The following is a 122,396-nucleotide window of genomic DNA, read 5'->3' as shown; positions in this document are numbered from 1 at the left end:
CAGCGGTAAAGAACCCGCCGGCAATGCAGAAGCCAGCAGGGTGGGGAAGATCTCCTGGACGAGGGTGTGGCAACCCACTCCAGTATTCTTTACTAGAGAATCCCGTGGACAGAGGAGCCTGGCGGGCTACAGTTCATAGGGTCGGAAAGAGTCGGACACGACTGAAGCGACTGAGCCTGCACGTACCAGTTTTGCTAAACTAATCTTGTGTTAGTCGCTCAGTCAGCCATGGCGGACTCTTGCGATCCCATGGCTCCTCTGTCCATGGAATTCTCTAGGCAAGAATACTGGAGTGAGTTGCCATTCCCTTCTCCAGATCTTCCCCACCCAGGGATCAAACCCAGGTCTCCTGCATTGCAGGTGGACTCTTTGCCGTCTGAACCACCAAGGTCCTTGAAGCTTCTTAATGTCTTAAATGTACAGATCGTTTTCTTACATGGCTTATACAGGATACGTGGTTCTGCTGCATACTCTGACTTCACAAAGGCAGTATTTAATTCTTTGCTATTTGGGATATTGCTGGACTATCACTTAACTGTAGTTTTTGCATCCTCAATTCTATGGTCTAGGGATGGTCATTCTGTTCTACAGGAAGTCTATACACCATGATTATGCGCTGCATTTTACATCTCTCATGGAGGTTGTAATCACATTTCCTCAAGTGGGACTCATTCCTATAAATCCAATTCCCAAACTCTCCCCACTACACGGAAGCTCACTTTTTAAAAGATGAACCACATTGATACCCGTTTACAAGTTAATCCCACAGGCCAAGAGCCATGCTATTTGTGTTCTTTCTTCAACAGAAAAGGGACAAGAACCCCCTCACTTAATTTTCACTTTGAACACAGCTCCATGTAACATCAACCAGATTTGGATCCTGATAGTATCCAACATTCTAGCAGTCTTCCATTTCTTCTAGTCCTGGCCCACCTCCACTCCTCCACTCAGAGTAAACACCACCCCAACTCCACAAGCTGGGATCAAGATTGCCGGGAGAAATATCAATCACCTCAGATATGCAGGTGACACCCCCCTTATGGCAGAAAGTGAAGAGGAACTAAAGAGCCTCTTGATGAGAGAGAAGAGTGAAAAAGTTGGCTTAAAGCTCAACATTCAGAAAACGAAGATCATGGCATCTGGTCCCATCACTTCATGGCAAATAGATGGGGAAATGGTGGAAACAGTGTCAGACTTTATTTTGAGGGGCTCCAAAATCCCTGCAGATGGTGATTGCAGCCATGAAATTAAAAGATGCTTACTCCCTGGAAGGAAAGTTATGACTAACCTAGATAGCATATTCAAAAGCAGAGACATTACTTTGCCATCAAAGGTCCGTCTAGTCAAGGCTATGGTTTTTCCAGTGGTCACGTATGGATATGAGAGTTGGAGTATGAAGAAAGCTGAGTGCCAAAGAATTGATGCTTTTGAACTGTGGTGTTGGAGAAGACTCTTGAGAGTCCCTTGGACTGCAAGGAGGTCCAACCAGTCCATCCTAAAGATCAGTCCTGGGTGTTCTTTGGAAGGAATGATGCTAAAGCTGAAACTCCAGTACTTTGGCCACCTCATGTGAAGAGTTGACTCATTGGAAAAGACTCTGATGCTGGGAGGGATTGGGGGCAGGAGGAGAAGGGGACAACAGAGGATGAGATGGCTGGATGGCATCACTGACTCTATGGACTTGAGTCTGAGTGAACTCCAGGGGTTGGTGATGGACAGGGAGGCCTGGCGTGCTGCAAATCATGGGGTCGCAGAGTCGGACATGACTGAGCAACTGAACTGAACTGACCCCAACTTCTAACTGTAAAAATCTGTCTTGCTTCCTTTTGAACTGAATAATGGATTCACACAGTGTACTGGCATCTTGTCAGGCTTCTTTCACTCAACCTGTTTGTGCAATGCATCTGTCATCGTGTAGGCTGTAGGTTGTTCCCTCATTGCTCTTTGACATTTCATTGTGTGACATATTCTAGTATACTCAACTATTCTACTGTTGCTCTGCTCTATTTATAGCTCCTGTCTTTATTTTGAATAAACTTCATTACAGCTCATGATACTTCAAATTCACTTAGCCAGTTTTTCCACTAAAAATCCAACAACTGAGTAGTGTTATATTGTCAGATGGACTGACAAATCAGTACTTCTAATCATCTTGTAAGAGGTAAGAAGAAAGAAAAAAAAAACTGCACTAAAAACAATCTGTCATTTAGGAAACCCTTATTTATTTTACATATATGTCTCTAAATAAATTAGGACAACTTTCTGTTTTATAGGGAGCTCCATATTTTAAATGAAAAAAATTACAGGGTCATGAAGATGGTACAATTCTATGTTGGTAAAAATAAACAAATAAACCCCTTACATACATGTACATGTATGAGGAATGCTGCTGCTGCTGCTAAGTCGCTTCGGTTGTGTCCGACTCTGTGCGACCCCAGAGACGGCAGCCCACCAGGATCCCCCGTCCCTGGGATTCTCCAGGCAAGAACACTGGAGTAGGTTGCCATTTCCTTCTCTAACGCATGAAAATGAAAAGTGAAAGTGAAGTTTCTCAGTCATGTCCGACTCTTTGCGACCCCATGGACTGCAGCCCACCTGGCTCCTCTGCCCATGGGATTTTCCAGGCAAGAGTACTGGAGTGGGGTGCCATTGCCTTCTCCATGTATGAGGAATGAGGAAGGATGAAAAGTTTATTACTCTTGTTTACCTCCAGTGGAAAGATGACAGATTTTATACACTGCTGTACCCTACTCAGAATGACAAGCATTTCCTGAGTCTCAGATTGGCATCACCACCTGCAGGTCTGTTGGAAACGCCTCTTCTCAGGCTTCAGCCCAGAACTACAGGATCAGAATGTGCACTGTAATAATACTCCATGGCTTTATGCACACATTCAAGGTTGAGGAAAACCACTTCAGTATTCACCATGCTGTAAGGAATGCGACCACTCAGCTGTTCTTTTTTAATTTACATTTTTTCACTTGTAACCCTCAGCATAGTCACTTTAACACTAGTCATTGCTTATCCACTGTCATCCCTTAATGCCCTTATGAAAACCAAGAGTAACGTTAAGACAAGACAGTTCTGCAGTGAGGCGGCCAAAACCAAAGCAAACCACAGCCATTGTTTCTCCTGAAAACAATCTATTTCATAAAACTCATTACGATTTTCTTCCATCAGAGTGTTACAGCGAGCATCAACCTTGCATGGCTTCCTCATAGGAGCTACTGAGAAAGAACTTAACAGCTTCGGGAGAGGCTTGTAGTGGAGAACTAGCCCACCATGAGCCTCTGAAACTTAGAATTTTACATCTTACATCTCTCAGGGAGGTTTGTAAGAACATTCCCCCACCCGGGGGTCATTCCTATAAATCCAATTCCCAAACCCTTCCCCCTACACCAATGATCCGAGCTCACTTTTAAAAAGATGAAAAAGAATTTAACAGCTTCAGAGAGACTCATAGTGAAGAACTAGTGGCTAACATGGAGAAGGCAATGGCGCCCCACTCCAGCACTCTTGCCTGGAAAATCCTATCGGCAGAGGAGCCTGGTGGGCTGCAGTCCATGGGGTTGCTAAGAGTCAGACACAACTGAGCGACTTCCCTTTCTCTTTTCACCTTCATACACTGGAGGAGGAAATGGCAACCCACTCCAGTGTTCTTGCCTGGAGAATCCCAGGATGGAGGAGCCTAGTGGGCTGCCGTCTATGGGGTTGCACTGAGTCGGACACGGCTGAAGCAGCAGCAGAAGCAGCGGCTAACAGGGAAAAAGTAACATCTCCAAGTAAGGTAGTTTTTTTAAGGGAAAAAGAAACACACATTTAAGTAGGGCAAGGGGTAGACATAGAGGAGAAACAGTGAGAGGCAATGTCAGAGGTAGCTGTCCACCACAGGGATGGGAACACCTGGGCACGGGGTAAAGATGCAATAGGCAGAAGTTAAGGGGCAGATGAGGAGTGCTGTGGGCCGGTTTAAAAACCACGTAAGGACGAGGCAAAACTTGGGGCTGAAGAGCACAGGCACTGGGGGGCAGGGACGCGAACACTGAGGTGAGACAGGAGAGGGAGACGAGTGTGTCCAGAGGCTACACAAGTACTAGAAAAGGAGTCAGCACTGGGAAGACCAGGTGCTCCAGGCACCTGGCACAAGAGCAGCCCCAGAGAGAACCAGTCATAACCCAGATGCTTAACTGGGCACGTACTAACAGCCTGGAGGCACCACCACCTTCCCAGGTGGTGCTGATGGTAAAGAGCCCGCCTGCCAGCGCAGGAGACGTAAGAGAGCTGGGTTCTGTCCTTAGGTCGGGAAGACCCCCTGGAGGAGGAAATGGCAACCCGCTCCAGTGTTCTTGCCTGGAGAATCCCATGGACAGAAGACCCTAGTGGGCCACAGTCCATAGGGTCACAAAGAGTCAGACACGACTGAAGCGACTTAGCACATAGGGACTTGGTCACTCACTCTTGATTTTTAGACACAGACGTCCCCTGGTACCACTGGAGGACTGGTTCCAGGAGCTGTGATGGATACCAAGCTCTAAGGATGCTCAAGTGGCACAGTCGACCATTCCTGTCCACGTTTCCACATGCATGGACTCAGCCAACCATGGACAGTAAGTGGACAATGGTTCACTCACATGGAGATTTACTGAAAAAAGTCCACACGTAAGTGGATCTGTGCAATTCAAACCCATGTTGTTCAACGGTCAACTGTATTTGGGATTTATCACTAAGCTCTATTCAGTGAGTTTTCTCCTTTACATGTATATTTTGATAACGCTACAAAAGAAATTTGTCAATAAAAACTTATACTTTGTGCTTGGAGTATGTTGTTACCCTCAGAAGTGTACAGGTCTTACATATATTCCCTTACCTCAGGTATTTCTACACAGTTGTTTGGTTTCCAGAATAGCTCCAGCAAATCTGCTGAGCAAAGGGGCTGGTAATGGTTCCTAGACCAACTTTGCTTTGCAGTTGGACCAACGAACCAGCAGAGATTCCTCAGAAAACAGGTATGTGATCAAAAACAGTAATTATCAGTTTTGAGGCTCCAGCTCTCTTAATGCAATGATACTCTTTTCCCTTTTAATAAAAGGTTCAAATACGTTTACACTTTTTTATTTTAAAAATAAAATTGATTCATAAAGTGCAAGGAGAAATTATTTCTGTCCAGTTCTCCATATCCACCTTCAATGAGCTGTTGGAAACATAAAAGAAAAAGAAAAATTAGAAATACGTAATGGATAACTTCAAATTATTTTTACTGTTTAGTTAAACCATGACCAACAAGACCTGGTGTTACAGATAATAAAACTGAGACCCTGGAAGTCTGCAGAGCTCTAATGAAAAAGCCAAGACTAGATTCACAGCTCCTGACTCACAAGCCACTGTTCTTTCCACTTTCCCAGCCTGCCAAAAAGCTAAGAATTTAGACTGCAGATGACAAAGCATGAATGCAAAGATGTACTATGGTGCTATCAAAGATATTTTAAAATATAAACTGATCAGGGAGAGAAGAGTGGTAGGAACACCTCCACGGTCCGTCTTTTTTCTATTCTTTCGAGTGTTTTCCATTTAGAAGCTTAATGTTGTCAAGGTGCAATGACTTTGCACGTGGTGAAGGCAGTCCCATTAAACACGCGCAGAGAACTGATCTATGGCACCAAAGTGTGCGTTACCACGGAAAACAGAACTTTCTCTTCTTTCTGGGGCCCTTGAAACCCCCTTGCCGCAAGCTATTGGTCTATCCCCAAAATCCCCCCTTAAAGCGCTGCTATAAATACTGCTCACCAACTCCAAGACAAGCCTGGCACTGCGCGCGGAGGGCGTGAGACGGGCCTAGCTATGGCCGAGGCCCCGCACGGGACAGGCTAGATGCCCTCGAGGTGGTCGCGCGGGAGTCGGCGGGGACCAACAGGGCGGGGGTCTCAGGCCAGATCCAGCTTCTTCTGCGTCGCCGCTAGCTTGTCTTGCAGCCTCTTCTTCCTCCAGTCCAGGTAGCGCCGCCGCAGCCGGTTTGCCTGCCAGCCCACGAGCACTCCGGAGGCGAAAGCCACCAGTACAGACAACTGCAGCGTCCTCTCGGACACGTCCGCCATTGCGAACCCGGGGCGTGAAGCGCGGCTACGGCGGGGCGGCGGGGTCAAAAGACCCAGCGCGTTCCGGGCGGGGCACATCCTGCGGCGCAGCTCTTGAATCTCGTGGGTGTGTGGAGAATACGCCTGTAATGCAAGAGACCGGAGTTCGATCCCGAGGTCGGCAAGATCCCGTGGAGAAGGAAATGGCAACCCACTCCAGTATTCTTGTCTGGGAAATCCCATGGACAGAGTCGCAAGAGTCAGACAGAGAAGAGCGACTAAACCACCACCGCCTGTTGAAGACTTGCTCGGCTCTCCTACATCCCATCTTTCCCTCCTCAGAGCACTTACTGCACATGTTGTTTGGCGTTCATCAGATATTTCCTTGCATTATTACCTAACTTCAGTGGTGCCTCTTTCTAACCCCATGGGCAGTTCAACCCCTTTATATTTTCTCGAAGCAGTAGAATGTGAACCAAGGATGTGACTTTAAATTTTCTGGAAAAAAAAAATTTTTTTTCTGGTAACATCAAAAATGCAAACAGATGAAATTGTTGTTTATAATGCATTTTACTTAGTTTACATAGAAGAAGTTATTATGAGGTTTTTTAATTCTTTTTTTAAATTGAAAGTCTATGAAATCTGGTGTAGATGTTATAATTAACCACACATCTCAATTTGAACAGTAAATTTTTAGTGCAGATATATGATCATTTTCTAGAATTTGTAAAAGTTAGTTGAAAAGTTAGATTCATATACACACATCGTTCCAAAAACGTGTAAAAATTTCTCCGATGACTGAGTTGAATATTGGTTTTTATATTTAAATTCATTAAATTGTTTTTATAGATTTATTTTATTTGGTTGCAGCAGGTCTTGGTTGCAGCACACAAGATCTTTTCAGGTGTGGCATGGTAGCTTTTGGCCTTTCCTGGTAGCTTAGCTGGTAAAGAATCTGCCTGCAATGCAGGAGACCCTGCTGGAGAAGGAATAGGCTACTACCCACTCCAGTACTCTGGCCTGGAGAATTACATGGACCGTATAGTCCATGGGGTTGCAAAGAGTCAGACACAACTGAGTGACTTTCACTTTCACTTGTGAGCTTTTAGGTGTGGCATTTGAGCTCTTAATTGCAGCGTGTGGGGTCTAGTTCCCTGACCCAGTATCAAACTTGGGTTCCCTGCCCTGGGAGTTTGGAATCTTAGCCACTGGACCACCAGGGAAGTCCCTAAACTGTTTTTAAAATTCAAACATTGGTTCTTCGGTCACGCTAATCACATAGGCGGCTTTGTTGTTCAGTCGCTGGTTGTGTCTGACTCCCCGGGGCCCCGTGGGCTGCAGCACACCTGTATCCACTGTTTCCCAGAGTTTGCTCAAACTCATGTCCAGTGATGTTATCTAGCCATCTCGTCTTCTGCCGTCCCCTTCTCCTCCTGCCCTCAGTCTTTCCCAGCATCAGGGTCTTTTCCAATCAGTCAGCTCTTCGCATCAGATGGCCAAAGTATTGGAACTACAGCTCCAGCATCAGTCCTTCCAATGAATACTCAGGGTTGATTTCCTTTCTGAGTGACTGCTTTGACTTCCTTGCAGTGCAAGGGTCTGAGAAAACCATAATTCAAACAGACATATGCTCATTGTTTATTGCGCTCACTAGGCAGGGTGCTACCTGAGAACGTTTCCAGGTGCAGTCTTCCTGCTTGGTATACCTTCCCCCTAGATACCTTCAGGACTAACTCCTTCACCTCCTTCAGGTTTTTGTCAACTGTCACTTTCTCAATGGGACCTATTTAAAAGTCACAAGCCCAACAAATCCCCGCTCTCTGCTACTTCTGCTGTTCTCCTGCTTTGTCCTCCTACGCCATCCTTACCGCCCTCCACATGCTGTAGAATTTACTGGGTTGGCAAAAAAATTCATTCAGGGTTTCCATACTACTTTACCAAAAATCCAAACATTTTGGCCAACCCAATACTTACCTAATACAAAAACTGTTTATCTCCAGCTCCCCTGCTACTACGTAAGCTACTCGAGGGTGGGTTTTTTGGTCTCAGTTTGTGTACTGATGAGTCCCAAGTGCCTACAGTGATGGCTGGCACATGGTGCTACTTGCTCAGTCATGTCTGACTCTGTGTGAGCCGTGGACTGCAGCCCGCCAGGCTCCTCCATCCATGGGATTCTCCGGGCTAGTATTCTGGAGTGCGTAGTCATTCTCTTCTCCAGGAGATCTGCCTGACCCAGGGATCAAAACTGGGTCTCCGTCATTGCCAGCGGATTTTTTAGCGTCTGAGGTTTGCATGTAACAGACACTCAGTAAACATTTGCTGTTGAGTGACAGGCGGGGAGTGGTTACAAGAGACTTAATTGTGGGTGACTGAATCCAGTACTTTGGCCACCTCATGCGAAGAGTTGCCTCATTGGAAAAGACCCTGATGCTGGGAGGGATTGGGGGCAGGAGGAGAAGGGGACGACAGAGGATGAGATGGCTGGATGGCATCACCGACTCAATGGACATGAGTCTGAGTGAACTCCGGGAGTTGGTGAAGGACAGGGAGGCCTGGCGTGCTGCGATTCATGGGGTCGCAAAGAGTCAGACACGACTGAGCGACTGAACTGAACTGAACTGAACTAAATCTTAAGTGGGACAGATAAATAGGATAATCCAAATAAAAAACGTAATTTCCCTGAATCTTCATTTTCTCAGTTGTAAAATGAGCAGTTTGGTATGATTCAATAGCTCTGAGGCATGTTTAAAAGCCACTTTTGTCAACCTGACATTGTGTACTTGGGCCACCGCTGATATTGCAATTTGAACTTCATTTGGAATCCATGCCTCATCCCTAAGTGGCCCTTGGGTTAAAAATAAGCCAGATCATGTACATGGGAGCCTTAAATATGGGAGAAGCTTAGACACATAGACCTGGCAGAGACCATAGAAAATTGCCCTTGTTTTATTTTCATAACATTTATTTTTTCATTTGGCTGTTCAGGGTTTTAGTGTGGCATGTGGGATCCTTGATCTTCATTGAGGCATGCAGAATCTTAGTTAGAGCATGTGGGATTTAGTTCCCTGACCAAGGTCCCTGCATTGGGAATGCACAGTCTTAGCCACTGGACCACTAGGGAAGTCCCCAGACCCTCTTGTTTTAGCAGGACGTAACTCGGTCCCGAAGGATGAATAGAGCTGATGGGAAGGAGTTCAGAGGTATAAGATTTAAATCCCTCTTAAAAAGCTAGTGTGCCCCTGACTTGAGATTTTGTATTTTTCTCCCAGGTACATTGTTTCAGTGGGGCATTTTAGTAGACTTGATAATGGTCAACTGGCTTTGAGGTGATGATTACTGGGGATTTACAGGCTGAATAGTCAAGTGTAATGAGTTAAAGGATTACAAGAGTGTATTCTGAATGATACATTAACTACCACTGTTGAGTCTGCATTTTGAAGTGCTTGCCAAGCAAAAGATATTACCATTTACAGTATTAGACTTACATTTGTTGTAAGTTCATTTAATGTATGTATGTAAATAGAATTGGTTTCCTCTACAACTCTTTTTGTTGTTACCTGTGCGTTCTGTATTATACCAAGAAATCATTGCAAGTCCCATGTCATGAAAGTGTTTCCCTATGTTTTCCTCTAAGAATTGTATAGTTTTCAGTTCAATTCAGTTCAGTTCAATTGCTCAGTCGTGTCCGACTCTTTGTGACCCCATGAATGGCAGCACGCCAGGCCTCCCTGTCCATCACCAACTCCCAGAGTTCACTCAAACTCATGTCCATCAAGTCGGTGATGCCATCCTGCCATCTCATCCTGTCATCTCCTTCTCCTCCTGCCTCCAATCCCTCCCAGCATCAGAGTCTTTTCCAATGAGTCAACTCCTCTCATGAGGTAGCCAAAGTACTGGAGTTTCAGCTTTAGCATCAGTCCTTCCAAAGAACACCCAGGACTGATCTCCTTTAGGATGGACTGTTTGGACCTCCTTGCAGTCCAAGGGACTCTCAAGAGTCTTCTCCAACACCACAGTTTAAAAGCATCAGTTCTTCGGTGCTCAGCTTTCTTCACAGTCCGACTCTCACATCCATACGTGACTACTGGAAAAACAATAATCTTGACTAGACGGACCTTGGTTGGCAAAGTAATGTCTCTGCTTTTTAATATGCTATCTAGGTTGGTCATAACTTTCCTTCCAAGGAGTAAGCGTCTTTTAATTTCATGGCTGCAATCACCATCTGCAGTGATTTTGGAGCCCAAAAAAATAAAGTCAGCCACTGTTTCCACTGTTTCCCCATCTATTTGCCATGAAGTGATCGGACCAGATGCCATGATCTTCATTTTCTGAATGTTGAGCTTTAAGCCAACTTTTTCACTCTCTTCTTTCACTTTCATCAAGAGGCTTTTGAGTTCCTCTTCACTTTCTGCCATAAGGGTGGTGTCATCTGCATATCTGAGGTGATTGATATTTCTCCCGGCAATCTTGATTCCAGCTTGTGCTTCTTCCAGCCCAGCATTTCTCATGATATACTCTGCATATAAGTTAAATAAGCAGGGTGACAGTATACAGCCTTGACATACTCCTTTTCCTATTTGGAACCAGTCTGTTGTTCCATGTCCAGTTCTAACTGTTGCTTCCTGACCTGCATACAGGTTTCTCAAGAGGCAGGTCAGGTGGTCTGGTCTGGTATTCCCATCTCTTTCAGAATTTTCCACAGTTTATTGTGATCCACACAGTCAAAGGCTTTGGCATAGTCAATAAAGCAGAAATAGATGTTTTTCTGGAACTCTCTTGCTATTTCCATGATCCAGCAGATGTTGGCAATTTGATCTCTGGTTCCTCTGCCTTTTCTAAAACCAGCTTGAACATCTGGAAGTTCATGGTTCATGTATTGCTGAAGCCTGGCTTGGAGAATTTTGAGTATTACTTTACTAGCGTGTGAGATGAGTGCAATTGTGTGGTAATTTGAGCATTCTTTGGCATTGCCTTTCTTGGGATTGGAATGAAACAACTTTTCCAGTCCTGTGGCCACTGCTGAGTTTTCCAAATTTGCTAGCATATTGAGTGCAGCACTTTCACAGCATCATCTTTTAGGATTTGAAACAGCTCAACTGGAATTCCATCACCTCCACTAGCTTTGTTCGTAGTCCTGATTACTTTTATTTAAATTCTGTGTATATATTTTAATCCCACAAACAGTTCTTATTGTTGTTTTACACAGCCAATATTCATTAAGATTCACCCACATTTTTATTGGGGTGAATAAATTGCTTTTTATTGCTCTTCATACCTCCTTGTGTCTCTGTGCTTCCATGTAGAATTATTTTCCTTCTACCTAAAAACTCCACTTAATATATTCTGTAGCAAATCTGCTGCTAAAGAAATTTCTCAATTGTAATTTGCCGAATTATCCTTGTTTCACTTTTGCTTCGGAAGGATAATTTTCAGGGCATAGAATTCTAGGTTATCGGTTATTTTTCTTTGTTGCTTTGAAGGTATCATTTCCTTTTCCTCGGGCTGAGAAGTTAGTCATAAGGTTTGCTTTTGTGTCTTTCATGGTGGCATGAATTTTCACCTTTCTTCTGGTCAATTTTAGCATTTTCTCCTTTAATTTTTGGTAATTTGATATGCTGTTTTTAAGGGAGTTTTTATTTGTATTGATCCATCTTGTGCTCATCGTTTCTTGGATCTGTGACTTGTTGCTGTCCTTTGTCTTGTTTTGGCAGCACCACAAAGCTTACAGGATCTTAGTTCCCTACTAGGGACTGAACCAGGACTCCTGGCAATGAAAGCACTGAGTCCTAACCACTGGACCACCAGGGAATTCCCTAAAAAAAAAAAAATTCTTGATAATTTGAATCTTTGGACAATATCATAATCCAGAGAGAATTTATCTTGCTTCCAGGGCAGAACTTATTATTCCCTTTTCCATCTTTATTAGTACATTAATTATGCATTCTTTTACTTTTGATCTTTTCCCTAGACATTATGACGTCCTCTTTGACTTACTAGAGACTAACATAAGTGTGTCCCATTAGGGACTGAGTGAGTTAGAAGGTAGGCTTCAGTCCTTGTAAAGGCGGATCTATTTCTACTTCACACTTCGTTACAGACTGCATGCCTTTAGGGTCCATCCTGAAAGCCTGAGGTGTTCTGCGTTTGGCAGGTCCTGAACCCGAGTGTTTGTTGGTGCACGCGTTCTTAGTCACCTCAGTCGTGTCCGACTCTTTGTGACCCCGTGGACTGTCGTCTGCCAGGCCCTTCTGTCCATGGGATTCTGCAGGCAAGAATACTGGAGTGGGTTGCCATGCCCTGCTCTAGGCGATCTTCCCAATCCAGGGATCAAACCCTTGCCTCTTCCATCTCCTGCATTGGCAGGCGGGTTCTTTACCACTAGCGCCACCCGGGAAGCCCCCAAGTGTTTGTTCTGCCAGCTCTGACACATCACCAGCTCTTCCTTCAGCATCTCAGCATCCCATCTGCTGCTCTTGGCTTAGCCTGTCAGTCCCCACTTGCCAACTGGCAAATGCCTTGAAGGGAGAAGTCGAGCCAAGTTCAAGCTCACTTTCTAGGTTCCTTTCTTCCAGGATGCTGGCTCCCTGAGGTTCCCTGTAGCTCCTTGCTGCCTTAGATTAAAAAAAAAAATTTTGTCAGGATTTTCTAGTTATTCTCAGTGGGAAGTCTGCCTGAAACAAGCCATGGCCAGAAGCAAAGTGACATATTAAAATCAAATTACCATACCAATCCCTCTCTCAGAGGGCATTCAAATACTACCATCTATCATCCATTCAAAAGCTATGTGAACAAGCCCTTCAGTAACAGTGTCTTCCCAGATTTTATCTTACTTCAATATGTATTTTTATGCTTATACGTAATTTGTTCCTACGTCCCCCATACACGGGGCTTCCCTGGTGACTGTAGCCCGCCTGCCAATGCAGGAGGCACGTGTTCAATCCCTGGATTGAGAAGATCCCCTGGAGAAGGAAATGGCAACCACTCCAGTATTCTTGCCTGGAGAATCCCATGGACAGAAGAGCCTGGTGGACTCCAGTCTATGGGGTTAAAAAGAGTCAGATACAGCTTAGGGATTGAACAGCAGCAGCAGCTGCTGCTACATGATAGGTGAATACATTTAATTTCCTGTAAGAAATATATTCTAACAAATATCACTTTCAAAAAATTTTCAGTATATTCTAACAAATATGTATTTCCAAATATAATTTCCAAACTCACTTCCAGAATGAGTTATATTTACTCATTCTGTAAATTATATTTGTTAGCATAGAACAAATAATATATATTATATTATATTATAACATATATTATATATTATACTGTATATACAAAATAATATATATATTATTTACATATATATATGGAGTCACCCACCAGACTCCTCTGTCCATGGAATTTTTCAGGCGAGAATACTGGAGTGGGTTGGTATGCTCTTCTCCAGGGGGACTTCCTGACCCAGGGATTGAACTCGCGTCTACTGCATTGGCAGGTGGATTCTTTACCACTGCGCCACCTGGGAAGCCTAGCATACGCCTACTTGCTTGCCATCAGCCTAGATCAGTTTAACGCAATCTCAAACCTCCTGTTACTTTATCCATCAACATTTTGGTATAAGGACTCTGAAAAATAATCTAAACACCATTGTCACATCTAAAAATTGAATAATGCCTTTATATGACTAAATATCTAGTCAGTTCAAATTTCTGTTTCATCGTTTTCTTTTTCAATTTATTTGTGAAAGAAATCAGGTGGTTATTAATAAAATCAGAATTTTATTAGTCACATCCCTTTGGTGTTATTAAACACATTCCTTAGTTCTTTACGCAGGCATAATGTGTTTTATTGTACTTTGCTTTATTTTGCTTTGCAGAAATTGCATTTTTTACAAGTTAAAGGTTTGTGGAAACCCTGCATTGGCAGATGATGGTTGGTATATTTTAAGCGATGTCACAATTTAAAATGAAGGTATGTACATTTTGTAAAGGCATAGTGCTGTTGCACACTTAATAGATTACAGTATCGGCATAACTGAGAAACCAAAAAACTCATGAGACTTGCTTTGTTGCAATATTGACTTTATTGAGGGGTCTGGAACCAAACCTGCCGTATTGAACTATGCCTGTGTTCCTCAAAACTGATAGTCTGATCTAGAGTTTTGATCGTATTAGGTGCTAGTTTGGGGCAAGAGTATGCCATAGGCAGTGGTATGTTCTCCTATAAGGATGCAAAAGACATCGCTTCTCTCTCTCTCTTTACATTAGAAGTCATGGATAATCATTGCCTGAATTCATTGACTCATCATGGATTGCAAATGGTCATATTTTAATTCTGCTCTTCTTCATTATTCAGCTGTAATACTTCAGTAAAGAGAAACTTCCTATCAGCCACTCTTTAAAAAATTTTTTTTATTTATTTTTGGTTGTGCTGGGTCTTTGTTGCCGCATGTGAGCTTTCTCTAGTGGTGGTGCGAGGGCTTCTCATTGTGGTGGCTTCTCTTGTTGTGGAGCAGGGCTTCTAGGCACGCAAACTTCAGTGGTTGTGGCACACAGGCTTAGTTGTTCCACGGCGCGTGGGATCTTCCTGGGCCAGGGATTGAACCTGCATCCCCTGCATCGGCAGGCAGATTCTTAACCGCTGGACCACCAGGGAAGTCCCAGTCATTCACTCTTAATTACTCTGAGTATCATTTGATGGAGAAAGGTGAGACAGGGGCTTGCATCTTCTTCTCTGTTTACCAGTTTTTCAAATAACGATTTAGTTTCCTAGCATTCTGTAGCTATCTTTTAAAAGGATCATTAGAAACGCAGAGATTTTAACACACATAATATGTCTCTATCTATTGCATTGTATTCCTCACTAGTGTTCAGATCATTCCATTGTCAGCCAGAGGGAACTGTTCAGTCATCCGTGCTCATTGCCACGCATCACAGCCAGGAGGCCACCGTCCAGGACTCCACCAGATCAGGTGACTGGAAGCTCTGCGTCGCAGAGCGCTCTGCTCCGTGGACTCTGTCCTATGCACTCTGCCCTTGGCTGGTTTTCATCTGTATCCCTCCTTGTAATAAACCATAGCTATGAGCATAACAGCTTTCAATGAGTTCTGTGAGTCTTTACAGCAAATTACTGGTGGCCTTGGGAATGCCCCAAATTTGTGATTGGTGTCGGAAGTGATGGGGGTCTTCTGGGGACTGCTGCCCAGACTTGGCAATTTGGCTCACTTCTCATACCAAGAAACTAAGGCGAGAACTCCTCTTTTTAATATAAAGAAGTGTTTTTTTTGTTTTTCTTTTTTACAATTTATTTATTTATTGTGGCCATGCGGCATGTGGGATCCTAGTTCCCCGGCCAGAGATTGAACCTGCACCCCACCCGCAGTGGAAGCTCAGAGTCTTAACTGCTGGACCACGAGGGAACCTCTTCAAAAGCAGAGACTTCACAAAAGAAGAAATGACTCCAGCAAAATGGAACCATAAACAGCTTTTATGTGAAATCATCCACAGTGATGCTTCATTTCATCCATTGCTTTAACGACTCGGTTTTGTTTATAAAATGTTCAACTTGGAATAGATCAGCAGTTTAGGCTGAGAACTATTTTTGGACTCTCATGTGGCTTCAAAGGATACCTAGATAGTTCAGATTGGAGTTCTGGCCCTGAGCCTTCAGCCGGGGGCGGGGGGATGGGGAAACAAGCCCTCACCCCCAGTGAGAACACAGGCAAGATGCCAAACGGGGCTGTGGGCTTCCCACGGGGCCCAGGGAGGGGGCAGGGAGCCCTGAGAAAACTGCGTCCTCTGGGAACCGAAAGCACAGAATAACCTCCTACATCCTCTTTTCTGTGGTTAATTGGAAGGTCTTCATGGAAGCCATTCCACACTACTTCCAGAAATTTTCATTCAATACACACTATTGAAAACCTTTTATTTTCCAGATACTGTATCAGATGCTTTGAGAGCTGTCTGTAGACAAGATCAAGATTTCTACCCTTGTGGACATTACATTACAGCATAGCCCCTTCCCTGGTGGCTCAGAAGGTTAAAGCGTCTGCCCGGAATGCGAGAGACCCGGGTTCAATCCCTGGGTCGGGAAGATCCCCTGGAGAAGGAAATGGCAACCCACTCCAGTACTCTTGTCTGGAGAATCCCATGGAGGGAGGAGCCTGGTGGGTTACAGTCCATGGGGTCGCAAAGAGTCGGAAACGACTAAGCGACTTCACTCTCTCTCATAGATAATAAACAATAAACATGAGAGATGAGAAATTGTGTTCTAAGGTTGAAGGTGATAAGGGCAATGCAGGAAAGTGAGAGACGAGGAAGAGGGGTCAGAAGGACAGGAAAGGAGAATTAAGGGGGACAGTCAGGGCCCCTGCGAAGGTGGGGGCTGAGCAAAGAGGGGCAGGGAGCTGGGCAGGTGGGTGTGGGGGAACGAGCCATCTGGGCTGATGGAATGTCTGGAGCAAGGACCCTGAGGAATGTTTGAGCAACAGAATGGAAGCCAGCGAGGCTGGAGCAGAGCACGTGAGGAGGAGGAGATGCATGGAGTCCACGGCAGCAGGGTGGCAGCTGGGCTGTGCTGCCAGAGAAATATGTTTGAGAAGGGTTTTTGTTGTTGTTGCTCTTTTACAATTTATTCACTCACTTTGGCTGCACAGCATGTGGAACATTAGTTCCCAGGACCAGGGATTGAGCACACAGCCGCCGCATTGGAAGTGCAAAGTCTCAGCCACTGGACCAGCAGGGAAGTCCTGTTTGAGGTTTGCCCCTACTGTCCCTAGTGGCTCAGTTAGTAAAGAATCCGCAGGAGACGTGGGTTGGATCCCTGGTCAGGGAGATCCCCTGGAGAAGAAAATGGCAACCCACTCCAGTATTCATGCCTGGAAATCCCATGGACAGAGGAGCCTGGTGGGGCTACAGTCCCTGGGGTCGCAAAGAGTTGAATACGACTTAGCGACTGAACCACCACCACCAGCTTGTCAACCATGACCACCTGTCAACCATGTGTCCTAACTGGCTGCCTTGCAGTGTCCAAAATACTTCTACAAATCCCATGGGATTTTAGGGGCTAATGGGCAGATTCTTTGGTTAGGCAGAATTAGGCAGACTTCTTTGGTAAAATATGAACTTCTTTCATTTTCTCAACTGAAATTCCCCAGGAGCTATTTCTGGACAGAGCAGAGTGAGTGGAGTGGAAATTCCACAATACCAGTAGCTCTGGGTTTGTGATCCTGGTGTTACACTTCCACGCTGTGTGACCTAGGACAGCTTGATTCTCTTCTCTGAGCTTCTTTTTTCTTAATTCTAAAGTGGGGTGCCGGCACGCTTGGTCGCTTGGTTGTGACCAACTCTCTGTGATCCCAGGGACTGCAGCCCACCAGTCTCCTCTCTCCATGGAATTCTCCAGGTAAGAATACAGGAGTGGGTTGGTATTCTCTTCTCCAGGGGGCCTTCCTGACTGAGGGATCGAACTCACGTCTTGTGCATTGGCAGGCGAATTCTTTACCGCTGAGCCACCAGGGAACTGTAACCAATACCTGTATGGGCCTAATTATGTCCCCCGTCACTCCAAATTCATATGCTGAAGAGCTAACCCCCCAGCACCTCCAAAGGTGAAGTTTATTTTTTTGCTGCGTGATCGTTTGCAGCATATGAGCTTCTCTCTAGTTGAGGCTTAGTTGCTCTGCAGCATATGAGATCTTAGTTCTCTAACCTGGGGTGGAACTCACATCTGCTGCATTTGGAGGCAGATTCTTAACCACTAGACCACCAGGGAAGTTCCAGAGTTAGGTTTTGTTTTGTTTTGTTTTGTTTACAAAGGTAATTAAGTTAAAATGAAATTATTTTGGGTGGATATTTGCCAGCTTCTCATACAGTGTCTGAAAAATAAAAGGTCTTCAGTAAGTATTTGTTGAATGGAAATTTCTGGAAGTGGGGTGGGGTGGTTTCCATCAACAGCTTGCAAGTAATCATTGTTCTTATAAGAGAGGGAACTTTGGACAGGGACAGGCAGAGGAGGGACCTATGTCAAGACACAAGGAGGAGAAGACGGCAATTTACAAGCCAAAGGGAGAAGCCTCAGAAGAGACCTACCTGCCAACACTGGGAACTTGAAGTTCTAGCCTCTAGGACAGTGGGAAAACACATTTCTATCATTGAAGTCCCCCACCTCCCCGCCAGAATTGGTAAACCAATTCAGTACTCCAAAAGGCAGAAACAGTGTGCTTTGTTTCATCTGGCCTCTAAAAGCAGTGCTTTCTAAACTGAATTCCTTCTTATCCTGCAAAGGTGTATTTCCCTACTAGCAGAGATGCTGCCAGGAACAGGCATTTTCAGACATACTCATCAGTTTTAATCTTTTCCATTACAGAAAATATTTTTCATTAAACATCCAAAATTGCTACTTAAGTTCCATCCCTCATCCTTGTGAATTTTCTGATGTGCAAACACATGAGAGTAATAGAGTGAAAATGAAACCTTATTGAAAAGTGTAAAATGAGAGGAAATAAGTTCTTCTCACTTCATGTTTCTATTCCCTGTTGTTTCAGTTTTGTGCCCAAAGGCAAACCGATTACAGTTTCCTGATGTATCCTTTCAGGAAAATACTTTATGCATTTATCAGAAAATAGAGGTATATGCATCCTTTTAAAATTGTATACAAAAGAGATCAAACTCCTTGCAGCATACTGCCACCCTTAACTATCTTGCTTTTTTTCCTTTCCCCCTATCAGCCATAGAGGGCTACCACTTTTTGTCTCCTGGGTCCTATGATATAGCTCACATAATTCTCAGGGCCTGGCCTTCCCTGGGGGCCCAGCTGGTAAAGAATCTGCCTGCAGTTCAGGAGAAAGACCCACGTTCGATCTCTGGGTCGGGAAGATCCCCTGGAGAAGGGACTGGCAACCCACTCCAGTATTCTTGCCTGGAGAATTCCATTGACAGAGGAGTCTGGTGGGCTACAGTCCATGGGGTCACAAAGAGTCGGACATGACTGAGCGACTAACACACACACATAATTCTCAGGGCAAAGCTCATGTTAGGGGAGGCACCCTGACGGAAGCCGCCCGCCCTGGCCAGGCACCACAGTAACCATGTGCATGAGTTTTATGACAGGAGGTCCTGGTAAGGAACACAGGACTAATAAGCCACCATCAACCGGAAGAGTTCAGGAAAGTTTAAAAGGAGACACCACATGTCAGACCGCCTCCCAGAATCCTCTCTGGCATCCATCTTGGCTGAACAAGGCGTGCACCACCAGGAGGGACTCTGAGTCAAATGATTGGCTAAAGACAACCGGGAAACTAATCCTATCACCATAAAACCCGAGACTGTGAGCCACGTGGCAGAGCAGTTCTCCTGGGTTCCCTTACCCTACTGCCCTCCACCCTTTCCCAATAAACTCTCTTGCTTTGTCAGCACAGGCGTCTCCTCAGACAATGCATTTCCAAGTGTTAGACAAGAGCCCAGTTTCCGGGGCCCTCCTTCCTGCAACAGTTAGACAGTTGTAAGGAGGGAGGTACCAAAAAGCAATCTCTCGACAAGGTCCTCAGAGACCTGGATGCCTGTATGTATCTCTCTGCTCTACCATCCACAGCATCATCCTTACCCAAGGCTGGCTGGAAGATGGTTGTCAGTGGCCATTAGGAAACTGTGTTTCTTGAGTTTTAAAAATTTACATTTATAGAAAGGGAGGGAAGAGAGAGAAAAAGTCTTTGCTCTCAAGCCAATAGCTTTTTAAAAAAAGTATTTTCAGGCTGTGTGTGGGGTTCTTCATTGCTGAGAGTGGGCTTTCTCTAGGTGTGGCGAGCAGAGGCTTCTCTCCAGCTTTGGCGCTTCTCTTGTGGTGGAGCATGCGATCTCGGGTGGGCAGGCTTCAGAAGCTGTGACTCCTGAGCTCCGGAGCACAGGCTCAGCAGTTGCGGCACACGGGCTTAGCTGCTTGGCAGCATGGGAGATTTTCCCAGACCAGGGATCAAACCAGTGTCCCTTGCATTGCGAGGAGGATTCTTAACTACAGGGAAGCCCAGCCCACGGCTTTTTAAAAATGGGTTGAGCTACCTTAAGAAGTTACATTCTTCCCTTGGTAACTGTTGGCAGGAAACACCTTGTATAGATTAGCCTGTATAGATTCTCCTCTAGTGAGGGTGGAAGCCTGGCCTGATTCTGGGTTCCTGGGTAGGAAGGATGTAGATAGAAGATGAACAGCATCTGCAGGGTAGAATATAATCTCATGTACACAGAACTGCATACATGTATGTTTGTACACACAGGTAGAGACGTGGAGAAGGCTGCTCGCTGAAATGCACTAACCAGGTTATCTTTGATGAGTTGTTTCTACTTTACAATGCACGCATTTATACTGTACTGATGAAAAGCCATTTTAAAAGACCCCACCATAAAACACAGCCATTCCATACGTCATGATTTTGGATAGAAACAGAATCGCTGTCTTTTCTCAAGAGCATGTAGAGAGTTTTAGGGTAATCCACACAATAAACAGTGACAATAACTCATTATTGCGGACACCCTGTAGATAAGAACCACTGGCCACAAGCTGGTATGAATTCCGTTTTTGCATTTCACTTAACTACCACGTGCCTGCTCTGTGCCAGGAACTGGAGATTCAGACCTCATGGTTCCCAGTCCCTCCTCCACCAGGTGCTGGTGGCCCAGTGGTGTGTGACGGCATATACAAATAGAAGAACTGAGGCACCACACGGCTGTTTTCACGAAGAGCATGGGGCCACACAGGGGAAGTGATCCACTGGCTGGGAGAAGTTGAGGAAGGGCCTCCCAGGGGGTGTAAAGCTTCAGTTGAGGGGGAACAACCAGAAGAGGCGGATGGTGTCAAATGCAGTGCCCAGCATGCCTACTAAGGACCTGGGGCCACCTGCCCTTCTCACTGTAGGCCAGCCTCACCGCAAGAACTTGGCTCTGGCATTGAAAAGCAGTCTAGGGTCCTGTATTCATTTTCTCTTGCATGTAACCAAGTTCCACAAACTTAGGGGCTTAAATGAACATCCATTTATTAGCGCGGTCTGTGGTCAGAAGTCCAGGAAGGCATGGCTGGATTCTACTCCCTGAGTCTCAAACCACTGAAAGTTGCTGTGTTCTTTCCTGGAGATTCTGGGGAGAATTCCCATTCAGGCCCATTTAAGCTGATGGCAGATTCGGTTCCTTGTAGCTCCCCTTCATCTTTAAGACAGCAGCATTCCCACCAGGCACACCTTCCAGGACCATCATCTCTCACCTCCCCTTCTGCTTTCCTCATGTGATTGCACTGGGTCACTTTAGATAATCCAGGACAACCTGTATTTTAAGATCAGCTGATCAGTAACAGTACTGTGAAGTCTTTTTAGAGCAGTTGTCCTCAAACTTTTTGGCACCAGGGACCAATTTCATGGAAGACAACTTTACCACAGATGCGGTAGGGGGATGGTTTGGGGATACATCTATTGTGACTGTATTTCTATTATCATTACATCAACTCCATTTCAGATCAAGCATGAGATCTGGAAGGTTGGGGACTCCTGCTTTAGAGGAGTAAAGTCACAGATTCACAGTCCTAGGGATCAGGATCTGGAATCTTGGGGTGGGTGGGTGATAATTCTGCCCACCGCAGTACCACACCTGGACCTTGGCATCCATCAGTACCAAGCACAGAGTAGTCCTGATGAGCCCAGAGGAACACTGTGCCTCTTGCTAGGTGACCAGGGTCAGGCCCTGCCCTGCCAGGCTTCTTCCTCCTTTGAGAGGTGTTAGTGAAATTCATGGGCTTTCCTGGTGGCTCAGTGGTAAAGAATCCACCTGCCAACGCAGGAGACAGGGATTTGATCACTGGTCCGGGAAGAGTCCCCTGGAGGAGGTAATGGCAACCCACTCCAGTATTCTTGCCTGGAGAACCCCATAGACAGAGGAGCTTGGCAGGCTACAGTTTATGGGGTCACAAAGAGTCAGGCAGGACTGAGCAACTAACACTTTCACTTTTCAGTGAAGATCATTGGTGCAGGAGCCCAGCATTGCTGCCCTACAAGAAAAAAAAAATTAAAAACACATGTAAACATTTATTATTATTTTTTAAAATTCATTCCAACATTAAAAATATCAGGAATAGTCTCATGAAAATCTAATCTGCTTTCTTTCCAAATTCAGCGGCTCTGGTAACCCCAAGTTCCTGGCCAGGCTGACACTGGGGTGCACCAGGGAAGGGAGGAGGGTTCGCACACCCCTTCTCAGAGGTATCTGCCGCAAGAGGCCCTTCTCTGGGCCCACACCCAGCTCTCCAGGGGGTTCCACTCGGAAGGAAACATAATTTACCGGGCACCTGCCAATGGCAGCAACTGAATACAGTAAGTCCTTTAATTCTCGCAACAACCCTGGGAGGAAGGTCTTGTTCCTATTTTATCGATACAGAAAGCTAGGCGCAGTCACGCGCCCAGGGCGCACGGCTGGGACCCTTCGCCAGCTTGGCCTCTGGCCCCTCGGATCCGCTCAGCCGCTAGCGTCCCGCCCTCTACCGCCCCCGCCCCCGCCCCGGGCGAGACCGCGTCCCCGCCCCCGGCTCCAGCACCACTCCAGGGCCAGGGCGGGAAGGGGCCAGAGCCGGGGACGCGCCGCGCCCGCCGCCAATCCTCCACCCGCGGGGCCCCGCCGCAGTCACACGAAGGGCCGCGCGGAGCGCGCCAAGCCCGGGCCTCCAGCAGCCGGAGGGCTGAGTCCGCTGCCCGGGGCCCCGGTCTGCCCCATCCCCGCCCCGCGCGTCGCCGCCGCGATGCCCGGGGACAGCCGAGCCGCGGGGACGCATCACTCGCGCCCGTCGTCCTCCGAGGAGCCGCCAGGCCTGGAGGTAACGGCGCCCCGAGGGCTGGTGGCTGCACGCGGACGGCAGCGCCCCCAGCCCCGCGTCCGCAGTCCTCGGGACTCCTGGGTGGAGAGCGACCCCCGAGCCCAGCCAGTGCCAGCCGCCGGGAACGAGGGCCCCGAGGTGGAGATGCGGCTGCAGAGTCCCGCCGCCCCCGGGCTGCTTCGGTCTTCTGGGTGCTCGGGTGCGGGAGGCGCACCGCCGCTGGAGCGCAGAGGCGCCGCGCCCCCGGCCGCAGCCCCGCGCGCTCGGCTCGTTACTGGGGCTGTCAAGGAGGCGGGGGCCAAGCTGGGATCGGCGCCCCGGCTGCGTGTTGGGGGTCCTGTCTCCATGTGGCGCGCCCCCGGGTCTGGGTGGCCCGTGCCCGCCGCACGGCGCTCCATGGCGGAGGGTCCCGCTCAAGGGAAACGCCCGGGAGGCTGGAGGATGTGGGGCGGGGAGCGCTGCTGTCGCCCTGGCTCTTCGGATCCCTGCGGCCGGGCGGACGCGCTGCGCAGTCGCTCAGCTCCGCTTTCACCCAGACCGCCTGAGCTTGGGAAGACTGGGAACTGGAAAGAGTTCTTCTCGGGCTGTTTCCTTTCCCTGGACAAGAACTCAGTGGAGAAGCAGGCAGGGCGCCAATGGAAAGAGCCTCGGCTCTGATTCAGGAAATTTTAGCTGTGAATGACAGGACGCTGGAAGTCTCTGGTTTCCCGCTTTGTAAGGGTGGCGGTGATAAATCACACCCGTCTCCAGAAGACGGTGTCGGTGGGGCCCAGGGCACCTTGCTTGGCACACGGAGGCGTTTCCTTTAGTCCTGCAAGTGTGTGGGAGGTGATAGGTGTTGTAGTCCTTTGTCTCCTTGAGTGTATGGAGAAGTCTTCCCCTTCCTCCCCCCTTCAGCTATGTGGCCCCTGCAACCTGCTCAGGATGGTCCAAGGGGCAGGCTTCTGGGTGGGGTTAAATGCCCTGTTCCCCCAGTACTCTTACTGGGCTCCCGAAGGGGCTTGGCAACTTCCAGCAGGCAGATTCTACCATGGACCCTGTCCCTTAAAGGATTAAGCAGAGAAAAGCAGGTCAAGGAGGAAGAGAAGGAAAAGGATTCTTGGTCCCTGGCTCCAGCCCAACCCAGGTCTTGCTCCCCTCATTCTGCAAACTGATGACGCTGGCGGTGAGCACCAGTCTTCTGCGGCAGGAAAATCTTTTGAGACTGTCAGGTGTCTCACTGTGTGTTTAATGCTTCTTTGTCAAAATTAAAGAATGTAGAAAAGTCACTGCAGGCCTCCAGAAATGCCAGGAGGGCTGAAGACAGCCCAGAGTCCCGGCTGAGTCCTGAGTGAGACATAAGCTTAATGCATACCTGCAGGGGTCAGCTTGGGAGCAGGCGGAGCGGATGAAGAGCCTGGTACCAACAGGTCACTGTCAGCAGAACCCTAGTTTCTGAGATAACAGTATTGACTAAGTCATTGAACTGCAGCTCAGCACTCAGCCACTTGGTACCAATCTGACCTGGTTAACCTTTTTAAAAGTTAGTTTGGGGTCACTTAATAAGAAACTGCCTAGTCACCTGAAATGCATTTCTGCCCTCTCCTTTGAAGCAGTTTTTTAAAACCCTTTTCAACCTGGTGTTGCTTTTGGCTGTAAAGCCAGGCTTCAGCAATATGTGAACTGTGAACTTCCAGATGTTCAAGCTGGTTTTAGAAAAGGCAGAGGAACCAGAGATCAAATTGCCAATATCTGCTGGATCATCGAAAAAGCAAGAGAGTTCCAGAAAAACATCTATTTCTGCTTTATTGACTATGCCATAGCCTTTGACTGTGTGGAACACAATAAACTGTGGAAAATTCTGAAAGAGATGGCAATACCAGACCACCTGACCTGCCTCTTGAGAAACCTATACGCAGGTCAGGAAGCAACAGTTGGAACTGGACATGGAACAGACTGGTTCCAAGTAGGAAAAGGAGTACGTCAAGGCTGTATATTGTCACCCTGCTTATTTAACCTATATGCAGAGTACATCATGAGAAACACTGGGCTGGAAGAAGCAGAAGCTGGAATCAAGATTGCCGGCAGAAATATCAACAACCTCAGATATGCAGATGACACCACCCTTATGGCAGAAAGTGAAGAGGAACTCAAAAGCCTCTTGATGAAAGTGAAAGAGGAGAGTGAAAAAGCTGGCTTAAAGCTCAACATTCAGAAAACGAAGATCATGGCATCCGGTCCCATCACTTCATGGGAAATAGATGGAGAAACAGTGGAAACAGTGTCAGACTTTATTTTTCTGGGCTCCATAATCACTGCAGATGGTGACTGCAGCCGTGAAATTAAAAGACGCTTACTCCTTGGAAGGAAAGTTATGACCAACCAAGATAGCATATTCAAAAGCAGAGATATTACTTTGCCAACAAAGGTCTGTCTTGTCAAGGCTATGGTTTTTCCAGTGGTCATGTATGGATTGATTACTTTACTAGCATGTGAGATGAGTGCAATTGTGTGGTAGTTTGAGCATTCTTTGGCATTGCCTTTCTTTGGAACTGGAATGAAAACTGAACTTTTCCAGTCCTGTGGCCACTGCTGAGTTTTCCAAACTTGCTGGCATATTGAGTGCAGCACTTTCACAGCATCATCTTTCAGGATTTGAAAGAGCTCAACTGGAATTCCATCACCTCCACTAGCTTTGTTCATAGTGATGCTTTCTAAGGCCCACTTGACTTCACATTCCAGGATGTCTGGCTCTAGGTGAGTGATCACACCATTGTGATTATCTGGGTCATGAAGATCTTTTTTGTACAGTTGCTCTGTGTATTCTTGCCACCTCTTCTTAATATCTTCTGCTTCTGTTAGGTCCAGACCATTTCTGTCCTTTATGGAGCCCATCTTTGCATGAAATGTTCCCTTGGTATCTCTAATTTTCTTGAAGAGATCTCTAGTCTTTCCCATTCTGTTGTTTTCCTCTATTTCTTTGCATTGATCGCTGAGAAGGCTTTCTTATCTCTCCTTGCTATTCTTTGGAATTCTGCATTCAGATGCTTATATCTTTCATTTTCTCTTTGCTTTTCGCCTCTCTTCTTTTCACAGCTATTTGTAAGGCCTCTCCAGACAGCCATTTTGCTTTTTTGCATTTCTTTTCCATGGGGATGGTCTTGATCCCTGTCTCCTGCACAATGTCACGAACCTCATTCCATAGTTCATCAGGCACTCTGTCTATCAGATCTAGTCCCTTAAATCTATCTCTCACTTCCACTGTATAATCATAAGGGATTTGATTTAGGTCATACCTGGATGGTCTAGTGGTTTCCCCTACTTTCTTCAATTTAAGTCTGAATTTGGTAATAAGGAGTTCATGATCTGAGCCACAGTCAGCTCCTGGTCTTGTTTTTGTTGACTGTATAGAGCTTTTCCATCTTTGGCTGCAAAGAATATAATCAGTCTGATTTCGGTGTGGACCATCTGGTGATGTCCATGTGTAGAGTCTTCTCTTGTGTTGTTGGAAGAGGGTGTTTGCTGTGACCAGTGCATTGTCTTGGCAAAACTCTATTCACCTTTGTCCTGCTTCATTCTGTTCTCCAAGGCCAAATTTGCCTGTTACCCCAGGTGTTTCTTGACTTCCTTCTTTTGCATTCCAGTCCCCTATAATGAAAAGGACATCTTTTTTGGGTGTTAGTTCTAAAAGGTCTTGTAGGTCTTTATAAAACCGTTCAACTTCAGTTTCTTCAGCATTACTGGTTGGGGCATAGACTTGGATAACTGTGATATTGAATGGTTTGCCTTGGAGACGAACAGAGATCATTCTGTCGTTTTCGAGACTGCATCCAAGTACTGCATTTCGGACTCTTTTGTTGACCACGATGGCTACTCCATTTCTTCCGAAGGATTCCTGCCCGCAGTAGTAGATATTGCACTCATCTCACATGCTAGTAAAGTAATGCTCAAAATTCTCCAAGCCAGGCTTCAGCAATACGTGAACCGTGAACTCCCTGATGTTCAAGCTGGTTTTAGAAAAGGCAGAGAAACCAGAGATCAAATTGACAACATCCGCTGGATCATGGAAAAAGCAAGAGAGTTCCAGAAAAACATCTATTTCTGCTTTATTGACTATGCCAAAGCCTTTGACTGTGTGGATCACAACAAACTGTGGAAAATTCTGAAAGAGACAGGAATACCAGACCACCTAACCTGCCTCTTGAGAAATCTGTATGCAGGTCAGGAAACAACAGTTAGAACTGGACATGGAACAACAGACTGGTTCCAAATAGGAAAAGGAGTACATCAAAGCTGTATATTGTCACCCTGCTTATTTAACTTATATGCAGAGTACATCATGAGAAACGCTGGGCTGGAGGAAGCAGAAGCTGGAATCAAGATTGCCGGGAGAAATATCAATCACCTCAGATATGCAGATGACACCCCCCTTATGGCAGAAAGTGAAGAGGAACTCAAAAGCCTCTTGATGAAAGTGAAAGAGGAGAGTGAAAAAGCTGGCTTAAAGCTCAACATTCAGAAAACGAAGATCATGGCATCTCGTCCCATCACTTCATGGGAAATAGATGGGGAAACAGTGGAAACAGTGGCTGACTTTATTTTTGGGGGCTCCAAAATCACTGCAGATGGCGATTGCAGCCATGAAATTAAAAGACGCTTACTCCTTGGAAGAAAAGTTATGACCAACCTAGACAGCATATTCAAAAGCAGAGACATTGCTTTGCCAACAAAGGTCTGTCTAGTCAAGGCTATGGTTTTCCTGTGGTCGTGTATGGATATGAGAGTTGGACTGTGAAGAAGGCTGAGCACCGAAGAATTGATGCTTTTGAACTGTGGTGTTGGAGAAGACTCTTGAGAGTCCCTTGGACTGCACGGAGGTCCAACCAGTCCATCCTAAATGAGATCAGTCCTGGGTGTTCTTTAGAAGGACTGATGCTGAGGCTGAAACTCCAGTATTTTGGCCACCTCATGTGAAAAGTTGACTCATTGGAAAAGATCCTGATGCTGGGGGGGATTTGGAGCAGGATGAGAAGGAGACGACAGAGGATGAGATGGCTGGATGCATCACCGATGGCACATGAGTTTGAGTGAACTCTGGGAGTTGGTGATGGACAGGGAGGCCTGGCGTGCTGCAATTCATGGGGTTGCAAAGAGTCAGACACGACTGAGCGACTGAACTGAGATGGCAAGCCATTCTGGTGCTTTGACCAATACTTTCAATTTTGAAATAGAAATAATCCGATGCTAGTGATTCTCTGCCTTACTGTTGGGCAGAATTACCCAGGGAGTTTTTAGAAATGTTTCTCGGTTTGGTGGGAGGTGAGAGGGAGGTTCAAGGGGTAGGGGACATACGTATACCTATGCCTGGTTCGTTTGGATAGATGACAGAAACCAGCACAATATTGTAAAGCAATCACCCTCCAATTAAAAATAAATTAATTTAAAAAAGAAATTATCTGGGTTTAGACTCTACCTTGAGATTCTGATTTAATTGACCTGGGTGTGGCCTGGGCAATAGTAATTTTTTTCCCTGATTTTGGCTGCACCTTGCAGAATGCAGGATCTTCCCAATCAGGGATCAAACCCACACCCTGTGTATTGGGAGTGTGGAGTCTTAACCACTGGACCGCCAGAGAAGTCCCAGCAACAGTAATTTTAAAGCTACTAAGTATTGAATGGGGCAGCCAAGGCTGAGAGCCCACGTCCTAGGCTGTTTCCTTGTGACTCTATGTGATTACCTCTTGATACTTCTTTTGTATCAAAAGGTAATCTTGTGCTTCTTTTTTTGTGTTCTTCTTAAACCTGGTCATCCAACTCTTAGATCACCCTGTCTGGGGGCTCTTGGTTCACTGGTGTTCCCCTATAGCAATTTTCAGAGAGGTTCCTTGCAGGAGGAAAGGGCAGTGACCAGGAGGGCTTGGGAAGGTGTTAATTAAATCAGGTAGAGACCAACTCATGCATGTGTCTGCAGTCCTGTCTTGTTCTGCGCGACCCCATGGGCTGCAGCCCGCCAGGCTCCTCTGTCCGTGGGATTCTCCAGGCAAGAACACTGGAGTGGGCTGCCATTTCCTCCTCCAGGGGAGCTTCCCAACCCAAGGACTGAACGTGCGTTTCTTGGGTCCTGAACTGGCAGGCAGATTTTTTATCACTGCGTCACCTGGGAAACCCTAAATCAGGTGTGGTCACAAGCTGAAGTGTCCACAGGGGCCAGGGAGCAACAGAAAAGTAGTGACCTGGATAGGAATAATCCAGCTGGGGAGGGGACTGGGGCTTGTGACCTGGAGGGCACATCCTCCGGACAATGAAGACCACAGCTACCCACCTCCAGTTGGTTGTGCCACGTGGGCTATCAATTGCAAAAATGGCCACACACTCCATCTTGGATCTATTCCCCCTCTGCAAGGGGCCTTTGCAACCCCTTACATCAGGAGGTGGAGTCTATTTCTCCAGCCCTGAGACCACTGGCCGTGAAACTTGCTCTGGCCAGTGGGAGGCTGGCAGATGTGACGCCAGCAGAGGTATGGAAATCACTGGAGCGCTGGTGTGTGTCCTCCAGATGCTTCTGGGGACCCACTGACCACGTAGCAAAGGGCCCTGGCCAGCCTGCTGCGTGCTGCACACAGCCGAGACGTGTGAGCGCAGCTGGTTCCAGACCATCTAGCCCCAGATGACCCTAGAGACCAGCTAAGTTGGCCCTGACTGGAAGGACTGCCTGGCTAACCCATAAAATTGGGGAAAATACTAAGCGTCCCTTCAGGTGACTGAGTACCAGGGCGGGCTGCAAACACTTACTGCAGTGCAACCCAGCATGGCCAGATGTCACGATCTTTTGAAGAGAAACCAGAAGTTCACATTTCTGTGTTGGCTCCAGCTTTGTAAAACGTTTGAGTCAGTAGCCAGCATCCAGAAAGCACTCTCTAGGCCGAACAAAACATATCTTCAGGCTGCCCTTGGCCCTTAGGCTGTTGCTTTCTGCATGGAGGCACACGATTTGTTTATACCCACACCAAGTGGTCACTGATATTCTCGCCCTTCCTGCCCAGGTTAGCCTCTGAAGCCATTTCTTTGTATGGAACACTCGCCACACACTTCGAAAGCATCCCTTGGCTGTCTTCCCACATGGAAATGGAAGTTGCTGGCGTTGGCAGTCCTCAAGGAGAAAGTGAAATTTGAGATGAATCTCTATGGAGGAGGGTGGAAAGGATATTCCTGGCTTTAGGCATGCAAGGGATCAGGCGTGGGCGTGGAGCTGGGCGTGGAGCTGGGCGTGGGACAGTCAGTCCATCAGTTTGGGACAGAGAAGGGGATCCCTGTAGGGAAAGTGGGGGAGCCAAGGCAGGAGGGAGAGGCCCTAAGGGCTAAGCCAGGGGGTTGACGTTTAATTTTGCGGACATGCCAGGCAAAGTGTTGTTGACTGAAGGTTTGAGTGAGGTGCATGGGGAAGCAATGATCTGCTGTATTCTGGACATCAGAGTGCCCTATGGGAGGAGAGAAGGGAGGCAGAGAGAGAGACAGAGAGAGGGGACAGTGTTTCTAATGACATGGGGAAACTGACAAGGAGAAGCATGTTGCTTGAAATTTATGGTAACTTTACCTTAAGTTTTATAAATTTTCTTCTATATCTAAATAAGACATTTTGGCTTTTTTCTCTCTTTGAATTTTTTTTTTTTTTGATGTGGACCATTTTTAAAGTCTTTATTAAACTTGCTGGGGCTTCCCTGGTGGCTCATTGCCATTGCAGGAGACTGGGTTCACTCTGTTGTCAGGAATACCCTCTGGAGAAAGAAATGGCAACCTGCTCCATTATTCTTGCCTAGGAAATCCCATGGACAGAGAAGTCTGGTGGGCTACAGTCCTTGGGGTCACAAAAGAGTCAGACTCCTGACTTAGATTTAGCAACTCAACAACAACATTTAACTTGTTACAGTATTGTTTCTGCTTTTATGTTTTGTTTTCTTTGGCTGTGAGGCATGTGGGATCCTAGCTGCCCAAGAAGGAATCAAACCTGTAACCCCTGCCTTGGAAGGTGAAGTCTTAGCCGCTAGACTGCCAGGGAAATCCCTTGGCATTTTTCAAAGCACCTTTATCAACAGCTTCGGTTTTATCAGGGTTTCTGAACTTAAAGGTATCTGGAGCTTACAGTTGTTCATTCCACCGGAACTTCTGGACTCCATCTCCCCCTCCCTCCTGGACACCCTTCTCCCTCTTGCCCTGAGGGATTTAAATTATTCACCTTCCTCAGAATGAAGGCTTACAAAGTGGGGAGGGTAGGAGGAGAAAATGCAAAACTCTTACATATGTTTTTAAGTCTTGGGGAGTGGAAAGGAAATGTCATGGCTCTGAGAAAAGGGAAGGAAAAAAAATCAGGAGAAGTCAATTATTGTCCAAGTGCCATGAAAATACAAAACCTATGAGAAACAGTAGTAAAACAGCCATATTTAGACCAGTGATGTTTTGATCTTGACTGCACATTGGAATCCCCTGGCAGCTTTAAAAGTTCAGCGCTGGGTCCCACCTCCCAGATAACTTTGTAATTTGTCTGGGCTGCAAGGTCTTTACAAGAAAATGCTCTGAAGGTGATTGTATCGTGCTGGGGAGGTGAGATCTATTGTCCGGGCAGTCAGCAGTGTTTCCCCTAGACTGTGGCTGCTGTTTTGAGATATGAAGCCACTTTTCAGCTATGTCTGGAGGAATGCCTGATATCCAGTCTTCGCCATTTTCACAGTAGACATGGGCGTGCATACGTGCTAAGTTGGCTCAATTGTTTCCAACTCTTTGCAACCCTATAGACTCTAACCCACTAGGGTCTTCTGTCCATGGGATTCTCCAGGCAGGAATACTGAAGTGGGCTGCTGTGCCCTCCTGCAGAAGACCTTCCTGACCCGGGGGTTGAACCCATAGCTCTTATGTCTCCTGCACTGGCGGGCTGGTTCTTTACCATGAATGCCACCGGGTAGTGATTCCCAGGTAAACTTGAAAAGTATGTGCAGTTTTGGAATGGCATGTCTAACATAAGCCACATTCTTGGGTTGGATGAAAAGTCATTCGTTTTACGAGGAGGATACAAATGGGCTTAACACAGGTGAGAAAGCTCCTGTACCATAACTCTGCCTGTTGAGAGTACTTCTTCCCAAGCTCAAATGGGCAGGAGACTTAGAAGTCGTACACACGTGGGATGGAGGGAAGGAAGAAAAGAAAAACCAGAGGACAGAGCAGATGGGATCCTAAGAAGAGATACGACGTGTCAGAAACAGAATAGCCGTTAAGAATGGGAAGGCTTTGAAACATTGATGTAAGTTAGCTGTTATGAAAGTGTAAGCCTATTTAAAAATGACAGGCATGAGTTTGGCTGGCAAGGGGTCATTTGGATGGGGTGCCATGATGCTTACATATTCAATACAGGGAGTCTGGGTGGGGTCTGAGGGAGGTAGCCCCAGGGGCCAATCGCCTGAGAAATTACTTTGGACACCTGATATGAAGAGGCGACTCATTAGAAAAGACCCTGATGTTGGGAAGGGTTGAGGGCAGGAGAAGGGGAGGTCAGAGGACGAGATGGTTGGATGGCATCACCGACTCAATGGACATGAGTTTGCACAAACTCCAGGAGATGGTGAAGGACAGGGAAGCCTGGCAAGCTGCAGTCCATGGGGTTGCAAAGAGTTGGATAGGACTGAACACTGAGTGACTAAACAGTAACAATGTTTGTTTTTTTCCCCATTCTCCACATGGAGGCCGTGTGGATGATTGCCCAAATTCGTAGCTGTCCACCTGTTTATATTTGTGGACAAATGGTTTCCCTGGGACTGGAAAGATTTTCTTGTATGTATGTGTGTGTGTGGCATGTGGGATCTTAGTTCCCTGACCAGTGATCACTAGAGAACTAACCTGAACAGTGAAAGTGTAGAGGCTTAACACTGGGCCACCAGGGAGTTCCCTCATCATTGAATAATAATAATAATAATTAATTTGCAGTGGGTCTGAGTCGTGGCATGCAGAATCTCTAGTTGTGACATGCAAACTCTTGGTTGCTGCATGTAGAATCTAGTTCCCTTACCAGGGGTCAACCCCTGCATTGGGAGCACAGCATCTTAGCCACGGGTCCATTAGGGAAGTCCCTCTTGGAAATAGTAATGCCTAAAGGAGATCCGCCCTGGGTGTTCTTTGGAAGGACTGATGCTAAAGCTGAAACTCCAGTACTTTGGCCACCTCATGTGAAGAGTTGACTCATTGGAAAAGACTCTGATGCTGGGAGGGATTGGGGGCAGGAGGAGAAGGGGACAACAGAGGATGAGATGGCTGGATGGCATCACTGACTCGATGGACGTGAGTCTGAGTGAACTCCGGGAGTTGGTGATGGACAGGGAGGCCTGGCATGCTGCAATTCATGGGGTCGCAATGAGTCGGACATGACTGAGAGACTGAACTGAACTGAACACGTATGGATGTTAGAGTTGTACTGTGAAGAAAGCTGATCACCGAATAATTGATGCTTTTGAACTGTGGTGTTGGAGAAGACTCTTGAGAGTCCCTTGGACTGCAAGGAGGTCCAACCAGTCCATCCTAAAGGAGATCAGTCCTGGGTATTCTTTGGAAGGACTGATGCTGAGGCTGAAAACTAATACTTTGGCCACCTCATGCGAAGAGTTGACTCATTGGAAAAGATCCTGATGCTGGGAGGGATTGGGGGCAGGAGGAGAAGGGGACGACAGAGGATGAGATGGCTGGATGGCATCACGGACTCGATGGACGTGAGTCTGAGTGAACTCCGGGAGTTGGTGATGGACAGGAAGGCCTAGCGTGCTGTGATTCATGGGTTCGCAAAGAGTTGGACACGACTGAGCGACTGAACTAACTAACTAAAGTGAAGTAAAGTGAAGTCGCTCAGTCGTGTCCAACTCTTTGCAACCCCATGGACTGCAGCCTACCAGGCTCCTCCCTCCATGGGATTCTCCAGGCAAGAGTACTGGAGTGGGGTGCCATTGCCTTCTCCAGAATTAACTAACTAACTAATGCCTTAAAGAGGCATTAAATATTTTCTTTAAAAAAACTTCGGTATCAGAATTCTTTGCTGTCCCAGTGTGATCTTTGGGGAGCTTAATGGAATTTTCTTAAATTTAATGGGTTCATTAAAAAAAAATCAACTTTTGTTGATGCCAGCTATTTTATAACTAAAATATTATAGCTTTCTAAGCATGCCCTGGGGAACTCTAGTGTTCCTAAAGGTTCAAGATATTCCACAGAACAATAATTAATATTAGGTTTTCTACTAAAATATTTTTTAACTGCATAAAAGAAAATATGTAGTAATTGTTTAACACATTTATATGATGTTTCTTAGGCTTTAATGACCTGTCTTTAAGACCCCTGAGAATGCATGTGAATCAGTTGATGTTATATTCTTATAGCAGTTAATTCACCTGTGAGATTATTGTTCCACATCAAGTTTTAATCCAAATGTTTTTTTTGTTGTTGTTGTTGTTGGGGGGGGGGAGGGCAATTTTTAACAACTTCATTGAGCTATAATTAATATGCACCAAACCATACTTGTTTAAAGTCTATAGTTTGAGGCCTGGTGTATGAATGTGCTCAGATGCTCAGTCATGTCCAACTCTTTGTGAACCCATATTCCGCAGCCCGCCAGACTCCTCAGTCCATGGGATTCTCCAGGCAAGAATACTGGAGTGGGTTGCCATGCTCTCCTCCAGGGGATCTTCCCAGGGACTGAACCTTCATCTCTTAGGTCTCCTGCATTGGCAGGCGGGTTCTTTATTACTAGGGCCACCTGGGAAGCCCAATACGAACGTAGAAATATACCATTTAAGCACATTTATTAATAGATCTGTGCGGCTTCCCTGGTGGCTCAGACAGTACAGAATCTGCGGTGTTACCCAGGTGGCTTTCATCTCTTCCTCTGAGAGCCTGTATTTGAATTCCCGAAAGCTAAGCAGGCTTCTCGCTGCCCAGAAAGCACCTGGAGGCCACCATGCGGCAGGGGGCGGTGCGGGGCCGGAGGTGCGGGGGGCGGCGCGGGGCCGGGGCAGGCGGCGGAGAGAAGAGGGCTTTCCGTTCGCGCTCAGTGCTTCGGAACAGAAACGCCGGTGTCCCTTCTGGCCCTGACTTGCTCTCCCCTCTCTCTCCCACTGAGGACCGGGAGCTCCTCCTGGCCGCTGCCTACGTCTCGGACGCCCAGTACAACAGAAACGTCCAGTTTGAGACATCCCCTCAAGCCATCAGGTAATTCAAGTGTCCACTGGCAACGCTTGGAACAGTGTTAAACCTAGAGGCGCCTGCCCTTCAGCACTTCGTGTTCTTGAAGTTGAGCCCAAACTAAAGCCACTGAATCGACTAACATTTGGAGCAATGTTTGGGGTCTGGCGCTGGCGTCGGGCAAACCCCAGGGCTGGTGCTCTTCCACGTTTTAGGAGCGCGGTGCCTCGCGCTAGGGCGGCACTCAGCGCACGTGCCAAGGCCAGATAAGCGGGTGCCACCGGGACAGGGAGACATCCGAGCGGGAAACGCGGCGTCTTTTTCACCAGGCTGTCCTCTTGGAGATTCCCACGTGAAAAGAAGATGTGTTCTTTTACTTTCGATTGCCTTTTGACGGGACTCATATGTTCTTTTCATGACAATTCAGCGTTTTCTCCCTAAGCCCCTAAAGGTTGAACTAAAATCAAAGATTCAGCTCAGAATAAGAAAAAAAAAAAATCTTACCATCAGGACTGAGGTGTCAGTACCTCCAAAGGCAACAGCGGATGCCTCATGCCTGGATGCCGTCTGGCAGGTTTGGGGGATACCCCCTACAGAAAGAGAACCGTGTGACCGCGGGCTCTCTCTGGGTCCGCCATGCCGAGATGGGCTGATACATATTATAAATCAGTTAGGCTCCTACACCATGTAATATTAATAACAGGTCACCCTGACTGAAGGTTTGCTCTGTGTCAGCCCTCCAAAAGTACATCTCAGGGTCGGGGGTCACCAACACCCCACCAGGAGGTTATTCATCCTAGCTTGAGACTGTTAAGAGACTGCACTTTGAGAGCTGGTGAGTTTTTTCACTGTGAACATTTTGTAGTGCGCGCTCAGTCAAACGCTACCCCTCGCTTCCTAGGACTGAAAGAGCGGTCAGAGCCTGGCCTTTGCAGCTCACCTCCCATTCCTCCTCTTCAAATGGGGCTCGGGGTAGCTGTTTAACTCCTGCTCCTCGCTTGTAACTTCCTCTGTTCTCCGCTCCAGACTTTACCACTTCTATAACCACTGGACGATGCGGGCAGCCACCTACTTCTTCATTTGGGTCGACCTTGCGCTTGCCCTCTTTGAGGAACCAGCCGTGTTCCCGCTCCCTTTCTTGGTAAGCTCTCAGCACAGAATGGCTAATCAGACTTTGTCACAGATGAATTCAGTTGCATTTTTCCCCTCAGATTTTCAGTATGTACGAATTTGGTTTCATTTTTCTTTCCGGGGGAAGGGGTTGGAAGAATTCTGTCTATTCCCGGAGCTTATGCTTTTCTTCAGTAGATGTTGGAAACAAAGTGGCAGTTTTGGGTCTTCTCTGCCCACTTGGACAGACAAGTGATGTTTGAGGGCATGTTTATTTAATGCTGAGTAGACAGTGTGACCATACAGTGTAATATGTGTCTTGTACTTGCCACACGTCCAGCTTTTTTCATAGTCATAAGTTATTATTTATAGGTGCTTTGAAGTAAAGCATCAGTTTACCCAGCTACTGCAGATGGGTTCCAAGTAATAAATTGATGACCTGCTCACATTAATTCCCGACTCACACTGCTCTCGCCTCTCAGTGTACCTGTGACAGAGACTGTATGACTTGCAAAGCCTAAAATATTTACTGTCTGGTCCTTTGACAGATAAAGTTCATTTGACCCTTGCCTTAAAGAGCAAGGTTTTCCTGCCTCCCATGAGTCTGCAGGTGACTGGCTCAACTGGGCAGATTTTTCTCTTGGCTGGGGTAGTGGGTCTGGCGGGCAGCTGGGGGCTCACAGAGAGCCCCTGCTCTCTGCTCTGCTCTCTCTCGGCCTCTCCCCGTGGCTCAGGCTTCTCCCTGTGGATGGGGGTCTAAGAAGCTGCATCCTAACATGCAAGCACCATCACCCTCCGCTCACACCATATTTGCCAATGCCCAGGTGCCCAGAGCCCCTCACATGCCCAAGCCCTGAGTCAACAGGGGAGGACCCTGCACAGGGAGGTAAAAAAAGGGAGGTCTGTTGGGTGCCATCAAAGTTGGCAATCTTCCGTGGGTGCTTCCAAGGTTGGTGGTATCCATTTGATGAGGATGTCACAATTAATGACGTCTCTGGGCAGAAAACTTTTAGCCCAGTGTCTGTCAAAACAAACACCAAACCTGAAGAAGCAGAGCTGTGCGTTCACAGACCTGAACAGAGCTGGTCCCCGCCCCTGCCGCCCGACCCTGGACAAGGTGCACTCCCGTGGATCTCTTCTCAGCCCCTTGCGTCTCTTCTGTGTCCCCACCCTGCTGTTTATTATTGCTCACACACAGCTTGGGCTTGGCTATCTGGTCAGCCAGTGTTTGCACTTCACGTCTCTAAAGTCAAATTATGGGAGATGGGTGGGGAGGAGGGGACGACAGAGGATGAGATGGCTGGATGGCATCACTGATTCAATGGACAGGAGTTAGAGCAAACTCTGGAGATAGTGAAGGACAGGGAAGCCTGGCATGCTACAGTCTGTGGGGTCACAACTTAGTGGCTGAACAACAGCAACAGCATTACCAAGAAAATCTCATCTTGAGCCAGGGTGTCCTGGAATACCCCCGGCCCTTTTGTAAGCCTGGTCTTGACAGTAAGTCTCTATAGCCCCTCAAGGATGAACAGGCTGAGAGCTGGACAGTTCGAAGGGGCTGCAGCCCATATCTGAGCCCAGGGCTCATGAGGGCTGGGGTCAGGGGTGGAGAAATTGTGCCACCTGCTGCTTTCGGGGCCCAGAGCCAGCCCCTTCCTCCTTCCCTTGAGAGGTTCATTCCCTCCACCCTCACGGAGCTCTTCTCTCCCCACTGGTGGAGAGAAGTACTCCTGTTAGGGAGGATTTACTGTCTCCTGGCAACCGCCGGCAAAGTATTAATATGAGTTGCACTCACAGACTGCAAAGCTAGCTGCCTGTGGGAGTTTGGAATTGATACCCGTAGCTCAAGGAGGAGATGGTCAGGACATCGAGGTGGGTATGGTAGCATCCAGCGAAATCCGGGCAGCAGGGCGGGAGGGCAGCGATCTAAGGAATGGTCCGGCATTTCAAAACACATCTCTGGAGCGTTGTTATTAGAGACACTGAACTTCTAGGTGTCTGTTCTGAGTATGAACACGGGGAATTTGAGAGCATAGCAGATGCCCATTTCTGCCAATCCCTGACCCCAGCTTTTCTGAGGAAATGCCCTCTGGGGGTCCTCTGCATGCTGATTTACCCACCGCACCCCACCCCTTCCAGGAAACCCTGTCAGTTGGGTCATGGGATTCGTGGTTGAGAGGCATGTTTCGTTTTAAGAGAAAGAAAACATTCCAACCAGCTAAGAATTTCGCTGTAACTTTCAGCAATGTTAAGCTAAGTGTTAGTTGCTCAGTTGTGTCCCAACTCTTTGTGACCCCATGAGCTGTACCCTCCAGGTTCCTTGCCCATGGAATTCTTCAGGCAAGAGCACTGGAGTGGGTTGCCATTGCCTCCTCCAGGGGGCCTTCCTGACCCAGGGATGGAACCTGCGTCTCCCGCATTGCAGGCAGATTCTTTACCATCTGAGCCACCAGGGAAGCCCAAGCAAAACTGAGGGACATTGCTAAGTCTCACGGGGCGGTGTCAGGGAGTAAGAGAGCATGAAGCCATAGCTCTGTTTTTTGCCACAGGTTACCTCGATAGCAGAAGTGCTCTGTCTGACTGCCTTCTTCGGGAGACTGGTTCACTTTGCGAAAGTCACTCCTCAGAAGGTCTTCTGGAAGGATACAAAAAACATCTGCGTCATGGTAACCATAGTGGTGAGTGCTCGTTAGAGAGCCTTCGAGAGGCTGTGGTCAAAGGCAGAAAGTATGAAAAGACTCGGTAGGTTTGAGTGGGTTCAGGAAAATGACAGATGCTGGGAGAGCAAGCACCAGCGGCACAACTGCCAGAAAACCACAAGGGAAGTGCACATGGGGCAAAAAGTGACGGTGGGAGTGTTTTACTGTTTCAAGGGCACTTCCAAATTAAAGGAAAAAGAAACAGAAACTACAGTTTTAAAACCTGTGCTACAGGGCAGCCTCAGAACAGAATGCTAGTTCCAACTCTGGCATATATCCTTCCATTCCTTTTTCCTTGAATTGCATTTACACATATGAACATAATTATTTTGTTCCCTGCTGTGTATTCATACTTAAGTTCAGGAACATAGTACCTGTATTATATATACCTATACATAGTATATCTGTATGAATGCTGCTCAGTCATTGAGATTGAAAGATTAATGTATTAATTGACAGTTTCTTAGCTTTTTCATAGTTCAGTGTAGCATAAAGACCAAATAGATGTTTTGATTTTTTTTTAATAAAAATGCTCAACTTTTCTATGAAAAGTATGTGCTGAAAATGGGTGATGGCATCTCCTAAAAGAGGAAGTAAATACTAGCAAATATGAAAAATATGTTTAACTTGACTAATTAAGAAATATATATGGGAGGGCATGGTTCTTGAGAGACTAGCCTACTGTGTTCCCCCTTTTCCTGGAAAAGAAATAAAGCCACTCTTTATGCGGCTGCTGCTAAGTCACTTCAGTCGTGTCCGACTCTTTGCGACCCCATGGACTGCAGCCTACCAGGCTCCTCTGTCCACAGGATTTTCCAGGCAAGAGGACTGGAGTGGGGTGCCATCGCCTTCTCCGGCCACTCTTTATACCCCCCCCCCCATAAGAGAACTATACATGAAAGCAACAATAAAAGGCCGTGCGTTTGCCTGTAAAGCAATCATAGCAAGATTGAAAACAGTTCAGTCCTTTCATCCCTTCAACTTTGTCATCCCTTACTCGAGGGAAGAATCAGTTGTTTCCTCTGGAAGGCTGGTTAGCAAATTCCTTTGGAAATGCCTTTTGTGTGCAAGTGCTTGCTCCCATATTTCCATTCCTGGGACTTGATCTTTAGGGAAGAAGGATGTGTTCAAAGATTTATCCACAAGATTGGTCATGGCTTAGCTGTTCTTAGTATTGAAAAATTGGAAACAACTGGATTTCCTGACAATCAGTTCAGTTCTATTCAATTGTGTCCAATTCTTTTTGACCCCATGGACTGCAGCACGCCAGGCCTCCCTGTCCATCACCAACTCTCGGAGCTTGCTCAAACTCATGTCCATCGAGTCAGTGATGCCATCCAGCCATCTCATCCTCTGTTGTCCCCTTCTCTTCCTGCCTTCAATCTTTCCCAGCATCAGGGTCTTTTCAAATGAGTCAGTTCTTTGCATCAGGTGGCCAAAGTATTGGAGCTTCAGTATCAGTCCTTCCATTGAATATTCAGGGTTGATTTCCTTTAAGATTAAGTGGTTGGATCTCCTTGCAGTGCAAGGGACTCTCAAGAATCTTCTCCAACACCACAGTTCAAAGGCACCAATTCTTTGGCGCTCATCTTTGTTTATGGTCCATACATGACTACTGGGAAGACCGTAGCTTGGACCTGATGGACCTTTGTTGGTGAAGTAATGTTTCTGCTTTTTAATATACTGTCAAGGTTTGTAATAGCTTTTCTTCCCAGGAGCAAGTGTCTTTTAATTTCATGGCTGCAGTCACCATCTGCAGTGATTTTGGAGACCCCAAAAATAAAGTCTGACACTATTTCCATTGTTTCCCCATCTATTTGCCATGAAGTGATGGGACCAGATGCCATGATCTTCGTTTTCTGAATGTTGAGTTTTAAGCCAGCTTTTTCACTCTCCTCTTTCACTTTCATCAAGAGGCTTTTGAGTTCCTCTTCACTTTCTGCCATAAGGGTGTTGTCATCTGCATATCTGAGGTTATTGGTATTTCTCCCTGCAGTCTTGGTTCCAACTTGTGCTTCATCGAGCCCAGTGTTTCTCATGATGTACTCCGCTGCTGCTGCTAAATCGCTTAAATCATGTCCGACTGTGTGCAACCCCATAGACGGCAGCCCACCAGGCTCCCTGATCCCTGGGATTCTCCAGGCAAGAATACTGGAGTGGGTTGCCATTTCCTTCTCCAATGCATGAAAGTGAAAAGTGAAAGTGAAGTTGCTCAGTCGTATCCAACTCCTAGCGACCCCATGGACTGAAGTCCACCAGGCTCCTCCGTCCATGGGATTTTCCAGGCAAGAGTACTGGAGCGGGCTGCTATTGCCTTCTCTGGATGTACTCTGCATATAAGTTAAATAAGCAGGGTTACCGTATACAGCCTTGACATACTCCTTTCCCAATTTGGAACCAGTCCATTGGTTCTAACTGTTGCTTCTTGACCTGCATACAGATTTTTCAGAAGGCAGGTAAGGTGGTCTGGTATGAAGCAGAAGTAGGTGTTTTTCTGGAACTCTCTTGCTTTTTCAATGAGCCAACAGATGTTGGCAATTTGATCTCTGGTTCCTATGCCTTTTCTAAATCCAGCTTGAACATCTGGAAGTTCCCGATTCATGTTCTGTTGGAGCCTGGCTTGAAGAATTTTCAGCATTACTTTGATCGCACGTGAGATGAATGCAATTGTGCAGTAGTTTGAGCATTCTTTGGCACTGCCTTTCTTTGGGAGTGGAATGAAAACTGACCTTTTCCAGTCCTGTGGCCACTGCTGAGTTTTCCAAATTTGCTGACAAATTGAGTGCAGAACTTTCACAGCATCATCTTTTAGGATTTGAAATAGCTCAACTGGAATTCCATCACCTCCACTAGCTTTGTTCAGAGTGATGCTTCCTAAGGCCCACTTGACTTTGCAGTTCAGTCTGGCTCTAGGTGAGTGAGCACACTGTCGTGGTTATCTGGGTCATTAGGATCTTTTTTGTACAGTTCTTCTGTGTATTCTGCCACCTCTTCTTAATATCTTCTGCTTCTATTAGGTCCATCCATACAGTTTCTGTCCTTTATGGAGCCCATCTTTGCATGAAATGTTCCCTTGGTATCTCTAATTTTCTTGAAGAGATCTCTAGTCTTTCCCATTCTATTGTTTTACTTTATTTTTTTGCATTGATCACTGAGGAAGGCTTTCTTATCTCTCCTTGCTAGTATTTGGAACTCTTCATTCAGATGGATATATCTTTCCTTTTCTCCTTTGCCTTTCACTTCTCTTCTTTTCCTGACAATAGGAGATAAATAAAATATGGTACATGCACATCTGTTAAAATGGCCTTATATGCACTTATGTGTCTATGATCAAAGAGAGATCGCTTCTTGTTTATTAGGTCAAAAGAGCAGGTTACAGTATAGTTGGAACACATCTTTGTTAAAGGAAAAGAAGAAAGAGTAATAGAGCGTCACAGAATGATCTGGAAGGACACCAGCTAAGGGGTTATGCCAAGTGAGGCAGGGTGATGTATTCTGAAATGCTGCTGTGATGGGAGTGGTCCTGGGCAGTGATTAGCTGAGGGCACTTTATAATTAGCATCTCAGCACAGCAGCCAGCCTGCCTCAACCTAGAGTGTCCACTCTCTTTTCTCACCCTTTCTCAATTTGTTTTGAGTTCCTTCATACATCTGCTGAACTCCTGAAATACACAGAGTTGTCTCTCTGGTCTCATTTTTTTTTTTTTAGAAATATCTTCACTTCCTATTATTAAAAAATGAACACAGTAAGTCCCCTGCATACGAACCTGCAACTTGCAAACTTTCAAAGATGTGACCTGTGTTCACATGCCCGGTCGTGTGAGTCGTTCACGTGTCTGGTGTGTATTCTCATGTGCGTGCATCTTCTGCAAGTCGCTGTGCTTTTGTGTACTTTTCTGTACAGGACTGTATAGAGTTCATCTGTACGTATCTTTAGTTCAATTCCAAGATGTCCATGAGCAATCGTAAAGGCAGCAGTGATGTAACTGGTACTACTGTACTTTTCAAGGTACTGTACTCTAAGATTAAAAATGTTTTTTTTTTATTTCTTTTGTGTGTTTTATCTAAAATGTATTTTATGTGAAAAGTATTATAAGCCTTTACAAAAGTAAAGCTGTTGCTGTTCCTTAGTCACTAACTTGTGTCTGACTCTTTTTCGACCCCATGATCCATAGCCCGCCAGGCTCCTCTGTCCATGGAATTCTCCAGGCAAGAATACTGGAGTGAGTTGCCATGCCCTTCTCCAGGGGACCTTCCCAACCCAGGGATCGAACCTGCATCTCCTGCATTGCAGGCAGATTCTTTACCTCTGAGCCACCAGGGAAGCCCCATAATAGTAAAATACTGTAAAGGAAAGTACTATATAGTAAAGTACTGTGTATAATATTCAGATATGAGTGTCTTACTGTACAAGAACCCTAGGTCTGAGATGGGACTTATGACAACATCTTCAGTTCAGTCCATAACATGGTATCGCCTGACACAGGAAGGTGGAGGATGAGATGGATGGGAAAACTTAAAAAAAAGGGAAGAATTGGAAGCGCATGTACATCTTTCATGGCCGTGTTTGCTGCATGACCCCCTCCTGGGACAGGGTCGGAAGTCCGTCCTCATCTCCTAAGACTTCCAGCACGGAACCGTGACTATGATGGACACGTGAGCACTTTTCAAGCCCAAGTCCGACCTGGTCGCTGTGCTCTCTCCTCTAGAGCATCCGGAATCCCACCAGAGAAAAGCCAAAGTCCGTGTCGGAGGCTCTGTGTCCCTCCCGCCGGAAGTCCTCCCCTCCTAGACCTGCGCGGCCATCCCTGCCACGCCACCTCCTCAGAGCCCCGCCCCGCACACCCTCAGCCCCTGGCTCATCCAGGTTTCCTCTGGAGAGCTCTGAGAGCTTTCTCTCTCTAGAGCTGGGACAATGCCTTGCGTGGAAGAGGCACTCCTCAGAGGTGTATGGAGTGAACCGGATGAGGGTGCAGGGTGCCCCGTCCAGGTCTGTCCTGCATCTATAATCCTCCTTCACCTCCATCACCCTTATTTGAAATACTTTCTGGGCTCCCTAGGCTCTGGGAATAAGACTTATCTTTTTAGCCTGATCCTCAAATTCACCTGCCCTCAGTCTGAGATCTTGTCACTTGCTGCTCCCCTCTGCCCCCACCGCCAGGAATCCCTGCTTCCTGAGCATCCCTTTGCTGTGTCTGCCTGCCACGGCTGTTGAGTTCTTAGAGTTGTGTGCTTTTAAAGCTTTTATTTGCCTTAAGATTACATCAAAGGGGACTTCCCTGATGGTCCAGTGGTCAAGAATCTGCCTGCTAGTGCAGGGGACCCAGGTTCGATCACTGGTCTGAGAAGATTCCACATAAGGTGGGGCAACTAAATCCACGTGCTGCAACTGCTGAAGCCTGCACGCCCTAGAGCCTGGACTGGGCAGCTAGAGAAGCCGCTGCAGTGAGAAGCCCCTGCACCATGGTTAGAGAGTAGCCCTTGCTCGCTGCAACTAGAGAAAGCCTGAGCACAGCAGCAAAGACCTGTGCAGCCAAAAATTTAAAAATTAATCAACAACAACAACGAAAGATTGCATCAGGGAGTGCTTCCTCCAGGAAGCCTCCCCAGATACCGTGACCCTTGGTGAGCTGTCCGTCCATCCCTGCTGCCCTGGAATAACCCCTCTGACTCCCTCCAGGTGGCGCCCCGTGCAGCGGTCAGCACCAGCCTCTCTTTCTGAGTCTGTATTTTCTCTCCCACTGTGATTGAGCTTTCTCAGTCCTCGTTGCCTTGCCTTCAAAGGGACTGATCTAACATTTCTGATGATGGTAGATTATTCTTTTTTAACTTACATTTTTCTAAACTGCTCTGGGACCTTCTTCCTTTGTCCATCCTCAGGATCACCTTAATAAGGATTGATAAGAGTTTTCTGTAATCTGGATATTTTTATCCTGTTGTGTGTGTGCATGCTCCGTCTTGTCCAATTCTTTGCGACCCCCTGGGCTGTAGGCCAGTAGACTAGATTCTCCAGGCAAAGTCACTGGAGCGGGTTGCCATTTCCTCCTCCAGGGGATCTTCCCAACCCAGGGATCAAACCTGCGTCTCTTGCATCTCCTGCCTTGGCAGGCAGGTTCTTTACCACGGGTGCCACCTGGGAACTGGGCTAGAACACCTGCCTCATGTGTGGAACTGAAGGAAAGTACCACATGGTGTGGACACATGGCAGTGCTGGTAACTGGTGAGGCTCTGTTACCAAGCCTTCTGGGGTCCAGTCCCAGGCCTGCCCCTCTTGCTGTCTGTGTGACTGGGGCCTCATGATCTCCCTGTCTGTATATCCAACATTTCCATCCAGGAGTGGTACCCTCTGCAGGGGGCGTGGAATAGTCTGTGCAAAGCTCACTAGAGGCCGTGGCACATGGTGAACTCTCAGAGGCCATGGCACATGGTGAACTCCCAGATGACAGCTGCTGTTAATGTTCTGCTATGAAACTGGATTATGCTGTTTATGAATGGGGTTCTTTTCCTGTGATATGTTGTGACCTTCCTCCTGGGTCAGTGAACATGCATCTGTATGGCACTTCCTCAGTCCTCTCGCAGTACTGACATCTCCGCCCCATGTCTGTCACAGCTGACCTTGATTGACCTGGTCATCTATGCGTCCCTGGAAGCTGTTAACATCCGAGGAGTTCGATGGTCAAGGGCCTTGAGGCCAGTCTTCCTCATTAACTTCCCTGAAAGTCGTCAGGTAAGGATATGATTTAGGATACACAAGAGGGTGTTTTTTTTTTTTTTTTAACTGAAGTGTACTTGAATTATAGAGTTGTGTTAATTGTTGCTGTGCAATAAAGTGACTCAAAAAAGTAAAGTGACTCAGTTACACATTTATATGTACATTCTTTTTCGTGTTCTCTTCCACCACGGGTAGGGTGTGAGCACAGCTATCACAGGATACTGAGTATAGTTCCTTATATACAGTAGGGCCTTGTTTATCCATTCTCCGCACACCAGTTTGGCTTCCCTGGAGGCTCAGTGGTAAAGAATCCCCCTGCCAATGCAGGAGACATGGGTTAGATCCCTGGTTTGGGAACATCCCCTGGAAAAGGAAATGGCAACCCACTCCAATATTCTTGCCTGGGAAATCCCTTGAACAGAGGAGCCTGGTGGGCTACTGTCCATGGGGTTGCAAAAGAGTCGGATACGACTTAGCGACTAAAACAACAACATATCCCAGTCTGCATCTGCTAAGCGAGTGGGGTTTTGTTTCAGCAGAAAATTCGCTGATTGTGTGTAAATGAAACGAAGTTTTGTCTTCACAGATCCGAAGGGCTTTCCGAAGCATCCGGAACACGCTGCCCGACATCCTCTACGTGTTCCTCCTGTTCCTCTTCAGTATGATGATTTTCTCCCTCATGGCCTTGAAGCTTTTCGGGGACAGGTGAGCAGGCTACTCCGGAGCTTTCTGCCGGAGGTCTCTCCCGTGTGTGTTCAGCCTCCCGGTGCCAGAATCGGTCGGCAGTGGCTGTCTTCCCCGTTCAGACCCTGCAGGAGGGCCCCAGCAAGCGGAAAAGGGTGTCGGAAACCACAGCTTCATTTATGTCTGTGGGCTTTTTTTCACTCTGTGTCACTGATTCCTCTTTAGGGATCTCAGAACGGTGGAAGGGTCGCCGTACTTCACCAATATCCTGGACATAGCGTTTGAGCTCTATGTGCTGGTCACCACTGCAAACAGCCCGGATGTCATGTACGTGAGTCACCAGGTCATATCCACTGACATCTGCTATATAACAGAATCCACTTTCTTAAAAGCCACTGTAGGAGAAAAAAATGGCGATTTTCTGTTTATTCATATTTGTTGTAAAATTTTTATACAGTATTTTTTTTTTGGCCACACCATGAGGCATGCAGGGTCTTAGTTCTCCCACCAGGGCTCCCTCACCCTCAGGGGAAGTCCCTATGTAAATTTAGATTTAAATAGAGAGGGTAGGCTAGTGCCAACACTTGGCACTCTTCAAAACTTTTATGAGGGACTTCCCCTGCAGTCCAGTGGCTAAGACTCTGAGCTTCCTTTGCAGGGGGCGCTGGTTTGATCCCTGGTTGGGGAGCTAAGATCCTGCATGCTGAACAACATGGCCAAAAAGAAAAAAAACAGGTTAAATTAAAACTAAATTTAGATGACCTTTTTAAAAAAACCAAAAGCAACAAGAGACATCTCTGGAGACATCACTTAAGTGTTAGAACTCAACTCTGCTCTGGAATGTTCTTTGAGTCTTGAGTTGAAACACCTAAGCCATTTTCATAAAGGAAGCACAGCTTTTCTCCTAAGCATTGATGTGGTTTTCTGGCTAAATGAAGCAGGAAAGAAATGTAAAGGTTAGGAGCTGTCCTCTCCCCCAGTGCCAGTTCTCCACACGTGTGGACATTATTTAGGAGAAAAACATCAGGCTTTTTTTTTTTCCCCCTAATATCCTGTATATTATGGATTTGCCTTGTTTGTGGAGGTAAGATTATTCAACAGTGCCCCCTGAGTAGATGACTCCTGGGTCCTAGAGTGTGGCTGGAGCTCTAACTGCGGATGTCCGCTGTGGGGAAGGGCGGGCTTCCTGTTGTCTAGTTGTGTTTAGGACCATTGTGTCAACTTGTCCTGGGTTCCTGCTCACTCCGAGGCGTGTCTCTAGCAAAACGTGAGCGAGGTGAAGCTCCTGGCCCTCCTGTTTTTTCTTGGCTCTTTCCCTCCGCGGACTCCCTCAGTGTCCCCTGCTGTACAAAACCCAGTTTCCGTGAACAGGGCTGTGAGCATGCATCCTGATCGATGCCTTTTGTCCTGGCGCTGTCATTTTTTAAAATTACTTTTTGTTTATTTTCGGTCATGCTGGGTCTTGGTTGCTGCACTGGGGCTTTCTCTGGTTGTGGCGAGTGGGGTCTGCTCTTCACTGTGGGACGTGGGCTTCTCATCGTGGTGATTCCTCTTGTTGCGGAGCGCTGGCTCTAGGCTCACGGCTTCAGCAGTCGCAGCACACGGCCTCGGTTGTTGTCCTCCACAGGTTTAGTTGCGCTGTAGCATATGGAATCTTCCTGGGCCAGGGATCGAACCTGTGTGCCCTGCATTGCCAGGCGGATTCCTATCCATTGTACTTCCAGGGAAGGGCCCAGTGCCATTATTAAGGGTACTTCTTTCATTCTTAGAGTCCGAATGTGGATAGAAAATTATCTGCCTTCCCCGCATCCTGGCAAGGCATTCTAGTGTCCCTGAAAAGCCTTGAGTGTAAACCCAGGTCACAGTTCAGATTCTTTCTATAATTCTGGGCAAGTGGATCTCCTTTCTGGGCTTGGATTTTCTCATTGGGAAGGGAGGGAGAGGGATGGGGGCATCTCCCAGATCTTGCCTGCTCTGGAAGTTGGCACCTCTCTAAGGCACTAAGAACTTCAGAAGGCAGGTCTGGAGTGAGCCATTCAGCATGAAGCATGGTGATGGCTTTGAGGCCCCACTGCACTGTCTGGGGGAGACTTAGACTGAGACAAGGTTTTTCTCGCCCCGTGCACGTGGACTGTCCACGTGGGATGTCACCTATGGTCAGCCTTCTATGCACTGTGGACCTAGGGCACGGAAAACCATGACAGATGGTTATTTCCTTCTAGGATACCTGCTTACGAGCTCAACTGGTGGTATTCTCTGTACTTCATAGCCTACATCATCATCAACACCTACATCTTCATGTCCGTCTTCCTGGCTGTTGTCTACAACAACTACAGGAAGCATTTGAAGGTAAGACGCCTGAGCTGGGGGGCCAGCGGGGGTCCAGCACCTGGCTGGGGCGGGAGCAGGGAGGCCACAGGAAGAGCTAAGGTAAGACGCCTGAGCTGGGGAGCCAGCGGGGGTCCAGCACCTGGCTGGGGCGGGAGCAGGGAGGCCACAGGCAGCACTTGAAGGTAAGACGCCTGAGCTGGGGGGCCAGCGGGGCCAGGCACCTGGCTGGGGCGGGAGCAGGGAGGCCACAGGAAGTGCTAAGGTAAGACGCCTGAGCTGGGGGGCCAGCGGGGGAGCTGGGAGGCCACAGGAAGCGCTAAGGTAAGACGCCTGAGCTGGGGGGCCAGCGGGGCCAGGCACCTGGCTGGGGCGGGAGCAGGGAGGCCACAGGAAGCGCTAAGGTAAGACGCCTGAGCTGGGGGGCCAGCGGGGCCGGCACCTGGCTGGGGCGGGAGCAGGGAGGCCACAGGAAGCGCTAAGGTAAGACGCCTGAGCTGGGGGCCAGCGGGGCCGGCACCTGGCTGGGGCGGGAGCAGGGAGGCCACAGGAAGCGCTAAGGTAAGACGCCTGAGCTGGGGGCCAGCGGGGCCGGCACCTGGCTGGGGCGGGAGCAGGGAGGCCACAGGAAGCGCTAAGGTAAGACGCCTGAGCTGGGGGCCAGCGGGGCCGGCACCTGGCTGGGGCGGGAGCAGGGAGGCCACAGGAAGCGCTAAGGTAAGACGCCTGAGCTGGGGGCCAGCGGGGCCGGCACCTGGCTGGGGCGGGAGCAGGGAGGCTAGCCTGTGCACTTGCTATTGAATGTGCTCATTTTCGTTTTGCTTTGATGAATCTGAAGACTCACTTGCCTTGCTGAACTCTGCTGGGCCAGGTGGCTCTTTGTCAGTCTGGTGTGGCTCTGACGGTGTGTCCCAGCTTCAGGGCAGATCCCGGATTTGCTCCTTACTCTTTTTTTGTCTCTTTTTGACTGGGCGACTTGGCATGCGAGATCCTGGTTCCCGACCAGGGATTGAACCCTACAGTGGAAGTGCAGAGTCTTAACCCCCCGACCACCGGGGAGGTCCCTTGTCCCTCACTCTTAATGCATCTGGTTGTCCATGGCTCCTTGAAATCTTTTCTTCTTGATTTTAGTGTTTTTATGGACTTAGTTTTAAGTTTTTATTGAGTATTAAAATAAAATCTTTATTTTAGTGTTTTTATTTTTAGATTTTTAGTTGATTTACAATGTTGCCTTAGTTTCAGGTGTACAGCAAAGTGATCCAGTTGTACATATGCAGATATCCACTCTGTTTTAGATTCTTTCCCCATACAGGCCGTTACAGAGTACTGAGTAGAGTTCCCTCTGCTATACAGTAGGTCAATTTCATTATCTATTTTATATATAGTAGTGAAAAGTGATTTCACTTTCATGCATTGGAGAAGGAAATGGCAACCCACTCCAGTGTTCTTGCCTGGAGAATCCCAGGGACGGTGGAGCCTGGTGGGCTGCCGTCTATGGGGTCGCACAGAGTCGGACACGACTGAGGCGACTTAGCAGCAGCAGCAGCAGCAGTGAAAAGTGAAAGTGAAGTTGCTCAGTCGTGTCCGACTCTTTGCGACCCCGTGGTCTGTAGCCTACCAGGCTCCTCTGTTCATGGGATTTTCCAGGCAACAGTACTGGAGTGGGTTGCCATTTCCTTCTCCAGGGGATCTTCCCGCCCCAGGGATCAAACCCGGGTCTCCCGCATTGTAGTCGGACGCTTTTGCATCTGGGCCACCGGGGAGGTCCAGCTGTATATAGCAGTAGGCATATGTTAATCCCCGTCTTCCCATTCATCCCTCCCTGGCCTTCCTCCCTGGTAACCATGCCTGTCTTCCGTATCTGTGACTCTATTTCTGTTTCGTAAATAAGCTCATTTTTACTTTTTTTTTTAGATTTCCCGTATAAGCAATATATGATATTTGTCCTTTTCTGTCTGACTTACTTCATACAAAGTATGAAGGAGATAAAGCTGATGAAGACATAGCTGCACCCGTTAAGAATTTAAGATCTTTAAATAATAAATGCTAGAGAGGGTGTGGAGAAAAGGGAACCCTCCTACATGCTGATGGGAGTGTAAACTGGCGTAGCCACTATGGAAAGCAGTGCGGAGGTTCCTTAAAAAACTAAAAATAGAGTTACCTTATGATCCAGCAATCCCCCTCCTGGATGTATATTCAGAAGAAACTAATTGAAAAAGATAGCTGTACTCCCATGTTCATTGCAGCACTATTCACAACAGCCAAGTCATGGAAGCAAGCTAGATGTCCATCAGCAAATGAGCGGATAAACAAAAAGTGGTGCATATTTACAGTAGAGTGTAAAGAGAATGAAATAAGCCATTTGCAGCAACACGGGGGGAACTCGAGACGATCCTACTAAGCGAAGTAAGCCAGAAAGAGAAAGACAAGCATCATATGATGTCACAGATACGCGGAATCTGAAATATTATACCAATTAACTCATTTACAAAAAAGAAATTGACTCACAGGTATAGAAAACAGACTTGTGATTACTAAAGGGGAAAAGCAGGGAGGGGTCTATTCAGTTAGTTCAGTTCAGTCGCTCAGTCGTGTCTGACTCTTTGCGACCCCATGGACTGCAGCACGCCAGGCCTCCCTGTCCATCACCGACTACCAGAGCTTCCTCAAACTCATGTCCATTGAGTCGGTGATGCCATCCAACCATCTCATCCTCTGTTGTCCCCTTCTCCTCCTGCTCTCAATCCTTCCCAGAATCAGGGTCTTTTCAAATGAGTCAGCTCTTTGCATCAGGTGGCCAAAGTATTGGAGTTTTAGCTTCAGCATCAGTCCTTCCAATGAACACCCAGGACTGATTTCCTTTAGGATGGACTGGTTGGATCTCCTTGCAGTCCAAGGGATTCTCAACAGTCTTCTCCAACACCACAGTTCAAAAGCATCAATTCTTCCATGCTCAGCTTCTTTATAGTCCAACTCTCACATCCATACATGACCACTGGAAAGACCATAGCCTTGACTAAATGGACCTTTGTTGACAAAGTAATGTCTCTGCTTTTCAATATGCTGTCTAGGTTGGTCATAACTTTCCTTCCAAGGAGTAAGTGTCTTTTAATTTCACAGCTGCAGTCACCATCTGCAGTGATTTTGGAGCCCCCCAAAATAAAGTCTGACACTGTTTCCACATCTATTTGCCATGAAGTGATGGGACCAGATGCCATGATCTTCGTTTTTTGAATGTTGAGTTTTAAGCCAGCTTTTTCACTCTCTTCTTTCACTTTCATCAAGAGGCTCTTAAGTTCTTCTTTGCTTTCTGCCATAAGGGTGGTGTCATCTGCATATCTGAGGTTATTGATATTTCTCCTGGCAGTCTTGATTCCAGCTTGTGCTTCATCCATCCCAGCATTTCTCTTGATGTACTCTGCATATAAGTTAAATAAGCAGGGTGACAATATACAGCCTTGATGTACTCCTTTTCCTATTTGGAACCAATCTGTTGTTCCGTGTCCAGTTCTAACTGTTGCTTCCTGACCTGCATATAGGTTTCTCGGGAGGCAGGTCAGGTGGTCTGGTATTCCCATCTCTTTCAGAATTTTCCAGTTTCTTGTGATCCACACAGTCAAAGGCTTTGGCATAGTCAATAAAGCAGAAGTAGATGTTTTTCTGGAACTCTCTTGCTTTTTCCATGATCCAGTGGATGTTGGCAATTTGATCTCTGGTTCCTCTGCCTTTTCTAAAACCAGCTTGAACATCTGGAAGTTCACGGTTCACGTATTGCTGAAGTCTGGCTTAGAGAATTTTGAGCATTACTTTCCTAGCGTGTGAGATGAGTGCAATTCTGTGAGAGTTCTTTGGCATTGCCTTTCTTTGGGATTAGAATGAAAACTGAACTTTTCCAGTCTTGTGGCCACTGCTGAATTTTCCAAATTTGCTGGCATATTGAGTGCAGCACTTCCACAGCATCATCTTTTAGGATTTGAAACAGCTCAACGGGAATTCCATCACCTCCACTAGCTTTGTTCTGAGTGATGCTTCCTAAGGCCCACTTGACTTCACCTTCCAGGATGTCTGGCTCTAGGTTAGTGTTCACACCATCATGATTATCTTGGTCGTGAAGATCTCTTTTGTATAGTTCTTCTGTGTATTCTTGCCACTTCTTCTTAATATCTTCTGCTTTTGTTAGGTCCATACCATTTCTGTCATTTATCGAGCCCATCTTTGCATGAAATGTTCCCTTGGTATCTCTCATTTTCTTGAAGAGATCTCTAGTCTTTCCCATTCTATTGTTTTTCCTCTATTTCTTTGCATTGATCACTGAGGAAGGCTTCTTATCTCCTCTTGCTATTCTTTGGGACTCTGCATTCAGATAGGTGTATCTCTCCTTTTCTCCTTTGCCTCTTGCTTCTCTTCTTTTTATAGCTGTTTGTAAGGCCTCCCCAGCCAGCCATTTTGCTTTTTTGCGTTTCCTTTTCTTGGGGATGGTCTTGATCCCTGCCTTCTGTACAATGTCACGAACCTCCGTCCATGGTTCTTCATGCACTCTGTCAGTCAGATCTAATCCCTTGAATCTGCTTGTCACTTCTACTGTATAGTCATAGGGGATTGGATTTAGGTCATACCTGAATGGTCTAGTGTTTTTCCTACTTTGTTCAATTTAAGTCTGAGTTTCGCAATAAAGAGTTCATGATTTGAGCCGTGTGTGTGTGTGTGTGTGTGTGTGTACATATATGCAACTGTGTGTGCTGAGTTGCTTCAGATTAACTCTGTGTGACCCCATGCATTGTAGCCCCCCAGCTCCTCTGTTCATGGGGATTCGCCAGGCAGGAATACTGGAGTGGCTTCCCATGCCGCCTTCAGGGGTCTTCCCGACCCAGGGATCAGAGCTGCGTCTCTTTTCTCCTGTGTTAGCAGGCGGGTTCTTTACCACTAGTGCTGCCTGGGAAGCCCTGTCTATCTATCTTCCCTATCTATCTATATATAATTGAATCGCTTTGCTGTACACCTGAAACGAACATGACATTGTAAATCAACTCTGCTCAAGTTGAAAAAGAGAATTTCTGGTCTAGCTATGTTATCAGCCGACAGGGGGCAGTAGGGATGGGCATCCATATGGCCCATTATAACATAAAGAGGGCTTCTCCTCTTCTGGAAGATTCTCTGTGCACAGTCAGGCTTCATGGCAGCCCTAGACCCCTTCCTTCCAGGCCACTTCTAGCCTCATTTCACTCAGGCTGCTTCCCCTGCCCCCCCCCGTGTCTTCATCGACTTAATGGCAGATCTGGCTTCTCCCTCCCGACGGCTCCCTCCCTCTCAGCAGCATGCCTCACCTCCTTCGTTTCTGGCCTCTGCCTCCTGGGCAGAGCGGAGTGTGGGCCTGTCCGCCTCCTGCTACCTTGTTTCTCGGCGTTCTGATTGTCCTTCGTGGGTTTGTTCACTTGCACGTAGTTGGCGGAGTTGTGTTTCTTCAGACACTGGGTGGTTGCCCATCTCTGGAGCGGGGAAGGGATTTTGGACCCTGCGGTTTAACAGACTCATCAGTGACTTCTCTATGCGATGCCTCCTGTGGCATGAGTTCCTGGGTTGCTATTGTTGTAAACCCAGGAGCAGGAGCTATTAGGAGTCTTCGTTAGGCATGGTGAGACCTTTACATGTGGGTATCTCCTGCTCATCCAGAAAGGATACACGTGGTCCCCAGGATGCACTCATCTCAACTCTTCCATTACTTTGAAATGTTTAAGGCCAAGAAATGAGGCTTCCTTGAATCTTCCTCTTAAAAAAAAATACACACACTCCTTTTTTTTTTTTCAAGAATGAGATTCACACACTGGCATACCTGAAGCGTCACAAAATGACAGAAGCCTTCAACATCCTGAAAGTCAAGGTGGGCACAGAGTTTGTGGTGAAGGAGGCCCGGTGGAGGCGGCTGGTCAAGGTGGTGGCACCAGGTATCAGCAGTTCCCACCTGGAGCTCCTGTTGAGGATCTCCGACGAGGGACAGACGGGGCACGTGGGTAAGAAGCCTCAGTGAGAAGTGGGGGGATGGGATGTTTTTTCATTTACTTTTTAAAAAAGCTGTGTATTTATCTGGCTGAGTCCCATCTTGGTTGGGACACATCGGGGGATGGGATATTCTTTCATTTTCTTTTTAAAAAGCTGTGTATTTATCTGACTGAGTCCCATCTTGGTTGGGACACATGGGTTTCTGTCTAGCTGTAGCATGTGGGCTTAGTTGCCTGTAGGTCTTAGTTCCCTGATCGGAGATCAAACCCTCAGCCCCTGCAATGGAAGGCAAGCTCCTGACCCCTGGGCCACCAGAGAAGTCCCTCATTTTCTCACGTTTGCAAATAGAGATGTGTATTGGCTGGCAGTGTTACAGTGGAATGAGGGTCCTGAGCTGTGACTGAGTGACTTCACTTTCCCTTTTCACTTTCATGCATTGGAGAAGGAAATGGCAACCCACTCCAGTATTCTTGCCTGGAGAATCCCACGGATCGGGGAGCCTGGTGGGCTGCAGTCCATGGGGTCGCTAAAAGTCGGACGACTGAGCTACTTCATTTTCACTTTTCACTTTCATGCATTGGAGAAGGACATGGCAACACACTCCAGTGTTCTTGCCTGGAGAATCCCAGGGACGGGGGAGCCTGGTGGGCTGCAGTCCGTGGGGTCGGGAAGACAGGACTGAGGTGGCTTGGCGGCGGCGGCGGCAGCTGTGTTCTGACCAGGGTACATGTTGTCAGCATGTGATGAGCCTTCCAGACACCCTTTACCTTGTAACACGGTCATCCCCTGTCCGGGATACTGCTTAAGGAGCACATCTAAAACATGGAAAATGGCTGTGCAAATAAACGCCTGAAGTGCATTTAGCATTTCCAAGTGAGAAGTTGGAAGTAACCTCCATTTTCCTGTATAAGTGGCTGATAGCGATTATCAGTAACGCTTGATATTGGTTGTGTGTTTGCTGTGTGTGTGCCACTGTTGTGATTGTTGTGTGTGATCATCCCCAAACTCACTGAGGTGGGGGTCTTGTTATCCTCTTTTATCAGTATGGGAACTGAGCCTCAGAGAGGTCAAGTCATTTGCCCAGGGCCACACAGCTGCAGTGTGGCACAGGCTATCTAGACTCCACGGCCCCTGCCTTTTCCATTATTCTAAACTGCCCCAAATTCTAAGGGTCGCTTAACAGGAAATGTTGGTGACATCATCATCAAAAATGATCATGAAGGGACTTCCGTGGTGGGCCAGTGGCTATCACGCCACGCTTCCAAGGCGAGGGCCATGGGTTTGATCCCTGGTTGGGGAACTAACATCCCGCATGCCGTGCAGTGTGGCCGCATAAATAAATACATTTTAGAAGATGCTTTTGAAAGTGACCATAAAGATGAGGTAGCAATGGGGAAAGATATATGGTGACTGCAATACACCCCGACGTCAGTTCACCAGTTTCAGGAAGAGTCTAGGGGGAGACGCATCCAAATGGAGTGGTAAGTCTGAGAGGATGTAAATTTACATGAGACAAGGAGTCTCAAACCAGTCCAGCAGAGCCAGGGCTTTATTAGGACTCACTGCCTGTGTGAGAAGAAGGAACCAGTGGCAGTGATCCTCTGGAACTTATGAGAGTGTCCAGGGAAAAGAGGGAACTGTGTGGCAAGACACTGTTGAACGGGGAGTGCCAGCATCCTCCAGTGAGGGTTTTGGATCCCGGAGGCAAGGTCAGCAGGGTTTGACAGGCGTCTTTGCTGAGCCGTGGGCATGTGCCTTCAGCCACCCAACTCGATGGCTCAGAAGCCAGGCTTCTCAGACCCTGAAGAGTCGGCTTTGGTGGCCCTGTTAGCGATTGGCAGTGATACATTGTGGGTCCTCATGTCAGACTTAAGGTTCTGCTAATGATGGGGGGAGAGTGGCTGGGTAACCCTTGAGCACCAAACTTTCCAAGGTCTTTGGAAAGTGCATGAAGCTTTTAAATTTCTAGCCTGCCATGAATCTGTATACTTGGGAAAAATACAGCAAAGATGAATGCCTAGAAAGGTGGAATTAAAAAAAACATGTAAAATTCAAGTCCCAATTTTTCATTATTAAATTTTCCCTCCTGGGTGGATATTTTTTTTCTTTTTAAGTTGTTTTGTCCACACTGTGCTGCATGTGGGATCTTAGTTCCCCGACCTGGGATCGAACCTGCATCTTCTGCAAAGCAAGGTAGATTCTTAACCACTGGACTGAAGAGTCCCTCCTCTTCTTATTAAGGGCACCAGTCATATGAGATCAGGGCCCACCCTAATGACCTCCTTTCTGCCTAATTACCTCGTCAGAGGCTCCATCTCCAAAATACAGGCACACTCGGAGGGGCTGGGAGCTAAGCGTTCAGCATATTAAGTCTCAGGGGACACAGATCAGCCCATAACTCCTGTTTGGCTGGTTCTGGCCTTAGACTGTTGCCTTCTCTAGAACTTTCTTCTATCTCCGGTTTACCATCCCCCACGCCCTAGCACTGCTAATCTTCGAAAGCTTGTGTTGGATTTATAGCCTTAGGTTATCAAAACCTCCGACTTGAACATTTACTCAAAGCACAGCACTGCCGTGGTTCCGCTTCATCCGCGGCTTTCGCTTTCACATGATGTGAGTCCAGCTGGTCTGAGGCTGCAAAGCGGCAGCATGATGGCAGCCAGACCTCACCCAGGCCATGCCCTGACTTTCTGATGCCCTGGGGACATTCAGCAAAGGACACTGTACGGCTTTCTGGGCAGGTGAGGGGGCAAAGGAGGTCGGCAGATGCCCTTGAGACGTACATACCCATGACCTTGGCGGCCATTGGTTGGTTCATGGCTGGAGTCAGCAGGCCTCGGTCCTCAGCTCTGAGCCCTGCTCAATTTTTTGTTTTTAAACTTTTTATTTTGTATTGGGGTATAGCTGATTAACCATGTTGTGGCAGTTTCAAGTGGACAGCAAAGGGACTCAGCCATCCATATACATGCATCCATTCTCCTCCAAACTCCCCTCCCATCCAGGTTGCCGCATAATATCAAGCAGTGTTCCTGTCCTTATTCACTATACATTTTAATTATAGCAATGTGTACATGTCTATCCCAAACTCCCTAGCTATCCCTTCCCCTCATCTTTCCCTCCAGCAACGTTTGTTCCATTAGTCTGAGTCTCTTTCCGTTTTATAAGTTGATTTGTATCATTTCTTTTTAGAGTCTACAGGTAAGGGGTGCCATATAATATTTCTCCCTCTCAGTCTGACTTACTTCACTCAGTATGACAGTCTCTAGGTCCATCCACCCTTGTTGCTGCACATGACATTATTTCATTCTTCTTAATGGCTAAAGCAATGGCAACCCACCCCAGTGCTCTTGCCTGGAGAATCCCAGGGACGGAGGAGCCTGGTGGGCTGCAGTCCATGGGGTCTCGAAGAGTAGACACGACTGAGCGACTTCACTTTCACTTTTCACTTTCATGCATTAGAGAAGGCAATGGCAGCCCACTCCAGTGTTCTTGCCTGGAAAATCCCAGGGACGGGGGAGCCTGGTGAGCTGCCGTCTGTGGGGTCGCACAGAGTCGGACACGACTGAAGTGACTTGGCAGCAGCAGCAGCAGCTGAGGAATCCACTGTATACATCCACCACATCGCCTTTACCCATTCTTCTGTCCATGAACATTTAGGTTGTCCACGTCTTAGCTGTTGTAACCAATGCTGCAATGAGCACTGGGAGGCAGGCATCCTTTTGGATCACGTTTTTCTCCAGATATATGCCCAGGAAGCCCTGCTCAGTTTTGCCACCTGAGTCATGATCCTGTCTGTAAATTAAATGAGACCAGGACTCATCTAGTTTGAAAAAAAGGAGTCCGTCTGAGTCACAGATTTTATGAGCGCTCCATGGAAATGGCAAGAAGGTGCCCATGAACTCATGGCTTAGCAGACTTCACCAGGATTTTGCCTTTCACAAAACAGGGATGTCAATTTAAATACTGTTACCAGGGCAAACATGTCCTTAAGGAAGACAGCCAATTAGATTTGTTAACTTCTAGGGAGCGTAGGTTATCTTTTAGGGGAGACAGCAGTTATTTCTGAGGGTGTGCAAAGACTCCTTTGGTTAACCAACACTTTCTTTTTTTTAAATTTATTAAAGGTTTTTTTGATATGGATCCTTTTTCTAAGTCTTCATAGAACTGGTTACAATATTGCTTCTGTTTGATGTTTGGCCTCAAGGCATGTGGGATCTTAGGCCCCCTCCAGGGATGGAACCCCAACTTCCTGCGTAAAAAGGTGACGTCTTAACCACTGGACCACCAGGGAAGTCCCTAAGCAACACTTTCAAAGACAGTTTTAATAACAGAAAGACGAACAGAATTTCACACATCGCTGTAGTCTCCACTCAGTACAAGCAGGGAGACCAGTAGTTCTGTGAGGCATGATCACTTTCTCCCTTTATCTATAACTATGGGCATATGTGGTTTCCAAGGTTAAAGGCTGGAATTCCGTTAGTGCCAAGAGCGTTAGACTTAAATCTGGTGTTAAACTGAGAAAGGTGAAACTTACAGACGTGGAAAGAAAAGAGCTGAATAGAACTGTTAACAGAGAGCATAGAGAATAGACTCAGAACTAGAGTTGGTAGACTGTGATCCGCAGGCTGTGTGTGGTCACTGCCCGTTTTTATAAACACATTTTACTGGAACACAGCCAGGCTCATTCAGCTGTGTTTTGCTTATGGCTGCTCTCATGCTAAAGTGGCAGAATTGACAAATTGAAACAGGGATCAGTTGGTCCACAAAACTTAACATATTTACTCTTTGCAGAAAAGAATTTGCTGACCCCTAATCTTCAACATATAGTACCAGATGGGCACAAATTTCTTGACACAAAATTACCATAATTTGGATTCTCTTTGTCCTTTCTTGTTCTTTTTTTTTTTAATGTTTATTTATTTATTTGGCTCTGCTGGGTCATAAATGCAGCATATGGAATCTTTAGTTGCAGCACATGGGATCTAGTTCCCTGACCTGGGATCGAACCCTGGCCCCCTGCACTGGGAGCACAGAGTCTTAGCCAGTGGACCACCAGGGAAGTCCTGTCCTTTCTTGTTCTACAGAATCTTTTGGATGAAAAGATGTGAGCCCAGTGACACTGATAGAGTCCCTGTTGGTTGAGGTTATTTGATGACTGAGGTTTCGGCTGGATTCTGTACAGACACACGGAGTTTTATTTATTTATCTGACTTGTCAGGTCTTAGTTGCAGTACCTGGACTCTTTTTTTTTTTTTTTTGGTGTTTTCTTCATTGCAGTTTATTCTTTTTTAAATATTTATTTATTTTATTTTTATTTATTTATTTATTTTTTACTTTACAATACTGTATTGGTTTTGCCATACATCAACATGAATCCGCCACGGGTGTACTTAAGTTCCCACTCCTGAACCCCCCTCCCACCCCCCTCCCTGTACCATCCCTCTGGGTTGTCCCAGTGCACCAGCCCCAAGCATCCTGTATCCTGCATCGAACCTAGACTGGCGATTGGTTTCTTATATGATATCATACATGTTTCAATGCCATTCTCCCAAATCATCCTGCCCTCTCCCTCTCCCTCAGAGTCCAAAATTCTGTTCTATACATCTGTGTGTCTTTTGCTGTCTCGCATACAGGGTTATCATTACCATCTTTCTAAATTCTGTATATATGTATTAGTATATTGGTGTTTTTCTTTCTGGCTTACTTCACTCTGTATAATCGGCTCCAGTTTCAACCACCTCATTAGAACTGATTCAAATGTATTCTTTTTAACGGCTGAGTAATACTCCATTGTGCATATGTACCACAGCTTTCTTATCCATTCATCTGCTGATGGACATCTAGGTTGTTTCCATGTCTTGGCTATTATAAACAGTGCTGCAATGAACATTAGGGTACATGTGTCTCTTTCAATTCTGGTTTCCTCGGTGTGTATGCCCAGCAGTGGGATTTCTGGGTCATAAGGCAGTTCTGTTTCCAGTTTTTTAAGGAATCTCCACACTGTTCTCCATAGTGGACTCTATAGTTGTGGCCTTCGAACTCAGTGGCAGCGTGTGGGATTGAGCTCCCTCACCAGAGCCTGAACCCCAGGCCCCTGCACTGGGACCTCAGAGCCTTAGCCACTGAGCCACCAGGGACGTCCCTTGGCTGGACTCTTATCAGTAGGTTCCCAGAACCCTATTTGCGGTTGTCATGTCAGTGTCTCCCTGCCCTCTGATGGTGGAGCTCACATAGCCCAAGTCTCTGAACTCAAGTTATCACATCAACTAATTTTCCCAGGCTGCCCTTCCCCCTAACTGGGTACTACATGCCTTTGGCTGTTAAGACAAATATATGTGTTTTGGTTCTAACTCTAAAGACCCAGAATCGAATCTAAGAATAAGATATCCTTAGATATCCTAAGATATCTAAGAATGCTTTCACCCACCTTGATGTTCTTAGGATCACTGAGTGTGTAGTGTTAATCTCTTAGTCACGTCCGATTCTTTGCAACCCCATGGACTATCGCCTGCCAGGCTCCTCTGTCCATGGGATTCTCCAGGCCAGAACACTGAAATGGGTGGCCATTTCCTTCTCCAGGGGGTCTTCCCAACCCAGGGACTGAACCTGGATCTTCCACATGCAGGCAGCTTCTTTACTGTGGCACTCCTAGAGAATACAGGCAACATGACTGTGGAGTATCACTCGGTGTTTTGTCTGACTCAGGCTGCTCACTCTGATGAGGCCACACTTTGAGCATGGCTGGGGCTTTCTCTTTGCCTGGGTGTCTGTTGATCGTCTTAAATTAATCATTATGGTGACATCTGTAGAACCATGACTGGTTGTTTACTTCTGAAAACGTGGGGACCTGGCCATCATCTAGGCCTCTAACCGAGAAGCATTCTAAAATTTAAAACCTCTATCCCAGGACTTCCCTGGTGGTCCAGTGGCTAAGAATGTGTGCTCCCAAGGCTGGGGGCCTGCGTTCCATCCCTGGTCAGGCAACTAGATCCCATATGTCGCAACCAAGAGCTTGCATGCCACAAGTAAAGGTCCCACATGCCACAGCGAAGATAAAAGATCCTGCAGTTAAGACCCAGCACAGCCAAATGAATAAATATTTTTTTAAAATACTTCTTTAAAAAAAAAAAATCCACCCCACTCTTTAACAACTATCTTAGCTATACCTGAATCTGTACCTGCAATTTATAACTTTCTTTAAAGCTTAACAAAGCCTTCAACTTGGTTTTCAAAGAAGCAGCAGCACTCTTGTGTACAATCTGATTTCATCCATCGATGTGATGTTTCGTTAAGTTGTATGTAACAGGAGGTTCGTACATAAACAGTGGACTCCTGTTCATGCGGCCCAGTGGACTCTTGGTCAGTACCCCACATGCCTGGTGGGGGAGAGGTGCACGGGGTGATGTAGAATAGTCTGCTGGCCCTGGGCATTCAGCAGGTCCTGAGAGCGTTGGCTCAGCAGCTGGGTGGGTCCAGGCTCATCAGGAAAGTGATCCCTGTGGACCTCCCTGGTGGTCCAGTGGTTACGAATCCACCTGACCACGCAGGGGACACAGGTTCTATATTCCTGGTCTGGGAAGTTTCCAAGACCTGTGCCAAGGGGTGCCTGAGCCCTTGTGCCACAGCTATGAGCCCGTGCTCTGGAACCCATGCTCTGCAACAAGAGAAGCCGCTGCAGTGAAACGCCCTCATGCTGCATCTAGAGAGCGGCCCTGCCCGCCGCACACCTGCCCGCCGCACCCCTGCTCGCCGCAACTAGAGAAAGCCTGCACAGCAGTGAAGACCCAGCGCAGCCAAGCATTCATTACCTAATTATTTTTAAAAAGAAAGTGATCACTGTGCTGTGGCCTGGGACGATGCGCCAGTGTGTTGTGGAGGCTGTGGGTTTGAGTGAGTCCCTGAGAAGGGGCAGAGAGGAGAGTGGGCCGAGAAAAGGGTAGGGGTTGAAGGGAAAGGGTTATACCTACCTTGGAGGTTTTGAGGCTGGGATGGGGCATGGGATTGAGGCTGGAAACGCAGGTCAGGCAGATGTGGGAGGCAGCGACTGTCTTCACTGAGGAGGGAAATGAGGTGGGAGGCAGGGAGGGAGGCAGTGGCGTCTGTGAACCAGCAAAGCACGTGCTTGGTCAGGCTGCTTTAGGCTGGCTCAGGGTCTGCGTGAGGACAGGCGGGAGGCGGGGCCACTCGTTGGCCCCGTGGCCTTGGCCTTCGAGGCTTCAGGTCTTCATCTGTGAAATGCAGATCCAAGAGTGCTGTCTCGGTGTCACTCTTTGGACCTTAGTGTCACAGCAGCCCCCTACTGGGGGGTCGTCTTTTCATTGCAGACAAAATGAACTTTCTACGCTTGGCTGATCTCCTCAACATCCGGGTGGTCGCCATCAACATCAAGAAACACCCACTGGAAACTTGGATGCCTCGGGTATACCAGTCGTCCACAAGCCTCTTGGTCCAGAAGATGGTTCAACACAGGCAAGTGAGATGGGGCCAGTTTTCTCTCAAGTTGTTTTCAAAGTAGTAGAATCAGTTAGTGCTTTCTGGACTGAATACATTTCACCACTGAAGCTATAAGTCACCCCCTGCTCGCTGAGTTTGTTTTTTCAGGGAGGCATGGAAAGGGTTTCGGACAAGCTGTGTTTAACCTTAGCCAGAGGCCAGGCTTTTAGATTACGCTTCCTTCTTCGATTTTTTTTCTTTTTAATGCTCAAGAGCCACAGACTGGCTGTGTTTCCTGAGTCAGTGAAGCGAATCACTCTCTGATTTCAGAAAGTTCCAGCCCTATCAGAGTCATTAGGAAGTTGATGGCAAGTGTATTCTGACTCTGTAAAGTATGTGGTAGGAAGACGCGAGTTAGCATCACTAGAATGACTGTTAAGAATGTCAGCTGAATCTTTTATTCTCAAGTAGATGGACTTGGTGAAAAGCAACTGATTGGAAAAGACCCTGATACTGGGAAAGACTGAGGGCAGGAGGAGAATGGGGGGCAGACTGATGGTTGGATAGCATCATTGATACAGTGGACGTGAGTTTGAGTAAACTCCGGGAGATGGTGACGCACAGGGAAGCCTGGAGTGCTGCAGTTCATGGGGTCGCAAAGAGTCAGACGTGACTGAACAGCACAATGGACTCCAGCAAGAGTCCTTTATCCTGGTTGGAGACCTTATTTTTACTACGTGTTGCCTGGAATACTCCTATCAGCAGAGATTCCCCCTCTTGCTGTCTTTGAATTTCTTGTCTCATAAAAGTGAATGATGGGATGCCCCTGGTGGTCCAGTGGTTAAGACTCCACACTCACAGTGCAAGAGACCCGAGTTCTGTCCCTGGTGGGAACTAGATCCCACATGCCATGACTAAAGATCCTGAACGCAGCAACAAAGATCTAAGATCCCACGTGCCACAGCTAAGGCCTGTTGCAAATAAATATTTTTTTTTAAGAAAGTAAATGGTTCAGAAGTCCTTGAAAGTAGCCCCGCCTATGATACAGGTAAATGTACCTTTCAGCGCCCATATTCTATATTAACCAAAACCCTCCATGTAAAGGGTCCCTTCCATTCATCTCCACATTGAGCTACAGATGTGTTTCACACGATGGATGTTTGTGTGTCCACCCGTGGCATCCAGGGCTGGCCCCTAGAGTCTGAAGCTTCCCCAGAACAGTGGGCTAGGACTCTATCTTCCTGCAGCCGCGTCCAGGATTCACCCAGGAGCACAGCACACAGATGCTTGCTTGGGGCAACCCACTCTGGCATTTAAAAGTTGATGCTGAGCCCAAATAGCACATTTTTTTCTCCCTTTTCACCCCTGACTTGGTGAGAAAATAGGACATGTTGACTCCCTGGAAGTCTTGTGTGTGTATAAAGCGACTATATCCCAATTTTAAAAAAGACGCACAAGAAGACACACACATACACGCCGGATTTCAAAGACTTCATACCGAAAAAGGATGCCAAATATCTCGCTTGTAATTTTTATGATCATTACATGTTAAGCAGGTGGTAGTTTGGATGTACTGTGTTAAATAGAAAACATTGTTAAAATAATCTTAACCTGTTTAGAAAAATAAAAGAGAATTTGGTTTAAAAAAAGAAAAAGAAGTTTTCAGGAGCTTTCTTAGCAAAAGATTCCAGGTTTCCAGGGACAAGCACTGGAGATACAGTGGTTCCTAAACCTTCTCCTTGCCTTCTGATTCTACTGAACCTTTCCTCTGACCCAGCTGCTGTGCCGGAAAGGCGAACTTGGGAACACTAGGCCTTCATCCTGCTCCCTCGCTCTGTCTTCATTTTCTCCTTGGCAGGAAAGCCTGGGAGGCAGGTGAATTTCAGGGCCCTGACCATGCTGGAACCTTTCTTTCCATGAGGGGTGAATGTGTGTGTGTGTGTGTGTGTGTGTGTGTGTGTGTGTTGGTGGAGTGGGAGGTGGTGAGTGTATCACATTCATCACATTGACAGGAAACACATCTGTCCCTGGAGGGCTCTAAAACTGCCTTTTTCTTTTTTAACTGCAAAATATGACAGAATCTCTTCTTTTTTTCCTCCTGCCAGGATTTTTGTCTGGGTTTATGATGTCATCATTCTAATAAATGCCATATTCATTGCTTTGGATGAGAAAGACTCCTTAATTTCCTACGCAGAATGGCTTTTCCTTTCTCTGTATATCATTGAGATTCTCCTGAAATTGTACACGTATGAACCCAGCGCTTATTTTGGAAGGAAGCAGTTCTGGAACTGGTGAGTCTGTGTGTTTTTTTTGTGGGTGGCCGGGGGACCATGGGTGAAGACAGGGCTTCCTGTCACACTGTGGGAACACAGCTTCATCTGCCTAGTTTTGAGGTTTCTTTTTTGTTGCTTTTTGCTCATTAGTCTTGTTTTGTTTTTTTTTGACCATGCTACAGAGCATGAGGGATCTTGGTTCTTGGTCCTCCCAGGAATCGAAGCTGTGCCCCCTGCAGTGAAAGTGTGGCCTCTTAACCACTGGACTTCAGGGAAGTCCCCAGGCTGCTTATAATGAAGTCTTGAGGACATGGGAACATCTGGTTGTCAGAGCTGTGATTTATGACGTCGGTTCGAATGACTGGCTAAAATTAGAATCACATCTTGAATTTGAAAAGGAATCTTAGGACGCACACCCAGTGAGACAGTTCCCTCCAGAACTACCGGGCCCCACGCTCGTCTAGTCTTATTATCAGAAAACATGGCCTGCGTGGCTGAATGATGTGGACCTTAGCGAGCTCTTTGCTGGGCTGGATGTCTCTCTGTGACCTTCTGTCCTGCAGGCTGTGTACCTCCCGGCCTCAAACCATTGCCCACGTGCCGCACACCATCTCGGGTGCCGCTGAGTGTCAGGCATCACAGAACACCAGCTTTAGGAGGACACAGTTTGGAAAGTTGGATCCCTGTAGTCACTACTTTCAGTGCCAAGAAACTCACTAGAGTTCTTGTGTGGCCCAACAGGAGGGACCTGACCAGTGTTGTCCAGGACCACGGCACTTTTGTCAGAAAGAAAAGTAATGGCATGATATATTTCATCTTTAATTAGAAAGTTGCAGAACCTCCCTGGTGGTCCAGTGGTTAAGACTCCATGCTTCCAGTACAGGGGATGTGGGTTTGATCCTGCTCAGTGTAGCCAAAACACAAAAAGAAAAAAAAAATTTAAGTTGCAATGCATTTAGTAAAATTAATACCAAGAAAAATTATACTGTGTCTTCTGAAAATGTGTCAGTGTTCTTGCAAGTATGTAGCTATGCTGGAAGGCAGAGTGATATGAATTAGTTGATTTCTACAGATTTCCTGGAATGGTTCATTGGTGCAGTCAGTCAGTGATCAAACACAGTCTTTCTTTCTTTGTATCTGCTGTCCTAAAAATCATGGAAATGAGTCTGATGGCTGGATCTTGGCTTTCCCTAGGAGATTGGATTCAGCATTTTCTTAGGATTCACTGTATCCTGAGCTTGACAGACCTTTCCCTTGATTCCTTACTGATGTTGCTTCTTCACTGTTAGGTTCGATACGTTGATCATCATCGCAGCCCTGCTGGCCACTGTGGCCAACACCACCATTCAAGGTTAGTGTCATCACCCACTGCCAGCTTCTCTGCTTCCTGGATCATGTGTTCAGTCAGTATTCTTTGTAGAACGTCCATGGTGCACTCTTGGGGTGTTTGGAGCAATGCAGAGGGGATGAAGGAGAGTCAGTAAGAATGTTCCATGTTCTGGAGAGGGATGGCAGCTTTGTCTGTGTTTAGCTGTATGGTTGCTGTTGTTCAGTTGCTCATTCGTGTCCAGCTCTTTGCGACTCCATGGACCACAGCACGCCAGGCTTCCCTGTCCTCCACCATCTCCCAGAGTTTGCTCAGACTCACATCCATCGAGTCGGTGATGCCATCCAACCATCTCGTCCTGTCGTCCCCTTTTCCTCCTGCCTTCAATCTTTCCCAGCATCAGGGGCTTTTCCAGTGAGTCAGTTCTTCACATCAGGTGGCCAAAGTATTGGAGCTTCAGCTTCAGCATCAGTCCTTCTAATGAATATTCAGGGTTTATTTCCTTTAGGATTGACTGGTTGGATCTCCTTGCTGTCCAAGGGACTCTCAACAGTCTTCTCCAGCACCACAGTTCAAAAGCATCAAGTCTTCAGTGCTCAGCTTTTTTATGTAGAGATTCACGTGCAGGCGTCATCATACCAAACACTCACCTGGTTGCTTCTCCAAAACTGCCCTTGGTCTCAGGGCTCACCCTTGACCTTCTGCTCATGCTGGCCCCTGGCCCCAGACCCAGATGTGGTGTCAGCCTCTGCCCACCGTCCTCCCACCCTCTTCCTTCCACCCTCCTCTGGCTTCCCGACATGTGCCCTCAGCACCCGCACCCTCCTTCCTGTAGAGGCAGAGAAGATTATTTACAGATAAAGCAGGTTCTCTTTTTTTCTCAAATGCTTATTTATTTATATTTCTGGCTGTGCTGGGTCTTCATTGCTGTGCGTGGCCTTTCCTGGTTGCAGTTCACAGGCTCGCGGGTTCTCATCGCAGTAGCTTTTCCTGTTGCAGAGCCCGGGCTCTGGAGCACAGGCTCAGTAGTTCTGGTACGGGCTTAGTCACCCCGTGGCACGCGGGATCTTCCCAGACGAGGGACTGAACCCATGTCCCTTGCATTGGCAGTCGGATTCTTAACCACTGGATCACCAGGGAATTCCAGACAGAGTAGCTTAACCTGACTATGAAATGAATGCTGGGGGAGAAGGGCTTGCTGAAACGTGTTCCGTAGCTCGGGACCCACAGTCACTTCTTGATGATGGTCTGCAGTCTGGTCCTGCGCTCATGAGCCTTTGCTCTAGGGCTGGCAGGGCTGCTCAGCCCGCTCTGATCAGCTTGCAGAGCCCTCCCTTCCTGTTGCTTGGAGCCATCACCCTGTTCTTGAAGTGAAGTGCATATTTCCCCAGGACCCCCAGAGTCTCAGGTGTCGTTGAATTAAGGGACAAGCTGGAGGCTCAGAAAGAACAATGAGAGTTGACTGTGTTCTTTTTCCAGCGAGAAAATACAACAGTCAGCAGGTACTGGATATTGTCTTGATTTTGAGAATACTCCGGCTCCTACGGGTCATCGTCAGCATTCAGAGGTAAGGATGAAGCCATGGGGAACCATTGCATCTGAATGGTTTCCCTTCTCTGGGGCTCAACAGAAACCATCCTGCCTGGGAGCTAGAAACATGCCCACCTGTGTCCCCAGGGTGGAACTTGTATAGAGGACCTGGGTTCTCTGGGGGCAGTGGGCAGGGGCAGTGGGCAGGGGCAGGGAGCCTGTGAAGATGCTGAAGGGGACCCGTGGCAGCTCCCTGAGGGCAGGAAGTCAGTCCATCACTTTCATCCACGTGACCTGGTCCGCCAACTGTGCTTGCGTGTCATGACGGCAGCTAATGCTGGCAGCTAATGCTAACAGTGTGATAACTATTGTCTTACTGTTGTTTAGTCCCTAAGTCGTGTCTGACTCTTTGTGACCCCATAAACTGCAGCACTCTAGGCTCCCCTGTCCTTCATTGTCATGTCCATTGAGTCGATGCCATCAGCCATCTCACCCTGTCACCCCTTCTCCTCCTGCCCTTAATCTTTCCTAGCATCAGGGTCTTTTCCAATGAGCCAGCTCTTTGCATCACGTGGCCAAAGTATTGGCGCTTGTTAAATCCTTCCAACAATGCTTGATGTAGGGGCTTTGATGATCCTGAGTTCATGGGTCATGGCATTGGAGCTCAGAGAGACTGAGAGGTTTCCCCAGTGATGCACAGCTAGAAAGAGACAGAACTAGGGCACAGACCTAGCAGTCTGCTCCCCAAGCCTGGAAAAGCCACTCTGTTTTGGATAGGTGAGGTTCCTTCCTAGGAGTGTAGGGGGATGCCTCCATTCCAGCACTGGCTTGCTACCCCACAAAATACTCACTCTTTCAACCTAAGTCTCCAAGGAAGCTTTAATACAGACTGGATTTTTGATGTAGAAAAAGGTGGAGGAAAAAATCAGATGAGACTGTATGGTTTTTCTTTTTTTTTTAAAGTTTTTTGTTGTTGTGAACCATCTTTAAAGTCTTTATTGAATTTATTACAATATTATTTCTGTTTTATTTTTTGCGTTTTTGGCCACAAGGCACGTGGAATCTTAGCTTCCCAAGCAGGGATCAAACCCTCACCCGCCTGCATTGAAAGGTAACGTTTTAATCTCTGGTCCACCAGGGAAGTCCCAGGCTGGATGGGTTTTCAGCCTCAATACCCACCTTTGTCTTAGTGGTGAAACTGATTATCTTTCTCATGTGTTTTTTTATTTAACTGGCTTGCTTTGCTCTAGGGGCAGCACCTGCTGCCCCTCCCACCCAGTTCGGTAGATGGACTGACATTGGCAAAGTTGTAAAGGCAGATTCCTAGCGGCATTTAGAGAGCAGATCCAGGACGGGAGGGCGAGGCACTAACCCAAAGGTGCTAGGATGCTGTCAGTTTTACTCTTACCCGCCCTGTTCCTTGTGTCAGAAGCTTCATTTTATCCCAGGTTCCGGGTGATCGTGACCACCTTAATTAACATTGGCCCCACAATGCTGACATTCGGCGGCCTGGTCTTGGTGAGTGTTTTCTTTCTGATCCACGTGAAGCAAGTGGTAAGACACTCATTTTTTAAAACTTACTTTCTCATTTCTGGCTGCACTGGGCCTCCGTTGCTTTGCATGGGCTTGCTCTAGCTGCGCCGAGCCGCGGCTACTCTCTGTTGCAGTGGGTGGGCTCTTCATCATGGAGGCTTCTCTTGTTGCAGAGCGCAGATTCTAGGGCTTTGGTAGTGGCAGCACCCGGGCTCATTTGCTGTGGCTCACGGGCTTTCGCTGCCCAGGGCATGTGGAATCTTCCCGGACCAGGGATCAAACTGTGTCCTCTGCTTTGACAGGCAGATTCTTAGCCACCTTACCACCAGGGGAGTCTAAGAGATTCATTCTTAGCAGCTCTCTCTGAGCCTTATTTTAAGTGAGGGAAAGAAAGAGAGATGAAATCAATGAGGTCAGTGGTTTCTAGGAGCCATTTTTAAAAATATCAAATGTGTATAAACGTCCAGCCTTTATACCTGCAAACAGTTCAGCTACACCGGCTGCTGTAATGAACACCCAGCCTCAGCGGGTTAATCGCGTCACAGTTTTTCTCACCCGCAGTCCAGGGGGGTATTCCTAGCCCTAACCACCAGGTGGTTCTCAGGGATTTAAGCTCCTTCCAGTGCATGGCTCTTGTATCTGGATTGTTTTTTAAACTCTACTGGGAAATCGCTATACAGTATGACAAATATTCGAAAATCGCTAGACAATATGACAAATATGCACAATAAGACAAATATTCGAAATCTGATGAGTCGGGCTTTCCTGGTGGCTCAGCAATAAAGAATCTACCTGCCAATTCAGGAGACGTGGGTTAGATCCCTGGGTCAGAAAAACCCCCTGGAGAAGGAAATGGCCACCCGATCCAGTATGCTTGCCTGGACATTCCCATGGACAGAGGAGCCAGGTGGGCTGCACGCCATGGGGTCACAGAGTCAGACAGGAGTGAGCAGCAAGAGCAAGTCAAACGCCCTCTTGCTAGCAGCATCACTGTGACTTTGTAAATGGGGACTCTGGGAGAGGTCAAGGTGCGGTCCAGCCAGTGTGACTTTGTAAATGGGGACTCTGGGAGAGGTCAAGGTGTGGTCCAGCTGGTGTGTCTCCTGGCCCTGAACACCCCAGTGTTCGGTGGGCAAACCCCAGCCACCCTTTTTCTTGATGTTGCTGGAACTCATGGCTGGGGGCAGCCGTTCCTGGAATGAGGGCAGCAGCCTTTCCTGCTGGCTGTTGTCACGTGGCCCACCCCCGTCCATGTCCTCCTGCTTCCCCTCACCCCGCATGCCACCCCATGACCCTGCCGCCCACCCTAGGTGGTCTACTATGCATTTGCCATCATTGGGATGGAAGCGTTCCACGGCAAAGTCCACTTCCTGGACCCCGGTTCTGGCAGTCCTGAGGCCGCGGTGTGTGGGAACCCAGCCTTAAAAGACTCAGCATTTGCCCGAGGCAGGTACTGCAAAAACAACTTCAACGACCTGGCGTCCTCCCTCATCCTGCTGACGGAGCTCACCGTGGTTAACCAGTGGCACGATATCCTTTCTGAGGAGGGGCGTGGTGGGGGCTGCTCAGAGCAGCTTCTGGGAGGAGAAGGAAGTGGGAGCCCGCTCCAGTATTCTTGCCTGGGAAATCCCGTGGACAGAGGAGCCTGGCGGGCTACAGTCCAGGGGTCGCAAACAGTGGGGCACGACTGAGCAACTGAGCTACGACCTCGCAGGCTTGGTGCCTTAGCTTTGCACTCCTCGCGGACGGCTTCGCCCTCGTGACACGCCAGGCAGCAAAGCTGTATTTCATCGGCTTCCACGTTGTGGTCGTCATTCTCATTGTGAAGTGAGTTTGCTCCTGCCGGTGGGCCTTTCCAGATCTGCACCCCACCCCAACCACCCTCAGAACTACAGCCGCTCGCACCTCCCTCCTCCCTGGCTCCACCCTGGAGTTCCCTGAGGATGGGTCACCTCTCCCTTGCTAGATGGCCAGGACACCAGAAGGGAGGTGTCTAACTTCTATTCACACTTGTGCTCCTCAGCATCAGCCAGCCGTGCATATCAATATGTCATATACGTCTCACAGCCTCACAAGTTGGTTGGGTCAGAAAGGCTCTGGGGTCCTGGTGGGTCTCCCTACCCTTCCCCACTGGGATGAACATCCTGTGAATTGCATCCACCCTCTGCTGAAATCTGCCCAACTCCTGGGACTCGTTAGAACCTAAACGAGCTAGTTTCCTTGTTGTCCAGCTCTGGTCCTCACCTGTCCTTGCGCAGGTAGAATGGAAAGATGCCACTGGTTAACTCTCTTCACTGGTTCCAGTTCTGTCCTGATCTGTCTTCTGGGGGCGGGGGAGCTCAGCCACTATTTGAAAGCAGTTACGACATCTCAGCGCTTCAGAGGGCTTTCCTTCCAGCTTGCCAATCTCTCTGATTCCAGTTCCTTGTGGGAATCTGAGTCCCCCTGATCATGGGTTTGCATTTTCTAAGTAACTTTGGTCGTTTGTTTACTCATTGGCTGTGTTGGGTCTTGGCGGCTGCTCAGGCTCTTCTCTGGCTGCAGCAGGTGGGCACCACTCTCGTGCTGGGGTGCGGGCTCTCGTTGCGGTGGCTTCTCCTTCTGCAGCGCGCAGGCTCTGGGGTGCGTGCACTTCAGTGCTCGTGGCCCGTGGGCTCTAGAGCACAGGCTCAGCAGTTGCTCCGCAGCATATAGGATCTTCCCAGATCAGGGGGTCAAACCTGTGTTCCCTGCATTGGCAAATGGATTCTTTACCACTGAGCCACCAGGGAGGCCCTTGATCGCTGAGTTTTTTCCCAGAGGTGTTTTCTGGCTGTTGTACCCTTCCTAGCACCCAGGGCACACAACTCTTGGCGTGACAGCCCAGCCCCGGGCCTTGTGACCTCAAGGCTGCTTTGGCCACCAACCCGCTACTTTTGGCTGAAGAACGTCCCGGTAGAGGGAGGGGAGGGGAAGAACGGCTCAGCGCTGCTGGTCCTGCACAGTCTGGACAGAACATGCAACAGGAACAAGAGAAAAATGCCTCTAAGTGGCTCTAAGAGAGATTTTCAGAATGCTGGGGTGGGCCGGGGCACCGTGAAAAGCTGTGGGGGTTTTTCTGCTGCTCTCCTCCCCAAGGTACGAGGAGGTGGTGGCAGCCGGGGCTCCGGCAGCACTGTGTTACGTCAGGGTGGTGAGGGGCTGGGATTCCCTGCTCACAAACTGACGGGCCACTGTGCGTGTGTGCTGTGTGTGTATAGTGATCGAGCGTGACACCTAGGGCCCAAGGCAGAGAGAGCTCATTCCTCATGGCAGAAGCTGCAGCCGGAGCAATACCTGGGTCTGTTCCCTGAGCCCCAGTCCCCACTAAGCAGCGAGACGAGGGCCAGCTGGACGGGCTGGATTGCAAAATGAGAAATTCAAAATGAGGAAACTCTAATCTGTATATCTGGGAAGACCTGCTCATCCTCCCCTCTGGAGAGAGAGAGAAAAACAGAAATACCTTATTTTAAAACCTTTTTCCTTGTATTGGAGTATAGCCAGTTAACAATGTGATAGTTTCAAGTGAACAGGGGAGAGACTCAGCCACACATATGCACATGTCCATTCTCCCCCAAACTCTGCTCTCCTCCAGGCTGCCGTGTGACATTCAGCAGAGTTCCCTGTGCTAGATGGGCCCCTGTTGGTTTTCTGTTTTATTTTTAAAATTTAATTTATTTTAAATGAAACAAAGGTGAAAATTTTTAATGATAAAAGGTACAATTCCCAAAGAAGATAGAGGTCATAAACTGTTAGACACCTTAATGGCAAAGAAACAAAGATACATAAAGCAAAATCAGAAGAAATATAAGGGAAAAGAAGAAATATATAATCATAGAGAGACATATTAACATTTCTCTGAGAATATTTTATCAAGTGCAGAAAAAATAAGAATAGGAGCATCTTGAATGACATCATTAATAATTTAAATATAATAGATTTATATTTAATTTATAGTAATCATATCCTACACAAACATATTAAAAATTTTGTATCTCATATGTTGTTATTAGACGTCCAGAGGACATTTAGAAAAACCGGCAAAAAGATAAACATTACTAAATTTCAAAAAGTTTATCTATGTTAAATACAGCAGTGTGTACATGTCCATCCCAGACTCCCTAACTGTCCTTTCCCCCCATTCTTCCTCTCTGGCGAGCATAAGTTCATTCTTTAAGTCTGTGAGTCTGTTTCTGTTTTATAAGTAAGTTCAAGAAAGACCGTGTTTTCGCTCTTGAATGTAAGCAGGTCTCTGGGGAGGAGAGGTCTTCGCTAGCCACAGTGATCTCTGGGAAGGAGGCAGCGCCAAGCTTTACTACCATGGGACATCTCCGGAGGCTAGTGTACTGGGTTGGTCAAAAAGTTCAGGTTTTCCATAAGTGAATTTTTTTTTACAGTTAATACATCCCTAGATTGACTCCCAGTGCCTTTGCACCAGGATCCAGACTGTGCAGAAACATGAGACATTCGTGGAGAGCTGTCTATCAACCATTATTTGGCCTAAGCTTCCCCTTAAACTGTATTTTTGTGCTTGGTCTGGCAACACTTGTGATAAAGTTGGAACCACATACAAAGAAGATTTACATTGCCCCTGCACAAGGATGACTCACAAATTGGTGACTCATTTCATAGTTTTGCAATAGAGGGGCAGGGGATTAAGAGGTACAAACTGTTACATATAAAATAAGATACAAGGATGGGCTTCCCAGGTGGCGCTAGGAGTAAAGAACCTGCCTACAAGTATAGGAGATATAAGAGCCTCGGGTTCCATCCCTGGGTCAGGAAGATCCCCTGAAGAAGGGCATGCCAACCCATTCCAGTATTCTTGTCTGGAGAATCCTGGTGGGCTACAGTCCTTAGACTCCCGAAGACTTGGACATGACTGAAGTGACTTATCATCAGCTACAACACAGGGAATATAGTCAGTGTTTTATAACAACTATAACTGGAATATAACCTTTAAAAATTGTGAGTTAAAAAGCCCTCTATTTTCTTGATAGTCACTGTTTAAATAGGATTTGGAGGAAGAATGATTTTCCAGATGCAAGCAAGTTGTGCCCAATGCTTGAAAGACACGTCATTTCTTCTTCATGTTCTGTTTTCTTTGCAAAGATGGGCAGCCTTTTTCTCATGTGGGCTTGGAAACTCTTTGGCATCATGGTTTCCCATCACCTAGACCGTGGCTGACTCAGTATAACGCCCTCTGCCTTTTATTCTTTCTCAGTATTTTCATAGCATTCATCTTGGAGGCGTTTTTTGTGGCGTATTCATTAGAAAAGAGTGAAGTGGAAACTGCCATTGAGAAGAAGATTCAGGAGCTTGGAGTGGGGGTCCAAGAGTGAGTAGCAGTTCCTGACACGGCTCGTGGACTTTGGAGGTGGGGTGTTCTTGGCAGGGTCCTGACCACCTTTAACCCCCGAGGTCCCATGGCAGCCAGCTGGCTCCTGGGTGCCAGTTCTCAGAGACCCTCACCGGCTGCACGGGTGGCATGGGGCCACGGCTGGGAGGACAGAGAGGGGCTCAGCTGAGGGACTCGGCCGTGTTCACACATGTCTTCCTCCCTAAAGGGAAGACATGAAGGACGGGGGCCTCATTGACCACGTGGACACCAAGGACAGTGGCTTCAGTGCGGACGAAGGAGGAAACAAAAAGCGGGACTTGAGAGGCCTGTACTTCAGAATTGCATCCAAAAGTAAGTGTAACCCAACCCGAAGCTGCCTCTGATCTTCTCATAGCAGCTGCTGTGATGTTTCCAGAATGCAAACCTGACCTTCAGGGGCTTCCTGTGGGTCAAGGGTAAAGACCTGCCATGGGCTCAGGGGCCCCATTTCTGGTTCCCTTGAATATCTCAGCCCAGGACCCCTGTGCCTTTGCCCTTCAGCCCTGCTGGCCCCACTTCCTGGGCTCTCTTGCTCCATCCTGCACATGCTGCTCTCTCCCATGCTCTCATCCCTTCCACCCCTCCTTGCCTAATCAAGGCCTCTCCTCCCACAGGTCTCTGCTTCCTTGGGGAAGCACGCTGGGCTCCCCAAGAAGTCAGGTGCTCCTGGGAGCTCTGCCAGCTCTCCTCCCCCATCTTTTAGCACAGGTCAGCTGCACAGTCACTGCTGAGTGACTGCCTGGTCACCATCTGTCGTCTTTGCAGACTCAAAGCTCCACAGGTGCAGGGCTGTGTCTTTTTTGTTCTCCATTGTATCCCCAGGAGATCAGTGGAGAAATAACTCTAGAAAGAAAGAAGAGATGGAGCCAAAGCAAAGACAGTACTCAGTTGTGGATGTGACTGGTGATGGAAGTAGGGTGTGATGCTGTAAAGAGCAATATTGCATAGGAACCTGGAATATTAAGCCCATGAATCAAGGCAAATTGGAAGTAGTCAAGCAGGAGATGGCAAGAGTGAACATTTTAGTAAACGTTTTGGGAATCAGTGAACTAAAGTGGACTGGAATGGGTGAATTTAACTTAGATGACCATTATCTCTACTACTGTGGGCAAGAATCTCTTAGAAGAAATGGAGTAGCCATCATAGTCAACAAAAGAGTCTGAAATGCAGTACTTGGATGCAATCTCAAAAATGATAGAATGATATTTGTTCGTTTCCAAGGTATACCATTCAGTGTCAGAGTAATTCAAGTCTATCCTCTGACCGGCAATGCTGAAGAAGCAGAACAGTTCTGTGAAGACCTTACAAGACCTTCTAGAACTAACACCCCCAAAAGATGTCCTTTTCATTATAGGGGACTGGAATGCAAAAGTAGGAAGTCAAGAAATACCTGGAGTAACAGGCAAATTTGGCCTTGGAGTACAGAATGAAGCAGGACAAAGGTGAATAGAGTTTTACCAAGAGAAGGCACTGGTCATAGAAACACCCTCTTCCAATTACACAAGAGAAGACTCTACACATGGACCTCAGCAGATGGTCAACACCGAAATCAGATTGATTATATTCTTTGCAGCCGAAGATGGAGAAGCTCTATACAGTCAACAAAAACAAGACCAGGAGCTGACTGTGGCTCAGATCATGAACTCCTTATTGCCAAGTTCAGACTTAAATTGAAAAAAGTAGGGAAAACCACTAGACCATTCAGGTATGACCTAAATCAAATCCCTTACAGTGGAAGTGACATTAGATTCAAGGGATTCGATCTGATAGAGTGCCTGAAGAACTATGGATGGAGGTTCATGACATTGTATAGGAGGCAGTGATCAAGACCGTCTCCGAGAAAAAGAAATGCAAAAAGCCAAAATGGTTGTCTGAGGAGGCCTTACAAATAACTGTGAAAAGAAGAGAAATGAAATGCAAAGGAGAAAAGAAAAGATATACCCATTTGAATGCAGAGTTCCAAGGAATAGCAAGAGGAGATAAGAAGCCTTCCTCAGTTATCGATGCAAAGAAATAAAGGAAAACAATAAAATGGGAAAGACTAGAGATCTCTTCAAGAAAATTAGAGATACCAAGGGAACATTTCAAGCAAAGATGTGCACAATAAAGGACAGAAATGGTATGGACCTAACAGAAGATATTAAGAGGTGGCAAGAATACACAGAAGAAATATACAAAAGAGATCTTCACTACCCAGATAACCACAATGGTGTGATCACTCACCTAGAGCCAGACATCCTAGAGTGCAGCGTCAAGTGGGCCTTAGGAAGCATCACTACGAACAAAGCTAGTGGAGGTGATGGAATTCCAGTTGAGCTGTTTCAAATCCTGAAAGATGATGCTGTGAAAGTGCTGCATTCAATATGCCAGCAAATTTGGAAAACTCAGCAGTGGCCACAGGATTGGAAAAGGCCAATTTTCGTTCCAATCCCAAAGAAAGGCAATGCCAAAGAATGCTCAAACTACCGCACAATTGCACTCATCTCACACACTAGCAAAGTAATGCTCAAAATTCTCCAAGCGAGGCTTCAACAGGACGTGAACCGTGAACTTCCAGATGTTCAAGCTGGATTTAGAAAAGGCAGAGGAACCAGAGATCAAATTGCCAACATCTGCTGGGTCATCAAAAAAGCAAGAGCGTTCCAGAAAAAACATCTACTTCTGGTTTATTGAATATGCCAAAGCCTTTGACTGTGTGGATCACAACAAACTGTGGAAAATTCTTAAAGACATGGGAATACCAGACCATCTAACCTGCCTCCTGAGAATCTGTATGCAGGCCAAGAAGCAACAGTTAGAACTAGACATGGAACAAAAGACTGATTCCAAATCAGGAAAAGGAGTATGTCAAGGCTGTATATTGTCACCCTGCTTATTTAACTTATATGCAGAGCACATCATGAGAAATGCTGGACTGGATGAAGCACAAGCTGGAATCAAGATTGCTGGGAGAAATATCAATAACCTCAGATAAGCAGATGATACCACCCTTATGATAGAAAGAGAAGAAGAACTATAGAGCCTCTTGATGAAAGTTAAAGAGGAGAGTGAAAAAGCTGGCTTAAAACTCAACATTCAGAAAACGAAGATCATGGCATCTGGTCCCATCACTTCATGGCAAATAGAAGGGGAAACAATGGAAACAGTGTCAGACTTTATTTTTGGGGGCTCCAAAATCACTGCAGATGGTGACTGCAGCCATGAAATTAAAAGATGCTTACTCCTTGGAAGGAAAGTTATGACCAACCTAGACAGCTCATTAAAATGCAGAGACATTACTTTGCCAACAAAGGTCCATCTAGTCAAAGCTGTGGTTTTTCCAGTGGTCATGTATGGATGTGAGAGTTGGACTATAAAGAAAGCTGAGTGCTTAAGAATTGAAGCTTTTGAACTGTGGTGTTGGAGAAGACTCTTGAGAATCGCTTGTACTGCAAGGAGATCAAACAAGTCAATCCTAAAGGAAATCAGTCCTTAATATTGGAAGGACTGATGCTGAAGTTGAAACTCCAATACTTTGGCCCCCTGATGCGAAGAACTGACTCATTTGAAAAGACCCTGATGCTGGGAAAGATTGCAGGTGGGAGGAGGAGGAGACGAGAGAGGATGAGATGGTTGGATGGCATCACCGACTCAATGGACGTGAGTTTAAGCAAGCTCCAGCAGTTGCTGATGGACAGGGAGGCCTGGTATGCTGCATTCCATGGGGTTGCAAAGAGTCAGACACGATGGAGAGACTGAACTGAAAGGAACTGAACTGTATTTCCAGGGCCTCACAATGTGCCTGGGACACGCGGTCATTACCATCAGCTGTTTAATTACTTTACTGACTTGCAGTGAATTATGGATTGACTGAGTAAACCCAGGGGGGATTCCCTGGTGGCTCAGTTCAGTTCAGCTAGTTCAGTCGCTCAAGCGGTGAAGAACCCGCCTGCTAGTGCAAGATATGTAGGTTTGATCCCTGGGTTGGGAAGATCCCCTGGAGAAGAAAATGACACCCTGCTCCAGTATTCTTGGCTGGGAAATCCCATGGACAGAGGAGCCTGGTGGGCTACAGTCCATGAGGGCACACAGAGTTGATAATACTTAGCAACTAAACAGCAACACTGAGTGAACGCAAAGCTGTCTGAATTCTAGCTGGGGCTTTGGCGGGGACACCGTCTCGTGCAATTAGACACAGCAGAGCATAGACGCAGGGAGGAGTGGGGTGGGCACGCCACCCCAGAGGTGGGCCTCTTGCCTGCATCGAGGAGGACCTTCTCCTTGGTCTGCAGAGCCTCCGCGGGGGTTGGGAGCTCTGTGGGATGGCCTCCAAGGTCCTCCTTCGGGAAAGCCCAGCTCTGAGGGGCTGGATCCTCCCCCGACAGTCCCGTTCCATGTGTCCTTTCTCCTTTCTCCCAGAGTACAAGACGGTGGACACTTTGCTGCAGCAGATGTTTGAGTCTGAAATAGCTCCAGAGGGTAAAGACCCTTCCTTGGAGGAGATTCTGAACTTCTCACCCAAGAAGCTCAATTTTGATAACAGTGCCTGATCCCGAGCCTGGGAATCGTCCACGACTGGAAACCAAGATAAGCTATCGTTACTGTTCGCGTTTCCTACCTAGAGGTTACTTTCTCAGCCCGGGCTCCCATCTGTGTTTTGATAAGATTGTGGATCGCCCTGCCCGTCCTGAGTTGTTGGCTCTGTGTGGTCCCACTGGGGTCATGCTTAGAACTGATCATGGAAGTAAGGAGAGGAATATCTATAAGGAGTTTGTGGAGGGCATTGCTCATACATGTAAGTACTTTTGATGGATATGGAAAAGATTTTCTTTATTTTTATATGGTACTTTGCTAAATGAATACTGTGCTGTGGTGTTACTGAATGAATTTAAAATACCGAAATACGCTAAAGGAACACGCCCTAGTATGGTAGCTTTTAGATGCGGTGTTTATTTGAAATGAACAATATGAATGTGAAGGTCAAATTCTGTCACAATTGCTTCTTTTTCAAGGGAGGCTCTCGAAGTTTCTTGAATTAAATTACAATTATAGCAAGATTTTGAGTCAGTTGCTCCCTAAGGCCATTTTCCCCAGTTTCAAATCTCTCAATACAGCAACCTACTCCTTCTGGGAAATTAAAGGATTTATTTTATATAAAGGGCTTCCCTGGTGGCTCGGATGGTAAAGAATCTGCCTGCCAAGTAGGAGACCTAAGTTTGATCCCTGGGTCGGGAAGATCCCCTGGAGGAGGAAATGGCAACCCACTCCAGTTTTCTTGCCTGGAGAATCCTGTGGACAGAGGAGCCTGGCGGGCTGCAGATGGACTTGGAAAGAGTCAGACGTGACTGAACGACTAACATTTTTCATTTTATTTAAAACATTTTTAATTGTGGTAAAATAGACAACATGAAATTTACCACCGTAACCATTTCTAAGTGTACACTTCAGTAATTTTAAGTATATTCATATCATTGTACGGCGGACCTGCAGAACTTCTCATCACCCGGAAGGCAGCTCTGGACCGTGAGGCAGTAACTTCCTCGCCCCTCTCCCCAGGCTCCCACTGGCCACCATTCTGTTTTCTGTCTCTGAACCTACCGCTGATCACAGCTGCGTCCTGAGTAAGTCCGTCCTTTCCAGAGGCGTCAGGGCAGGACTCCTGGTTCTTCTGTCACTGGCCCTGTCCTGAGCAAGGGGATTGGCCGGCGAGCAGTACAGCTTCCTGACCTCAGGCCTCTGAATGCAGTGAGGGCTTGGTCACATGTCACATGTCAGGGTGGCAGCTGAGCCTGGCCTGGGAGGGACCTTTCCTTGTTTTGAGGGTGACCTGGTGCAAAGTGAAGGCTTCAGGACCAGGACTCTCAGGCCAGACTGGTTTCCTGCCTGGCTCCCCACTGACCATGCCACCTAAACTCTCTGGGCCCCCCCTCCTCGCCTGCGAGTCTCGGGCAGATGGCGCCTGCCTCCCAGACTGCACGCACTGTGTGGGCGGTGGTTGGAGTGCTGACTGTGTGCTCCAGATGGCGTTTAACCTTCTGGGTTAAAACCTAGAAAGCTGGTGTTTGGCGTTGGTGCTTGGAATTCCATTACCACCATGATTCCCAGGAGATGGGGGCCTCGCTGACCCATCTGTTGGGATTTGTGGAGTCCTGCCATCCATCCAGACCTCTCTTATTTCTTTGTATATTTAACATTTATCATTCTGTAAAGGATTAAGCTAACTGTGCTTAGTGGCAACTTAACTTTTTAAATTTGAAAATATGCTGGCCATTTCTTCTTTTAATTATTTCGAAACGATGCAGTCATTGTAAAACATTCAATACAGAAATATAGCAAAAATGGAAAGTTGCTCTTTTCTATGTTATGAAGTTTTTATTTTGTGTTGGGGTGTAGCCGATTAACAATGTTGTGATAGTTTCAGGGGAACAGTGAAGGGACTCAGCCGTACATTTACATGCATCCATTCTCTCCCAAACTCCTCTCCCATCCAGGCTGCACATTAACATTGAGCAGAGTTGTCCAGCAGGTCCTTGCTGGTTATCCATTCTAAATGCAGCAGTGTGCACATGCCCATCCCAACCCGCTAACTATCCCTCCCCATCCTTCCCCCTCAGCCCCTCTCTTCCATTCTTCCGCTCACAATCTGACCCCCGCCTTCCCAGGGTTAACTGCCAAATGTGTGGTTGTCTTTCTGGAAGTAAATCTGCCCATTACAGTCAGGGACGTCATGTGTGTTAATATATCATTCCATTTTTTAAAGTTCATATTTATTTACTTGGGCTGTGCCTGGTCTTAGTTGCAGCACACGGGATCTCAGTTCCGTGACCAGGGGTTGAACCTGGGCCCCTGCACTGGGGGCGAGAAGTCTTAGCTACTAGACCACCAGGGAAGTCCCTGTATCATTGCGTCTTTTATCCTAAATGGGATGATGACATTTATCATGTTCAACTCAAGATCTTGCTTTTTTTCACTTACTAGTAATTGTTTCCTGTGGAAGTGTAGACACAGATGACACACACTGCTGTCGACGGCGCCATACCATCTGTGTCTCTTGACTTGTTCACCTGCTCAGTATTACCAGCGGAGGAAACTTTGTTGTGTAACTTCTTTTTTTCAAGTGTGAGCCCTGCCGGAGGAATGGACTTGCAAGGGTCAGACATGACTTAACGACCCGACCACCACCACCACGGGAGGAAAGCAGGTCTTGGGGTCAGACGCCTAGGACCGGATTGCCACTTTCTTGCAGCAGCCAGGGGGCACCATCCCGCCCCAGCAGCTGCCTGCAGTGTAAGGCAGGGGACGTGGGGCGGGAGTGGTGGCCGCTGTGGCCACTTTTCTCCAGGTCTTTCTTCTGCCTTTTAGGGGATTAGTCACCCCCACATTTTGGCACCTGGGCTCCCAGCTGGACACGTCATTCATCTCCCTGGCAAGAGACACAACCAACTTGATTGTGTCTGGTCTGTGGGCTGTGAGCTCGGCTGGGGTCCACAGCTTGAAGGTCTTGCCCCTGGGAACGATGTCCACCTCTGCTGGGAAATGGCAGCCATCAGAACATCCTGGAAGCCTCCTGTTCAGCATGGCAGGGTCAGCATTAGCACAGGATTGCCCACCCCAGACTAACGAGGTCACAATCACCTTTGTCTTCTCTAAGCTGCCTTGTGTGGGTTCTCTGTTACTGGAGCTTAGCCTGCCTGCAGCTGGACCGATCCAGAAAGGGGTTCACCTGAACCATTCAGAATAGAACCAGTGGGACAGATGGATTGACTTGATGAGGGAGAAGGAGGACCGAGGACACTGACTCCTGGGACTGCAGACGGAGAAGGTGAGGAGGAACAGCGTTGTAGGTGTGTTTACGTACCGTGCCGATGCCCAAGCATCTCTGAGCGCTTATCTCTGATATGCCTGGGCCACACTTGTGGCTTCTCGGGTGCATCTTAGGGAAAAGTACCTCTTAGAACTATTGCCTTAGACACAGATATAATCCAAAGCGAAAAGGCACTGGTAACAGGAATCTCTGAGTCTCTGGAGTAACCAGCGTTGTTCTCAGCTGGGACTGGGAAAGTGGAGCAGGTGGCGGGGGTAGGGAGTGAGAATGAACGGGAAAGACCTTAACCCAAGTGTAAGTTAAGTGTTAGTCGCTCAGTCGTGCCCGACTCTTTGTGACCCCATGGCCTGCAGCCCATCAGGCTCCTCTGTCCATTAGATTTTCCAGGCAAGGATACTGCATTGGGTTGCCATTTCCTTCTCCAGGGGATCTTCCCAACCCAGGGATCAAACCCGGGTCTCCTGCACTGCGGGCAGATTCTTTACCAACTGAGCTACACAAGGGAAGCCCAAGTAGATATTAAATCTGAGCCTTGGTGAATCCAGCCCATACCGGGCACTTAGGATGAGCTGGGCCCTTGCTCAGCTCGAGACATGGGGTAAATGGAACCCAGCTCTGTCCCCAGGAAACTCGTCTCCGTCGGTGAGTTGGAGGTTTCTTTGCCCCCAACACTGCTGTCTGTGGCATCCATCTCAGTTGCCCCCCACCTTTAAGATTTTTTTGATAAGGACCATTTTTAAAGTCTTTATTGTATGTTACGTTACTTCTGTTTTGTGTTGATTTTCTTGGCCCCCAGGCCTGTGGGATCTTAGCCCCCTGACCAGGGATCGAACCCTCACCCCCTGCACTGGGAGGTGAGGTCAACCACTGGACTACCAGAGAAGTCCCTCAGTTGCCCCTTGGATGCAGAGCTTTTGTCCTTGTGCAGATGAACCGTGTATGTGATCCAGACAACTAATTTATAATGAAGTGAAGATAACTGCTACAGTTCGTACTATGAAATGGGAGAAAAAAACCCAAAACCCCATCACTACCACCACCACCAAAAACGATCTACTTTCCTAAAGTGTGTATTTAATAAAATGACTTCTTTTGTTTCGATGGAGCCTTCCTCCCTGGGGACAAGGCTGTAGCTAGGAAAGCTGACTGTGCAGGTGGTGAGTGGAGTCCTTGGCACAGACTGGGCACCAGATGGGTGGCAGCAGCCCTGAGATGACGCTGGTCAGGTTGAAGTTGCTGGTGTGAAGGACACGGAGGGTGTCTTGGGTGTGATGGGGCTGAAGACTGAGTAACAGCAAATGGGCTGGCAGAGAGGCAGAACATGTTGATGGGATGGAAGCAGAGGCCAAGGGTCCTCTCTGCCCAAGACAAGAAGGCACCACAGCTGTTTTTCACAGATGGACTCATTTAGCTCTGAGTTTAGTACAACAGGGGGCCTCCCTGGTGGCTCAGGTAAAGAATCTGCCTGCAGTGCAGGAGACCTGGTTTCCATCCCTGGGTTAGGAAAATACCTTGAAGGGAATGGCAACCCACTCCAGTATTCTTGTCTGGAGAATCTCATGGATAGAGGAGCCTGGCAGGCTCCATATGGTTGCCGAGTTGGACATGACTGAGTAACTGACACTTTCACTTTAGTAAAACAGCACCCTTACCTGTTTTAATCTTGTTTCCACTGAAAACATTTTTAAGAGGAAAGAAAAAAATCCCACAAATGTCTTTATCAGTGCTGTAGTTTTTGACACTGTGAGTAAATCTAATGTTGGTTTCCTTCTAATTTGAGGATATGTTTGATCAATCGTGTAGGTTATACTATTTTTAAAATAAAAACATATTTGCAGGACCTCCCCCTGGTGGTCCAGTGGTTGAGACTTCACCTCCTAATGCAGGGGCCAGTCAATGAATGATGTTGGCTGCTGTTATTTCAGAGCTCATTAATGATGCATGGGGTTTATATGACTATTTTCAAGATCTGGGATAGTCTTTTTCATGGTACTTTTAAAAAACAGACACCTGCGTTATTTCCCGTGGCTAGCAATGAAGAACAGGTATGACAAAGGGCATGTGTGCGTGCTAATCGCTTCAGTCGTGTCCGACTCTTTGCGACCCCACGGACTGCAGCCCGCCAGGCCCCTCTGTCCCTGGGATGCTCCAGGCAGGAACCCTGGAGTGGGCTGCCAGGCCCTCCCCCAGGGGACCTTCCCGGCCCGGGGCTTGAGGCCGTCTCTTACGTCTCCTGCACTGCCAGGCGGGCTCTTCACCACCAGCGCCGCCTGGGAAGCTAGACGCACACACACACAGTTATATATGTAAAGGACTTGCACGTTTTATTCGTAAAAACATGAAGTTCGCTGGAAATATTCGGGGAAATTTTGCTTATTTTATGCAAATATTAACCTTTAAATTTGGGTGAAAAAACCAGACGTGGCCCTTTTCTGGCTTAAACAGGTCAGTGTTTTAAGCGCTTTCAGAGCACGTCCTTGTGCAGACTGTCCTCATAAATGCTCGCATCCACCCCAAAAGCAGTGTAATCGGCTGCGAGGCAGTGCCCTTATCCTGCTGTGTGTGTCACTGAAACACCTGTAACAACTATTCACACGGATACGCTTTGTGGGCTTTTATTTTTAGAAACATTTACAATAACAGCAGATGTAGACGTCGAGGTACTGAGTGAACGGGCAGGTATTTACAAGGTGATCTGCAGGGAGTGTCCATATTTTATTTCCGAGAACGCTTATATTCTAAGAGCAATACAATTAGCCTATTACACAGGGTCTTGATCTTGCTGGTGTAGTGTTCCTGAAATGTTTTCTTTAGCTTCTGCCTTAACAAATCCAAAGATGGAAGATGATGACAATCGGGTATATTCAACATTACATGAAAAAATTCATTCCACATGTCCAGGTGAGGAAGCCTGATGAGACAAAGCCGTGAAAGAAGGATGAAGTGTAGCCTTCAACACGCCTGGCAACCCCACTCTTGCATCTGACTTCACTCTCACCTAAAGCCAGCTTAATGCATCGAGAATGAAAATGCTGACTCTACTATAAGTAAGAGGAATTAGAGGTTCAGGTAAATGTCTACACACACCTTGCTGAACAAGTTATGAATGGAGAAATAGAACCGCTTAGCTTTCTCAGTGCAGAGGGCCAGGACTGTGCTATGTCACCCTGCTTCCCAAGGCATGGATGTTCGTGGCAAAGATCCATCTTCCGCCAGACAGAAGGCAACATCCACTGTAGCACCAATGTTAATGCTGCTGCTGCTGCTAAGTCGCTTCAGTCATGTCCAACTCTGTGCGACCCCATAGACGGCAGCCCACCAGGCTCCCCCGTCCCTGGGATTCTCCAGGCAAGAACACTGGAGTGGGTTGCCATTTCCTTCTCCAATGCATGAAAGTGAAGTCTCTCAGGCGTGTCTGACTCTTAGTGACCCCATGGACTGCGGCCCACCAGGCTCCTCTATCCATGGGATTTTCCAGGCAAGAGTACTGGAGTGGGGTGCCAATGCCTTCTCCAGTTTCCTAAATTAGAAGCTCATTTAGATTAGAGCTGATTCTAGAGCTGTGATTCTCAGTCTTGGCTACACAATGCAATCACCTGGGGAACTTTAAAAAATACTGATGCTTGAGTTTCACCATAAGAGAATGATCTCATTGATCTGGGTTTCAGCTTGGGCATAAAGATTTACAACAGTATCCAAGCTGATTATGTTGTCAAATCAGCTTTACTGCAATATAACTTACAAACCATATGATTTGTAATGTCTTCAGGCACACCCATTTTATAGCATGTATCAGTACATCTTCCTTTTAAATGGCTGAATAATAGTCATCGTATGGATACATCATAACATCTTTATCTACTCATCATTTTATGGACATTTGAGTTGTTTCTACATTTTTTGCCTATTATGAATACTTATGTAAAGGATTTTGTATGGACATCTGTTTTAATTTCTCTTGGGGGTGTATCTAGGAGCAGACTTGCTACATCTACTTCATATATTTAAACTTTTAAGGACCTGCTCGACTATTTTTCAAAGCAGCTGCACCATCTTACACTCTTACTAGCTATGTATGAGCATTCCAATCTCTCCCTGTCCTCTTCTTAGTGGGACTTACAAATGTCTGTCTTTTTTATTACAGCCATCCTAGCTGGTATGAAGTGGTATTTCACTGTAGTTTTGATTTACATTTTCCTTTTCATGTGTATATTGATCATTTATACAACTTCTTTGGAGGAATGTCTATTCAGATCCTTTGGTCATTTAAAAAATGGGCTATTTATCTGTTTATGCTTGACTGCAAGTATTTTTAATATATTCTGAACACAAGTCCTGTATCAGATACATGATTTGCTAATATTTTCTCCAGTTCTGAGTTGTTTTTTACTTTCTTGACAGTATCATTTGCAGAAAAAAAAGTTTAAAATTTTGGTTTAGAACAACTTGTCTTTTCTTTTGTTGCTTTTTGGTATTTTTTTCTAAGAAACTGCTTAATCCAAAATCACAGAGTTTTACTCTTGTTTAGAAGAAACACAGAGTTTTCTTCTAAAACTGTTATCATTTTAGTTGTTACTTTCATGTCTATGACCCATTTTAAGTTAATTTCTGTGTATTCTGTGAGGTAGGAATTTAATTTCATCCTTTTGCATGTGAATATCTAGGTATCCCAGTAATATTTATTGAAAAGATTATTCTTCCCAATTGAACTATATTGGCATCCTTGTCAAAAACACAACTGATTCTCCCAATTTAAAAGTGGGATGAAGAACTGAATAGACATTGCCCCAAAGAGGAAATGCAGATGGTCAACAAGCACATGAAAAGATACTCAACATCGCTAATCATCATGGAGACGCAAATCGAAACCACAATGAGACATCTCTTCACACCTGTCAGAATGGCTATCATCAAAAAGAACACAAATAACAAATCTGGTGAGGATACAAAGAAAAGGGAACCCTCATACACTTGCCCAATGTTAATACCCACCTTCTAAAAAGACCTTCAGGCTTCCAGATGCCCCCTTCGTTTTTCACTTTCATGTAAGTGCCAAAAAGCATGCAGTATATGGTCGCAGCAACTCCAAAGTAATCAATCTAAAAAGAAATATGGGCATCAACAGGGGCCTCCTGTGCGGCACAGGGAACTCTGCTCAGCGTCATGGGGCAGCCTGACGGGAGGGGAGCCGGGGGAGAAAGGACACACGTGTGCGTACGGCTGAGTCTCTTCGCCGTCCACCTGAAACTATCACGTTATTAATTGCCTATGCTCCAGTACAAAATGCAGTTTTTTAATAAAAGAAAATGAAAATATGGGTATGTATCAATGATTAAAATAGTAATTTACACGTGAGTAAATTATCATGTCTGTCCAAGTTATGCAGCAAATACAATAAATCGTAGGAAACAGTCACAGGATTTCCGTTTTAAAGAATTTTGGAAGCCACACGTCAGCCCTCACACTGACGTGCCCTATGAGTGGCCGTCTAGGCTTTGCTGGAGGCTCCCACGGACGGCGGATCACCCACCACCCCCCGCAGCATCTCAGGAAGCTCCGTTCTTCCCGGGCCACCGTCTCGTTCCCTGTCACACAGCCAGTGCAGGGTTAGCCCCGTGGACGTCCCCCCTCCTCCCCAGGGGCCAGCTGTCGTTTCTGAGCTGCACCCCAAGCCTCGCAAAGTGTGGCGTGCCTACGACTGAAAACAGCTCTGCAGTGCGGTCTATCCCCAGGGCTAGAAGAGGACTGCTGCCGCTGCTGAGTCGCTTCAGTCCTGTCCAGCTCGGTGCGACCCCATAGACGGCAGCCCACCAGGCTCCCCCGTCCCTGGGGTTCTCCAGGCAAGAACACTGGAGTGGGTTGCCATTTCCTTCTCCAATGCATAAACGTGAAAAGTGAAAGGGAAGTCGCTCAGTCGTGTCCGACTCCTAGCGACCCCATGGACTGCAGCCCACCGGGCTCCTCCATCCATGGGATTTTCCAGGCAAGAGTACTGGAGTGGGGTGCCATTGCCTTCTCTGAGGAGAGGTCTACACCAGCTCAAACTATCTGGATGCCCAAATTCACGTCGAGACTGCAGTGAATGTAGTACAGGAAACGTTTTCAGATTTCTCTAGGTCTCTACCTGGTAGTTCCATGGCTTGTTACTGAGCATCTCAATACACTGGAAACCAGAAGTTTCACACTTCCCTGTAAATGCAGTTCCTTTCGGAAAAAGTTTCATGTCTATACTCTGACCCAGGTCAATCAGGACCAAGCCGGCAGATAAGTCATCATCTTTGTTGTCTTGTTCCAAAAATCTGTGTTAAACACAAACAAGCACCAGGCTGTGTAAGCACAGAAAATAAAAGGCTGCTGGGGGAGATGGTCAGAGAAGTACCTGTTCAAAGTGCAACACTTGCCTGTTTCCGAGTATGAAATTGTCTGGCTTGATGTCTCCGTGGATGATTTCACAGTCGTGGATTTGCTGGATCATGCAGAGCATTCTGATGGCAAAAGCGAGGACTAGTGCCTGAGGCATCACTTTTTCAGGGGTATTTTTATAGAGATTAATGGCATTCTAGAAGCAATGGACAGTGGAATGTCCTGAGTTGGCTGCCCAAGATTAATGAAATTTCAAACCGAGAGCTTTGTCCCATGCACCACTCCACTAAAAGCTTCAAGTGCAAGAAGGGATGTGCAAACCAAACCCCTTCATGCTTGTGTCATCAAAGCATCACACTTACCAACAGCGTGCCGTAGCTGTAGAGGTCCCCTACCAACACGCTGCCGTTCTGGAACAGGTGGGCCGAATAGAACCTGATGAACATGTGCTGCACACTTGGGTTCAGTCTTTCCATCAGCTGGGTCCCAATGTAGAATTCCCAGAGGTTGGGAGGCTTCTGGACCTGCAAAGCAGGGAACGTAACAGTCACATCCAGCTCGTGTTCTGGAAAATGACTGCAAGAAAGCAACTTCATCCAAAAAAAAGGGGGCATGGGATAGAAAAGTGATGCCAAGCTATGAATTGCTGCTGCAGTATGGGGATTGCTGCAAGACAATTTTAGCGGCAAGGCAGTTCTGAATCCCTGTGGGATATAGTTTTGTTTCCTAAGTGCTGACAACAGATCTAAATGAAACCATTACTATCTTTTTTAAAAAGACTATTTCTTTTAATATTTATTTGGCTATGCTGGGTCTTAGATTTAGCATGCAAAGTCTTAGTTGTGGCAAGTGGAGTCCAGTTCCCTGACCAGGGCTTGAATGCAGGTACCCTGTGTTGCGATTTGATTTCAAAAAAGGAAAGATTTATCCATTTGAATGCAGAGTTTTAAACAATAGCAAGGAGAGATAAGAAAGCCCTCCTCAGGGATCAATGCAAAGAAACAGGAAAACAACAGAATGGGTAAGACTAGAGATCGGCTTCAAGAAAATTAGAGGTACCAAGGGAACTTTCATGCAAGATGGGCACAATAAAGGACAGAAATGGTATGGACCTAACAGAAGCAGAAGATATTAAGAAGAGGTGGCAAGAACACACAGAAGAACTACATAAAAAAGATCTTCATGACCCAGATAACCATGATGCTGTGATCACTCACCTAGAACAAGACATCCTGGAGTGCAATGTCAAGTGAGCCTTAAGAAGTATCACGACGAACAAAGCTAGTGGAGGTGATGGAATTCCAGTTGAGCTATTTTAAATCCTAGAAGATGATGCTGTAAAGGTGCTGCACTCAATATGCCAGCACATTTGGAAAACTCAGCAGTGGCCACAGGACTGGAAAAGGTCAATTTTCATTCCAATCCCAAAGAAAGGCAATGCCAAAAATGTTCAAACTACCACACAATTGCACTCATCTCACACACTAGCAAAGTAATGCTCAAAATTCTCCAAGCGAGGCTTCAACAGGACGTGAACCGAGAATTTCCAGATGTTCAAGCTGGATTTAGAAAAGACAGAGGAACCAGAGATCAAATTGCCAACATCCGTTGGGTCATCGAAAAACCAAGAGAGTTCCAGAAAAACATCTACTTCTGCTTTACTGACTATACCAAAGCCTTTGACTTTGTGGATCACAACAAACTGGAAAATTCTGAAAGAGATGGGAATACCAGACCACCTGACCTGCCCCCTGAGAAATCTGTATGCAGGTCAAGAAGCAACAATTAGAACTGGATATGGAACAACAGACTGGTTCCAACTTGGGAAAGAAGTACGTCAAGGCTGCATACTGTTACCCTGCTTATTTAACTTATATGCAGAGTACATCATGTGAAATGCCAGATTGGATGAAACACAAAGCTGGAATCAAGATTGCTGGGAGAAATATCAACGACCTCAGATATGCAGATGACACCACCCTTATGGCAGAAAGCGAAGATGAACTAAAGAGCTTCTTGATGAAAGTGAAAGAGAGTGGAAAAGCTGGCTTAAAACTCAAAATTCAAAAAACTAAGATCATGGCATCCAGTCCCAACATTTTGTGGCAAATAGATGGGGAAACAATGGAAACAGTGACAGACTTTATTTTCTTGGGCCTCACAATCACTGCAGATGGTGACTGTGGCCATGAAATTAAAAGATAGTTGCTCCTTGGAAAAATAACTATGACCAATGTAGACAGCATATTAATAAGCAGAGACATTACTTTACTGACAAAGGTCCGTCTAGTCAAAGCTATGGTTTTTCCAGTGGTCATGTATGGATGTGAGTGTTTGACCATAAAGAATGCTGAACACCAAAGAATTGATGCTTTTCAACTGTGGTGTTAGAGAAGACTCTTGAGAGTCCCTTGCACTGCAAGGAGATCAAGCCAGTCCATCCTAAAGGAAATCAGTCCTGCAGTATTTACTGAAAGGACTGATGCTGAAGCTGAAGCTCCAGCAATTTGGCCACCTGATGTGTAGATAGAGCTGACTCACTGGAAAAGACCTGATGCTGGGAAAGATTGAAGGTGGGCGGAGAAGGGGACAAGAGAGGATGAGATGGCTGGATGGCATCACTGACTCGATGGACTTGAGTTTGAGTAAGCTTCAGGAGTTGGTGATGGACAGGGAAGCCTGGCATGCTGTACTCCATGGGGTTGCAAAGAGTTGGACACGACTGAGTGACTGAACTGGAATTTGAACTGTGTTAGGAGTGGGGAATTTTAGCCTCTGGACCATCAGGGAAGTCCCTGAAACCACCACTATCTTAAAAAAATAAAAAAAGAGACCAGCAATCTCAAGTTCTAAAATTCATTTCTATATTGTTTAGATCATTTACCTTCAAAGCAAATTTCTCCTTATTTTTGCTGTTGTTCACATCTCCATGGGTAACTTCATAGACTTGGGCGAAAGCCCCTTCTCCAATAAAGTGATCAACGTAGACCAGCAAAGAACCTGAGGAGAGAGAGAAGTCAAAATGAAAAAACAAAAAAGAAGCTCAGAACACTAAAGACTATCCAAACGAAGTCTCTGTAAATTCTTCTTGGTGCTGGAGTTGCTTTAATAAGTGAATGTGGGTGCAGCTCCCTTAGGAAGCGTTTGGCCAGTCTCCATGGAGTGACGGGGCCAGGGCAGCGTGGCTGGGGACCAAGCCCGTCCCCGAGCAGCCAGCCGCGGGCGGCCATCCTCGTCGCCCGTGCTCTCGTGTCCAAAGGGGAAATACCTGTGCTGCCTAGTTGGCAAGGCTGCTGTGACATCAAAGAGCACGTAGACATCATCCGCAAAGTGCTAAACAAAGGCCTAACGTGCCTACGAAAAACGCAAGCGTTTTAACATCAGAATAAAAGGGACAGAGTATAATTGTACCGATATTTCTAACAGGTAATTTAAAATTTTTATTGCTGTAAACTTTCTGTTTACAGTTTTTGATTGATAGAAACGTTGCCAAGATGGTAGAGTTTGTTTGTTCTTCATCCAGTTTCCCTTTTGTTAACTTTTACATAACCAAGGCACACTGGTAACAAACCAGAGCCAAGACTGGCAGGTTACTGTTGCCTAGCTGCACACTTTACTGAGACTTCACTAGTCCTCGCCTACTGTCCTAGGGCGTAGGCACGCCTCCTCGGCCTCTGCTGGCTGTGGCAGTTGTCCTAGCCTACTGTCCTAGGGCGTATGCACGCCTCCTTGGCCTCTGCTGGCTGTGGCAGTCCTAACTTTCTGACAGCAGTGGCAGCTCCACAGAGCACTTGTCTGATGAGCTGTAGAATGCCTCTCACCCGGATTTGTTTTGATATAGTTTAGTGACACTAGAGTTATTCATTTTGGGAGAAAGACCACAGAGGTCAAGTTGTAATAGATTATTTAAAAAAAAAAATCACGTTTAAAATCAAATATAAAGAAGTCACTTTCTGGTTTCTAGCTGGCATATAAGGAGTTTGGAAGGCATCAGTGTACGAGCCGAAGAACAGAGCATCAAAATAGTGACGAAAAAAATTGACAGACTTCCAAGGAGAACAGATTACTTCACTATCACAGTTGGAGATTCCTACATCCCTGTCAGCAACTGACAGCCAACAGGCAGAAAGTCAGAAAGGGTGTGGCGGACAGGAATAGCACCGCCAACCAGCTGGATCTAACAGACATTTATGGAATAATCTAACAACAGCAAAACGCACATTCTCTTCAAGCTTGCATGGAATAGTCACCAATAAAGATCACGCTCTGGGTCATAAAATACAGTTAAAAAAAAGAAATCATGCACTCACAGAATTAAACTAGTAGTCATAACAGAAGGAGAGCTGGAGAGCCCTCAAACACTTGGAGCCAAAATAACACATTCCGAAAACACACTTTACTGAAACGGTGAGATGCGTGAAATGCGTGCTTAGAGAGAAGTTTACTGCACTGAATGTCTGTGTTAGAAAAGAAGGTCTAAAATCAGTAATCTTAGTTTCTACCTTAGAAATCTAGGAAAGGGGCACATCAAATCCAAAGTAGGAAGAGAAAAGAAATAATAAGAATTAGAGTAGAAATAAATGAAATTTAAAAGTAAAAATCAATATAGAAAATTAGTGAAAACAGAAGTTGATTCTGTGGGAAAAAAAAAAGTTGGTTCTTTGAAAATACCAATAAAACGGATAAGCCTCTGCCAGGATAAGAAAAAATAAGGAGCACACATATCACTAATTGTAGAAATGTAAGACGGGGCATCACTATAGATCCTGTGGACATTAAAATGATAATACAGCTTCCCTGGTGGCTCAGTGGTAAAGAATCCACCTGCCAATGCAGGAAACACAGGTTTGATTCCTGGGTTGGGGAGATCCCCTGGAGAAGGAAATGGTATGCTTGCCTGGGAAATGCCATGGACAGAGGAGCCAGGTGGGCTGCAGTCCATGGGGTCACGAAGAGTCAGACTCAACTGAGCACACTGCGCGTTCCGTCATTTATTTAAGCAGCGCCCACCGCTGTCTGTGTTGCTCCCACCCTGCTGCTTGACACACACACGTCACTTCGAAGGTATGCAAGTGTTATCTGCAGAAACTCTTAAAAGTGGGTGTCTGGGTCTAAACGTATATGTGTCTTTAATTTTGATAGATAACTGCCCAGTTGCCCTCTATAGTCGCAGTCACAGCAGCAATCAAATCCTATAGTTATGCCTTAACAAGATGCTCTCGTCTTACTACTACAGGTGAAACTGCAGATGAAACCTGTTATTGGTGGGCGGGGCGGGGAGGTGACAGGAGAAACACACACACACCAGTCAGCATCAACTTCCATAGAGAAAAGAGAGTTTAAAGTGTCATGGCCCATATGGTACTTACCTAACTGGAATTCAGTCTTGGGCTTGATGGCTGGAAGCTTACATGGCCATTCATAAGTATTTGGATAGGAACTCACTGGTTTAGAAAGCCCGGATAAAAGTTTGAAAATCAACTCCTCATCCCAGGGGTTCTCAACAGTGAAGTCTTGAAGGAATGGGAACAAAAAAAGGAAATGAATTCAGTAGGCAAGACTTACCAAATAAATCATAAGACAAAGCAAGTGGAGCCCTTCGTTAAATAACCTTTTAAGTCTTATCTCTAAAGAGCACTGATTCAAATAATAAATCATCATTTCAAAAGTCAAAACGGGTAGTCCTGCAGTTCATCGTCGGTCATTTTCAGACCCACAAGTTTGCGTGTTCAGTTGTGACAAAGGAAATCCAAATCAGGAGCATCTGTTCATGATTCTGCCTTAACAGAACTCGGGGTACACATCTTAAAGGCAGACTTGGAGATTCCTTACTGACATGCTCAGCTATGCACTCTTTAAACCGCTTGTCCACTTCTATCTAGAAAACATGCTGCCTTTTAACACTTGCACTCTTGCTTGTTGTTCAGTTGCTAAGTTATGTCCGACCCTTTGTGACCCCGTGGACTGTACTATCTGCAATTCATCTGTATGAGATACACTTTGGATCTACACAGAGAAACATTTCTAAAGGGAAGAAAAAAGTTTCTGCCCAATTTAGAATGCTCTAACAAATTCCATTAGTGGCAGTTACCAGTCTAATCCAACAAGACTGACACTAGTGCTAGGCGGATGCAGGACAGTGTTCTGAGCCCTTCACGTTTAGTGACTCACATGGCCCTTACAGTACGACGCTAAGGGAGGTACTGCCACCCCCTCCACTTTACGGAAGAGAGGGCCACAGAGAATTGAAACGATCTTGGCCCAGGTCAAACGGCAGCCTAAGAGGGGTGGCTAGGATGAGAATCTAGCTAGTCCGGGGACCTCCCTGGTGGTCCAGTCGTTAGACTCCACGCTGCCAATGCAGGGGGCCCAAGTTTGATCCCTGCTGAGGGAACTAGATCCCTCATGCTGCAACTCGACTGAAGATCCCACGCGCCATAACTAAGATCCAGCGCAGCCACATAAGTAAAGTAGTAAATCTGTGTTTAAAAAATCTAGCTAGTCTATCTTCAGAGTCTGTGCTCTTAACCACTATTCAAGACTATTTCTGTGTAGCTTTGGGGTAAGGATAGGGGTCCTTCGATCCTGAGCCTGCTTACTTTTCTGTAAAATGGAGCTAACAGTGTCAGATTAAATGCCTGGCACATAGTGGGCCCCCCCAATTCCACTTGCTTCTTCCAACAGTAGTTATTTTGACATTTTAAAATTAAAACAAAATTAGTCCTTCAAGGAGGCTGCTGTTGTATGCACAGTGAGGTAACCTGCGCGTCTGTGTTCTACTCAACGTCATTCAAGTTCCTACTCTTTTGAGTTTCTTTCATGAAACAGCTTTTACCAGGCTAGTGTCCTTATTCAGGGAATAGTTAAGACTGAGCATGTGTTCATACTTGGAGCGTCGACATTCCCAAGCGGGCCAGCCTGCATCAGTTCAACCTGGAGCCCAGCGCTGGCTTCTGCCGGATCCTCTGCAGTGGCCAAGTCGGGGTCTGTGACTTTACAGGCCTTGAGACCCTGCTCTGCCTCGCTCATCAGCACGGCTGCAGCAGGCTGGCCCAGACGGAGCAAGGACGCCGAAGGGCCATCTGTGGGGCACACTGGGTCTGGGCTTGTCTCTTCGACTGGACTGGATACGATAAAGGGATAGAGGAAGCAAAACACGTGATTACAAGCTTACTGGGTTTGATCGCATCAAAGTCCCACAGAACAGTTTCCTTTTCATTATATGAAGGACATTTCAAATCTGCTTCACAAAGTTGATTAAAGCACTTTCTTTGTACAAATATATGTGAATACATGGTTCATACAGTATGAACAGAAATGAAAAGCATGGTAATATATTAGATAAATAGGTGAGGTGAGACATTGGATATTCTTTAGCAGGATATGCTGGGAGGTTTATTTCCCTGAGTTGTCCTCTAAGCATCAGTACTGTGAACGAGGTTAAATATTTAACTTTATTACAAAAATGGCTTCTTTTATGACACTGAAACAAACAGAAAATGTCAGCCATAATTCGATAACCTAACAGCAGTACATTTAGACACACACACACACACACATACACACACACAGGGACATTTAGACACACACACACACACACACAGGGGGACATTCAGACACACACACACACACACACACTGGGGGACATTCAGACACACACACACACAGGGGAACATTTAGACACACACACACACAGGGGGACATTCAGACACATACACACTGGGGGACATTCAGACACACACACACAGGGGAACATTTAGACACACACACACTGGGGGACATTTAGACACACACACACACACACTGGGGACACGCACACATGGACACAGCTGACTCTCATCACTCACGGAGTCCATATTTGTAAATTCACCTACATGCAAATACTAATTCTGGAGTAACTTTAGATTTAATCATCTGTTGCAAAGATAACAGAGAATTCCCATAAGATCCTCATCAATCTCCTCTAATGCTACCATCTCACATTAAGGTGGCTCTCTTGTCAAAAGCAGTAAACCAGCTCTGTCGTACTACCACTGACAAACCCCCAGACCTCGTTTGGATTTGGCAGGCTTCCCACGAGATACGGCGCTTGCTCCAGGACCCATTTGAGGACACCGTGTTGCACTCGGTTGTCACCTTCCTCACTCTCTCCTCCTGTGAGTTTCTCGGTCTTTCCTGGCTCCCTAAGGCCTTAGTCAGTCCAGCTGTTTCGTAGTCTGTCCCTTGATTTGGGCCTCTCTGGTTTTATCATAATGAGGACTGTCCTGGTATGGGAAGACATGCCCTTCCCCTTCCTCCCATGATTTCACCATGCAGTTCTGCTCCCCCAGTCAGCGGGGATCAGGGACTCTCTGCTGCCCCAGCCGCTTCTCTCACTCCCTGATGTATCAAAACCAAGTGTGCCCCTTAATCATTGTATTTAATTTTTTTTATCCTTTCAAAGTATTTATTGAATTAGTTACATTATTGCTTCTGTGGTTTTATGTTCTGGTTTTTTTGGCTGCAAGGCATGTGGGATCTTAGTTCTCCAGCCAGGGATCGAACCTTCATCCTCTGCACTGGAAGGTGAGGTCTTGTCCACTGGAAGTGGCTGAGGAAGTCCCTAATCACTGTGCTTACATCTACAGAGTACCTTCTGACTTAGAGCTCTCAGTTAAAAAAACTCTGGCAGCCCTTAAAGACAGGAATGAGGTACTCCTTTACAGATTAAAAAGCAGCGCCACAATGAAAATGGAGACAGACAGAACCACACACGCCCCCACAATACCTGAACTTTCTCTCTTTCAAGGGCTCCACCTTGTTTCTTGCACAAGGACCCACAGCCACATGGGTGTGCTGGCTCGCCACCATATTTTCTGAAACACACAAGAAAGGAGAGACGGACACTGTACACACACGTACGACTTTGAATGGCATGAAGTCCGGCACTCCTTTCTGGACTGACTTTCATTACAGTTTCAAAATAATGTTCCACGGTAAAAAGCAGCATACTTTTTAAAATGAGGGGAAAAACAGAAAACCTTCTGTTATTGTGTTGTATTTTCTACCTTATACATCTAATCCACACAATCCTTTAAGAGAAAACAGTCCAGACGGGACTTCCCTGGTGGCTCAGTGGTGAAGAATCTACCTGCCAGCGCAGGAGACATCCGATCCCTGACCTGGGAAGATTCCCTATGCCGCGGGGCAGACTAGGCCTGTGCGCCACAGCTCCTGGGCCTGGGCCCTAGAGCCCAGGAGCCCCAGCTGCTGAGGCCCGCGCTCCCACAGCCTGTGCCCTGCAGCAAGGGGAGCCACTGCCGCGAGGAGCCCGCACGCGGAGCCGGGGAGAGGCCCCCGCTCGCCGAAGCCACTGCCGCGAGGAGCCCGCACGCGGAGCCAGGGAGAGGCCCCCGCTCGCCGAAGCCACTGCCGCGAGGAGCCCGCACGCGGAGCCAGGGAGAGGCCCCCGCTCGCCGAGACCGGGGAGAGGCCCCCGCTTGCCGAGACCGGGGAGAGGCCGGCAGGGCGATGAAGAGCTCACAGCCCAAAACAAGGAAACAAACAAATAAAACTATTAAAGAAATCTACAGAGGTAAACGAGATAGGGTAGAAATACAGAGACGACTTCTACCAAGTGACGCTAACACAATACAGAGCCAGGTGAAACTCGACTAGCTACTGCCTCACTGAGCAGGTGCTAATAATACTCTTCAGTACTAGAACATTAGCTTCCCTTCATATGACCAAAGCGGCAAATACACTAAGAAAGGCCAATACTGACGTTATGAAAGACGCTTGACTTAAAACAGATTAAGCTCTCCAGATTGAAACGTTTTAAATTTTAAAAAAAAGTATCAAGTCTGTGATAGCACCTGGCAACTGTCCAAGTTTCAACTAAATCCTTTAAAATTCAGGTAAGAAATACATTTGGTTAGTACAGTAAGAAAAGATTTTTACTGCTTAAAAATGTTTAGCCCTATAAGCTCAGACTTCATGTTAAAATAAGTTTTCATCCTTTCATCCAGGGGAATGGAATTCTTTGGCATCTGCTTCAGTGAGCAACTGCTACTTAAAAAGCAGAAAAAGGGCCAGCAGTGACTATTTGGCTAGTGGTCCCAGATCTTACAGCACAAGTGTGCCTCTGAGACACCGTGGATTTGGGCCCATTCCACTGCAATAAAGCAATTACACAGATTTTTTGGTTTCCCAGTGCATGCATGAGTCACGTTCACACTGTACTGGAGTCTTAAGTGTGCAACACCATCATGTCTAAAAAACAATGTGTGCACCTTAATTAAAAAAGGCTTAATTGCTAAAAAATGCAAACCGTCACTTGAGCCTTCAGTAAGTCATAGTCTTTTGGCTTGTAGAGGGTTTGCCTTGATGTTGGTGGCTGCTGAATGACTAAGGTGGTGGTTGCTGCAGGCTGGGTTGGCTGCGGCCATTTCTTAAATAAGACAACCATGAACTTTGCCATGTCAATTGACTTCCTTTCATGAATGATCTTAAATAAGACCACCATGAACTTTGCCAGGTCGATTGACTCCCTTTCATGAATGGTCTCTCTGCAGCAGGCAATGCTGTCTGATAGCGTTTTACCCACAGAATTTCTTTCAAACTTGAGGTCAGTCCTCTGCTGCTGCTTTATCTACTAAGTTTATGGGATATTTTAAATTTGTTCTTGTCACAATCTTTATAGCATCTGCACCAGGAGTAGGTTCTGTCTTAGGAAACCGCTTTCTTTGCTCATCCATGAGAAGAGGCTCCTTACCCATGAAAGTTTTACCACGAGATGGCAGCAAGTCAGTCGCACCTCCAGGCTCCACTTCTAGCTCCCTTGCTGGTCCCACATCTAGTTATTTCCTCCACTCAAGTCTGCTGCTGCTAAGTCACTTCAGTCGTGTCCGACTCTGTGCGACCCCAGAGACGGCAGCCCACCAGGCTCCCCCGTCCCTGGGATTCTCCAGGCAAGAACACTGGAGTGGGTTGCCATATCCTTCTCCAATGCATGAAAGTGAAAAGTGAAAATGAAGTCGCTCAGTCATGTCTGACTCTTCACGACGCCATGGACTGCAGCCCACCAGGCTCCTCCATCCATGGGATTTTCCAGGCAAGAGTACTGGAGTGGGGTGCCATCGCCTTTGCCACTCAAATCTAGAACCCCTCAAAGTCATCCATGAAGGTTGGGATCAACTTCTTCCAAACTCCTGTTAGTACTGATATATCTTTTGACCTCTTCTCATCAATCACAAATGTTTTTAATGGCATCTACAAGGGTGAATCCTTTCCAGAAGGTTTTCAGTTGACTCTGCCCAGATCCATCAGAGGAATCACTATCCATGGCAGCTACGGCCTTATGAAATGTTGCTCTTAAACAATAAGTTGAAAGGACTCCTTGGTCCACGGGCTGCAGAATGGATGCTGTGTTAGCAGCCACGAAAATAATTTCACTGTGTATGTCTCCATCAGGGCTCCTGGGTGAGCAGGTACCCTGTCAGTGAGCAGTACTATTTTGGAAGGAATCTATTTTTCTGAGCAGTTGTTCACAACAGTGGGCTTCAAATACTCAGTAAACCATGTTGTAAACAGATTTGCTGTAATCCAGCTTTTATAGAGCACAGCCAGAGCCGACTAACCATAACTGTTAAAAACCTTAGGACTTTTGGAATGGCAAATAAACACTGACTTCAACTTAAAGTCATCAGCTGCATTAGCCCCTAATAAGAGAGTCTGTCTGGCCTTTGAAGCCTAAAAACCGGACCTCTACTTCCCTGGCTGGCAAAGTCCTAGACGGCGGCTGTTTCGTCTACACTGGACATCCGTTATTTAGAGCAACCCCTTTCATTAATGGCCTAACTGGATCTGTGTACCTTGCTGCATCTTCCGCATCAGCACTTGCTGCTTCCCTCTGCACTCTGATACGGAGATGCCTTCTTCCCTTAAGCCCAGGAACCAATCTCTTCTGGCTTCAGACTTTTCATCTGCAGTGTCCTCACCTCTCAGCCTTCACAGAACTTTTATGACATTAGAAGAGCCTAACTTCATAGAACTGAGTTAGGGCCTTGCTTTGGGTTCAGCTTTGGCTTAAGGCGGTACTATGCTCTTCTCTCCAGACCACTCAAATTTTCTCCATTACTGGCGATAAGGCTGTTTGGCTTTCTTATCATTTATGTGTTCACTGGAGGAGCACTTTTAATTTCCTTCAAAAACTTCCTTTGTGTCCATAACTTGGCTAACTGGCTAAGAAGCCTGGCTTTCAGCCTAACTGGACTTTGACGTGCCTTCCTCACTAAGCTTAATCATTTCTAGCTTTTGATTTGAAGTGACAGACATGACATTCTTCTCTTTGCTTGAACACTTAGAAGCCACTGTAGGTTAGTAATTGGCCTAATTTCAATATTCTCCTTTTTCAGGAAGAGAGAGGCCCAAGGAAAGTGAGAAAGACAGGAACAACCAGTTGGAGCAGTGAGAATACACACAATATCCATTAAGTTTACTATCTCCAATGGGCGAGGTCTGTGGCACCCAAAGACAGTTACAATAGTAACACCAAAGATTACCCATCACAGGTCACCATAACAAATGTAACTATAATGGAAAAGGTGGAAATACTACAAGAATGACCAAATGTCAGACATCAAGTGAGTAAACGCTGCTGGAAAAATCACGCCAGTAAGCTTGCTTGACATGCAGTTGCCAAAAATCTTCAATTTGTAAAAAACCCAGTATCTACACAATGCAACCAAGTGAAGTGCGATACAGCGAGGTACAGGGCTTAGTCGCTCAGTCGTCTCCGACTCTTTGTGACCCCGTGGAGTGTAGCCCGCCAGGCTCCTCTGTCCATGGGATTCTCCAGGCAAGAACACTGGAGTGGGTTGCCATGTCCTTCTCCAGGGGGTCTTCCCCAAACAGAGATTGAACCTGCATCTTCCTGAGTCTCCTGCATTGGCAGGTGGATTCTTTACCACTGTGCCAAAAATGAGGTATGCCTATATTATTTTGCAGGTCTGGTATTTAATAGGTAATAATTATCTGTATTCAATAACTATGTCATTTATTAAGCTTCATTTCAGGCGTATAAAGATCTTTGATATGAGAGTGTTATGTTTGGGGAAAATAGGACTATCTGTGAGTTTTATCACACCACTAAAAAATGTTTTAAATATGATTTTCTGAGTATAGTATTTGCTACATCTCTAAAGTAATAAAATTTGTAGATACATATCAAGGATTAAAACTTGCTATTAGTTATTCTTATCAAATTAGAAAATGTTTACTATTTTAGCATTCAAGTAATTTAATATGTCTGTCCTGGCTATTTACTGTAAATCAGGAAATAAACCTCTGTCCTGTGCAAATGGGTGGGACATTTGCCCTTAAATACTTCTGCAGTCTTTTTTTCTGTTCTGCTTATAACCTAACACTATTGAATTTGAAAAGGCACAGAGACTTTATGAGGACATTATACTTATGTAATACTATAATGAATGGATTTTAAGTTTCCTCTTTATGACTTTCCAATGTCCCAATTAGAATTTTCAAGAAGACGACTATGGTAGTAGTAGAAGTGAAGTTGGCAGAAGGTGGGACAGAGAGTGCAATGCACACCTTTATCTTCCAGTGGGTGCACGGAGTCCGCAGGAAGCCTGTGGAAGGGCGTAGACGCCAGCTGCGCGGCGGACCTGAAGTCTCCCGGGCTCCTGGGGCTGGGTGCCAGGCTTTTGTTGCAGCGGACACCCCACACGGTTGAATCATCCAGAAACTCGTCAGCATGAGGCACTTCCTACAACGAAAGATGAACTGGAAACAAGGCAGTGGGTTCCCTGTTTTGCAGATGAAATTTAACACGTTGATACTTTTTTTAGATTAAAAAAAAAAAACGAATTTTGATTTTTTCAAAGGAATGGATGTAACCCCTGGCTTACACACAGCCAAGGACATCAAGGGTCTGGTTCTTCTCCCCAGAACTGGTACACTTCATCTTTAACACACGCCAATGGAATTGTATCATGTGCAAGAGTCACAGTTTATTTACCAACTTTTTTAAAAAAATAGAAAATCTGGATTTACAGAGGAATAACAAAGATATTACGGAGTTCCCATTTAGCCTTTATCAAGGTTCTTAGGTCCGGGAAAGATATATATGCCCCCAGTGGTTCCTCTTGTCTACAGGGAAGACTCTCAGAGGGCAAGGATCACATCAACCTCAATTTTCAGTTTCCACATCTCTCAGTATGTGTTGTGCATACTGCAAATAATTATAGGATAATGTTTCAAAAACATGATCTTCACATAATATTCTGTTTTTCCAGAACTGCTTTTTAAACACGCCATCTCATTTGACTGGCACAGTTGTCTGGTAAAAGAAATCGAAAAAGGGTTGCACAACCATTTCATGGATGAAGCAGAGACTCACATTTGGTTTTGCAGGAAACCTGCTCACGGAACGTTCTCCAAAGGTCCTGGCTCCTGCAGGTTTATTTTTCAGCTGTGGTAATCTAAGGAAAAATTGACAGAATTATAAACAGCAAAATACCCTAAGGAAATAAATTCTACCACTTAAGTCACAGTGTTAAAAACATTCTCCACTTAATTAATTAGTTAATATGTATATACATATTTCCTACCTTTATAGCAAATCTGAGTGCAAGCTGAATTAACTTGAGAAGGCATATACAAGAAGGTCTACAGTCACTTTATGAGGGGTGGAAAATACTGAATTTCTGTTGCACTGAGTTTTAAGGACAAGAGTGAGGGCCGTGACCAACAGGACGGCGTGGATGCCACGTGTTTCCTTTCCCCAGTGTGTGGTCTAGCCACGGAATACAGGTCTCTTCCACATCATGACACTTGAGTTCACACCTCTCTTTCATGATTTAAATTACTAACAGTGAAACTTCCTGGTGCTACCCTAAGCTATCGTAATGCAGCTCAGCCTTAAAACAAACGTTCTCTGCCAACGTAAGCCACGTCCCTTTCTACGTCATCAATCCTGCAAAGACATACAGAGCATGTATGGACGCCTGTATTGATGAATTCATTTACAGCTAACACAATTTCAAATCTACAGGGTACCTCGGCTCTCTGATGCTTTGCAACCACACTGTTTCCTTTCATAATACATGCTTTTGTCATGGGAGGACTGCTTTCTTCTAATGCTGAAAATGTGGAAAAGAACTTCAGCCACAGTCTCCTGGTCCTGTGGTCACAAGGCTCATCCCTGGCAGAGCTGCGGCTGAACCCAGCCCGTCTGACTGGCAGGTGGTCTTCTCTCCACAGCCCCACCTGGACCCGACACCACCCGTCACTATGGCAACATGCTTTTCACTCCGAGTTATCTTAACCACATATGTCTTTACCCATAATTTTCTTTGTTTCCATCTTCAAATACAGGAAAAGCAGATGACAAAGAAGAGATGATCTTATTGACTCCCCAAGCCCCAGAAGATGGTGCATTTTCTGCAGGAGTACAAAAACTGTAGTTAATTAGTGTAACAGGACAAAAACACTACCCTTTAGTCGACACTTTAACTACCAATGAGAAAATGGAGTAACTAGCTGACGTCAGCTTTGGAACTCTAGGCCACGCGGTAGTCCCTCTGCGCTGACAGGAAGGGACTGTCACAGGCGCTGGCGCCCAAGCCTCCAGGCCTCGAGCCCCTGCCACATCTAACGCAGCAGCCACGACGCTCCTAGCACACAGCTACGGCACTGACACCGAAGACAGCTCTCCACGGCTTTTTCTGCAGTTACGCTGTGTCTCACATGCTGTGTCTTTTCTACAGTTAACTCTGTGTCTTCGTTGTGATCTCTCTCTGGCCTCCAGCAAAAATCCTCTGACTTGAGACAAACAGGAGGCGGGGGGTGGGGCGAGTCCTGGTCCCCAACACTCCGCCCTGAACACCCCTCTGCCCGGCAAGGCTCAAGTTCCCCTCAACCCACTGTCCTTCCTGGCCACTCCTACCGAGGCCTATTTTGCCCTCGTTTAGCACTTACTATTTTTTAAGAAATAAATCAAGTCCATGACACACACTGAGCACCTGGCAAAACGCTTCTACGTTTTACTTCCCAACATGCACTCATCTGACAAGCTAACCAAGGGCAGGCCTACTTCTGCATAATCCTTGCTTTTTCCACAGGCAACCACCTGCTGTGTTATCCATTTAGTAGCTATTAAATAATTTGTTATTACTTTGAAACTGGGCTTCAAACTCGTTTTGACCTAGAGATGGCCATTCCTCTTTGTCATCAGAAATGTCAGGAAGTGTAGGAGCCTGAAACACATTCATGATGAAACCTTAAAAGAACAGAAGAATAACCGTAAACATGATTGCAAAAGAGCTCTCCCTAAGTCACAGTCAGACGCTACACATTCACAGCAGGCTTTACGTACCGAGAGCTTCCTTGGTGTGCACCGTGGGTGATGGCTGCACTTTGGATGGTGTTGCCTGAACCAGTCCCAGGGATGTGTTTGGAGTTGTGTGAAAGGAACTTGTGTTAACAACCTTCTGTGTTTCACACCCTTTTAAAGAAATGGGGATAAACTGCCATGTCAGTAATCAGAATAATTCAGAAGACACACAATTTAAGAAACTTAGTACACATTTTATTATTGTTGATAATTCTCACTTCTTGTTGTCTAGTCACTAGATTGTGTCCACTGACCCCATGGACTATAGCCGGCCAGGCTCCTCTGTCCATGGGCTTTCCCAGGCAAGAATACTGGAGTGGGTTGCCATTTCTCTCTCCAGGGGATCTTTCCGACCCAGGGCTTGAACCCGAGTCTCCTGCATTGGCAGGTGGATTCTTTACCACTGAGCCGCCTGGGAAGCCAATTCTCACTAGGAATTTCATTATTCTAGTACTATCACGTCTTTTATTTTGATCTTTATAATAGTCCCACAAGGTGGGTAAAGTAAGAATTATCTGTTAACAGAAAAGGAAATAAAAGCTCAAAAGAGTTAATTAAGCAGCTTGGTCTAAAGCCATATCAAATGAGCAGCCTCGTCATCAATAGCACCCTTTGCTCCACTGTATCCCAAGAAATAGTAGCTACGCTGTAAATCTTAGGACCGGTTTTCCATCTCACTCAGCTGGAGTCCAGGTACGGCCCTGCACAGCCCGAGCCCTCCTAGCTCCGACCTCATCTTCCTCACCACGCCCACCCTCGGAGGCCACTGGCTGCTCTGCTGTGCTCAGAACACATCAGGGACATCAAGGACTCTGCCCTGCTGCTAGCTCCGCCTGAAACGGGCTTTGCAGGCTGGCTCTGTCTTTGCCCAAGCAGCACTGTCGTCGTGAGCATCTTTCCTGGGCCCCTAACAGCCATGCTCCCTGCCCCACGAGCGGGGTGGGGGCGGCTCTCTGTCCTTTCTGTCTGTGGCTGCGCCTGCAGTCACTCAGGACAGCGCTCGGCGTCCACGCGTGCTCGGTCTGGTCCTGGTTAAATGCAGGTGTCGCCTGCTGTTTGGAGCAGCTCTGCTTCCACTGAACTGTCACTGGAAAGAATGTCACGGTACATGGGGGTGGGAAGTGAATGCCCCATCCACGTCCTAGTTTATTTAGAAAACTTACTTTTATGTAAGTACCTCTAACGAAGTAGTATAGAACAGAAATATCACACATCACTCCCAAATAACCACCGTGGCTTCCTCACAACACATTACAGACGACTCTTATTTTAGAGCAATCTACTGGGAAATTTAAGAGGAAAGTTTTCACAAATCAGGTTTCCAAAGGATTCTAACTAATAATCTGTGACTATCAAGTAGACTTCCCCCTTTATTGGAAATGGCCCAGGGCTGATCTGACCCCTGCGTTCTGAGAACAGGAGGGCTGACAACCAGGTTCATTGGCCTAGAGTCCCCGTAAATTGTGGCCAGCTAACAGGCCCCTGAGTAACTTGAGCGAGTCTGGGCAGAGGGCAGCCACAAGTGTATTTCAACTAAACATTACCTTCTTTCATCTCTGCTCCGCTCTGTGGCCTGAATTCATGAGTGCTTTTGTTCACACACCTGGAAGAGAAAACTCCTGAGACACACTAACTCTCAAGAACAGCAAAAGAAATGTTGGCGATTGCCAGCCTGTTTTTGAAATAAAGGTGGGGGCGTCTCTGGTGGCCCAGAGGTTAAGAATCCGCACTCCCAGTGCAGGGGCACAGGCCTGATCCCTGGTTGGAGAACATCCTGCATGGCGCGTGGCATGGCCAAGAGAGAGAAACAGGCGGGACTGCCTACAGTGTAAGTGACTATGTTTCCTTTCACGTCCTTTTGAGGACAATAATTCTTACAGATAAAGGCCAGGTATTCATGTTTGCCTGACATAGTGATTATAGACGTGAACACCTGATAATCATTTGCACACGTGGAAGGGAGGTTAAGGGTCTCCCTGATTCGAATGATCCCATTTGTTACACAGGCCGAGGGGCTGACCGGCAGCTCTGGGTCTGGGTGCCCAGCGTGGCTCTTCTGAGTTACGATGTGGGAAAGCGCTGGTGCCTTTGCTGTGGAGCCGTAGTGCCTTGTCCTCTAGACTTCAGTTATCAAGAATGGAAAAAATGCTAGAGGCACTTACATCACAGCCTGGTTTAAGCCCAGTGGGGAGAGTGGACTTCGTCTGCCTGTTTAACACTGCTTCCCTTAATGAACCCTGTGAAGAGGCACGTAAAAGGTGCAGGCACCCTCAATTCCGCAAATCCCCATTAAACTGCCATAAAAACCCGAGTTGCATATGCAGCGCCAGGGCAGGTGCCTCTGCTCTGCCAGCTGTCCAGGCCACTGAGAGGGAGGGGCCCCTCGGTCCCTGCCTGGGCCAGGGCCACGGGCAGACCGCAGTGCTTCTGGGATCCGCATGCTCGTTGGGTTAAAGAGCCTCACCCCTCTGTACGGGGTGGCTGGACACGCAGCATGCCTCCAGGGTCTGTCACTGCCACTGTGACCATCTTACGATCACGAGAGTCAACTATGAAGAGCTAATGAAGTCACAGCCCACACACAGCAGTTCTCTTCTTGAAAAATTTTGTTTTGGCCACACCACATGGCTTGCAGGATCTTAGTTCCCAGACCAGGGAGAGAACCCACAGCCCCGCACTGGAAGGGCAGTCCTAACCACTGGACTGCCAGGGAGGTCCCAGCAGTTTACTTTTCACATACACGGTTCAATACAGGACACAGGTCTGATTAGTATACTCAGGTGACTGCAAAAGCAGGATCATTTTAAAGTCTTATTTCCAAGGGAAATCATTGGTGAAGTTAACCTCAGACACCGAGGAGAAGCAGTCCTTAAGAACCATAATCTGTGCTAAGGGTTTTAGCCCAAGGGAAAGATGGGAGCCTCACTTTCATTTTTCCTAAAAGAGCAAGAAAATTTTTTTATGTTTAAAAAAAGAGAGCACCAAAGTGACTGAAGATAAAAATATAAACAGAACAAACGATACGACAATAACTATAATCTCTGCCATCTAGGAAAACTGCTCAGAACTGGGGGGAGAAACCTCCACAGCAGCGTATGGCAGATTTTGGTAAACTGCATTATGGATATTAATCCCAAACTGTCCCAGGGGAAGACAGAAGGACCGTGAGAACACACTGTCAAGTATTCAGGTAACAATCCGACAGGCAAGTAACTATCTGGACTGTAATACCCCTACGTTATGTTCCGTCAAGAGTTGGTGAGCAGAGGCAATTTCAGCTTAGCAGCTGTATATTCTTCAGCTACAGAAAGACTGGTAAGTTTCAGGGTATCAGAATTTTTAATTCAAGAGAGAAGTATGAAGTAGAACAAACATTCTTAAAAGAAACAGTGCGGCTGAACGACCTGGGGCTAATGTGTTGGCAATGTGGTTTCTCCACTACATGCCCATCTAAACATCATTTTGAAAACAAGCCTCGCCCATCAATCACATGCTGCCCTCACTACTGCAGGCCACACAGAGAATTCACCAGACACCACTGCCACTGCCACCGTCTCTAGGGCCACCTCTGGCTCACCTGGCATCTCTGCTGCCCCCTGCAAACACGGCGTCCGTCACGGGGGGGCCTGCCAAAGGAGCCGGGCAAGCCACACCCTGGCTGGCGGCCGGGGACACCGAAGCAGTGGCGACAGCACTTGCCGTAAGAGGGACAGGAGGTGCCTCCCTGGGCTTCTCGTCCGCGTTCTTCGAGGTCTGCTGAGGGACGGCTGGAAGACCCGGAGCTCTTAGTTCCTGCTGGGAGTGTGTGTGTGCCTCCAAACACGCTGGACTGACCTTTCACAGTAAGCAGACAGACAAAAAGCCATGAGGCTACCAGTGAGGTCTTACAGCTTTGTCTTCAGAAGATGCCTTGCCTCTCGAGGCAGCCTCTTACCTCCCTAGGTATTCTGAAATGAACAGTCAGCAACAAGGCCACACCACATGCTGGATGCTTCTGTAGCTTAACCACAGATTCAACTGGTGCTTCATATTTCTAACCCCTAACAACCAGCCACGACCGTGCATCAGGAAAATACTAACAAATCAATGTCACCAAATGCTCATAATGGTATTCTTCCCATTAAAATACCCTTGGTGACCATTTTCCCTTCAATGAATAGGAAACATGAATATTAACTGTACTAATTGCCACAAAAGCATGGCTCATCATGGGAAGGATATGGACACAGGCCTTTAACTTAATTAAAATCTCTGCTTTTCTACTCATATGTACTTAAGACTGCACATGTACACTCTTGTATTACCAAGTTAAAAGACAAAGAATTAATTCCTCAGCATGTAAAAGTATTCTCACAAATTGTTAAGGAAACACTGAATACCTAGGGCAAGAATAGTTATTTCACAAACAAATGGACAAAATATAAAGTTTATTCTCAATAGTCATCAAAAAAGAGATAATTTAAATTTTCTTATCTACTGAATTAGTAAAGATCAAAACTAATCATAATATTCATTTCTGAAGAAACATGTTAAAAAACAATAATCAGACTTTCTCCAAGGATATCAAAACACACGTCAAAGTTATAGTAAACACACAACATGGTGTTTACTGTAAGAAACACCATGACCTTATAGAAGGCTTAAGAAGAGAGGTTTGAGAAGAAGCCTACTGACTAAAGCAGAGACGGTTATTTCAGAAATGGGTCTTTCATATATTAAAAATTCAGTCTATGATGAAGATATCTTAAGGGATTCCCCGGGGGCTCAGTGGCAAACAATCTACCTGCAGTCAGGAGATGCAGGTTGATCCCTGGGTGGGGAAGATCTCCATTCAGAGAAGGGAAAGGCTACCCATTCCAGTACTCTTGCCTGGGAAATCCCATGGATAGAGGAGTCTGGCGGGCTACAGTCCACAGGGTTGCAAAGAGTTGGACACAACGGAAGTGACTGAGCATGCACAAAGAAATTTTAAACCAATAGGGAAAAGCTGAGCTGGTAAATAAATGACTCAGGGACAACTGGAGATCCGTTTGGAAAATACATCCTCAGACCACTCATACACAGAAATAAGTTCATTAAGAGAGGCTTCTGGTTAAAGACAGTGGCTTAAACATGTGTTTTATCATCCACATCCTCCCAAAACCTCACTAAAATGACAGTAGAGGAATCCTAACACCTCAAACAGCAGTCAGAGGAGGTGATCTCCAGAGAAGCGCAGAAACGTGAACGTGTCGGAAGTGAAGGTGGAGCTGAAAACAGGAATACGGCCACAGTAGGTCTGTAGGGAAAGCAAGCTCTGAGACCCGTTCCTGCAGGTGCTGCCGGCTTCTCAATACAAACTACTCATGATATCTGAATTTCCATTCTGTAACAGTCATTGCACCTCCCCTACAAGAGGAAAACCAGATAGAGGACTATATGCACTAATGCACAGACACACACACACTACACACCCTGCTCTCTAACTCCCTCTCTCATCCTGCGCTGTGAGTGTCCTTCTGGGCTGGCACCGAGAAGCCCAGCGTCACTCTGGCTCCTGGCCCTTTAAATGTGACTGCCATCCTTGCTGGAAGTGTGTCACTGTCTTTCCCCCCAGTTCTCGGTGGGGGGAGGGGGGGAATAATTAGGAAAGCTAGTGACTAAACTGACATCAGAATTCACTCTACAAATAAAGCACGGAAGGGACGAGCAGAAACAGAAAGCACTGCAGCGGGCGTGGGAGGCGACAGGGAGGAGCCCACACACCTCAGACGTCCCCCGGGAAGAGGGCAGGTTCTCCTGCGACATCTCCACCACCTGGTGCAACTTCTTATGAAGCTCATCCATTTTCTGTTTTAATAGTTGTTCTTCCAAAGCATTTGCTTCTTTCCTTTTCATATAATGCCTCTCTTCATTTACTTTAGGAAAGACAAAGTATAGTTTGCAGGTGAGATTTAAACTCAGGTCAATAGAGGAATCTGTGCAAAATCAGCAAAAGTTTATTTTTTAAGATGGCAACTATTTTTTACTAGTCTTTTTCCAAGAGTATTAGGTTTTTAGAACTGAAATACTATCTACTTTTCAATTATAATTTTTACCTATCCTCAGTACAGTTACTTTTAAGTTCAGGGTGCGTACGTTATAAAAATGTACATGATGAGCAACAAAAATATTTGGTAATAGCATGGTATGATACTAAGTACTTTTAACAATCACGACTGTGCAAATCATTCGAAAATGAAGTGTTTTTGAAAGATAGAAGTTTCTCGCTGCTTCCTAAGGAGTAAGAGTAAAGTGCACTGAAAGGTCAGCACGTCAAGGACACTGCTGTCGGGCCCATTTCCAGCAACTGGCTAACATAACCACATCACATACCAATCAAACTGTCCAGCTCAGGTTTAGCATCTGTGCAAGGCACGAAAGGGTCCTCCCTGAGTGTCACCTGACTGTCCTCTCGGTTGTTAACCAAACGAGAAATAATGAATAAACAAACATTGGCCAACGTAGGGTGCACAGCACAAATAGTCAGATGCTGTCGAAGTCTTGAGAGGAACAGAGGTTCATTTTCCTCTGAGGTCCCTGCTGTTACAGCAATCACGTGCTGTAAAACTGAAGTGCCAACGTTGTTGTTAACATTCAGTCTTCGCTGCAGAATCAGGACCCTCTGTACAGCACAGCCATGAGTAACACCGCACTTTGATCAGAGGACTCCTGAATGTCTTATTTATAACAGCTGCAGACTTTGAAGACTCTCTTCTCAACTCTAGTTCTTAATTAATTCTTTACAGTGTAAATAACTGACCCGGGGCTTACAACTGCTAGATACAGGAGCTCACACCCATACGGATGCTATCTGAAAGCTTGAAAGAATCCATTGCATTGGCACGGACATCCCCTGTAGTGCTGTCTCAGCTCTAGGCTTTGCTGTCAAGACATCAATTTATGCTTTGGACAAACGTGGCTGCTACCCCAGTATTTAACAAAGGTTTTAGGCTTCTGATGGAATGAGCTGGATTTTTTTTTTGAGATTCCTTCAGGACAATGAATTATCTACTACAAATGTAATTACTCAGAGATGAGAATCATGTTAAGTGACCTAGGCGATCTCAAATTTAAGACTGCAAGTACCCCACTGTTCATGCTTTCTCCGCAGATTGTATCTCTGGGCTCTCAGCTCTTCAAAGGAAAACTCCGATTCTCCGCGAATAAGCTTCTCCTTGCAATACATGACAACCTGCTGAACATCAGCTTTGTCTGCCACAGATGGGTGTGAAGAATATTCTGATTTAGAAATCGTGATCACCCTTTGTTCCCTAAAATGGGGAAAAATACATCATTTATGACAGTGTACTGCAACGGCCCTGGAAGGAAAATCAGTCACAGATGAAGGCACCGATTGTACTTGCATGTCTGACCCTTTATCACCAGCTGCAGGTGTTGTTCCAGAAAGTTGTGGACCCTAGGGAGACAGAAAAGAAACACAAATAATCACTGATCTGAGAAGAATCCGTCATCCAGACGACTGCAGAAAACAACATGGAAACACTTGCGGGGCCTCTGAATCATCAAGTAGATTTATGTGCTCTTTCAAGTCACCATCAATAGCTGAAGCCTTGGTTTGCATGATCACTTTTACGACAGGTTTTACAACTAGAGTCCAGTAAGAAAGTGTTTGGACCCGTGGGTCTTCTTCCAATAAGAAAGGCCCACACTCTAGGGGCTGAGCCACAGGGCCTAAGTGTAATGAGATTAATATTCCAAATGGCTACATTAGAAAAAAAATTCTGAACATTTTCTGCTGGTACTGTTCTCTGCTCAGGAGCCCACAGTGCTAGTGTTCAGTCACTAGACAAGTATTTACTGGATCTCTCATCTGTGTCGTGTCAGGTCCTGAGCAGTGACTGTGGAAAAGATCCATCTCTGCTGCCCAGACACCTGGAGCTGGGGCAACAGGAGACAGACAAGGTGGCACGCATGCTGCTGCTGCTGGGTCATGTCAGCCGTGTCCGACCCTGTGCGACCCCACAGACGGCAGCCCACCAGGCTCCCCCGTCCCTGGGACTCTCCAGGCAAGAACACTGGAGTGGGTCACCATTTCCTTCTCCAATGCAGGAAAGTGAAAAGTGAAAGGGAAGTCGCTCAGTCATGTCCGACTCTTAGCGACCCCATGGACTGCAGCCTGCCAGGCTCCTCTGCCCGTGGGATTTTCCAGGCAAGAGTACTGGAGTGGGGTGCCACTGGCACGCATGAGTTGGATGTAAATTGGGATAGTGTGAGTATCTGTCAAAGTTGGAATTCATAGTCTCCTTCTAAGAAGGTGTTACATTAATGAAACTTAATGCATGTGTCCCTGGAACAGAGCGTTTCCATAGGATTTAGCTTAGAGCAGGTCCATAGCGAACTCTGAAAGAGCACTGGTACCCTGAGGAGGAAAGAAGCTGGGAGAAAGGAGAGAACGTGTACATGCAGATGAGTCGCTAGGGCAGGAGAGTCACCCCGGCCCCTGGCATGGCAGCAAGGGCCCAGTATTTATTGGTTGGTGGCAGACAGGAGCTGTCATCTAGGGCTTCTGCTGCCTCACTGATACAATAAGTTTGCCAGTTCCTGACAGAGAGGTTAGACATAGTCAGGCCCCAAGTTTGAGGAGAGTAAAAAGAAGTTAAAAATTATCATTTGGCATTAGTGAGTAGAAAAGGAAACACAGGCAATGTGGAAAACATAGAGTGTGAATGGGGAAACTGGAAGCGTAACTGCCAGGAAACAGAAAAGCTCTGGCTGAGGCGACGGTTCCAGGCTCAGAGCATCTGAAGTATGCTCACGTGTCTGCAGATGGGTGTGACCTAAGCCAGAGAACCCTGGGCCAGGGAGGGGAGCCCCGCAGAGCAAAGGACAGAGGCTGCTGGGAGGGAGCAAGCGAAGACAGGAGGTCGTGCAGCGGTGTCACCAGGTCAGACGAGTGCAGAAGTTACGGTCAGAGAGGGAGTGATTTTCCATTTAATACTGGAAGTGGGCAGGCCCAGAAAGGCGCCACAGCACAGGCGGCTGACGTGGAGGTCAGTCCTGGGAGACAAGGTCAAAGAAACGAGGTGCCGAGTGACACCATTCAACACCCTTCCCAGTTTCCACGCGACTACAGCTGTCATTATTACCTGATTCTTAGAAATGCAGGCTGAGTTACTTCCTGGATTCGAGTTTGATGTTACCATTTGATTTAAAATCTGAGCATCATGCAGAGGTTCTGAGGTTCTCACTATGACACGAAGTGCATGAAATGAAAAGAAATGAGGCTGAAACCATATTAAGTGAATGCAATACAAATACACTCCTCTAATCTTTCAATAACTAGCACTGAAAAATGAACTCACTCACACTATCTCAAAACCATAATTAAAACACCTTATAAATAAAAGTAATGTTGTAGAAACAATTTTCTAATCAATTCAAAATGCCCAAGGAAGTCCCTGAAAGAAACGTAAACTCTAGCTATTTTAAACAACAGGATAAGCAGTCGGTACTTAATGCTGAAATGTAATCTTTATTTCTTAAAAAAAAGAAAAGAAAAAATCCATTTCTTTAAAAGTTGCATTAAGTACCTTTAATTTAATTCAGAACAGATGTACTCCAGAATAAGTATCGTCACTCAATTTGGGGTAATTTTTACTTTTTGAAAATCCTAAAACTACAATGAAATTACCAAGCTTTTTTTTTTTTTTTTGAGAGTTTTTCTTTTAAAGTGCTAAGACAGAGTCCCTGCTATGCAGGGCTATGAAGCAGGCGTTATTATTATCAGAGGGTCTTCCCCGTTACTAAGATAATATAGTCAATAAATACTGGATGGATTTGTTTTTTAAGGGGAAAAAGGCAGTGCAAATCAGAGACTAAGTTACTGATACTTTGGATAGTTTAGAAAGTGTTATTTTACCTTGAGTAGACAAATGGGTTTCAGTGAGGCGTGTCTGAAACATCCTAAAAGACAACAGTAAAGGCATCAATATAGATTACAATTCACAGTTTAATATGCATTTATGTTAAGAGTGAAAACTAAACAGGATAGACAGCTTACTGTGATCTAATAAAGACTGAGGTTAAGACAGATTGCAAAGTTGAATTTTAGATTTGCTTCAAAATTAAGAAAAAAAAAAACCTGGGCTTATTTTCACACCCAATGCACTTAATTAGAAAAATTCCTCCTTTTGCCTCATTTATGTCAGTATTTTATAAAGTCACATAACAAATGTACCCTCCTCTGTGGGTATCAATATGCTCATGTTACAACATGTACATATTGTAGGCTTTCGCTGGTGGCTCAGCAGTAAAGAATCCACCTGCAATGCAGCAGACTCGGGTTCGATCCCGGGTCGAGAAGATCCCTTGAAGAAGGAAATGGCAACCCACTCCAGTATTCTTGCCTGGAAAATCCCTTGGACAGAGAAGCCCGGTGGGCTACAGTCCATGGGGTCACAAAGAGTTGGACATGACTGAAGTGACTTAGCACACAGCATGTGCTGATCTCTGTGAAGAAAAACAAAATGCTGGAAACAAACGTTCCATTCTAGAACAATGAAATTATGACACTGCTCTGGGACAGACTTCACAACCACTTTCTAAGTGGTACAAAAGTCCATAATCTCTTAAGAGCAGTATAAAGCTCAGCATGTACAGTCAGACATACAGTACAATTTACTCCTGTAATACAGAGCGTCTAAGCACACACGCAGGCATCAGAAAAGACACTGGAAAGAAGTGCTCAAAAATATTAATGGTACTATTTCTGGACAGTTTTTCTTTATACTAATTCCACATTTTCCCCAATGACAAGCATTTCCCTGTACAAATATAACAATAAAAATCTTTAAAGAGCAAACCGCTGCCTTTCAAGGCAGGAATCCCTGTGTGGAGTCTCCCTGTCAAACTACCTGTACTGTTGTTGCAGCAGCTCTCTAGGTTCGGCCTGGTTCTGAATTCCTCTCCGAAAAACGGCACTGGCGTGTTGCCACTCCCCCCGGCCTTCCAGGTGCCCGGCCCAGGCTACGTACAGAGGAGCTGCCTGGGTTCCGATACCGTGGTTGTACAGAAACTCAAAAAACTGGTGAAGGTCACTGTTGCACTTGGCCTGCAGAAATCCAAAGCAGACAGACATTAAAGAAGGGCGCTTGCCAGGCACGGCGTGGCTCCCAGTCCAAACAACACTCAGTGTCCGTCCTCAAGGAGGCAGCATGACGTACTTGGCAGGGGAAGGCCTGTGTGGTCCTCTGATGGCAAGCCTCAAAGTCAGCTCATCCCCTTCCTTGACATTCAGCATCCCCCACTATTTCCCAAGACAGTAGGTTCTGTGCCGTAATATCAATATATAAAGCTGTACTCGTTCAAGTTCCTCAGGGTGTGTCGAATCCTCACATCTGGAAGCTTAGTAAAGATAGGTAACAAATTCCTGCTTACTTTATCTACTCCGTTCATGATTTTATGACCACAACTTGTACCCAAGCCTTTAGTTCAAGACTGAACAGATCCACCCATTGAAAGACTAACCTGAGGCAGCTTTCTCCTTTTAGCGCTAAATCTCATTTCTGAGAGCTAATATTTTCTTAATTATTCACAATGAATTTAATTTACTCAAGGAACCCTCTTTAGCACCAGGGAGTGCCTGTTTATCTACTCTTCGCTGAACACACTTCTCAGCCAACAAACCCTCTTTTCAAGGTTTCTACCTTGAAAAGTGAAAGTGTCAGTCCCTCACTTGGGTCCGACTCTTTGTGACCCCATGGACTGTGGCCCGTTAGGCTCCTCTGTGCATGGGATTCTCCAGGCAAGAACACTGGAGTGGGCTGCCATTTCCTTCTCCAGGGGATCTTCATGACTCAGGGGTCGACGCAGGTCTCCTGCATTGCAGGCGGATTCTAGACCACCTGTGCCGCCAGGGAAGCCTGGTTTCTAGCTTCTGTTGTCACATTTCAGACTTTACAGAGAAGGAGGGTTTTAAAATCAATCACTGATTCCACAAGACAGAAGCCAGAAGATTGTAAAATACAAGTCTCTGGCCACACAACTTAAAAAAAAAAAAGTTATAACTTAGAAATATAAGGAATCAAATAAAAAACACCAAAAAAATGATCCTAAAATCTGGGGTAAAAAGCAAAAGTACAACATCACTAGTGTGTGATTATACCTCTGAAAGTATACTTACAAATTGCAGACAATAATTGATGAATCTTGGGTCATTGTGATATCTCTTCTTATCTAAAAATTCCTTCATTAGATGCTCTAATAAAGTTGTTAAGTATTCTTTATTCTCAGGAAAATTCTCTTCTACCCATCGCATGTAACTAGAAAAAATATGGATAGTATTAATTTTTCAGGGCAGCATACAGTTTGTTCATAGAAAAAATAAATAAACGAAATGCTAACCTTTCCCATTCACCAAGTGGGTCATCGCCCTTGTAGCTCTGCATATGGGCTTCAAACATTCTAGAACAGAGAAACATAGGTACATGGGATTATTAGGAATACTTCCTAGAAGCAAAAGTTATATTTCATATTTATCATGAATATACCTTAAAATAGAAAACTTAAGACATCAATTCAAATGCTATAATAAAAATGAAAACAGTATCCACTCAAACTCAAAAGCAGTGTTTTTTTCAGAAGAAAGCAAGACGCAAGGCCGCTGAGGTAGGTCTACAGGAAGCAGCTATTAACAAAAGGTCTCCAGCTCCAATGTCACCGCCACCATGAGGGGCACTAGAACCTTGCGGCTCCTCCTTCTAATGTTGGGACCCAGGTGTGGCGCTGACCAGGACCCCTCACCTTGCTGCTTAGGAATTTGGCTGGAGATTTGAAGGGAGCTCTTGAAAGGTGCATGACAGCCCACGGTTATTCACCCAGTTACGTCCGAATCTTTGCAACCCCATAGACTGTAGCCTGCCAGCCTTCTTTGTCCATGGGGTTCTCCAGGCAAGAATACTGGAGTGGGTTGCCATTCCCTTCTCCAGGGGATCATCCCAACCTAATGGATCAAACCTGGGTCTCCTGTATTGCAAGCAGATTTTTTACCGTCTGAGTCACCAGGGAAGCGCGTGACAGCCCAGGGTCCAGCGGGTCGGGACTTCCAGGACATGGTTTGCTTTCCGGGCCTCAGTGGGACAGCAGGGTCCCCAGGGGGACCACCCGATGACAGTGCTCGGCAGTCAGTGGCTGCAGCTCCCTGAGAACTTGTCCTACTTCTGCACACTCAGCCACAGCGTGAAAACAACCCAGCCGAGCCAAGAAAGTTCTCCAAGAGGCCCCAGGTGCTAGCAGGATGAAGAAACCAGCAAAAGGAAAGAACGCAGAGGGGGAAAACGCGCAAACAAACCCAAAGGACAGAAGGGGTAAGAGTGCGACAGGACTTACTGTTTTCAGGTAGGGTGGCCAGGGAAAGCCTGCCTCTCTGAGAGGGTAACGTCTGACGGGGCCAGAACCAAGCAGCTAAGTCAGGAGAAGGGCGAGGGGTGACAAGGTCTAACGTGTATTTTAAAACTATCTCTAAGTGAGGAAGCGGGTGGGGGATGAGAAGAGTTACGGAGCTATTGCAGAGCCCCAACCAGTATGGGAACTGTTCAAATGTGGAACTGGGGTGTTTTGGAGAAAGAAACAATGAGACTTGCGGATGGGACTGAACTCTGGGTAAGAGAGAGAGCCAAAGTAAGGAAGACTTTCAGGTTTCTATCAAAGAAGTTCGATGATTTTTTCGAGGGGAAAAAAAAATTTGAAAGTAATATTTTCTTCTAGCTGTCACCTCACAATACAAATAAAATCAAAGTTTCTTACGACTCAAAATCCAGAAGCCTCAAAAGAAAAAGCTAGGTAAGTGGACTACTTATAAATAAAAAGCTTCTCTATGTCAAATAAACAAAACACCGAGCAGAGTTAAGAGAGAAATGCTAAATGGGGATGACGAAAAGAGCTTCTAGAAATTGGGGGGAAAAAACAAACCCAATCCAATTTAAGAAATGAACAAGAGGCATTTCACAAGAAAATACTCAGCCTCTCTCGGGAGAGAAATTTGCCTCACCGAGAGAACTTCTCATCTACCAGACTCCAGAAATATGACAAAAAAGTAGAGGGGAAGTAATGGAAAGAGACACACTTACAACTTGCTTGGAGGTGGGAGTGTGCTCAGTCCCTGCCACGGAAACTGGTAACAATATCACCAGAATGACAGACGGATTTCCTTTTGATCTAGCAAACCCACTCCTAGTAATCGAGAGGACAGATACACGAAAAGCACCATGGGTACTAGATTTTTCGCCATGGCACTATTTGTAATGGCAAAGAAGGTCCACATTCCAAGCGTCCAACAACGGGGTACTTTTTTAGGCCAATTATGGCACATAAAATATCATGCAGTTGTAAAAAAGAAAGAAAAAAGAATCTATGGAATGACAGACTGAAATCTCCAAGGACAGCATTAAAAAAAAAAGTGCATCTGCTCTGCTACTTTTTATGTTTAGTAAAGGCAGGAATTGTACACACACGTACATACATATGTTCGTATTATAAATATTTACATTCATGAAAAATAAACTAGAAAAATGGTTACATACAAAGCATTGGGAGAGCCGTCAGATACAGATCTCAGTGAACAAGATTTAACTAAATCTTTTTTAACCACATAAACATAGTACTTATTTTTAAAAGTTAAAAAATATTCCTACATCTTGAAACTCCCTCTTGTGCATCATAGCAGATAAGTTTCCACAATTTATAAGCAGTTTAAAAGTTCCTAATTTAAGTTATGGAAGAACTTTCTCCCGAAACATATGTAATAGGCAGCCCAAAGTAAGATGCCTGTCTGATACCAATCACACTCCCCTAGTAATATGGTCTAAATACACTGTAAAGCAATACTAAAACACTCAGCTCATCAGTGCAAATTAGCCTTTGGAATGTCAAAATAAGGTCAGAAATATCTGGTTTCTATTTTAAAAAGGCGGAAGAGGAGTCTGCAAAATTGAAATCCTTTGCAGTCTGGGCTACAGAAAAAGTCTGAAGGCAGAGTTAAGGATCTGAGTCTTTTGATCCCAGACAGTTAATATTACACTGGTGCTAATAAAACTAACCAGTTTTACTTTCCGTAGCACAAGATTTAACTGTTTTAAATGCATTTAACAGTCTGGATAAATCACCTAAGTCATGAAAAGCAAAGACATGGGAATTTTAAAAAGTGTTAGCAGGTGGACATAAATGACAAACAGTGGAACATTTTTTCCCTTAAAGTGCACATTACTCAACGATTTTTAATAATTGTGCGATTATGGGATAGTGCAATTTTAAGTTCTTTCCCTTTCTAGAATTTTAAAATAAGTGGTTTCGAAAATTTCTCATGAAACCTACAGGCAAGTGTTAGTTTTTTTTGGGTTAGACATTTTAATTCCATCGAGGTGATCTGCCCAGAGGAGAATTCCTTACAATCAAGGAGCTCTGGGGGCCTCAATTTCATCCAAACCCCTCCCCACTCCCGTCAAACTGCCACCCTAGCGGCAGCTCGGTCAAAGGCCCGGGGTCTCAGCGGTGGCCTGCGGCGCAGCCAGGGAGGGATGGGGGTAGTGAGGCTGGGAGGGGACAAACTCCAGGGCCAAGAAAAGGGGCGGGAAGGCCGAGGGAGGCAGGTCTGGGGCGGGCCCGGGACCTGCAGCCCACTAGGCCCGAACTCAGGTACCCCAGCCCCCGGAGGCCTGCAGCCGGAGATCACGCCCCCGCCCACCCGTCTCCCTCCCACCAGACCCACACCTACTGAAACACATTTTCCGGGTTATCCATGGCGAGAGGATCCAGGCCAGCAGCAGTCCCAACTGCGCTGTCGGGTAGGAGCCGCCGCCAAGTCGAATCTCCCGCGCAGCCTCAGTCGCCGCAACGACCGTTTGCAAGGCGCCTGGCCATTGGCCTCGGTTGCAAACGAGCTGGCCAATCGCCTGGGCCGTTGCCTGGAGACCAAGGTCCGCCTCCCTCTGGTGCGCCGGGAGCTCCTCCCACTTCCGGCAACCCTGTTGAATCAAAAGCTCAAGCTGAGCGGAGAGCGGGCTGGGTTTCAGGGTGCGGCGTGACCGGAACCGTCTAGTTTGGCTCAGGAGTAGGGAATGAATTTTTTCCTTAGCCGTCCAAGCTGCAGCTGGCTTACAAAATTCCATGATTAAGGCATCACCCTGAGGAAGGCAATCTGGGAGAAAAAGTTTCTTGAGGTTGAAAAAATTGTGCCACTTCGACGCTTTGCTTACTTAACATAAACCAGAGTCGTTATTCTTGGTTTATGGAAAGAAGAAAAATGAACCGTTCAGACTTGTTTAAGGTCGCAGAGTCCGGGGGGGAATGCCTACCTCTGGCTTAGGAGAGGCTGATGGGGTGAAAAACAGAATCCTGCCGAATGGCACGCCTCTCCATTTCCCGCAGTTTTTTGTTCCTCGTTTCTGTAAGTAAAGAACCTAGACGCTGAAGTCCGTTAAATTTTGGTTCCAGATCCAAAAAAGCTGTGGCAGAGAGTTAGAGAGTGATTCATCAAAAGCCCAGGGAAAAACCTAAGTGGGTTTTAGCTTAGTGGTTACAACGTGAAGGCATCACGTCTGTAGGCGCTTAAGGGTTAGTTACATAAGTTACACACGGCAAATAAAGCGATAGGTTGATAACCTTGGGAGACCTCCAGGCTTGGTTTAACTGATATGAAATGCTCTGTGTGTGCTCTATAGCTAATGAAAGCTCAAGGGACTGG

At 46.6% G+C, this 122,396-nt stretch overlaps 2 protein-coding genes and 1 long non-coding RNA gene across 5 annotated transcripts; 1 reads left to right on the top strand and 2 right to left on the bottom strand.

The window, feature by feature from the left end:
• On the bottom strand, positions 5,086-6,135 carry LOC106502597. The gene is made up of 2 exons (XR_001295432.2): positions 5,785-6,135; positions 5,086-5,191 (listed from the first exon to the last, which is right to left on the bottom strand). It is a non-coding gene; the product is annotated as an uncharacterized LOC106502597 (long non-coding RNA).
• Positions 22,659-80,340, top strand: LOC102171434 (two pore calcium channel protein 2). The gene is made up of 19 exons (XM_018054816.1): positions 22,659-22,907; positions 35,032-35,120; positions 36,120-36,234; positions 38,753-38,881; positions 45,512-45,628; positions 46,200-46,318; positions 46,523-46,624; positions 48,520-48,646; positions 54,432-54,633; positions 62,947-63,091; positions 65,161-65,346; positions 66,618-66,679; positions 68,135-68,222; positions 69,634-69,703; positions 71,029-71,248; positions 71,455-71,545; positions 74,961-75,074; positions 75,304-75,428; positions 79,515-80,340. The coding sequence occupies exons 1-19, from the start codon at positions 22,833-22,835 to the stop codon at positions 79,643-79,645; spliced, it is 2,307 nt and encodes a 768-aa protein (XP_017910305.1). The 5' UTR covers positions 22,659-22,832; the 3' UTR covers positions 79,646-80,340.
• On the bottom strand, positions 85,219-121,543 carry BUB1 (BUB1 mitotic checkpoint serine/threonine kinase). Of its 3 annotated transcripts, none has more exons than XM_018054814.1 (25): positions 121,428-121,543; positions 118,061-118,120; positions 117,840-117,978; positions 116,572-116,768; positions 115,578-115,621; positions 114,805-114,905; positions 113,071-113,114; positions 112,784-112,968; positions 111,422-111,573; positions 109,254-109,510; positions 107,221-107,279; positions 105,659-105,787; positions 105,458-105,562; positions 104,625-104,724; positions 103,682-103,763; positions 102,874-103,048; positions 98,051-98,138; positions 96,171-96,406; positions 94,653-94,796; positions 92,168-92,283; positions 89,646-89,807; positions 89,322-89,479; positions 89,045-89,219; positions 87,913-88,019; positions 85,219-85,831 (listed from the first exon to the last, which is right to left on the bottom strand). In XM_018054814.1, exons 1-25 carry the CDS (start codon positions 121,451-121,453, stop codon positions 85,636-85,638), a joined length of 3,237 nt encoding a protein of 1,078 aa, XP_017910303.1. In that variant the 5' UTR covers positions 121,454-121,543; the 3' UTR covers positions 85,219-85,635. The 3 variants fall into 3 exon arrangements, with proteins under 3 accessions (XP_017910303.1, XP_017910302.1, XP_017910304.1); XM_018054813.1 differs by having other exon boundaries at positions 85,467-85,831; positions 113,062-113,114; XM_018054815.1 differs by lacking the exons at positions 85,219-85,831; positions 87,913-88,019 and having other exon boundaries at positions 89,112-89,219; positions 89,322-89,405; positions 113,062-113,114.

Source organism: Capra hircus, chromosome 11 (genome assembly GCF_001704415.2).
Source record: "Capra hircus breed San Clemente chromosome 11, ASM170441v1, whole genome shotgun sequence".
In the NCBI taxonomy this organism is placed as follows: Eukaryota; Metazoa; Chordata; class Mammalia; order Artiodactyla; family Bovidae; genus Capra; species Capra hircus.
This window is presented reverse-complemented; position numbering and strand designations above follow the sequence as displayed.

Bases quoted from the DNA above. Each gene is read 5' to 3' on its own strand.
- LOC102171434 (XM_018054816.1), top strand. From the start codon at position 22,833: ATGCCCGGGGACAGCCGAGCCGCGGGGACGCATCACTCGCGCCCGTCG. The intron at 66,680-68,134 runs GTTAGTGTCATC...TTCTTTTTCCAG, and splicing joins GGCCAACACCACCATTCAAG to CGAGAAAATACAACAGTCAG. The intron at 75,075-75,303 runs GTGAGTAGCAGT...TCCTCCCTAAAG, and splicing joins CTTGGAGTGGGGGTCCAAGA to GGAAGACATGAAGGACGGGG.
- BUB1 (XM_018054813.1), bottom strand. From the start codon at position 121,453: ATGGATAACCCGGAAAATGTGTTTCA. The intron at 109,511-111,421 runs GTGTGTGGGCTC...TTACTGTGAAAG, and splicing joins CTTCCCGGGGGACGTCTGAG to GTCAGTCCAGCGTGTTTGGA. The intron at 89,220-89,321 runs GCAAGTGTTGCA...TGTTTAACACAG, and splicing joins AATTTCATACTCGGAAACAG to ATTTTTGGAACAAGACAACA.